At 49.0% G+C, this 144,179-nt stretch overlaps 3 protein-coding genes across 4 annotated transcripts in view; all 3 read left to right on the top strand.

Moving 5' to 3' along the window:
- The window catches only part of ca10a (carbonic anhydrase Xa), a 226,798-nt gene extending 205,599 nt beyond the window's left edge, over nt 1–21,199 (top strand). Inside the window, exons 5-9 of the mRNA XM_072241896.1 lie at nt 6,810–6,905; nt 11,821–11,893; nt 13,145–13,299; nt 17,508–17,682; nt 20,223–21,199. Coding sequence (XP_072097997.1) covers nt 6,810–6,905; nt 11,821–11,893; nt 13,145–13,299; nt 17,508–17,682; nt 20,223–20,245 — 522 coding nt within the window. The 3' untranslated portion in view covers nt 20,246–21,199. The remainder of the gene's footprint in view (nt 1–6,809; nt 6,906–11,820; nt 11,894–13,144; nt 13,300–17,507; nt 17,683–20,222) is intronic.
- A 15,483-nt stretch (nt 21,200–36,682) lies between these two features.
- Nucleotides 36,683–96,577, top strand: LOC140187079 (TOM1-like protein 1). 2 transcript variants are annotated; one of them, XM_072242011.1, is made up of 15 exons: nt 36,683–36,936; nt 61,057–61,141; nt 62,605–62,683; nt 64,293–64,442; nt 65,326–65,448; nt 72,517–72,627; nt 75,384–75,500; nt 75,964–76,097; nt 79,980–80,040; nt 83,729–83,898; nt 85,205–85,253; nt 86,275–86,353; nt 86,815–86,911; nt 92,495–92,577; nt 94,143–96,577. In XM_072242011.1, the coding sequence occupies exons 1-14, from the start codon at nt 36,879–36,881 to the stop codon at nt 92,541–92,543; spliced, it is 1,362 nt and encodes a 453-aa protein (XP_072098112.1). In that variant the 5' UTR covers nt 36,683–36,878; the 3' UTR covers nt 92,544–92,577; nt 94,143–96,577. The 2 variants fall into 2 exon arrangements, with proteins under 2 accessions (XP_072098112.1, XP_072098113.1); XM_072242012.1 differs by lacking the exon at nt 36,683–36,936 and adding an exon at nt 37,123–37,269.
- Nucleotides 96,578–117,691: 21,114 nt separating this feature from the next.
- The window catches only part of LOC140187197 (syntaxin-binding protein 4-like), a 104,553-nt gene continuing 78,065 nt past the window's right edge, over nt 117,692–144,179 (top strand). The window contains 7 exon segments of the mRNA XM_072242260.1: nt 117,692–117,794; nt 117,797–117,903; nt 122,710–122,783; nt 127,144–127,239; nt 128,674–128,743; nt 133,624–133,698; nt 143,140–143,225. Coding sequence (XP_072098361.1) covers nt 117,714–117,794; nt 117,797–117,903; nt 122,710–122,783; nt 127,144–127,239; nt 128,674–128,743; nt 133,624–133,698; nt 143,140–143,225 — 589 coding nt within the window. The 5' untranslated portion in view covers nt 117,692–117,713.

The raw sequence follows: 144,179 nt of genomic DNA, 5'->3' as shown, positions 1-144,179 counted from the left end.
GGCTGTGCCCTCTTGTCCTAGACTCCCCCACCACAGGGAGCATCCTCTCCACTTCCACTCTATCTCGGCCTTTCAATATTTGATAGGCTTCAATGAGATCCCTTCCCCCTCGTTCTCCTAAATTCCAGCAAACACAGGGCCCATCAAATGCTCTTCACATATGACTCCAGGCTGGTGGAGGTTGGAGGGGCCACCAAGGCAAGACTAAGATTAGATTAGATGAGCTTTATTTGCCACATATACATCGAAACAAACGGTGAAATGCATCGCTTGTGTCAACGACCAACACAGTCCGAAGATCTACTGGGGGCAGCCTGCAAGTGTGGCCATACATCCAGCATCAACATGGCACGCCCACAACGTACTAAGCCTAACCCATCGTCTTTGGAACGTGCGAGGACGCCCAAGCCGGCCATGAAACTATGTCGCTCGGTAATTATTGTTGGGAGCCAGGGCAGGAGGCTGCTCCCCTAAAGAACTTCTGAAGGGTCAACTGAATTAGAAGAGAGTTAGCATGGATGCAATGGGTCCAATGGCCTCCCTCCGTGCCGAAGGACTTCAAGTGTTTTGGATTGGCGCTGTCCACGTCTTTGTCTCACACGCTGTGAGCCGCCATCCGTGCAGCCAGCCACACGGTCCCGCGACGCTCTTCCTCTTGAATCCTCCTTGCTGGAAATCACAGAGGCAATACGGCACAGAAACAGGCCCTTCGGCCCATCTAGTCCATGCTGAGCTGTTACTCTGCCTAGTCCCACTGATCTGCACCTGGACCATAGCCTTTTGTACCCCTCCCATCCAAGTATTTATCCAAACTAATCTCAAAATCGAATTCGTATCTGTTCCTGCAGGCAGCTCGTTCCACACTCGCTCCATCGTCTGAGTGAAAAAGTTCATCTACCCTCCCCAGGCTCCCCTTAAATATTTCACCTTTCACCCTTAACCCTTGACCTCTAATTCTAGTCTCACCCAACCTCAGTGGGGGGGGAACTGCTTGCATTTACCCTATCTATACCCTCCATAATTTTGTATGGAAGGAGAGCTGAAATACTAACAATCAGTCACACAGTTAGCAACCGAACTCCGCCATCCCTCCCCCCAAACAACAACATTTAAAAATGTCAGCTGGATATCATTCACTCACCTCCTCGATGTTAAAAAGTTCAGCCTGTCACTACCTCACCAACTAATGAGCTGGACCATGCCTTGCTCTTTAGCTGAGTGTCTCATTAATGTTTCAGAAGACCTTTAAAGAAGAAAATATAACTGTCTCTCCGAGCACCTGGGCCGTCTCCCCGTTACTGGGTTGACGAGGAGCTTCCTCGCTGCCTCTGACATTTGCGTGGCTTCTCACGGCTTTGTTAGTTGTCCGAGTAAATAAAGGACGAGTCGTGCTCAGGACGTTTCTGGAAAGGTCAAGGTGGCTCCTGGAGGGACAGTGTGTTGGTGGGAAGTGCCGGGCTGCTTCTGAGTGAATTATAGGGAAGTGAAACACTGTGAGAGAGGCTGTCCCGATGCAGAAGGGGCTTTGGTGGGGGGGAGAGTTGAGGGAGTATAGAAGATGCTTGCCAGGGTGCTGCCAAGGTGTGCTATCAGGAGAAGCTGGACAAACCCGGGAGCTGAGGGGACACCTACCTGATAAACGTTTATAAAATTGATAAGGTGGAGAGTTTTCCCCGAGGGCACCGATGTCAAATATCGAAAAGGGCCACTTTTCAACATAATTGTATAAGGGCTAAGAGAGTTGTAAAAGCGCGCCTGAAGGCTTTGTGTGTCAATGCAAGGAGCATTCGTCACAAGGTGGATGAATTGAATGTGCAGATAGTTATTAATGAATATGATATAGTTGGGATCACAGAGACATGGCTCCAGGGTGACCAAGGATGGGAGCTCAACATTCAGGGATATTCAATATTCAGGAGGGATAGACATGAAAGAAAAGGAGGTGGGGTGGCATTGCTGGTTAGAGAGGAGATTAACGCAATAGAAAGGAAGGACATTAGCCGGGACGATGTGGAATCGATATGGGTAGAGCTGCATAACACTAAGGGGCAGAAAACGCTGGTGGGAGTTGTGTACAGGCCACATAAAAGTAGTAGTGAGGTTGGGGATGGCATTAAACAGGAAATTAGAAATGCGTGCAATAAAGGAACAGCAGTTATAATGGGTGACTTCAATCTACATATAGATTGGGTGAACCAAATTGGTAAGGGTGCTGAGGAAGGGGATTTCTTGGAATGTATGCGGGATGGTTTTCTGAACCAACATGTTGAGGAACCAACTAGAGAGCAGGCCATTCTAGACTGGGTATTGAGCAATGAGGAAGGGTTAATTAGCAATCTTGTCGTGAGAGGCCCCTTGGGTAAGAGTGACCATAATATGGTGGAATTCTTCATTAAGATGGAGAGTGACATAGTTAATTCAGAAACAAAGGTTCTGAACTTAAAGAAGGGTAACTTTGAAGGTATAAGAAGTGAATTAGCTAAGATAGACTGGCAAATGATACTTAAAGGGTTGACGGTGGATATGCAATGGCAAGCACTTACAGATCACATGGATGAACTACAACAATTGTTCATCCCAATATGGCAAAAGAATAAATCAGGGAAGGTAGTACACCCGCGGCTGACAAGGGAAATTAGGGATAGTATCAATTCCAAAGAAGAAGCATACAAATTAGCCAAAAAAAGTGGCTCACCTGAGGACTGGGAGAAATTCAGAGTCCAGCAGAGGAGGACAAAGAGCTTAATTAGGAAAGGGGAAAAAAGATTATGAGAGAAAACTGGCAGGGAACATAAAAACTGACTGTAAAAGCTTTTATAGATAGGTGAAAAGAAAAAGATTGGTTAAGACAAATGTAGGTCCCTTACAGTCAGAAACAGGTGAATTGATCATGGGGAACAAGGACATGGCAGACCAATTGAATAACTACTTTGGTTCTGTCTTCACTAAGGAGGACATAAATAATCTTCCGGAAATAGTAAGGGACCGAGGGTCTAGTGAAATGGAGGAACTGAGGGAAATGGTGTTAGGTAAATTGAAGGGATTAAAAGGAGATAAATCCCCAGGGCCAGATGGTCTGCATCCCAGAGTGCTTAAGGAAGTAGCCCAAGAAATAGTGGATGCATTAGTGATAATTTTTCAAAACTCTTTAGATTCTGGATTAGTTCCTGAGGATTGGAGGGTGGCGAATGTAACCCTGCTTTTTAAAAAAGGAGGGAGAGAGAAACCGGGGAACTACAGACCGGTTAGCCTGACATCGGTGGTGGGGAAAATGCTAGAGTCAGTTATCAAAGATGTGATAACAGCACATTTGGAAAGCGGTGAAATCGTCGGACAAAGTCAGCATGGATTTGTGAAAGGAAAATCACGTCTGACGAATCTCATAGAATTTTTTGAGGATGTAACTAGTAGAGTAGATAGGGGAGAACCAGTGGATGTGGTATATTTGGATTTTCAAAAGGCTTTTGACAAGGTCCCACACAGGAGATTAGTGTGCAAACTTAAAGCACACGGTATTGGGGGTATGGTATTGATGTGGATAGAGAACTGGTTGGCAGACAGGAAGCAAAGAGTGGGAATAAACGGGACCTTTTCAGAATGGCAGGCAGTGACTAATGGGGTACCGCAAGGCTCAGTGCTGGGACCCCAGTTGTTAACAATATATATTAATGACTTAGATGAGGGAATTAAACGGAGCATCTCCAAGTTTGCAGATGACACGAAGCTGGGTGGCAGTGTTAGCTGTGAGGAGGATGCTAAGAGGATGCAGAGTGACTTGGATAGGTTGGGTGAGTGGGCAAATTCATGGCAGGTGCAATTTAATGTGGATAAATGTGAAGTTATCCACTTTGGTGGCAAGAACAGGAAAACAGATTATTATCTGAAAGGTGGCCGATTAGGAAAAGGGGAGGTGCAACGAGACCTGGGTCTCATTATACACCAGTCATTGAAAGTGGGCATGCAGGTACAGCAGGCGGTGAAAAAGGCGAATGGTATACTGGCATTCATAGCAAGAGGATTCAAGTACAGGAGCAGGGAGGTACTACTGCAGTTGTACAAGGGCCTTGGTGAGACCACACCTGGAGTATTGTGTGCAGTTTTGGTCCCCTAATCTGAGGAAAGACATTCTTGCCATAGAGGGAATACAAAGAAGGTTCACCAGATTGATTCCTGGGATGGCAGGACTTTCATATGATGAAAGACTGGATCGACTAGGCTTATACTCGTTGGAATTTAGAAGATTGAGGGGGGATCTTATTGAAACGTATAAAATTCTAAAGTGATTGGACAGGCTAGATGCGGAAGATTGTTCCCGATGTTGGGGAAGTCCAGAACGAGGGGTCACAGTTTAAGGATAAAGGGGAAGCCTTTTAGGACCGAGATGAGGAAAAACTTCTTCACACAGAGAGTGGTGAATCTGTGGAATTCTCTGCCACAGGAAACAGTTGAGGCCAGTTCATTGGCTATATTTAAGAGGGAGTTAGATATGGCCCTTGTGGCTAAAGAGATCAGGGGGTATGGAGAGAAGGCAGGTACAGGGTTCTGAGTTGGATGATCAGCCATGATCATACTGAAAGGTGGTGCAGGCTCGAAGGGCCGAATGGCCTACTCCTGCACCTATTTTCTATGTTTCTATTAGAAAACATGCATTTAAGGTGGGAGGGGGAAAGTTTAAATTCGGATTATGTTACTTATCCCACCCAAGGATGTAGAGTGACACACACACAGAGTGCTGGAGGAACTCAGCAGGTCAGGCAGCGTCTGTGGAGAGGAATAAACAGTCAACATTTCAGGCCCTGGCCCTTCGTCAGGACTGGAAAGGAAGGGCAGAAGCCGGAACAAGAAGATAGGAGAAGGGGAATATGTACAGGTTGGCAGGTGATAGGTGAGAGCAGGTGAGGAGGAAGGTGAGTGCGTGGAGGAAAGGGGAGAAAGTGAGAAGCTGGGAGGTGCTTGGTGATAGGTGCCACTGAGAGCTCGTTTTATGCCTCGGGCATGGGTACACACACAGAGCTGAGCAACACACACACACACACACACACACACACACACACACACACACACAGAGCTGAGCAACACACACACACACACACACACACACACACACACACACACACACACACCCTGGATCCGGCGGCAGCACGTATAGAGGGGAATAAACAGCCGACATTTTGAGCCAAGACCTTTCATCAGGGTTGTGCTGGGGGCAGCCCGCAATTCTCACCACACACTCAGATGTCAACAGAGCACACGCACCATGTTCAGCAGAACAACACAAGCAACAGCTACAAAACAAAAGAACGAGCGAACCAGGCCCTTTCCTCTTCCCAGCCGTCCCCTCACGCACAGCCAGTCCTCCAACCCCGGGACCAGGCACCTCCAGGCCTGCCACCTCTATTAGACTCGCAGACAGCAGACAGCAGACAGCAGGCCCCTCACTTCCCCAGGCTGGACTTTAGCCAACACCGTGTGTTGCGGTTATACCGTAGGTTTATTGTGCATTGTTGTGTCCTTTATCCTACTGTGTTTTTCTGTGCTCCATCAGATCCAGAATAACAATTATTTTGTTCTCCTTTACACTTGTAAAAACAATCTTTAAACTTGAATGTTGAATGTCATTGTCTGGTGGGAGAAAGGGGAACAGTTGGAAAGGCAGGTCACTGAGCAACATAAAATCAACATGTTATCGCAGTTGGGCCTGATCTTCCCTCTCACAGTGTCAGGGCCTTAGATGGGCTGGAGGTTGTTGGGGTTTCTTGAACCAGTATGTGGAATGTCCAGCTAGGCCTGAGACCTTACTGGACCCTATTGGGTCATGAACCGGGTCAGGGTATGGACAGTTCAGTGCTGGGAAGTATTTTTGGAACAGTGATCATAACAGAGACTGTGTGATATGGATAAGAGTCAGACTGGTTGTTGGGTTAAAATGGTATGAGAAGGAGAAGATGGCAGCGCGAGGGCAGCGGGCGCGGCCACTTTGGTGGTGTTATCTGTTATTTGTCAAGTAAGGGACCGTGCACAATTCTGATTTGATGGAGACAGACGTGAGAGCATGGAGGAACATCTGGAGAAACTTCTGAAATGCCCGCTTCGCTGCCACTGCTACTGTGTGGTAACCGGAATCTCCGGAGCTGAAGGCCCTGAAATCCTCGGCTTTGCTTGTTTCAGCGGCCGGGGCGAGGTCGGAGGTGCTCGGCAGAGGATGGTGCTCGGGAGGCTCTATCAGAGAGGCTGGTCGGAGGCTCGAAGTTTTCGGACGGATGGACTCAGTGTCGGCTGCTTCCAAGGCATCGGCAAGTTGACGGTGCCTGGAGGTTTATGGCAGGGAGTTTCTCCCTTTTGCCACCTGCTATCGGGGACTCGGGAGTCGATTGACTCGGGGACTTTTGAGACTTTATTTACCGTGTCCGTGGTTTGTTCTTCATCAAATTACAGTATTGCTTTGCACTGCTGTAACTATATGTTATAATTATGTGGTTCTGTCAGTGTTAGTCTTTGGTTTGTCCTGTTTTCTGTGATATCACTCCAGAGAAACATCGTATCATTTCTTAGTGCATGTATGACTGAGTGTTCTCATAATCTAAACTGGGCGGGGGGGGCATAGGGGGAGGCACAGAATGAAGCAGAATTTGTGGAGGTTGGATGTAAAGGGGGGAGGGGAGGTTCCTGGGATCAGTTGGCCTTTGGGTGGTCCTCGAGTTGGGTCACAGACCAGCAGCAAGCAATGGCAGGAAATGGCCTGTCGGAAGTGCAGGGTTACATAAAGATCCCAAGCTGATGAGTGGGTATTTCTCGCTCTCTCTCTACAGGTTCAGCTTGTACACTACAACCACGAGCTTTACACCAATGTCTCTGAGGCGTCCAGGAGCCCTAATGGTCTGGTGGTGGTGTCCATCTTTATAAAGGTCAGTATCGGTGGAGTAGAGCAGGTGAGTGCGAACCGTAGGGACCCAGGAGCAGGCCACTCGGCCCATCAGACCTGCCCTAACACTCGGTGGGCTATGGCAGATCTGGCCCAGGCCCAGCTCCTCCTCCCTGCCAGTTTCCCCCAGGTTCTCAATCCCACATCTTTCAACTATCGCCGTAAGCTTTTCTCGGAGTGGGGGAAATGTGGACCCCTGTTCTTTGCCCTCATTCGCCTCGGGCTTGTGCCCTTGGAGATTTCTGGATACAGATATGTGGTGGTACGTTGTCACAGAGAGTAGGCAGCTCCAGTGACCCCAGTCCAATACCAACCTCTGAAAGAATTTGTACATTCTCACTGTCACCATCCAGGTCCTCTGCTTTGGTGCTATTATTGAATATAAATCAGTGCCTGCCTCCAGCACCCACCACTCTCTGTGTAAAAAGGCAGATCTCCTTTATGTTTCCCCCTCTCACCTTAAAGCTATGCCCTCTAATACTTGCCTCTCATAATTTCATAGAGGGCATACGGTATAGGAATAGAATTGGGCCATTCGGCCCATCGAGTCTGCTCCATCATTTCATCATGGCTGATCCATTTCCCTGTCAGCCCCAGTCTCCTGCCCTGATGATTCAAGAACCTATCAACCTCCATCCAACACCAGAGGAACTTCCCAGTAGCCAAACATTTGAATTCCCATTCCCATTCCCGTTCCAACATGTCGGTCCATGGCCTCCTCTTGTGCTAAGGTGAGGCCACCCTCAGGGTGGAGGAGCAACACCTTATATTCCATCTGGGTAGCCTCCAACCTGATGGTATGAATATTGATTTCTCCTTCCGGTACAAAAAATGATGCTCTCCTATTCTATCCCACACTCTGACCTCTTAGCTATTCTCACCTCCCCCGGGTCCCCTCCTCCTTCCCTTTCTCCTATGGTCCACTCTCCTCTCCGATCAGATTCCTTCTCCAGCTCTTGACCTTTCTCACCCACCTGACTTCACCTGTCATTTTCCAACTAGCTTCCTGTCCCTCTCCCACTTCCTTTCCTGTCCTGAAGAAGGGTCTCCGTCCAAAACATTGACTGTTCATTCATTTCCATAAATGCTGCCTGACCTGCTGAGTTCCTCCAACATTTTGTGTCTGTTCCTATTGACCTCTGCTTTACATATACCCAATGTCTTGGCCTCCACAGCCGCCTGTGGCAACGAATTCCACAGATTTACCATGCACTTGTGAAAAAAAATCCTCCTCATCTCCGTTCTATATAGAATCCCTCTATTCTGAGGCTGTGCCCTCTGGTCCTAGACTCCTCCACCATAGGAAACATCCTCTCCTCTGATAAACACCCATCAGCCAAAGTCTGTCTAACCTCTCTTTATGTCTCATACCCTCTGTTCCAGTAAGCATCCCGGTAAACCTCTCCTGTACCCTCTCCAAAGCCGCCACGTCCTCCCCATTTTGTGACAACCAGAAACGAAACACTTTAGGGTGAGCACAACATTGTGGGCAAAGGGTCATCACTGTGATGTAGTACTCTTGTTCTATCTAATACTGTCGCCAAGTTTTCTAAAGCCAGCTACTACACAATTTTATTCCCATAGCTCCAGCTGATGAAGGCAAGTCTATTTCTTTACCACCCAATGCACACAAATTGCTGGAAAACTCAGCAGATCAGGTAGCATCTATGTAGGGGATGTTTATTCAAAGTTTCAGGCTGAGATCCTTTCGGTTGTATATTCCCTTCAGAGATGCTGCCTGACCTGCTGATTTCCTCCAGCATTTTCTGTGCTTTGATCTGGATTTCCAGCGTCTTCCACTGTCTGACAACTGTCGGTTAGCTGTGCATCTTCACCCTCAGATCCCTCTCGGGGAGACTGAGGGTTAGAGATGTGTGTGAGGAGAAGGGATTGAGGGTGAGAGGTATCTGGGATGAGTTGGGTCCATTAGAACCATAGAACCATAGAAACTACAGCACAGAAACAGGCCTTTTGGCCCTTCTTGGCTGTGCCGAACCATTTTCTGCCTAGTCCCACTGACCTGCACACGGACCATATCCCTCCATACAGCTCCCATCCATGTATCTGTCCAATTTATTCTTAAATGTTAAAAAAGAACCCACATTTATCACCTCGTCTGGCAGCTCATTCCATACTCCCACCACTCTCTGTGTGAAGAAGCCCCCCCCGAATGTTCCCTTTAAACTTTCCCCCTTCACCCTTAACCCATGTCCTCTGGTTTTTTTCTCCCCTTGCCTCAGTGGAAAAAGCCTGCTAGCATTCACTCTATCTATACCCATCATAATTTTATATACCTCTATCAAATCTCCCCTCATTCTTCTACGCTCCAGGGAATAAAGTCCTAACCTATTCAACCTTTCTCTGTAACTGAGTTTCTCAAGTCCCGGCAACATCCTTGTAAACCTTCTCTGCACTCTTTCAACCTTATTTATATCCTTCCTGTAATTTGGTGACCAAAACTGAACACAATACTCCAGATTCGGCCTCACCAATGCCTTATACAACCTCATCATAACATTCCAGCTCTTATACTCAATACTTTGATTAATAAAGGCCAATGTACCAAAAGCTCTCTTTACGACCCTATCTACCTGTGACGCCACTTTTAGGGAATTTTGTATTTGTATTCCCAGATCCCTCTGTTCCACTGCACTCCTCAGTGCCTCACCATTAACCCTGTATGTTCTACCTTGGTTTGTCCTTCCAACGTGCAATACCTCAAACTTGTTTGCATTAAACTCCATCTGCCATTTTTCAGCCCATTTTTCCAGCTGGTCCAAGTCCCTCTGTAGGCTCTGAAAACCTTCCTCGCTGTCTACTACACCTCCAATCTTTGTATCATCAGCAAGTTTGCTGATCCAATTTATCACATTATCATCCAGATCATTGATATAGATGACAAATAACAATGGACCTAGCACCGATCCCTGGGCACACCACTAGTCACGGACCTCCACTCGAAGAAGCAATTCTCTACTACCACTCTTTGGCTTCTTCCATTGAGCCAATGTCTGATCCAATTTACAACCTCTCCATGTATACCTAGCGACTGAATTTTCCTAACTAACCTCCCATGCGGGACCTTGTCAAAGGCCTTACTGAAGTCCATATAGACAATATCCACTGCCTTCCCTTCATCCACTTTCCTGGTAACCTCCTCGAAAAACTCCAATAGATTGGTCAAACATGACCTACCACGCACAAAGCTATGTTGACTCTCCCTAATAAGTCCCTGTCTATCCAAATGCTTGTAGATTCTGTCTCTTAGTACTCCCTCCAATAATTTACCTACTACCGACGTTAAACTTACTGGCCTATAATTTCCCGGATTACTTTTCGATCCTTTTTTAAACAACGGAACAACATGAGCCACTCTCCAATCCTCCAGCACTTCACCTGCAGACAGCGACATTTTAAATATTTCTGCCAGGGTCCCTGCAATTTCAACACTAGTCTCCTTCAAGGTCCGAGGGAACACCCTGTCAGGTCCTGGGGATTTATCCACTTTAATTTTCCTCAAGACAGCAAGGACCTCCTCCTTTTCGATCTGTACAATTTCCATGATCTCACTACTTGTTTCCCTTAATTCCATAGACTTCATGCCAGTTTCCTTAGTAAATACAGACGCAAAAAACCTATTTAAGAGCTCCCCCATTTCCTTTGGTTCCGCACATAGCCGACCACTCTGATCTTCAAGAGGACCAATTTTATCCCTTACAATCCTTTTGCTCTTAATATACTTGTAAAAGCTCTTTGGATTATCCTTCACTTTGACTGCCAAGGCAACCTCATGTCTTCTTTTAGCCCTCCTGATTTCTTTCTTAAATATTTTCTTGCATTTCTTATACTCCTCAAGCACCTGATTTACCCCCTGTTTCCTATACATTTCATACAACTCCCTCTTCTTCTTTATCAGAGTTGCAATATCCCTTGAGAACCAAGGTTCCTTATTCGTATTCAATTTGCCTTTAATCCTGACAGGAACATACAAATTCTGCATTCTCAAAATTTCTCCTTTGAAGGCTTCCCACCTACCGATCACATCCTTGCCAGAGAACAACCTGTCCCAATCCACACTTTTTAGATCCTTTCTCATTTCTTCAAATTTGGCCTTCTTCCAGTTAAGAACCTCAACCCTAGGACCAGATCTATCCTTGTCCATTGGTGAGGGGTATCTGTGATGAGTTTGGTCTATGGGTGAGGGGTATCTATGATGAGTTGGGTCCATTAGTGAGGGGTATCTGTGATGAGTTGGGTCCATTGGTGAGGGGTATCTGTGATGAGTTTGGTCTATGGGTGAGGGGTATCTGTGATGAGTTGGGTCCATTGGTGAGGGGTATCTGTGATGAGTTGGGTCCATTGGTGAGGGGTATCTGTGATGAGTTTGGTCTATGGGTGAGGGGTATCTGTGATGAGTTGGGTCTATGGGTGAGGGGTATCTGTGATGAGTTGGGTCTATGGGTGAGGGGTATCTGTGATGAGTGGGGTCTATGGGTGAGGGGTATCTGTGATGAGTTGGGTCTATGGGTGAGGGATATCTGTGATGAGTGGGGTCTATGGGTGAGGGGTATCTGTGATGCGTTGGGTCTATGGGTGAGGGGTATCTGTGATGAGTGGGGTCTATGGGTGAGGGGTATCTGTGATGAATTGGGTCCATTGCTGAGGGGTATCTGTGATGAGTGGGGTCTATGGGTGAGGGGTATCTGTGATGAGTGGGGTCTATGGGTGAGGGGTATCTGTGATGAGTGGGGTCTATGGGTGAGGGGTATCTGTGATGAGTTGGGTCTATGGGTGAGGGGTATCTGTGATGAGTGGAGTCTATTGGTGAGGGGTATCTGTGATGAGTTGGGTCTATGAGTGAAGGGTATTTCTGTGAAAGCTTCTTTTTTCCATTCCAGGTGTCGGACACGGCGAATCCCTTCCTGAACAGGATGCTTAACAGAGACACCATCACACGGATCACCTACAAAAGTAGGAGGAACTCCACGTGCCCAAGCGAGGCCTCAGAAGAGATAGACAGGGACGAGAGAGGAGAGAGAGATGAGAGACAGAGAAAGAGATTATATGGTGGGGACACCTACAGAGGTAGCTTGAGTGAGGATGGACAGATCGGAGGGAGAGTCCAGAGGGAAAATGCTGAAAGGGAACCAGGTTGAGGGTTGTTTGTGTTGCTTAAGACTTACAGCATCTGCAGAATCTCTTGTGTTTACCACTGGGCCATTGTCTGAAATGGAGAGCTGTAGTTTTAAGGACAGATTGGATAGAACCTCTTGTGTTTATCACCAGGACCTTGTCTGGAGCAGAGGACTGTAGTTTGAAGGACAGATTGGGCAGGTGGGGTTTATCACAATGGAACGTAGGAGTCTAAGGGGTTTACAAAATTATGTGATGCATCAAAGCTATTAATTATCAGAAACTTTGTCCAAGAGCAGCGGAGTCTAGCAGTAGAGGGGCACACACAAAATGCTGGAGAAACTCAGCCGGTCAGGAAGTAGCTATGGAGGTGAATCAACTGTCGATGTTTGGAGACGGGACCTTTCATCAGGACTGGAAAGGAAGGGGACAGAATCTAGAACAAGAAGGTGGAGGGGGTGAAGGTGTCAGGTGAGACCAGGTGAGGGGGTCGGAGGGATGAAGTAGGAAGCTGGGAGGTGATAGGTGGAGGAGGTAAAGGACTGAAGGAGGAGGAATTGATGACTATATGATCCCTGTTTATAGCTTCTCCCACAAGAGGCTGTAATGCTATTGATGTGTATGAATGCACTAGACCAGAACAGAAGGCATTGACTATGAATGTAAAGAATGAAAAGATATTGAACTGTTTATTCTTGTAGAATCAGTTCCTTTCCCCAAGCAGTAAGGCTGATCAACACCTCCACTGCTACTTTATTATTCCTGTCAATCACCGTGGGTACAGCCTAGCGTCACCCCAGCAACAGACAATCGATCGATGTACAGCTATCTTATGTATTATATTTATTGTGTGTGTTTTTATTATTATTGTTGCATTGTTTATTTTTTGTGGGGGGGGATTGTGCTGCATTGGATCTGGAGTAACAATTATTTCGTTCCCCTTACATTTGTGCACAGGAAATGATATTAAACAGTCTTCAATCCTTCATGTTTTTTATTATGAGTACAGTTATTTTGGTCAAAGCATCATGGTGGGTGAGGGGTGAGGGATGGTTTCTGACCTTCACATGTCTATTATTCTTCCCCTAGACGATGCCTACTTGTTGCAAGGTTTAAATATTGAGGGGATTTACCCAGAGACCCCCAGCTTCATAACCTACGAGGGCTCGATGACCGTGCCAGCTTGCCACGAGACCGTGACCTGGATCATCATGAACAAACCCATCTACATCACTCGGATGCAGGTAACGTCCTCGTCCCCGGGGAACGCACACCGGTCTCTTTGGACCCTGGCCGCTGTCTGGAGCACTCATCCCCCCGAAACGTTCCCTCCCTCAGCACCGCCCTACCGACAGGGCGAGGCTCTCAATAAACCAGGGAAATGAGAGACTTGATCAAATGGCAGAACAGACCGGATGGGCCAAATGGCTAATTCCACAATACAGCACAGTACAGGCCCTTCGGTCCACGACCATCTGTAAACCTCTTAACCTACTCCAAGACCAATCTAACTCTTCCCTTCCATATTTTGCTATCATCCACGTGCCTAAGACTGTCTTAAATGTCCCTGTTTTATCAGCCTGTAACACCTCCCCAGCAGTGCGTTTCAGAGACCCAGCTCTCTCAGTGTGTAAGAAACCTACTTTCTGATATCCCCCTGAATTTTCCTCCACTCACCTTAAACAGATGTCCTCTAATCAATCTATGCCTCTTGTTATCTTGTACGCCTCTGTCAAGGATCCTGTCAGCACCCTTCACTCCAGAGAGAAAAGCCCAAGCTCGCTGAACTTTTCCTCATAATATGTCCTCTCTAATCCAGGCAGCATCCTGGTGAATCCCCTCTGCACCCTCTCTAATCCAGGCAGCATCCTGGTAAATCCCCTCTGCACCCTCTCTAATCCAGGCAGCATCCTGGTAAATCCCCTCTGCACCCTCTCTAATCCAGGCAGTATCCTGGTAAATCCCCTCTGCACCCTCTCTGATCCAGGCAGCATCCTGGTAAATCTCCTCTGCACCCTCTCTAATCCAGGCAGCATCCTGGTAAATTTTCTCTGCACCCTCTCTGAGCTTCCAGATCCTTCCAATACTGAGGAGACCAGAACTTAGCACAATGTGATCTAACCAGAGCAACAGACACAAAACTCAGCAGGTCAGGCAGCACCTCAACATTTCAGGCCAAGGGTCTCCTCTGGTCTAAGGAGAGTGTTGTAAAGCTTACAGCCGTATGTGTTTTAAACTGGGAACGTGGACTGTTGTGAACCTGGATTGCCACACTCTCACTCGGAACAGGCTTTCCTTTCCCATGTCTTCAGTAAACCTCCCCGCAGCGCCCAGTACGTCTGCCATCAAGTTTCTGTCTATTTCTGTTTGTTCTGGAAGCTTGGCCAGGGAACTAATCTTGGACGTTGGAGCCTTTCCCAAGAAAGGGTCATGCCGATCATTCCCACAGGCAGGACAGACGCTCTCTCCCTAGTGGTCAGCTGTGACGTGCGCCGGGACAGGAGGTGGTCTGCGGGAGGCCTCGATGTCGTCATCGCAGCCGAGCACACAGAGGCTCGGGCAGCCAGGGCACAGGATCGTCTCTCCAACAGTCCAGTGGTCCAGAGTTGTTCCGGAAACAGATCCCGGTGCGGATCACAGCATCAGCCCCACCCTCTCCGCCCGCCCCAGAGAGAGGGAGAGAGGGGGAGAGGGGGAGAAAGAGGAAGAGGGAGGGGAGGGAGAGAAAGCAGGTAAGGAGTGGGAGAGAGAAAGGGAGAGAAGTGGAAAGAGAGGGAGAGAGGGGAGGGGAAGAAAGGGGTGAGGAAGAGAGAGAGAGATGAAGAGAGGGAAAGCAAGAGGGAGGAGAGGGGGGAGAGATGGGGAGTGGGGCAAGAGAGGAGCCAGGGAGAGAGGGGGAGGATAGAGAGGGGGACAGAGGTGGAAGGGAGGGATGGAGGGGAGGGGGGAGAGTGAGGGGCAGAGAGGGAGTGAGAGGGGATAGGAGAGGGAGGAGGAGAGAGAGAGGGGAGAGAGGATCGAGGGAGAGAGGGAGGGAGGGGTAGAGAGAGGGATGGAGAGAGGGAGGGGAGAGATGAGGAGAGAAGGAGTAGAGAGAGAAGGAGAGATGGGAGGGGAAGAGGGAGAAGCGAGGGAGAGAGGGGGAGAGGATGGGGTGAGAGAGAGGGGAGAGAGAGGGAGGGAGGGGACAGAATGGGGTGAGAGGGAGGGAGGGAGAGGGGGTGAAGGAGACAGGCGGAGAGAAAGAGAGGAGAGACGAGAGAGGAGATGGGGAGGAGGGGAGAGCAGGGTGGTGTGAGACAGAGAGGGAGACTGTAAGAGGGGAACAGAGAGAGTGACGGGGAAAGAGAGTTGTGAGATGGGCAGAGAGAGAGAGAGATGGGAGATAATTTATCTTCACTCGGAGATAGATCAGGCCACTCCGCATGTGACCATTGAACCTACTAACCCGAGCGTCTTTGGACTGTGGGAGGCAGCGGGAGTATCCGCAGGAAACCTCGGGGTCACAGGGCGAAACTTCCAACTCTGTACAGACAGCGGCGGCAGCTGAACGCAGTTTCTGGCGCTGCAGCGTTTACCACATTACCATGTAGAGCCAAGAGGCTTTGGATCAAATGCCATAAATGGTTAACAAGATAGTTCGAGGGATAACGGACCTGGTGTTCCATGTTCCCTCATAACATAGGATTCCAATGAAACCACTGAGTCTGTCAGCCCACACAGCAATTCCTTTCTCCCAGTAACACATTCGGAACCCTTTCCCATCGACATCCCTCGGGAGTCAGCACACCCCCACAGACACACACACACTGACATGGTCTTCAGTGTGAGATAGCTCACCACCCCAGAGGTGGTTGGTGTGTGGGAGCAAACGTGAGCCCCTGTCAAAACCCATGTGCTCATGGGGAGGAAAGTTCGAACTCCAAACACACACACACCTGAGAAATACCCCAGTGAGGGTCAGTGTGTGTGTGGGACCATCCCCCAATGAGGGTCAGTGTGTGTGTGGGTCTGTCCCCCAGTGAGGGTCAGTGTGTGTGAGGGTCTGTCCCCCAGTGAGGGTCAGTGTGTGTGTGTGGGACCATTCCCCAGTGAGGGTCAGTGTGTGTGTGTGGGACTGTCCCCCAGTGAGGGTCAGTGTGTGTGTGGGTCTGTCCCCCAGTGAGGGTCAGTGTGTGTGTGTGTGGGACCGTCCCCCAGTGAGGGTCAGTGTGTGTGTGGGACCGTCCCCCAGTGAGGGTCAGTGTGTGTGTGGGACTGTTCCCCAGTGAGGGTCAGTGTGTGTGTGGGACCATCCCCCAGTGAGGGTCAGTGTGTGTGTGGGACCGTCCCCCAGTGAAGGTCAGTGTGTGAGGGACTGTCCCCCAGTGAGGGTCAGTGTGTGTATGGAACTGTCCCCCAGTGAGAGTCACTGTGTGTGTGGGACCGTCCCCCAGTGAGGGTCAGTGTGTGTGTGTGGGACTGTCCCCCAGTGAGGGTCAGTGTGTGTGTGGGACTGTCCCTCAGTGAGGGTCACTGTGTGTGTGGGACCATCCCCCAGTGAGGGTCAGTGTGAGTGTGGGACCGTCTCCCAGTGAGGGTCAGTGTGTGTGTGGGACTGTCCCTCAGTGAGGGTCAGTGTGTGTGTGGGACCATCCCCCAGTGAGGGTCAGTGTGAGTGTGGGACCGTCTCCCAGTGAGGGTCAGTGTGTGTGTGGGTCTGTCCCTCAGTGACGGTCAGTGTGTGTATGGAACTGTCCCACAGGGAGGGTCAGTGTGTGTGTGGGACTGTCCCCCAGTGCGGGTCAGTGTGTGTGTGGGACTGTCCCTCAGTGAGGGTCACTGTGTGTGTGGGACCGTCCCCAAGTGAGGGTCAGTGTGTGTGTGGGACTGTCCCCCAGTGAGGGTCAGTGTGAGTGTGGGACTGTCCCCCAGTGAGGGTCCGTGTGTGTGTGGGACCATCTCCCAGTGAGGGTCAGTGTGAGTGTGGGACCGTCTCCCAGTGAGGGTCAGTGTGAGTGTGGGACCGTCCCCCAGTGAGGGTCAGTGTGTGTGTGGGACCGTCCCCCAGTGACAGTCAGTGTGTGTGTGGGACCGTCCCCCCAGTGAGGGTCAGTGTGAGTGTGGGACTGTCCCCCAGTGAGGGTCAGTGTGTGTGTGTGGGACCGTCCCCCAGTGACAGTCAGTGTGTGTGTGGGACCGTCCCCCAGTGAGGGTCAGTGTGTGTGTGGGACCGTCCCCCCAGTGAGGGTCAGTGTGAGTGTGGGACCGTCCCCCCAGTGAGGGTCAGTGTGTGTGTGGGACCGTTCCCCAGTGACAATCAGTGTGTGTGTGGGACCGTTCCCCCAGTGAGGGTCAGTGTGAGTGTGGGACTGCATTGAGATTGATGGGAGCCAACAGTGAGGTTGAATATCTTTTCTATCTAACTCTCTCTCTCTCTCTCTCGTTCCCCCCCTCCCTGTCTGTTTCTCAGATGCATTCGCTACGATTACTGAGTCAGAACCAGCCGTCGCAGATTTTCCTCAGTATGAGTGACAACTTCCGTCCCGTCCAGCCTCTGCACAACCGTTGTATTCGAACTAACATTAACTTCAGCCTCCAAGGGAAGGATTGCCCCAATAACCGAGCACAGAAGCTTCAGTACCGAGGTAAAGCTGTACCCTCACCTCCTCCCTACGGTACTCGCCCCACACTCCCCCCGTTTCCTCCCCACAGCCTTGACTTCGGGGCAGCCACCTTGTCACAACTCCTGTCGGGCAGGAGGTACCGAAGCCTGAAGTCCCACACCACAAAGCGTAACGAAAATACTTTATCATTCGATTCTTGTTCTTTTCTGATTCAACAGCAAAGGTTGTGCACAAAGGAGACTCTGTGCAAGTGTTGAAGGTTATAAGGAATTACTTTATTGGAGTTGTATGAAGAATAGAAACTCAGTCTTAGAATAGAGGGACATCCATTTAGAACAGAGATGAGGTGGAATTCCTATAGCCAGTGGAAGGTGAATCTGTGAGATTCATTACTACAGACGGCTGTGGAGGCCATCTTTGGGTATATTGGAAATGAGGTTGATAAGTTCTTGATTAGTCAGGGATCAAAAGTTACGGTGAGAAGACAGGAGAATGGGGTTGAGAGGGATAATAAATCAGCCATGATGGAATGGAGGAGCAGACTCGATGGGCCGAATGGCCTAATTCTGCTCCTATGTCTTATGCTGTCTCAGTAAAATGTGGAAAGAAAAATGTGTAATGAAGAGGTGTAAGATAACATAACCACTCCACACAATGTACTGCCAGCAGAAACCGCCAAAGAAATCCCTTCTGCACACACCGTTTACTGGGCTTTCCCGTAACAGGGTGACCAAAGCCGTAGGCAGTACCCCAAGTGCAACCTCACCAATCATAGGGAGAAGGAGCTTAGGAGATTCAGAGGGATCACATTGAACCAGGTACTGGAAAAATCTGCCTCCCTCCAGCAGTTCAGTTCTTGAACCAACCAGCACAATCCAAATCACAATGCTTAGCAAATAAATTACCATCTTACGCTTCCCTCAAGATTCAGGCGATTCAGCAGATACTGGGAGCCCGGAGCAACACACACAGAATGCTGGAGGAACTCAGCAGGTCAGGCAGCGTCTACGGAGGGGAATCGGGTGACAATTTCTCTGCACAGATGCTGCCTGACCCACTGAGTTCCTCCAGAGTTTTATTTACGTAGCGATACAGTGCGGGGTAGACCCTACTGTCCCCTCGAACCACACCATCCAGCAACCCACAACCCCGATTAAACCCAACCCTAACCTGACAGGACAATCTACAATGACCAGCTAACCTGTCCGGTACCAATCGGACTGGGAGAGGAAACCGGGGAACCTGGAGGAAACACACACATTCCACAGGGAGGACGTAGAAAGACTCCTCACAGAGGGAATGAGCTCCAAACGCCAGAACACTCTCAGCTGTGATAGCGTCACGCTAATCGCTAATTTAGTGCGTTGTTCCAATCAACTTGTTCTTCTTTGTTCCAGCTATGTTCCTTTTTGGTATAGTTTTGTATAAATTAATTTTTTTGTGAATATTGTGTGTCTGGGTCTCTGAGCCTGCGATGCTGCTGAAGTAAGTTTTTCATTACACCTGTGGAGGGATGGACTCGGGTAAATGACCCAGCCCATGTGTGCTGACCACAGTTCTCAGCAAACTCTTCCCAACTGCCAGCATTCGGCCCAGAACTTTCCAACCCTCTCTAGATACCAATCCACGTTCTCCTCAAATGTTAGTATTGCACCTCCTTCAACCACTACATGTATCTGACAGCTCAGTCCATACACTCACCACCCTGACGGAATTGTTCTCCCTGTCAACGCCTCTCAGATTCAGATCTGATGCCTCTCAGAATTGTAACGGTCACCCCAAATTCTCCTCTGTCCCAAGGAATAAAGATCCAGCCTCTCATCCTGGCAGCATCCTCATAGATCTCTGTCTGTCTGTCTACCTGTCTGTGTCTGTATGTGTGTGTGTGTGTGTGTGTGTGTCTGTCTGTCTGTCTGTGTTTGTATGTGTGTGTGTGTCTGTGTGTCTATCTGTCTCTGTGTGTGTGGTCTCTGTCTATGTGTGTGTGTCTGTCTGTCTGTGTGTCTGTGTGTGGTGTCTGTCTATGTGTGTGTGTGTGTGTGTCTGTGTCTGTGTCTGCCTGTCTGTGTCTGTGTGTGTGTGTGTGTGTGTGTGTGTGTGTGCGTCTGTCTGTCTGTCTATCTGTCTGTGTGTGTGTGTGTGTGTGTGTGTGTCTGTGTCCGTGTCGATGTCTGTTGTCTGTGTGTGTCTGTGTCTATGTGTGTGTGTGTCTGTGTCTGTCTGTGTGTGTCTGTGTCTATGTCTGTGTGTGTCTGTCTATGTCTGTGTCTATGTCTCTGTGTGTGTCTGTGTGTTTGTCTGCTTGTCTGTGTCTATGTCTGTGTGTGTCTGTGTGTGTGTGTCTGTGTCTGTGTGTGTGTGTGTGTGTGTCTGTGTGTGTCTGTGTGTTACACAAGTTTCTATTTGTACCTGAATCTCACCATACTGGTGCTCACTTGGTGAGTTTTTTCAAATCCCCATTAGCAGGAGCAGCTTTTCCCCAAGCCCAGTCTCGTTTAGATCACTCAATGAATGATGCATTCAAAATGACCCTGTATCCTCTCTGCTTGTCTGTCTTGCAGTTAACGAATGGTTGCTAAAATAGACAGCCAGCCACCACGACATTTATCGGAAGGTAACGCAGGTGAGACCATCGAGCTATGGATCTGCATTACAAGGACAATTCCCGTCAAGCCCTCATGGCAGGGTTTGACGTTTTACCATGACCTTGGAGACAGAAACTTTTGATACGTGGACGGACGACATCAAACCAACTTTTAAGGTGGCCAGAAAAGTACAACTAGACTTAAAATTATTAATTTTAGAGTTGGGGATATTAAACTAAACAAATCATTTATCAAGTGACCATGGTTTTGATACAGTTTTGAAGTCGGGTGGGGGAGCGTTGGGTAGAGATTGAAAAATAAAATCTATAAATTTTAAATATAAAAACTGAAAATGCTGGAATCACTCAGCGGGTCAGACAGCATCTGTGAGGAGAGGAACATACTGAAGACCTTTAACAGAGTTTCACCTGCCAATTTGACGGCAGCAAGACCTGCTGCAGTTGGAGTTGACCAAAGGGGTGGAGGTGATCTTTGTTTGATTGTAGACGTCTTGCTAAAAGCACAGTGTTCAACACCTGCCAGAGAGAGGCAAGACTACCAGTGGATGTGTCCGCGTGTTCCAGCTGAAATTTCTCATGTCCATTACGTCATCCAGCGTGGTTTCCCCGAATCCCGAACCGGGGAGGGGTGGGGCGTCCTTGGGGATTGAGGGAGGAGTGGAGCGGGTGATGAGGATGGAAGAGAAATGCTTTTGATATATTAGACGGGAGAGTCACGCACTCTGACAGTGAACCTTGTAGATAGGTGGCCACAGGAAGGAGGTGAGGTCAGGCGTTGTGGGGGGGGGGTTGAGATGGCAGCACACTCACTCCCTCCCTCCCTCCCTCGGGTACCAATAGGCTGAAGCCTTTTATGTTAATTGTTTACACTGTTCATACACACTGTGTTTGATTTTAATGTCAAGAGCTCAATAAATGTGTTTGAAAAATTAATGTCGGCTGTTTATTGTGGCATCAGGGGCAGGAAATGTGGAGCACTGACAGTCCAACCCCCTCGCAATCACGCTGGTCCAGCTTTGCCTCGGTGGATCCGATGTGACCACAGGCAGGGGGTGTCATCCTGTACAAACTGCCCCAGGAAAGGGTCTGTGGGTGGGCTAGCCCCACAGTTGTACCAGACACACCCTGATGTCCCCACAGGGCTGATTGGTCCACATCCTGATGTCCCAGAGGGCTGACTGGTCCATGTCCTGCTGACCCAGAGGGCAGATTGGTCCATGTCCTGATGTCCCAGAGGGCTGATTGGTCCATGTCCTGCTGACCCAGAGGGCTGATTGGTCCACGTCCTGCTGACCCAAAGGGCTGATTGGTCCACGTCCTGCTGACCCACAAGGCTGATTGGTCCATGCCCTGCTGTCCCAAATGGATTGAATAGCCTACATACTACTATCCCCAATGGACAGAATGGCTCACACCCTGCATCACCCTTGCACTAGCTGGGCAAACAGAACAACACAAAGTTCCCCAACTGTAGTCCCACCAACGTTCCCTCTCACTTTTTTAACACTCCACAGACCAGCCATTGCTCTGAGCAGGAAATTTTTACAGGGCTGAAAACTTCATGGCACTTCTTGTAGAAGAAAATTCCATCTGGGCGGCAACAAAGGCTATGTGCGTGGGAGCATTGCAGTTACCGTGCGGCCGCGTACCTGCGCAACTTCGAGGGAACAGTGAGTCTCGCTAATGTTCATGGGTTCAGGCATCTCATTCAACTAGTAAACAAGTCACCTCAATTCCCCCTCACCATCTAACCTCAGCATATCGATCTCCTCATTTCCAGCCCCACCCCTCAAATCGGCACACACACTTTGTGAAAACCACATTTACCACAACTATAGAGTAGAGGCTGATATTTTTATCATTTGTTCAGAGGAAAGTGTTGAACAAGCCCTGTCAGCCCAGTGAGCCCTATCACCCAGCAACCCAGGACAGCTTACAAAGAATTAACCTACCGACTGATTTGTCTTTGGACTGTGGGAGGAGATCAGGGCACCCGGGGGAAACCCGCACAATCACGGGGAGAACGTGCAAACAGGGAGCGGCGGGGACTGAACCCGGGTACTGGTGCTGTAATGGCGTTAAGGCAAGCTGCCGCGCCACTCCGCGTTATTTAAAGCGTGGAATTTCTTCTCTCGGGGGCCGGGGGGCGTGTGGAGTGTGAATCTCTGGAATTCTCTGCCCCCGGGGTCGGTAGTGATCTGATTATCAGATGCATTCAAAGTGATCAAGGAACTGAGGGGTCAGGGAACTGGGCTCATGAGGAGAGTGAAGACCCGTGGTGGATCAGACTGAGGGTTTCACTCACCCCCTGACCTTAGCTGTCCATTCCCACTGAGATCAGTCACACTCCGGAACGAGGTGAGAGCGGCGTCCCCTCTGTTCAGGGGGGTGACGATCGGGGAAGTCCGTGTGGTCTTTGCCCGTGAGCGCACTGCAGTTCGTTTCCGAGCTGTTCGTCGTCGGGCCGAGGCGCCCGGTCTTTGATCAAACTCGTCTGAGCTTCGCCTCAAAGCACAGTCGATAATCCCTTCAAATGAAAGATGTGATTCGAACACCGTTCCCTCTTCCAGTTCATTCCCGGTACAAGGCACCTACACATGAGCTACCCGTGCCTTCCCGTTTCCTTCGAGACCACTTAGCCCATTCAGTTATCTCAACACTCTGTGTATCCCATTCCCAGCTGCCCCCAGACCCCCCCCCCCACTCACACGGGGGGCAACCTACAGCAGATAGTTATCCCACTGAACAGCCACGGCTCCGGGACAGGAGAGGAACCCAGAGCTCTGGATGGAGACGCATCCAGTCACAGGGAAATTGTACCCCAAACGCTACACAAACAGAGTCCAAATCCAGCATGGAGAGAGCGAAGGCAGCAAGAGGGTAAAGAGAGAGTTTGTGGGTCTCGGCCCTGTGTGAGTGTGAGTGAGAGTGTGTGTGAGTGAGTGTGTGTGAGTGTGAGTGTGTCTCTGTGTGAGTGTGTGTGTGTGCATGTGTATGTGTGTGTGAGTGTGTGTGTGTGCATGTGCATGTGTGTGTGTGTGTGTGTGTCTGTGTGAGTGTGTCTCTGTGTGTGAGTGTGTGTGTGTGTTTGAGAGAGTGTGCGTGTGTCTGTGTGTGTGTGAGTGTGAAGGAAGCAATACAGTTGCAGCAGGACGTAGACAATTTGGAAGAATGGGCAGAAAAGTGGCAGATGGAATACAGAGGTGCAGAGGGACCTGGGAGTCCTCATGCAAGGCTCCCAGGAGGTTAGTTCACAGGTTCATTCTGTGGTAAAGAAGGAAAATGAAATGTTGGCATTTATTTCAAGGGGAATAAAATATAAAAGCAAGGAGATAACGCTGAGTCTTTATAAGACACAGTCAGGTCACACTTGGGAGTATTGTCAACAGTTTTGGGCCACATATCTCAGAAAGGATATGCTGTCATTGGAGAGAGTCCAGAGGAGGTTCACAAGGATGATTCTGGGAACGAAGGGGTTAACATATGATTTGCGTTTGGCAGCTGTGTGCCTGTACCCACTGAAGTTTAGAAGAATGTGTGGGGATCTCATTGAAACCTATTGAATATTAAAAGGACTAGATAGGGTGGATGTGGAGAGGATGTTTCCTCTGGTGGGGGTATCCAGAATTAGAGAGCACAGCCTCAAAATTGAGGCGTGAATTTTTAGAACAGAAGAGGAATTTTTTTAGCCAAGGAGCAGTGAATCAGTGGAACGCTCTGCACAGACTTCATTGGAGACCAAGTCCGTGGTATATTTAAAGCCGTAGTTGATAGATTCCTGATTGGTCAGGGCATCAAGAGGGCAAGTGTATGGGGTTGACTGGGATCCGGGATCAGCTATGATCGAAGTGGCTCGATGGGCTGAATGGCCTAATTGCAATCCTATGCCTTACAGTCTTACAGTCTTATCTTCATCGTTACATTCTGTCACTCAAGTGCCCGAGCCCCAGGACCCAGGTTCCGTCCTGAACAGCCGCCGCTGTCACTGAGGACGGAGCTGACCTGCAGGGGGCGCTGTTGAACAGCGAGTGCCCATCGTGGAGCAACATTGCCATCTGCAGCCTGGTTGTGGTAGTACAGCCACCCAGAGAACAACAGCAACAACAAATTGCCTCTGCATTGTAGTTTTTCTTGTTGCCCTAGTAAATCAGAGGTTATTTTGTGATTCAGGAGAATATACAGTTGTTCATGATCCACTTCAATGATTCGGACAAGGGGATCACGTGTAACAGTAGGTAAATTGATAAATCGTCCCAAGATACAGTGACCCTCTTGTCTTGCATTCTCTCTGGGGAAGTGGGGACCTGTACAAGAGGGACGGGTTGCACCTGAACTAGAGGGAACCAATATCCTAGCTGGGAGGTTTGCTAATGCTACGAGGGAGGGTTTAAGCTAGTTTTGCAGGAGTCTGCAATCCAGAGCCCTAGGTCAGTAAGGGAAGGTTCGGACCAGAAAGTAGATGTTAGGGAAAGTGTTTGAAAGGCAAAATTTAAATAACAGGTATGATGAGTCGGATAGTTTGAAGTGTGTATATTTTAATGCTAGGGGTATTATGAATAAGTGTGATGAACTTAAGAGTACAGATCAGTACATGGAAGTATGATGTTGTAGCCATTACTGAAACTTGGTTAAGAGAAGGGCAGGAATGGGTGATTAATTTACAAGATTTACAAAGTTTTAGAAAAGATAGAGGAGGAAGTAAAAGAGGGGTGGAGTTGCACTACGAATCGGACAATATCACAGCTGCACCCAGGGGAGACATGATGGAGGAGTCAGACACCAAGTCCATTTGGGTTGAACTCAGGAATAGGGAGGGTGCAATCACACTGATGGAATTGTACTACAGACCCCCCTAATAGCCACTGGGACACTGAGGAACAGATATGTAATCAGATGAAGGAAATGTGACTGTAAAGGTAATAGGGTTGTCATCATGAGGGATTTCAACTTCCCTAATATAAATGGGGACCTTCTTAGTGTCAGGGATTTAGATGACAAAGAATTTGTTTAGTGTATCCAGGAAGGTTTCTTAAATCAATATGTGGACGATCCAACTGTACTGGACCTGGTGTTGGGAAATGAGCCGGGCCAGGTAACTGGCCTCTCAGTGGGTGAACAGTTAGGGAACAGTGACCACAACTCATTTAACTTTCAGGATGGCTATAGATAAGGATAGGTATGGTCCTTGTGGGAGAGTTTTAAATTGGAGTAGGGCAAATTATGTAGGCATTAGGCAAGAACTAACAAGCATTAATTGAGAACGTCTTTTCTCTGGCAAGTCCACATCAGACATGTAGTGTGTGTTTAAAGACCAATTGCACAGGGTATAGGAAAGGTACGTTGCTGTTAGAAGGAAGGACATGGATGGGAAGGTAAGAGAACTTCGGACGTCCAGAGAGATGATGAATTTAGTCAAGAGGAAAAAAGAAAAGTATGTAAAGTTTCGGAAGTTGGGATCAAACGAGGCAGATGAGGAGTATAAAGAAGCCAGCAAAGAACTCCAGAAGGGAATTAGGAAAACCAGGAGGGACCATGAGAAGTCCTTGGCAAGTAGGATTAAGGTGAATCCTGAAGCATTCTATACATACATCAGGAGCAAGGGGATGACTCAGGAGAGGGTGGGACCACTCAAAGATAAAGGGGGGAACATTTGCTTGGATGCAGAGAATGTGAGTGAGGTACTTAATGAGTACTTTGCTTCAGTATTTACCAAGGAAAAGGATCTGGAGGACCAGGACATCAGTGCTGAGTGTATAAATACACTAAGGCATTTACAGGTCAAGGAGGAGGAAGTGTTGGGCTCCTAATGGGTATTAAGGTGGATAACTCCCCAGGGCCTGATGGGATTTACCCCAGGGTTATTGAAGGAGGCAAGAGACGAGATTGCTGGGCCCTTGACCAGCATCTTTGTGTCCTGTCCCGGAGGACTGACGTGTGGCTAATGTGGTTCCTCTGTTTAAGAAGGGAACAAGGGAAAATCCTGGTGACTGGTGAGTCTCACATCAGTTGTTGGGGATTGCTGGAGAACATTCTTAGGGATCGGATATATAAGCATTTGGAAACCCATGGCGTTATTAGGGAGAGCCAGCTTGGCTTTGTGTGGGGCAGGTCATGCCTTACCAACCTGATTGAGTTTTTTTTGACAAGGTGACGAGAGAGATTGACGAGGGTAGGGCAGTAGATGTTATCTACATGGATTCTAGTAAAGCGTTTGACAAAGTCCCTCACGTGAGGCTAATCCAGAAGATTAAGATGCATGGGATCTGCGGCAAGTTGGCTGCCTGGATTCAGAATTGGCTTGCAAATAGAGGACAGAGGGTGGTGGGTGAAGGGACTTATTCAAACTGGAGGTCTGTAATTAGTGGAGTTCTACAAGGGTCTGTGTTCGGACCTCTGCTGTTTGTAATGTGTATAAATGACCTGGATGAAAATGTAGATGGATGGTAGGGTTAGTAAATTTGTGGATGATACAAAGGTTGGCGGAGTTGTGGATAGTGTAGAAAACTGGCGAAGAATACAGCACAATGCAGGTCAGATGCAGATGCGGGCAGAGAAATGGCAGATGGAGTTTAACCCAGATAAATGTGAGGTGTTGCACCTCAGTAGGGCAAATGCAAGGAGACAGTGCACTGTTAAGGTCAAGATCTTGTTGCTGAGCAGAGAGATCTTGGGATCCAAGTTTCCAGCTCCTTGAAAGTGGCCACACAGGTCGTTAAGGTGCTGAAGAAGACTGATGGAACACTTGCTTTATTAGTCAAGTTTAAAAGTCAGGAGGTTATAACACAACCTTAGAAAACCCTAGTTAGGCCACATCTGGAGTATTCTGTACAGATCTAGTTGCCCCAATGTAGGAAGGATGCTGAGGCTTTGGAGAGGCTGCAGGACAGGTTTACCAGGATGCCACCTGGTTTAGAGGGCGTGTACTATCACAAGAGGCTGGATATAACGTGGGTTGTTTTCTCTGGAGTGTCAGAGGCTGAGGGGGAGATCTGATAGAGGTTTACAAGATTAGGAGAGGCATAGATAGAGTGGGCAGGGGAGTATCTGATTCCCAGGGTTGAAATGTCTAATATCAGAGGCCACGCATTGAAGGCAAGGGGGGTAGGTTCAAGGGGGGTGTGAGGGGTAAGTTTTTTTACTCAGAGACTCATGGATGCCTGGAATGTGCTGCCTGGTGTGGTGGAAGAGGTAAATACATTAGAGGCTGTTAAGAGATTTTTGGATAGGCACATGGATGTCAGGACGATGGAGGGATATGGGCATGGTGTAGGTAGGAGGGATTAGTGTTTGGGTGTTTTGATTTGCTTTTTAGTTGACTGTGGGCAGACTGGGCTGTCCCTGTACTGTACTGGTCTATGTTCTATGTTCATTCTGTTCCTAATGATCAGATCATTACAGAGTGCACGGAGGTAGAACAGGCTAAAACAATAACAATGCAGAATAGAGTGTTACAGTTACAGAGACAGCGCAGTGCAGGCAGACGATAAGATGCGAGGCTACAACGAGGTAGACTGTGAGCTCAGGGGCCCATCTTATCGTACGCGGGAACCGTTCAACCGTGTAACGGCGGGTAGAGGCTGTCCTTGAGCCTGGGGGTACCAGCTTTCAGGCTTTTGTATCTTCTGCCCGATGGGAGAGGGGAGAATGCTGGCTGCTTTACCAGGTCAGTGAGAAGTGGAGATGGTGTCTATGGAGGAGCGACAGGTTCCCATGATGTGCTGAGCTGTGTCCTTGGGCAGAGCAGTTGCTGTACTGAGCCAGGACATGTCTGTCTATGGTGCTCCTGTAAAAACGGTTGAGGGTCAAAGGTGACATGCCAAGCCTCTTTACCCCCCCCCCCCCCCAAAGGAAGCGGTGTCATGGTCCGGTCCATGATGTCTGCATTCCGGTTCACGGTCCGGTCCGTATTTTCCTTATTCCGGGTTTTCCTGGTTTCCCTGGTCCCATTGGGTGCCTTAACTGAGGCAGCTGATTTTCATTGTGGGCTGACACATAAACACCTCTCAAACTAAGGAGTCCCTTCTGGGTACAGGGGTTTTGTATAGGATATGACGGATAAACAGGAATACCGTACTGGGATGGTCAAAGATGGGAGGGTAAAGTGTAGGTTTGTGTGTGTGAGCGAGATTGGGTGAAGGGATTTAGAATGTGTGTCTAGTGCACACTCTGGAGCAGAGGGTGGCGGTAATGCACCATTAAGCTGGATGCCAACCGCCGTGAAACAAGAGACAGACAGACAGACAGGATTCCCTGCTGGACCATTCCCTTCCCCTTCCTTCTGAAGCCTTGTCAGTATCCCCGTCAAGTTGAACTGCTGGAGTGGGACCGGAGCTTTGCCACGCCAAGATGAGGAACTATCTATTGTTGAGTTTGGAACTGTCTCTTTGTGTCCCTGTGTTTAGTGTCTGTGTTCTGTGTATGAGTCCCAGCCCTACGAGGGGTCCTGACTCTGTGTTCCTGTTCCTGTGCTCAAGTTCAAGGCTCTGTGTTCCAAGACCAAGTCCAGCCCTGTCCAAGTCTGAGCTTCGTGTCCTCATCCAGTTCTAGTGCCACGCCCAGCCCAGGAGTTCCTCGCCCAGTGCTGGAGATTCCTCGTCCTGTCCTGTAGCCACGTCCTGTCCTTGCCAAGATTGTAGTCTCAAGTCCTCGCCTAGACCCGGGTTCTGGTTCCTCGCCAAGACCCAGGTTCTGGGTCCTTGTCCGGACTCTGGTTTTGGTGTTCTGAGTTCCTAGTCCAGGCTCCTTGTTCCTGGTTCCACGTCCAGGTCCCGTGCTCTAGCCCAAGTCCTAGCCCAGGCCCTGAATCCTACTCTCGTCCAGGGCCCGTGTCAATGTCCAGCGTCATTTCTTCCTGACTCACCTTACTATCTCGATAATCCTAGTCCTGTTCCTAGAACTTCAGTGTCTGTGTCTTGCATTTGGGTCCGCTACCAGCGCCCCTTGTAACAAGCAGAGGCGTTGGTAAGCTTTCTTGGCGGCGGAGTTTATGTGGTTAGAGTAGGACAGGGTATTGGTGATGTGCGCTCTGGGGGAACTTCAGCCTCTCATGCTCAACACCATTGTGCAGGCAGGAGTGTGTGCATCGACCCCCTTCCTGAAGCCAGCAACCAGCTCTTCAGCTTTGTTCACATTGTGGGAAAGGCAGTTGCCATGACACCATGTCACTAGAGTCTCCACCTCCTTCCTGTACCCCAGCTCATCGTTGTCTGAAATACGGCCCGCTACGGTGCTGTCATCTGCACAGTTAGCACAGAATCCAGCAGTGCAGTTATGAGTGTGCAGGGTGTGGGGAGTGGGGAGTGGGGAGTGGGGAGTGGGGTGTGGGGTGTTTGGAGTGGGGTGTTTGGAGTGGGGGGAGTGGGGAGTGGGGAGTGGGGGAGTGGGGAGTGGGGTGTTGGGAGTGGGGAGTGGGGAGTGGGGAGTGGGGAGTGGGGAGTGGGGTGTTTGGAGTGGGGGGAGTGGGGAGTGGGGAGTGGGGGAGTGGGGAGTGGGGTGTTGGGAGTGGGGAGTGGGGAGTGGGGAGTGGGGAGTGGGGAGTGGGGTGTGGGGTGTTTGGAGTGGGTGAGTGAGGTGCGGGGTGTTAGGAGTGGAGGTGGGGAGTGGGGAGTGGGGTGTGGGGTGCGGGGTGTTTGGAGTTGGGGAGTGGGGAGTGGGGAGTGGGGTGTTGGGAGTGGGGAGTGGGGTGTGGGGTGTTTGGAGTGGGGTGTTTGGAGTGGGGGGAGTGGGGAGTGGGGAGTGGGGGAGTGGGGAGTGGGGTGTTGGGAGTGGGGAGTGGGGAGTGGGGAGTGGGGAGTGGGGAGTGGGGTGTGGGGTGTTTGGAGTGGGGGGAGTGGGGAGTGGGGAGTGGGGGAGTGGGGAGTGGGGTGTTGGGAGTGGGGAGTGGGGAGTGGGGAGTGGGGAGTGGGGAGTGGGGTGTGGGGTGTTTGGAGTGGGTGAGTGAGGTGCGGGGTGTTAGGAGTGGAGGTGGGGAGTGGGGAGTGGGGTGTGGGGTGCGGGGTGTTTGGAGTTGGGGAGTGGGGAGTGGGGAGTGGGGTGTTGGGAGTGGGGAGTGGGGTGCGGGGTGTTGGGAGTGGGGGGAGTTGGGGGGTGGGAGGATGTAGCCTTGTGAAGCACCAGTGCTGAGAGTAGCCGTGGAGGAGGTGCTGATTGCAGTCTCGGTCAGGAAGTCAAGGATCCAGATGCAGAGCGGGAGAAAATGGGAGCTCATCGAGAACTGAAGGAACTGGAGAAAGCAAGGTTAACTTTAAACAGTGAAACGTTGACAAGTAAATCATGGCTAAAGGGCAACCCCAGGGGTTTATAAAGTCATGAGAAATGTGGATAGTGTTGATAGTCAGTCTTTATTGCAGGGTTTGCGAGGGGTAAACTACAGAACTGAAACAGGCCCTTCAGCCCATCTAGTCTGTGCCAAAAGGGGACCTGAGTGGTGAGTTCTTCACCCAGAGGAATGTGGAACGAGCTGCCAGAGGGAGTGGTAGATACAGGTACAATTACAACATTTAAAAGATATTTAAACATGTATGTGGACAGGGAAAGTCTATAGGCCAACACAGGCAAATGGTCCAGGCTTAGATGGGCAACGTGTCAAGCATGGATGAGACGGGACAAATGGCCTTTACTAGCTGTATGAGTCAGTGTCTGAGAAGTGATCTCATTAAAACAGAACCTGAGGGATGAAGTTCCCTCCAGATGGGGTGTTCAGGACCACGAGTGGGTGGTAACAGCCTCACAATATGGAGGCAGAGATTGGAAGATCTTTGGGAATGGAGGGGTGTGGACGTTGTGTAGGGAGAAGGGCTGCTGAACACATCAGAACGGCACAAATCTAACTGTTACCATCGGATACAACGGGCAACCAATCAGCACTTTCCAAGATGCTTCTGAGACAACAAAATCATACACAGACAAAGTTCCACAGGGTCGAGCAGCATCCGTAGAGAGAAACGGGCTGTCGACTGCCCATTTCCCTCCCAGTTGCTGCCTGACCTGCTGAGTTCCTCCGGCTGTTCGTGCTTTGTTCCAGAATCACGTGCCATCCTGACTTGGGAATAAATCACTGATCCCTTGTATAGACAGTACAGCTGAGGCCCTTCAGCCATCAGTCCGTGCATGATTGCTGGAATGCAGGGGCCAACATATGAGGAGCGTTTGTCGGCTCTTGAACTGTATTCATTAGAGTATAGAAGAATGAGAGGGGATCTCATAGAAACATTTCAAATGTTGAAAGGGTTGGACGGGGTAGATGTCGAAAGGTTGTTTCCCTTGGTGGGTGAGTCCAGGGCAAGAGGCCACGGTCTTAGAATTAGAGGCTACCCAGTTAAAATAGAGATAAGGAGAATTAGAGGGTACCCATTTGAAACAGAGATAAGGAGAATTTTTTTAGCCAGAGGGACGTGGATTTGTGGAATTCGTTGCCACATACAGCTGTGGAGGCCCGATCATTGAGGGTGTTTAAGGAGGAGATTGACAGGTATCTAATTAGTCAGGGTATCAAGGGATATGGGGAAAAGCTGGAAATTGGAACTAGATGGGAGAATCGTTTAGCTCATGGTGGAGTGGTGGAGCAGACTCGATGGGCCAAATGGCCTACTTCTGCTCCCTTGTCTTGTGATCTTGTGCAGAAAGAGGATCTGGGTGTCCATTTCCGTCCACAACGCTGCTCAGCCTGTCGAGTTCCTTCAGTCCACCATGTGATGCTGATCTAATTAATGACACCCTCTCCAAAGCCTCACACCCTTCCTACAGTGGGGCGACCAGAACTTTACACGATACTCCAGATGTGGCCTCACCAGAGTGATTGTTAAATCCTGTTTTTGTTACGTCGCATCAACATGGCACAGCAAACTCCTAGTGCATGTAAATGTACATGGCAAATAGAGTTGGTCCGCAGGGTGTCAGAAGGACTCGTTGGCCTCCTGGGGCAGGCAGCTCTGCACTTCCCCTAGTGGCCACAAGAGGGGGGTGTCGTCCAGCTCCCGACTGCAGTGGGGCCAGCCCAGACCCCAGTCAACACACAGAATGCCACAGGAACACAGCAGGCCAGGCAGCGTCAATGGAAGAGTGGATAGCCCAGTCGGTCAGTCAAACCGGGGAGCCGACACTAAGGCACATCTTCCCAGGGAATAAAAGGACTTCGAGCAGATACGGCTACACCGTCCATTTACAAGTTCAAAGTCAAGTGATTCCCTAAATATGTATATTCTATCCTGATTCACTTTCACAACCGCAAGAGATTCTGCAGATGCTGGAAATCCAGAGCAACACACACAGAATGCTGGGGGAATTCGGCAGGTCAGGCAGCATCTACGGAGAGAGAATAAAGGGTCAACATTCAGACTGAGACCCTTCATCGGGACTGGAAAGGAAGGGGCAGAGAGGGATGGGGAGGGAGTACATGCTGGGAGGGGACAGGTGAGACAAGCTGAGGGGGAAGGTGGGTGGGAGGAGGAGGGATATAGTGAGAAGCTGGGAGGTAAAGGGCTGGAGATGGAGAGGAGGGTTGACCAATGGAAAAAGGGAAGGAGGGGTACCAGGGGAAGGTGATGGACAGGTAAGAAGAGTAGGCACTTGCAGGAAAATAAAGAAATACAACAGAGTTTATGGAAAAAAATTATACATAAAGACTGACAAACAAGCAATGTGCAAAAGAAGACAAACTGTGGAAATAAAATCGCTGGGGAGTGGGAATCGAACTGAAGAGGCAGAGGAAAAGGCTGTTGGCTCACAAATAGAGAAAGCTTGGAGACAGTGCGACAGGGAGGATAGGCAGGTGATAGAGGAGGGATACGCTCAGACCAATGGTTTGAGATGTGTCTATTTTAATGCAAGAAGCATCATGAACAAAGGACAGGGAGGGAGGCAGAAGAGGTGGGGGCGTGGCACTGCTGATCAGAGATAGTGTCACGGCTGCAGAAAAGGAGGAAGTCATGGAGGGTTTGTCTACTGAGTCTCTGTGGGTGGAAGTTAGAAACAGGAAGGGGTCAATAACACTACTGGGTATTTTTGATAGACCACCCAATAGTAACTGGGACATTGAGGATCAGATAGGGAGACAGGTTCTGGAAAGGTGTAATAATAACAGGGTTGTTGTGGTGGGAGATTTTAATTTCCCAAATATTGATTGCCATCTCCCGAGAGCGAGGGGTTTAGATGGGGTGGAGTTTGTTAGGTGTGTTCAGGAATGTTTCCTGACACAATATGTAGATAAGTCTACAAGAAGAGAAGCTGTACTTGATCTGGTATTGGGAAATGAACCTGGTCAGGTGTCAGGTCTCTCAGTGCGAGAGCATTTTGGAGATAGTGATCATAATTCTATAGCATTGGAAAAGCATAGGAACAGACAAGTTAGGAAAGCGACACACATAAAAATTGCTGGGGAACGCAGCAGGCCAGGCAGCATCCCTAGGAAGAGGTACAGTCGACGTTTCAGGCTGAGACCCTTCATCAGGACTAACTGAAAGAAGAGCTAGTAAGAATCTCTGACGAAGGGTCTCAGCCCGAAACGTCGACTGTACCTCTTCCTAGGGATGCTGCCTGGCCTGCTGCGTTCCCCAGCAACTTTGATGTGTGTTGCTTGAATTTCCAGCACCTGCAGAATTCCTCATGTTTGAGAAGTTAGGAAAGCGTTTAATTGGAGTAAGGGGAAATACGAAGCTATCGGGCAGGGACTTGGAAGCATAAATTGGGAACAGATGTTCTCAGGGAAATGTATGGAAGAAATGTGGCAAATGTTCAGGGGATATTTGTCTGTATATGTACGTTCCAATGAGACAGGGAAAGGATGGTGGGGTACAGAAACCATGGTGTACAAAGGTTGCTGAAAATCTAGTCAAGAAGAAAAGAAAAGCTTACGAAAGGTTCAAAAAACTAGGTAGTGATAGAGATCTCGAAGATTATAAGGCTAGCAGGAAGGAGCTTAAGAATGAAATTTGGTGAGCCAGAAAGGGCCATAAGAAGACCTTGGCAAGTTGGGTTAGAGAAACCCCAAGGCATTCTACAAGAATGTGAAGAGCAAGAGGATTAGACGTGAGAGAATAGGACCAATCAAGTGTGACAGTGGAAAAGTGTGTATGGAACTGGAGGAGATAGCAGAGGTACTTAATGAATACTTTGCTTCAGTATTCACTACAGAAAAGGATCTTGGTGATTGTAGGGATGACTCACAGCGGATTGAAAAGTTTGAGTATATAGACATTAAGAAAGAGGATGTGCTGGAGCTTTTGGAAAGCATCAAGTTGGATAAGTCACCGGGACCGGATGAGATGTACCCCAGGCTACTGTGGGAAGCGAGGGAGGATATTACTGAGCCTCTGGCGATGATCTTTGCACCATCAATGGGGACAGGCGAGGTTCCAGAGGATTGGAGAGTTGCGAATGTTGTTCCCTTATTCAAGAAAAGGAGTAGGGATAGCCTGGGAAATTATGGACCAGTGAGTCTTACTTCAGTGGTTGGTAACTTGATGGAGAAGATCCTGAGAGGCAGGATTTATGAACATTTGGAGAGGCATAACATGATTAGGAATAGTCAGCATGGCTTTGTCAAAGGCAGGTAATGCTTTACGAGCCTGATTGAATTCTTTGAGGATGTGAGGAAACACATTGATGAAGGAAGAGCTGTGGATGTAGTGTATATGGATTCCAGCAAGGCATTTGATAAGTTAGACCATGCAAGGCTTATTGAGTAAGGAGGCGTGGGACCCAAGGGGACCTTGCTTTGTGGATCCAGAACTGGCTTGCCCACAGAAGGCAAAGAGTGGTTGTAGATGGGTCATATCCTGCATGGAGGTCGGTGACCAGTGGTGTGCCTCAGGGATCTGTTCTGGGATCCATTCTCTTCGTGATTTTTATAAATGACCTGGATGAGGAAGTGGAGGGATGGGTTAGTAAGTTTACTGATGACATAAAGGTTGGGGGTGTTGTGGATAGTGTGGAGGGCTGTCAGAGGTTACAGCAGGACATCGATAGGATGCAAAACTGGGCTGAGAAGTGGCAGATGGAGTTCAACCCAGATAAGTGTGAGCTGGTTCATTTTGGTAGGTCAAATACGATGGCAGAATATAGTATTAATGGTAAGACTCTTGGCAGTGTGGAGGATCAGAGGGATCTTGGGGTCCGAGTCCATAGGACACTCAAAGCAGCTGCACAGGTTGACTCTGTGGTTAAGAAGGCATACGGTGTATTAGCCTTCATCAATCGTGGAATTGGGTTCAAGAGCCAAGAGGTAATGTTACAGCTATATAGGACCCTGGTCAGACCCCACTTGGAGTACTGTGCTCAGTTCTGGTCGCCTCACTACAGGAAGGATGTGGAAACCATAGAAAGGGTGCAGAGGAGATTTACAAGGATGTTGCCTGGATTGGGGAGCATGCCTTATGAGAATAGGTTGAGTGAACTCGGCCTTTTCTCCTTGGAGTGACGGAGGATGAGAGGTGACCTGGTAGAGGTGTATAAGGTGATGAGAGGCATTGGTCGTGTGGATAGTCAGAGGCTTTTTCCCAGGGCTGAAATGGTTAGCACGAGAGGGCACAGTTTTAAGGTGCTGGAGAGTAGATACGGAGGAGATGTCAGGGGTAAGTTTTTTACGCAGAGAATGGTGAGTTTGTGGGATGGGCTGCCGGCAACGGTGGTGGAGGCGGATACGATAGGGTCTTTTAGGAGACTCCTGCATAGGTAAGTGGAGCTGTGGGAAACCCTAGGTAATTTCTAAAGTAAGCACACGTGGGCCGATGTAGCTGTAGGATTTCTATGTTTCTAAAATAACACTGAGAACTGGGTTGTAAGAGCCTGTGGAATCGGTGGTGGGGAGGGACCACCCATACCCGTGATGGACGGGTGAGCTCAGTTTCCATTCCCGGACATCAGGGCCGTGATGCCGCCAGTCTGGACACCGTGCACTGATCATTACTCCCACATGGTGGGTGCAGGTTCACAGCCCCGGTGCTGGAGATTGGAGGGACGGCAGGCACCGGAATCCGAAACGACACCCAACTCGGCCGGTCGAACAGCACCTGTGGAAAGAGGGAAATGTTACATGTTTCGGTTTGAAACCCTGCATCAGGTTAAGATTTTAGAGAGGGAAGCCCCCCTTGTGTGGGGGGTGGAGAGAGCGGTGAGGATGAGAGCTGAGGGGGTTGCGGCAGGGCATTCGGTTCGGACAGGGTGTACATGTGTGCTGGGAGACAGCAGGGTGTTCGGAAGTCCAACAGCCCGAGGGAAGGCGGTCAGACCTGGTCCTTTACGCTGTTGAACATTCTCGATACTTAAATCTGCGAGGTGTTGGATACAGTCCGATTGTGAGTACTGTAAATGCGGCTGGGGAAACGGTCAGCATGGACACGCCGGGCCGAACGGTCGTTTCCGTGCCGTACACCCCAATGGATTGGAACAGTCCGGTAGACGGGAGCGGTCCCGAAGTGATCCATCTCGGAGCGCGACTGGTCCCGGAGCGCCTCCGATCCGCGGCGACACATCCCGGGAGCGGATCCATCGAATCGGGTGTCGATGCGTTCCGTCCCCGTTCCCGTCCCCGCCCCCGTGACCGCGGTCCCGCCCCGTGTCCTCGCCCGCAGCGTTTCTCCAGGAGCTGGAGCGGAGCCGGAGCGGAACCGGGCGGATGGCGTTCGGTAAAAAACCCAAAGACCCGTTCAGCCGCTGCATCGGGAAACTGATCGGTGAGTCCAAGATCTGGGAGTGGGTCCGGGTTCGGGTCCGGGTCCTGGTCAGTCGGGGCTCACTCCCGCGGATGGGTTCCGTCGCCTGGGGAACCTTGTCTCTGGGTAAACCCGGGCCAGCTCAGCGCCCCTCAGTCTCCAGCCCAGAGTGGGGGCGCTCCCTCACACCCGCCCCTCCTCCCTTTCACCCCGAGTCCTGCTCCTGAATCCGAGCAGCTGATCTGTTAAACCGTTCCATCGGAAGGATCTGGGCAAACTGGAGTGAGTCCAGAGAAGAGTTATGAGGGTTTTGCCAGGACGTCAGGGTCGGAGGATTGCGGAGAGTTTGGCCAGGTTGGTCTTTATACCTTGGAACGTAGGACGACCTTAAGAAATGTTTAAAATGATGAGAGACATGGGGAATTGGTCGCATCACAGCCTGGGATTGAAACGGCAATGCCCAGAAACAGGAAAACGCACGGAAAGTAGTGGATACGGCCCAGTTCACCACTGGTAAATCCCTCCCCACCATTGAACACATCTGCGGAGCCTGTCGCAGCATCCATCATCAGGAATCCCACCAACCAGGTCATGCGCTCTCCTCGCTATGGGCAGGAGGTACAGGAGCCTCAGGTCCCTCACCACCAGGTTCAGGAACAGTTATCACCCCTCAACCATCAGGTCCCACACCACCAGGTTCAGGAACAGTTATTACCCCTCAACCGTCAGGTCCCACACCACCAGGTTCAGGAACAGTTATCACCCCTCAACCATCAGGACCCACAACACCAGGTTCAGGAACAGTTATCACCCCTCAACCATCAGGTCCCACACCACCAGGTTCAGGAACAGTTTTCACCCCTCAATCCTCAGGTCCCACACCACCAGGTTCAGGAACAGTTATCACCCCTCAACCATCAGGACCCACAACACCAGGTTCAGGGACAGTTATCACCCCTCAACCATCAGGTCCCACACCACCAGGTTCAGGAACAGTTATTATCCCTCAACCATCAGGACCCACACCACCAGGTTCAGGAACAGTTTTCACCCCTCAACCCTCAGGTCCCACACCACCAGGTTCAGGAACAGTTATCACCCCTCAACCATCAGGTCCCACACCACCAGGTTCAGGAACAGTTATTACCCCTCAACCATCAGGTCCCACACCACCAGGTTCAGGAATAGTTACTCTACACACCTCAGCCATCAGGCTGGTGAGGCAGCATGGATAACTTCACTCAGTCCAACTCCGAACTGACCCCACAAACTACAGACTCACTCTCAAGAAGTTCACAACTCTTGTTCTCAGTGTTGCTTATTCTTTAACTTGCGTAGTTTGTCTTCTTTTGCACATTGGCTATTTGTCAGTCCTTGTTGATGTACAGGTTTTTTGTAAATTCTATTGTAAGTCTTTATTTTCATGTGAATGCCCTCAAGAAAATGGATCTCAGGGTAGTATATGGTGACATATGTACTTTGATAATAAATTTACTTTGAGACAGCAGATAGTTACAGTGTTTTGCCCAGGGTAGGGGAGTCCAAAACCAAGGGGAATAGACTTCCGAAGAGAGATGAGAGTGAGTCATATCTAGACTGAAAGAGTGCAGAGAAAGTTTACAAGGAATTTGCCAGGATTTGAGGACTGGAGTGATAGGGAAAGGCTGAACAGGTTTGGACTTCATCCCCTGGAGTGTATGAGAATGAGGGAGATTAGATAGAGGCACACAAAATTATGAGAGGTATTGATCGGGTAATTTTTTTCCACTGAAGTTGGGCGAGACTAGAACGAGAGATCATAGGTTAAGGGTGAAAGGTGAAATATTTCAGGGGAGCCTTATGGGGACCTTCTTCACTCAGAGGGTGGTGAGAGTGTGGAACGAACTGCCAGTGGTTGTGGTGGATATGGGTTTGATTGCAATGTTGAAGGGAAGTTTGGGTAGGTAGTTGGACAGGAGAGATATGGAGGGGCTGTGGTTGTGATGGATATGGGTTTGATTGCAATGTTGAAGGGAAGTTTGGGTTGGTATTTGGATGGGAGAGATATGGAGGGGTTGTGGTCCGGGTGCAGATCGACTGGAACAGTTCAGGCCCTTCAGCCCACAATGTTGTTCTATGACTAGGAGAGGGACTTGAGGGACTTTTTCACATGAGGGAAGGGAGTCCATGGGGCGAGCTGTCAGAGGACGGTACAATAGTGTCATTTAAAAAACACTTGGACAGGTGCATGGTGGGGGGGGGGGGTGGTGCTTAGAGAGATATGGACCAAATGCAGGAAATTTGGAGTAACTGGATGATGGGGTTAGCATGGACTTGTTGGGCTGAAGGGCCTGTGACAGGGCTGTAATGTTCTATGACATGGCGCCTTTAGGTACCAGCACATGCCGAGTGTCCCGTGAGTCCTAAACCTGAGGTGTGGGATGCGGGTGACTAGGGACCAGGGTCTGGGATGGAAGCCGTGCGGTCAACCCCCTACTGGACGTGGCCCAGCAACCCTGACCTTGGGGCCGTTCTCAAGGCCAGTCTCTGCCTCACGGGTCACTCCCCGGACCCGGGGCACAGCCGAGTGCCCGCAGCACTCGCCGCGGCCACGGGTAGAGCCGGTACCAATCCGCGAAGCAACCAGACAGCATGCTTTCTCCTGTGCATCGGTAAAAACGGGTAAGGGGCCAACAGGGACGCAAATAGTTCCATTAACACCCTGAGGCTGTAGGTGCTAGTCATACAATAGTTAATGAGTTACCAAAGCTAATGAGCTGGTGGTAGTCGTGGCAACAGTACCAAGTATGTCAAAGTTTAGAAACATAGAAACATAGAAAATAGGTGCAGGAGTAGGCCATTCGGCCCTTCGAGCCTGCACCGCCATTTATTATGATCATGGCTGACCATCCAACTCAGAACCCCGCCCCAGCCTTCCCTCCATACCCCCTGATCCCCGTAGCCACAAGGGCCATATCTAACTCCCTCTTAAATATAGCCAATGAACTGGCCTCAACTGTTTCCTGTGGCAGAGAATTCCACAGATTCACCACTCTCTGTGTGAAGAAGTTTTTCCTAATCTCGGTCCTAAAAGGCTTCCCCTCTATCCTCAAACTGTGGCCCCTCGTTCTGGACTTCCCCAACATCGGGAACAATCTTCCTGCATCTAGCCTGTCCAATCCCTTTAGGATCTTATACGTTTCAATCAGACCCCCCCTCAATCTTCTAAATTCCAATGAGTACAAGCCCAGTTCATCCAGTCTTTCTTCATATGAAAGTCCTGCCATCCCAAGAATCAATCTGGTGAACCTTCTTTGTACTCCCTCTATGGCAAGGATGTCTTTCCTCAGATTAGGGGACCAAAACTGCACACAATACTCCAGGTGTGGTCTCACCAAGGCCTTGTACAACTGCAGTAGTACCTCCCTGCTCCTGTACTCGAATCCTCTCGCTATAAATGCCAGCATACCATTCGCCTTTTTCACCACCTGCTGTACCTGCATGCCCACTTTCAATGACTGGTGTATAATGACACCCAGGTCTCGTTGCACCTCCCCTTTTCCTAATCGGCCACCATTCAGATAATAATCTGTTTTCCTATTTTTGCCACCAAAGTGGATAACTTCACATTTAGCCACATTAAATTGCATCTGCCATGAATTTGCCCACTACCCAACCTATCCAAGTCACCCTGCATCCTCTTAGCATCCTCGTCACAGCTAACACTGCCAACCAGCTTCGTGTCATCCGCAAACTTGGAGATGCTGCATTTAATTCCCTCATCCAAGTCATTAATATATATTGTAAACAACTGGGGTCCCAGCACTGAGCCTTGCAGTACCCCACTAGTCACCGCCTGCCATTCTGAAAAGGTCCCGTTTATTCCCACTCTTTGCTTCCTGTCTGCTAACCAATTCTCCACCCACACCAATACCTTACCCCCAATACCGTGTGCTTTAAGTTTGCACACTAATCTCCTGTGTGGGACCTTGTCAAAAGCCTTCTGAAAATCCAAATATACCACATCCACTGGTTCTCCCCTATCCACTCTACTAGTTACATCCTCAAAAAATTCAATGAGATTCGTCAGACATGATCTTCCTTTCACAAATCCATGCTGACTTTGTCCGATCATTTCACCGCTTTCCAAATGTGCTGTTATCACATCCTTGATAACTGACTCCAGCAGTTTCCCCACCACCGACGTTAGGCTAACCGGTCTATAATTCCCCGGTTTCTCTCCCTCCTTTTTTAAAAAGTGGAGTTACATTAGCCACCCTCCAATCCTCAGGAACTAGTCCAGAATCTAACGAGTTTTGAAAAATTATCACTAATGCATCCACTATTTCTTGGGCTACTTCCTTAAGCACCCTGGGATGCAGACCATCTGGCCCTGGGGATTTATCTGCCTTCAATCCCTTCAATTTACCTAACACCACTTCCCTACTAACATGTATTTCGCTCAGTTCCTCCATCTCACTGGACCCTCTGTCCCCTACTATTTCTGGAAGATTATTTATGTCCTCCTTAGTGAAGGCAGAACCAAAGTAATTATTCAATTGGTCTGCCATGTCCTTGCTCCCCATAATCAATTCACCTGTTTCTGTCTGCAGGGGACCTACATTTGTCTTTACCAGTCTTTTCCTTTTCACATATCTATAAAAGCTTTTACAGTCCGTTTTTATGTTTCCTGCCAGTTTTCTCTCATAATCTTTTTTCCCCTTCCTAATTAAGCCCTTTGTCCTCCTCTGCTGAACTCTGAATTTCTCCCAGTCCTCAGGTGATCCACTTTCTCCGGCTAATTTGTATGCTTCTTCTTTGGAATTGATACTATCCCTAATTTCTCTTGTCAGCCACGGGTGCACTACCTTCCTTGATTTATTTTTTTCCAAACTGGGATGAACATTTGTTGTAGTTCATCCATGCAACCTTTAAATGCTTGCCATTGCATATCCACCGTCAGTGAGATCATTTAAATGCTTTTAAATGCTTGCCATTGCATATCACCTTTAGTGAGATCATTGGCCTTGTGCTAACACGGAGGTGTAGCAGCCTGTCACTGTTATACTGCCTGGTGCTCACAGCTTCACGATCACCTTCATTAACACTGACTTGCGTTGTCCTGGGGCAGCAAGATAATAGAGATTACAATTGGGTGGCAGGGTGGAGATACGTCTCTACCACAGGAGGTGTAGGGCTCTCCCTCCCTCCGCTAGCCTGCAGGTCACCCTGGGACAAGGTGGAGCACCTGCTTAGCCCCCGATCAGGGTCATGTGAAGCCATGGGAGCAGGTGGTGGATGGTCGTACGAACAGCCGGTGCACATCACTAGTCCTGGTTATGTGACCACTGACACCAGACAGACAATCTCTGTAGAGTATTGATAATGGCTGGGGTCACCCGTCTTGTAAAGACACTGCCCAGAAGAAGGCAACGGCAAACCACTTCTGTAGAAAAATTTGCCAAGAACAATCATGTTTAAAAGACCGCGATGGCCCACGTCATCTGACATGGCACATAACGAACGAGCAACAAGTTACAATAAAAAGTAAGATTAAATGGTATGAGAGAGAATCATTGAGGAAGTGTGGATGGGTTGGGTTCAGTGTCCGCTCAGAAATCTGACAGCAGAGGGGAAGAAACTGTTCCTGAAACATTGAGTGTGTGTCTTCAGGCTCCTGTACCTCCTCCCTGATGGTAGCAACGAGAAGAGGGCATGTCCTGGGTGGTGGGGTCCCTAGTGCTAGATACCAATTTCTTAAGTCATCACCTGTTGAAGATGCCCTCGATGGTTAAAGAACTGTGTCCATGATGGAAATGGCTGAGTCTACAAAGCTCTTGTGATCCTGTGTATTGGAGACTCTGTACCAAACAGTGATGCAACTCGTAAGAATGCTGTCTGCCTTGTATCTGTAGAAATAGTCAGAATGCACTCCCATGTATCTATAGAAATAGTCAGAATGCCCTCCGCTGTCCATCTGTAGAAAGATGCTAGCCTAGCACCTTACCCAAGACAGTAGATGTTGGTTTTCCACTGATTGGGAGAACTGACCATAATGTCATTGTATGATTGGGACAACTGACCGTGACGTCATTGTACGATTGGGACAACTGACCATGATGTCATTATGCAATTGAGACAACTGATTGTGATGTCATTGTACGATTGGGACAACTGACTGTGACGTCATTGTATGATTGGGACAACTGACCATGATGTCATTATATGACGCACCATAAACAAGCAGAGGTTTGGCCACCATTCCAGCTATTTAACTCTTTATTTATTTTATTGTTTTATTTATTACGAGATACAGTGTGGAATATGTCCTTCCGGCCCTTAGCCGTACTGACCAGCAACACCCAACAACCCCGTGATTTAACCCTCGCCTAATCACGGGACAATTTACGAGGACCAGATAACTTAAGCGGTACTTCTTTGGACTGTGTGAGGAAACCCCCTCACACAGGGGGTTCCACAGGGTGGATGTACACTACGGGGAACTCTGACACCCCAAGCTGTAATAGCGATGCGCTGCTGAGGTGCCCATCTTGTATTGGAGTTGCCCGTGTAAACGCGGCCGACACGGTGACAAGGCACGTTACCCTGCAACTGGCACAGTTCAATTCCAAGAGTGGTGCGTGTCTGGACTGCTCTGCCGGGGCTGGTGGGTGAGGTGGATGTGGGAGGGGCATTGAGACAGGAGTGTGAAGGTGCAAAGAGTGGAGGGGATATGGACCATGCAGAGGGAAAAAGAGAACTGACAAGCAATCTGCAAAAAAAAAATAGAAAAGAAATAATAATACTAAATAAACAAGCAGTAAATATTGAGAACATGAGATGAAGAGTCCATGTGAGTCCATTGGTTGTGGGAACATTTTAATGATGGTGCAAGTGAAGTTGAGTGAAGTTATCCCCTCTGGTTCAAGAGTCTGATGGTTGAGGGGTGATAACTGTTCCTGAACCTGGTGGTGTGGGTCCTGATGGTTGAGGGGTGATAACTGTTCCTGAACCTGGTGGTGTGGGACCTGATGGTTGAGGGGTGATAACTGTTCCTGAACCTGGTGGTGTGGACCTGATGGTTGAGGGGTGATAACTGTTCCTGAACCTGGTGGTGTGGGACCTGATGGTTGAGGGGCGATAACTGTCCCTGAACCTGGTGGTGTGGGACCTGATGGTTGAGGGGTGATAACTGTTCCTGAACCTGGTGGTGTGGGACCTGATGGTTGAGAGGTGATAACTGTTCCTGAACCTGGTGGTGTGGGTCCTGATGGTTGAGGGGTGATAACTGTTCCTGAACCTGGTTGTGTGGGACCTGATGGTTGAGGGATGATAACTGTTCCTGAACCTGGTGGTGTGGGACCTGATGGTTGAGGGGTGATAACTGTTCCTGAACCTGGTGGTGTGGGACCTGATGGTTGAGGGGTGATAACTGTTCCTGACCCTGGTGGTGTGGGACCTGATGGTTGAGGGGTGATAACTGTTCCTGACCCTGGTGGTGCGGGACCTGATGGTTGAGGGGTGATAACTGTTCCTGAACCTGGTGGTGTGGGACCTGATGGTTGAGGGGTGATAACTGTTCCTGAACCTGGTGGTGTGGGACCTGATGGTTGAGGGGTGATAACTGTTCCTGAACCTGGTGGTGCGGGACCTGATGGTTGAGGGGTGATAACTGTTCCTGAACCTGGTGGTGCGGGACCTGATGGTTGAGGGGTGATAACTGTTCCTGAACCTGGTGGTGCGGGACCTGATGGTTGAGGGGTGATAACTGTTCCTGAACCTGGTTGTGTGGGACCTGATGGTTGAGGGATGATAACTGTTCCTGAACCTGGTGGTGTGGGACCTGATGGTTGAGGGGTGATAACTGTTCCTGAACCTGGTGGTGTGGGACCTGATGGTTGAGGGGTGATAACTGTTCCTGACCCTGGTGGTGTGGGACCTGATGGTTGAGGGGTGATAACTGTTCCTGACCCTGGTGGTGCGGGACCTGATGGTTGAGGGGTGATAACTGTTCCTGAACCTGGTGGTGTGGGACCTGATGGTTGAGGGGTGATAACTGTTCCTGAACCTGGTGGTGTGGGACCTGATGGTTGAGGGGTGATAACTGTTCCTGAACCTGGTGGTGCGGGACCTGATGGTTGAGGGGTGATAACTGTTCCTGAACCTGGTGGTGCGGGACCTGATGGTTGAGGGGTGATAACTGTTCCTGAACCTGGTGGTGCGGGACCTGATGGTTGAGGGGTGATAACTGTTCCTGAACCTGGTGATGTGGGACTTGATGATTGAGGGGTGATAACTGTTCCTGAACCTGGTGGTGCGGGACCTGATGGTTGAGGGGTGATAACTGTTCCTGAACCTGGTGGTTGAGAGGTGATAACTGTTCCTGAACCTGGTGCTGTGGATCCTTTGCGTCGATGATCATCACAGTCTGGGGATGTGCTGGGAGGAGCCAGCAAGAGTCGCCGTGCTTCTGGCAGCAACACAGCAAGCCAGCAATCACTAGCTGGTATGTCTTTGGAATGTGGGAGGAAATCAGGACACCCGAGGGGAACCGGTACAATCATGGGGAGAACCTGCAAACTCCTTATAGGCAGCGGCAGGAATGGAACACCAGTCAGCTATGGCTGGTCCTGTAACAGTGACTGCACTAGTCCCCATCTCCACTAACAACTCTATGGTGACAGTCTTTGCACCTTCTGTATAAACAGCTTTGTTATTTACGGACCATGCTTGCCTACGGGCGCTCAGCTGCGATAAGATTGCAGAGCGAGTACCGAGGCTGTGTCTGTCTCTGGGTGTGTGCAGAGTGCTGGGCGGGTGGGGTGGGGTGGGAGTGGAAGTGGGTGGGGTTCCCACTGCTGTCAGGAATGACCACAGCTGGAAGAACCATTGGCATTGCGGCCACTGTAGAGCTGAGTCTGCTGTCCAAGGGCAGAGTCTCCGGGGACGCGATGAACGAACACATTCGAAGCACGAGGGATTCTACAGACGCTGGAAATCTCGAGCAGCAGGCACAGAATTCTGGGAAGAGCCAGGTGCATCCACCCAGGGCAGATGTGACTAATACGAGGGGGTATAATTTTGAGGTGATTGGTGGAGAGTATGTGGGGGCGGTGTCAGAGGTGAGTTCTTTACACAGAGAGTGGTGGGTGTGTGCAACGCCCTGCTGGGGCGCTGATAGAAGTCGATTCATCAGGGACGTTTAAGGGACCCTTGTACAGGAACACGGATAAAAGAGAAATGGAGGGTTATGTGGGAGGGAGGGTTCAGTTGATCCTGGGGTAGGTTAAAGGGTTGGCACATCATTGTGGGCCGAAGGGCCTGTACTGTGCTGTGCTATTCTAACTCAGCAGGTCAGGCAGCATCTATGGAGAGGAGTAAACAGTCAACGTTCAGATTGAGACCCTTCATCAGGGCTGGAACGGAAGGGGGCAGAAGCCAGAATTAGAAGGTGGGGGTTGAGACAAGCTGACAGGTGAAAGGTGAGACCAGGTGAGGGGGAAGTGGGTGCAGGGGGAGGAGGGGATGAGGTGTGCCTGGCAGATGAAAGGTGAGACCAGGTGAGGGGGAAGTGGGTGCAGGGGGAGGAGGGGATGAGGTGTGCCTGGCAGGTGAAAGGTGAGACCAGGTGAGGGGGAAGTGGGTGCAGGGGGAGGAGGGGATGAGGTGAGGAGCTGACAGGTGATAGGTGAGACCAGGTGAGGGGGAAGGTGAGTGGGTGCAGGGGGAGGGGATGAGGTGAGGAGCTGGCAGGTGAAAGGTGAGACCAGGTGAGGGGGAAGGTGGGTAGGGGAGAGGGGATGAGGTGAGAAGCTGGGTGGTGACAGGTGAGACCAGGTGAGGGAGAAGGTGGGTGGGTAGGGGAGGAGGGGATGAGGTGAGGAGCTGGGTGGTGATAGGTGAGACCAGGTGAGGGGGAAGTAGGGTGGGTGGTGGAGAGGGGATGAGGTGAGGAGCTGGGTGGTGACAGGTGAGACCAGGTGAGGGGGAAGGTGGGTGGGTAGGGGAGGAGATGACGTGAGGAGCTGGGTGGTGATAGGTGAGACCAGGTGAGGGGGAAGTTGGGTGAGTGGGGGAGGAGGGGATGAGGTGAGGAGCTGACAGGTGATAGGTGAGACCAGGTGAGGGGGAAGGTGAGTGGATGCAGGGGGAGGGGATGAGGTGAGGAGCTGGCAGGTGAAAGGTGAGACCAGGTGAGGGGGAAGATGGGTGGGTAGGGGAGGAGGGGATGATGTGAGGAGCTGGCAGGTGAAAGGTGAGACCAGGTGAGGGGGAAGGTGGGTGGGTAGGGGAGGAGATGAGGTGAGGAGCTGGGTGGTGATAGGTGAGACCAGGTGAGGGGGAAGTTGGGTGAGTGGGGGAGGAGGGGATGAGGTGAGGAGCTGGCTGGTGATAGGTGAGACCAGGTGAGGGGGAAGGTGGGTGGGTGGGGGAGAGGGGATGAGGTGAGAAGCTGGGGGGTGACAGGTGGAAGAGGAAAAGGGCTGGAGAAGAAGGACTCTGACAGGAGAGGAGAGAAAGGGAGAAAGGGAAGTGGGGAGGAGGGGAACCAGAGGGAGGTGACGGGCTGGTGGGGAGAAGAAAGGGGGTGAGAGGGGAACCACAATGGGGAATGGAAAAAGAGAGAAGGGGGAGGGCAGAGAAGAAATCGATGTTCATCCTGTCAGTTTGGAGGCTACCCAGATGGAATATGCATTCACTAAGGAGGCAGGGAGCCTGATCCCCACACTGTCTACACCATCAACCATACCATAGACTAATTCCTCTCCCCGATACTTTCCCCATTGTTGGGTATGTTACAGACATTCTACCCTCACACACAACCCCGCCCCCATCCAAGTTATTGACATAGGTCCGCAGTCTCTGAGCCTTTGTAGAACTCAGCCGCAAACAACCCGTTCATTCACTGTTAGCTCAGTCCACTCAGCACTTACACCCAGTCTCACGCATGGTTTGATAATCTTTTGTCTGACATTTTATCAAAGGCTTCCTGAAGGTCCAAGTACATTGCATCATCATGCACCGTGCTGCTAGGCTCAGCCACAAAATCCCCCCAACAGATTCGTCACGTGTGACTTCTCGTTCACAACTCTGACTTGGCCCCACCCAGTCTATTACTGTCCAACTAGACTTTGACCTCAATCTACCTCGCTGTGATCTTGCACCTTATCGTCTACCAGTTCTTTGCTGCACAGTAGTGTTGTGGCTAACACAAAGACAAGAGGCAAGGGTCAGGCTGGTTCTGCTCACTGCTCTGTGATGTTTACTGCTTTGGGCTGACCTGAGGCTGGGCCTGCAGCCTGCTCCAGGCTCCACGACGTTTACTTGGCTCTCCGCTGAACTGAAGCTGGACCTGCGGCCTACTCCAGGCTCCACGATGTTTACTTGACTCTGCTGAACTGAGGCTGAACCTGGGCCTCGGGCTCCATGTCTCTGGACACACTTTTGTTCTGAATGCTATTTGCTTACTTCTATTGTTTGTACGATTTGTTTTTTCTCTCTGCTCGTCGGGTGTTTGACGACCTTTCTCTTACGGGTTCTTTGGGGCTGCTTTGTTTTGTGGCTGCCTGTAAGGAGATGAGTCTCAAGGTTTTATATGGGGTGATTGATGAGTTCGTGGCCTAAGGTAGAAGGAGTCAATTTTAGAAAACCTAGCACATTTATTTTTCCTACATTTACACACTTAGTCCAGCGGTCGTGGAGCGTACGGATCCCTTCTTTGTAGAAGTGGTCCACAGCAGGGGTGATTGATTAGTTTGTGGCCTAGGGTAGAAGGAGATGAGTTATTAACTTCAAACTTTCTGCATTTTCACTCAAAGAGTTGGACTGCCCGTGCATGTAATGAGAGCAGTATAACTCATCTTCTACCTAAGGCCATGATCTTATCAATCACCCCTCATATAGTATATTTATTTTAATAATAAATGTTCTTTGAACTTTGAACACTTCACAGCCCAGTTCAATTCACCTAAGCAACCCAGGTTCAATTCCCACCACTGCCTTGAAGGAGTTTGTACATTCTCCCTGTGACCACAAGGGTTTCCTCCGGGTGCTCCAGTTTCCTCCAACAGTCCAAAGACGTACGGGTTAGGGTTAGTGAATTGTGGACATATTTACGTTGCTGCTGGAAGATGATGTTAGTCATTGATGCAAATCGACACATTTCAATGTATGTTTCAACGTTTCCATAGATCACAGAACACAGAAATCTACAGCACATTACAGACCATTCAGCGCACAATGTTATGTTCCACTCTAAAAACAGCCTAGAATTTCCCTCTATTTTTCTAAGCTCCGTGTACCTATCTCAGAGTCTCTACAAAGACCCTATTGTATCCACTTCTACCACCATCACTGGCAGTGTATTCCACACACCCACCACTCTCTGTGTGAAAAACATACCTCTGACATCCCCCCTTGCACCTACTTCCAAGCACCTTAAAACTGTGCCCTCTCGTGTTAGCCATTTCAGCCCTGGGAAAAAGCCTCTGGCTATCCACACGATCAATGTCCCTCAAAATCTCTATTCAAAGTTCGAAGTAAATTTATTTTCAAAGTACATATATTGTATGTCACCACATACAACCCTGAGATTTGTTTTCTTGTGGGCATTCACAGTAACTACAAGAACCACAATATAATTGAAAGACCACATGCAATACTATAGACAACCAGCAAAAATGCAAAAAAAAACAGTATACAGCAAATTCAAAAAGGAGGGGGAAAAAAATAAATAAATAAGCAATAAATATTGAGAACATGAGATGAAAAGTCCTTGAAAGCGAGTCCATTGTTTGTGGTAACATTTGAGTGATGGGGCCAGCGAGGTTCAGTGAAGTTATTCCCTCTGGTTCAGAAGCCTGATGGTTGAGGGGTGATAACTGTTCCTGAACCTGGTGGTGTGGGACCTGATGGTTGAGGGGTGATAACTGTTCCTGAACCTGGTGGTGTGGGTCCTGATGGTTGAGGGGTGATAACTGTTCCTGAACCCGGTGGTGTGGGACCTGATGTTTGAGGGGTGATAACTGTTCCTGAACCTGGTGGTGTGGGACCTGATGGTTGAGGGGTGATAACTGTTCCTGAACCTGGTGGTGTGGGACCTGATGGTTGAGGGGTGATAACTGTTCCTGAACCTGGTGGTGTGGGTCCTGATGGTTGAGGGGTGATAACTGTTCCTGAACCCGGTGGTGTGGGACCTGATGTTTGAGGGGTGATAACTGTTCCTGAACCTGGTGGTGTGGGACCTCATGGTTGAGGGGTGATAACTGTTCCTGAACCTGGTGGTGTGGGACCTGATGGTTGAGGGGTGATAACTGTTCCTGAACCTGGTGGTGTGGGTCCTGATGGTTGAGGGGTGATAACTGTTCCTGACCCTGGTGGAGTGGGACCTGATGGTTGAGGGGTGATAACTGTTCCTGACCCTGGTGGAGTGGGACCTGATGGTTGAGGGGTGATAACTGTTCCTGAACCTGGTGGTGTGCGACCTGATGGTTGAGGGGTGATAACTGTTCCTGACCCTGGTGGAGTGGGACCTGATGGTTGAGGGGTGATAACTGTTCCTGACCCTGGTGGAGTGGGACCTGATGGTTGAGGGGTGGTAACTGTTCCTGACCCTGGTGGTGTGGGACCTGATGGTTGAGGGGTGATAACTGTTCCTGACCCTGGTGGTGTGGGACCTGATGGTTGAGGGGTGATAACTGTTCCTGAACCTGGTGGTGTGGGACCTGATGGTTGAGGGGTGATAACTGTTCCTGACCCTGGTGGTGTGGGACCTGATGGTTGAGGGGTGATAACTGTTCCTGACCCTGGTGGTGTGGGACCTGATGGTTGAGGGGCGATAACTGTTCCTGACCCTGGTGGTGTGGGACCTGATGGTTGAGGGGCGATAACTGTTCCTGAACCTGGTGCTGTGGGACCTGATGGTTGAGGGGCGATAACTGTTCCTGAACCTGGTGGTGTGAGACCTGATGGTTGAGGGGTGATAACTGTTCCTGAACCTGGTGGTGTGGGACCTGATGGTTGAGGGGTGATAACTGTTCCTGAACCTGGTGGTGTGGGACCTGATGGTTGAGGGGTGATAACTGTTCCTGAACCCGGTGATGTGGGACCTGATGGTTGAGGGGTGATAACTGTTCCTGAACCCGGTGGTGTGGGACCTGATGGTTGAGGGGTGATAACTGTTCCTGACCCTGGTGGAGTGGGACCTGATGGTTGAGGGGTGATAACTGTTCCTGAACCTGGTGGTGTGGGACCTGATGGTTGAGGGGTGATAACTGTTCCTGAACCTGGTGGTGTGGGACCTGATGGTTGAGGGGTGATAACTGTTCCTGAACCTGGTGGTGTGGGTCCTGATGGTTGAGGGGTGATAACTGTTCCTGACCCTGGTGGAGTGGGACCTGATGGTTGAGGGGTGATTACTGTTCCTGAACCTGGTGGTGTGGGACCTGATGGTTGAGGGGTGATAACTGTTCCTGAACCTGGTGGTGTGGGACCTGATGGTTGAGGGGTGATAACTGTTCCTGAACCTGGTGGTGTGGGTCCTGATGGTTGAGGGGTGATAACTGTTCCTGACCCTGGTGGAGTGGGACCTGATGGTTGAGGGGTGGTAACTGTTCCTGACCCTGGTGGTGTGGGACCTGATGGTTGAGGGGTGATAACTGTTCCTGACCCTGGTGGTGTGGGACCTGATGGTTGAGGGGTGATAACTGTTCCTGAACCTGGTGGTGTGGGACCTGATGGTTGAGGGGTGATAACTGTTCCTGACCCTGGTGCTGTGGGACCTGATGGTTGAGGGGTGATAACTGTTCCTGACCCTGGTGGTGTGGGACCTGATGGTTGAGGGGTGATAACTGTTCCTGACCCTGGTGCTGTGGGACCTGATGGTTGAGGGGTGATAACTGTTCCTGAACCTGGTGCTGTGGGATCTGATGGTTGAGGGGTATTAACTGTTCCTGAACCTGGTGGTGTGGGACCTGATGGTTGAGGGGTGATAACTGTTCCTGAACCCGGTGGTGTGGGACCTGATGGTTGAGGGGTGATAACTGTTCCTGACCCTGGTAGAGTGGGACCTGATGGTTGAGGGGTGATAACTGTTCCTGAACCTGGTGGTGTGGGACCTGATGGTTGAGGGGTGATAACTGTTCCTGAACCTGGTGGTGTGGGACCTGATGGCTGAGGGGTGATAACTGTTCCTGAACCTGGTGGTGTGGGACCTGATGGTTGAGGGGCGATAACTGTTCCTGACCCTGGTGGTGTGGGACCTGATGGTTGAGGGGCGATAACTGTTCCTGAACCTGGTGGTGTGGGACCTGATGGTTGAGGGGTGATAACTGTTCCTGAACCTGGTGGTGTGGGTCCTGATGGTTGAGGGGTGATAACTGTTCCTGACCCTGGTGGTGTGGGTCCTGATGGCTGAGGGGTGATAACTGTTCCTGACCCTGGTGGTGTGGGTCCTGATGGTTGAGGGGTGATAACTGTTCCTGACCCTGGTGGCGTGGGTCCTGATGGTTGAGGGGCGATAACTGTTCCTGAACCTGGTGGTGTGGGACCTGATGGTTGAGGGGTGATAACTGTTCCTGACCCTGGTGGCGTGGGTCCTGATGGTTGAGGGGTGATAACTGTTCCTGACCCTGGTGGCGTGGGTCCTGATGGTTGTGGGGTGATAACTGTTCCTGAACCTGGTGGTGTGGGACCTGATGGTTGAGGGGTGATAACTGTTCCTGAACCTGGTGGTGTGGGACCTGATGGTTGAGGGGCGATAACTGTTCCTGAACCTGGTGGTGTGGGACCTGATGGTTGAGGGGCGATAACTGTTCCTGAACCTGGTGGTGTGGGACCTGATGGTTGTGGGGTGATAACTGTTCCTGAACCTGGTGGTGTGGGGCCTGATGGTTGAGGGGTGATAACTGTTCCTGAACCTGGTGGTGTGGGTCCTGATGGTTGAGGGGTGATAACTGTTCCTGAACCTGGTGGTGTGGGACCTGATGGTTGAGGGGTGATAACTGTTCCTGAACCTGGTGGTGTGGGACCTGATGGTTGAGGGGTGATAACTGTTCCTGAACCTGGTGGTGTGGGTCCTGATGGTTGAGGGGTGATAACTGTTCCTGAACCTGGTGGTGTGGGACCTGATGGTTGAGGGGTGATAACTGTTCCTGAACCTGGTGCTGTGGGACCTGATGGTTGAGGGGTGATAACTGTTCCTGAACCTGGTGGTGTGGGACCTGATGGTTGAGGGGTGATAACTGTTCCTGAACCTGGTGGTGTGGGACCTGATGGTTGAGGGGTGATAACTGTTCCTGAACCTGGTGGTGTGGGACCTGATGGTTGAGGGGTGATAACTGTTCCTGAACCTGGTGGTGTGGGACCTGATGGTTGAGGGGTGATAACTGTTCCTGAACCTGGTGGTGTGGGACCTGATGGTTGAGGGGTGATAACTGTTCCTGAACCTGGTGGTGTGGGACCTGATGGTTGAGGGGTGATAACTGTTCCTGAACCTGGTGGTGTGCGTCCTGATAGTTGAGGTGTAATAACTGTTCCTGAACCTGGTGGTGTGGGACCTGATGGTTGAGGGGTGATAACTGTTCCTGAACCTGCTGGTGCGGGACCTGATGGTTGAGGGGTGATAACTGTTCCTGAACCTGGTGGTGTGGGACCTGATGGTTGAGGGGTGATAACTGTTCCTGAACCTGCTGGTGCGGGACCTGATGGTTGAGGGGTGATAACTGTTCCTGAACCTGGTGGTGTGGGACCTGAGGCTCCTGTACCTTCTTCCCAATGGCAGCAGTGAGAAGAGACCTGGGTGGTGGGGGTCCCTGATGATGGATGCTGCTTTCCTGTGACAACGCTCCGTGTAAATGTGCTCGATTGTGGGGGCGCTTTGTCTGTGATGGACTGGGCTGCATTCATTACTTTTTGTAGGAGTTTCCATTCAAGGGCTTTGGTGTTTCCATACCAGACTGTGATGCAGCCTGTCAGTCTGCTCTCCACCACACATCTAAAGAAGTTTATCAAAATTTTAGATGACATGACAAATTCATATTACAAATAAGACATAGGAGCAGAATTAGGCCATTCAGCCCATTGAGTCTGCTCTGCCATTTCATCATGGCTGATCCCGGATCCCATTAAACCCCAAACACCTGCCCTCTCACCGTATCCCTTAATGCCCCAACCAATCTGTAATCTATGAACTTCTGTTTAAAAAATACCCATGGACTTGGACTCCACAGCAGTCTGTGGCAGAGTATTCCACAGATTCACCACTCTTTAGCTAATAAAATTATTCCTTCCTTCTGTTCTAAAAGGTTTCCCCTCAAATTTGAGGCTGTGCCCTGCAGTTCTGGATACCCCCACCATAGGAAACATCCTCTCCACATCCACCCTATCTGGTCCTTTCAACATTTTGTAGGTTTCAGTGAGACCCCCACACATTCTTCTGAACTCCAGTGAGTTCAGGCCCAAAGCTGCCAAACACTCTTCTTATGTTAACCCCTTCATTCCCAGAATCATTCTCGTGAACCTTGTCTGGATTCCCTCCAATGACAATACGTGCTTTCGGAGTTAAGGACTGTACTCCAAAACTGTTGACAAGACTCAAGGTGCGGCCTGGACTGTTCTTTTTATTTTCTAGAACTTTTTTTTCTCGCTGGCCTGCTCTTGGATTCTATTCCCTTCCATAATCCACATTTTGGTCCTTCCTTGCTGAATTCAGACATTTTCCTCATCTGCAAATCTGTTACTCTTTCTTAAGCAACATCAGAATCCTTTTCCTTGATAAGAGACATAGATTGTGTGGCAGCTGGAGACCTTTCCCTGGGTAGAAATGGCCAACGTGCAGGGGCGTATTTGAAGGTGATTGGAGGAAAGTACAAGTGCAGTGTCAGAGAGTGCTGAGTGTGTGGATTGTGGAATGTGTGGAGTGTCGGAGTGCTGAGTGTGTGGATTGTGAAGAGTCAGAGTACTGAGTGTGTGGATTGTGGAGTGTCAGAGTGCTGAGTGTGTGGATTGTGGAGTGTCAGAGTGCTGAGTGTGTGGATTGTGGAGTATGTGGAGTGTCAGAGTGCTGAGTGTGTGGATCCTGGAGTGTGTGGAGTGTCAGAGTACTGAGTGTGTGGATTGTGGAGTGTGTGGAGTGTCACAGTGCTGAGTGTGTGGATTCTGGAGTTTGTGGAGTGTCAGAGTGCTGAGTGTGTGTGGATTGTGGAGTGTCACAGTGCTGAGTGAGTGGATTGTGAGTGTGTGGAGTGTCACAGTGCTGAGTGTGTGGATTGTGGAGTGTGTGGGGTGTCGGAGTGCTGAGTGTGTGGATCTTGTGGAGTGTCACAGTGCTGAGTGTGTGGATGGTGAGTGTGTGGAGTGTCAGAGTACTGAGTGTGTGGATTGTGGAGTGTGTGGAGTGTCACAGTGCTGAGTGCGTGGATTGTGGAGTGTGTGGGGTGTCGGAGTGCTGAGTGTGTGGATTGTGGAGTGTCACAGTGCTGAGTGTGTGGATGGTGGAGTGTGTGGAGTGTCAGAGTACTGAGTGTGTGGATTGTGGAGTGTCACAGTGCTGAGTGTGTGGAGTGTCACAAGTGCTGAGTGTGTGATTGTGGAGTGTGTGGGGTGTCGGAGTGCTGAGTGTGTGATTGTGGAGTGTCACAGTGCTGAGTGTGTGGATGGTGGAGTGTGTGGAGTGTCAGAGTACTGAGTGTGTGGATTGTGGAGTGTGTGGAGTGTCACAGTGCTGAGTGTGTGGATTGTGAGTGTGTGGAGTGTCAGAATACTGAGTGTGTGGATTGTGGAGTGTCACAGTGCTGAGTGTGTGGAGTGTCACAGTGCTGAGTGTGTGGATTGTGGAGTGTGTGGGGTGTCGGAGTGCTGAGTGTGTGGATTGTGGAGTGTCACAGTGCTGAGTGTGTGGATGGTGGAGTGTGTGAGTGTCAGAGTACTGAGTGTGTGGATTGTGGAGTGTCACAGTGCTGAGTGTGTGGAGTGTCACAGTGCTGAGTGTGTGGATGTGGAGTGTGTGGAGTGTCAGAGTACTGAGTGTATGGATTGTGGAGTGTGTGGAGTTTCACAGTGCTGAGTGTGTGGATGGTGGAGTGTGTGGAGTGTCAGAGTACTGAGTGTGTGGATTGTGGAGTGTGTGGAGTGTCACAGTGCTGAGTGTGTGGATTGTGGAGTGTCAGAGTGTACTGAGTGTGTGGATTGTATTCTTCAGGGGTGGTGGGAGAAGCAGTTACATTAAGAACATTTAAGAGACTCTTAGAGAGGCAAATGGATGAAAGAAAAAATTAAGTGCTATGTAGCAGGAGGAGGATACATTGACCTTATAACACTGTGGCCGAAGGGCCTGTAGTGTACAGTTATATGTTCTTATTTCTACTGCCGTTTTTAATTCATGGAGGGCAGACACTGGAGCCCTTCTGCTCCCTTTTATTGCAGGAGTATAAATTTATTAATTCCTTTAAAGTTTGTTGTTTGCCGTTTGCTCTCTTATCTTGAAATAAAATTCCCCGGCACGCTGCTGTGACTGAACTAAAGCTGAGCCACTGGAAAAGCTGTAACTGGGAAATATTACAGTTTCGATTCACACAGTGAGCCTCCAGGAGAGTTTTCACTCACCTGACCACGAAGTTTTGTACTTCTTCGACACAATAAATGATTAACTACGGTTTCAATTCCTAACCTCACCTACTTTACTGTAACACCTGGGATAGAATCAGGTCAATGTACAGAATCACATATTAACAATGGTAGCGCATTGCAACTCGCAGAACCCAGATTCAGAATCCTGTTATATATCACTGGCAAATGTTGCAAAATGTGTGGATTTGCAGCAACAGTTCAACACAGTGCATAACTAAACACTCTAAATTACTAAAAGAAATAGATATTAAAAATTAAATGAAATGAGTGTTTCAAGAAGAGAGGGAAAATACTGAGAAAGTATTTGTGAGTTTATTATTCATTCAGAAATCAGATAGTGGAGGGGGAAGAAGCTGTTACTGAATTATTGAATGTGTATCTTCAGGCTCCTCTACCTCCTTCCTGATGGTGGCAATGAGAAGAGGGCATGTCCTGGGTGATGGGGGCCCTGACTGATGGATGCTACCTTTTGGAGGCATTTGCCTTCTGAATATTCAATACGTGTCTATTCTAAAAGCCTCAGTACAAACAACAGAACTTCAGATTAGTTACAGTGTTGAAGGACAGCTCCATGAATTTATAACTAAGCAGAAGGTTTTATGTGTGTTGCTTGAATTCCAGCATCTGCAGAATCCTGCTGCTTGAGGTTAAGTGGCAAACAGGTTTGAGCTGAACTGGGCCGTAAGCGACAGAGATATGTCTTTAACAATATGCTAACAGCAGGAAGATCCATCTAGTCCTACCACAAACTGAGGGGTTCGAAGCCCCTGATCTGTTGTCTTACATGATGGAGTCTGAATGAGACAGAATCACAACGTCCACACCCAATGACAGGTTTCATGAGCCGCAAATATCACTTGACTTTGCAGAAGACTGGCTCCCATTTTAGTTTATCCATAATTCCCCCTCATACCTGCTGATACCATGAACACAAGAGATTCTGCAGATGCTGGAAGTCCAGAGTAACACACACAAAACAGTTTAGGAATTTGGCAAGTCAGGCAGCATCTGTGGAGGGGGAATAAATAATCAATGTTTGGGCCAAGATGTGAGGATCAGTGTGTGTGTGTCTGTGTGTGAATGTGTATCTGTGCGTGTGTGTGTGCGTGTGTGTGTGTGTGTGTGTGTGTGTGTGTGTGTGTGTGTGTGTATCTGTGCGTGTGTGTGTGTGTGCGTGTGTGTGTGCGTGTGTGTGTGTGCGTGTGTGTGTCTGTTGCTACGTCTACACTACGCCGGATAATTTTGAAAACGCCGGTTTCGAGTAAAAGCAACAGGCGTACACACTAAGCGTTTTTCAAAATATCTCTGTCCACACTAACATGGATATTTGGGCGAACCTCCTCTACTGGGCACGCGCAGGACACACAGAAAACAAGCGAAGAGGAAACAGTATACTTAGTGCGCGTTTGTCCAGTTACAGAGTAGAAAAACTTAAAGAATTGCTCTTGGCTCTCGAGCAGGAGACTTAAAACAAAAAAAACAAATACTGGAGCGACACACATCAAAGTTGCTGGTGAACGCAGCAGGCCAGGCAGCATCTCTAGGAAGAGGTACAGTCGACGTTCTGGGCTGAGACCCTTCATCAGGATACTGGAGTGTATGGAGGCAACTGACAGGGAGTTCAGGGACAGTATGACCCGGGTAATGACGAACATTGAAAAACTGATTAACTCTGTTGCATTAATAAAGCACCTTGTTAAACGTATAAAACATGTCTGCATCAGTGTTATCTTGTATTTCCACACAATGTTACATTACGCTGTTACACATCTACTGTCAGAGAAGTACTTGCATAAATAGGTAAACCACCTTCACACAAGCAAGGACAGAAAACAGAGCAAAGTGAGTATACGTATTTATTCAGTAAGCTGTGGGTCAAAGTGTTTGGTGAGTACATTTCTAACTCTTCTGGCTTCAGTCTCGTTGCCGTCTGTTCTGAAATTGTTAGGTTGTGTGGGGAGTAGCGTTCAAGAAAACAACGAAATGCTGTGCTGCCCGCCATCTGTTCCGGCACGTCATGACAGCATTTTTAAATAGTCAAAAAAGCTCACTTTACAATTTAAAAATGTAAACACGAGGAATTCTGCAGATGCTGGAAATTCAAGCAACACATATCAAACTTGCTGGTGAACGCAGCAGGCCAGGCAGCATCAGTCTTCACTGAGGAAGACATCAGCAGTATACCGGACACTCAAGGGTGGCAGGGAAGAGAAGTGTGCGCAGTCACAATTACGACAGAGAAAGTACTCAGGAAGCTGAATAGTCTAAAGGTAGATAAATCTCCCGGACCAGATGGAATGCACCCGCGTGTTCTGAAGGAAGTAGCTGTGGAGATTGCGGAGGCATTAGCGATGATCTTTCAAAAGTCGATAGATTCTGGCATGGTTCCGGAGGAATGGAAGATTGCAAATGTCACTCTGCTATTTAAGAAGGGGGCAAGGAAGCAAAAAGGAAATTATAGACCTGTTAGCTTGACATCAGTGGTTGGGAAGTTCTTGGAGTTGATTGTCAAGGATGAGGTTACAGAGTACCTGGAGGCATATGACAAGATAGGCAGAACTCAGCATGGATTCCTTAAAGGAAAATCCTGCCTGACAAACCTATTACAATTTTTTGAGGAAATTACCAGTAGGCTAGACAAGGGAGATGCAGTGGATGTTGTATATTTGGATTTTCAGGAGGCCTTTGACAAGGTGCCACACATGAGGCTACTTAACAAGATAAGAGCCCATGGAATTACGGGAAAGTTACATATGTGGATAGAGCATTGGCTGATTGGCAGGAAACAGAGAGTGGGAATAAAGGGATCCTATTCTGGTTGGCTGCTGGTTACCAGTGGTGTTCCATAGGGGTCCGTGTTGGGGCCGCTTCTTTTTACATTGTACATCAACGATTTGGATTATGGAATAGATGGCTTTGTGGCTAAGTTTGCTGACGATACGAAGATAGGTGGAGGGGCCGGTAGTGCTGAGGAAACGGAGAGTCTGCAGAGAGACTTGGATAGATTGGAAGAATGGGCAGAGAAGTGGGAAATGAAGTATAATGTTGGAAAGTGTATGGTTATGCACTTTGGCAGAAAAAATAAACGGGCAGACTACTATTTAAATGGGGAAAGAATTCAAAGTTCTGAGACTTGGGAGTCCTCGTCCCTTAAAGTTAACCTCCAGGCTGAGTCAGTGGTGAAGAAGGCGAATGTAATGTTGGCATTCATTTCTAGAGGAATAGAGTATAGGAGCAGGGGTGTGATGTTGAGACTCTATAAGGCGCTGGTGAGACCTCACTTGGAGTACTGTGGGCAGTTTTGGTCTCCTTATTTAAGAAAGGATGTGCTAACATTGGAGAGGGTACAGAGAAGATTCACTAGAATGATTCCGGGAATGAGAGGGTTAACATATGAGGAACATTTGTCCGCTCTTGGACTATATTCCTTGGAGTTTAGAAGAATGAGGGGAGACCTCATAGAAACATTTCGAATGTTGAAAGGCATGGACAGAGTGGATGTGGCAAAGTTGTTTCCCATGATGGGGGAGTCTAGTACGAGAGGGCATGACTTCAGGATTGAAGGGCGCCCATTCAGAACAGAGATGCGAAGAAATTTTTTTAGTCAGAGGGTGGTGAATCTATGGAATTTGTTGCCACGGACGGCAGTGGAGGCCAAGTCATTGGGTGTATTTAAGGCAGAGATTGATAGGTATCTGAGTAGCCAGGGCATCAAAGGTTATGGTGAGAAGGCGGGGAGTGGGGCTAAATGGGAGAATGGATCAGCTCATGATAAAATGGCGGAGCAGACTCGATGGGCCGAATGGCCGACTTCTGCTCCTTTGTCTTGTGATCTCTAGGAAGATGTCGACTGTACCTCTTCCTAGAGATGCTGCCTGGCCTGCTGCGTTCACCAGCAACTTTGATGTGTGTAGCTTTACAATTTAACTCTCACGCTGTTCACACCGACTGAGCCTTATAACAGCCGTCCGGCAGTGCTTGTGCAGTACCAAGCAGAAGCAGGAAAGGCTTTGTTGTTGTGGTGTTGTTATGACAGCGTTTTTAAATCTCTCCGGTTACCCCATCCGCATTACGACGGATATTAGGCATTTCTGAAAATCCCCGTTTTCAGGGGATGAAAACGCCGCTTTAGTGTGGACAGAGGGTCAAAACGAAGAGAAAAAGCTTTGTTTTCAAAATTATCCGGCATAGTGTGGACGTTGTGTGTGTGTGTGTGTGTGTGTGTGTGTGTGTGTCTCTGTATGGTGTATGTGTGTGTGTGTGTCTGTCTGTCTGTATCTGTCTGTCTGTATCTGTGTGTCTGTATCTGTGTCTGTATATGTGTGTGTGTGTCGGGGTGTGTGTGCTCTCCGTGCCCCGTGCTCACTCCTACACCTCTCTTGCTGAACACGTTCCTGTGACGGGGGGTTGCTCCCCGTGTCTGCGCTCCGGCAGCGGGCTGCTCTTGGCGAGCTGTCCACCCCGCACGGGGGTGTTGTAGGCTGCAGCCTGTGCCGGCGGCTGCTCTCATTGTAACCCGGTGTGCCTGACTTACAGACAACGCAACTGTCGGAACACAGCCTACGGCGGACTGGTCCCGGTACAACCACATTTGTGACCTCATCAACTGCAGTGAGGATGGGTGAGTGGTCAGTCTGGGCCGACGGGTCCGGGGACAAAGGTGCTGCTGAGACAGGGCTGGGGCACGGTGAGGGTTCCGGCGGCACGGTGCTGGGTCCGGGGGGATACTGAGGGGTCCGAGGGCACAGTGAGGGTTCCGGGGACACGGTGAGGGGTCTGGGGGGATAGTGAGGGATCCGGGGGCACGGAGAGGGATCCGAGGACATGGTGCTGGGTCTGGAGGGCATGATGAGGGTTCCAGGGGCACAGTGAGGGTTCCGGGGACACGGTGAGGGGTCTGGGGGGCATGCTATGAGGTCTGGGGGATAGTGAGGGGTCTGGGGGCACAGTGAGGTATCTGGGGACACGAGAGGTCTGGGGGGCATGCCGTGAGGTCTGGGGGGCATGGTGAGGGGTCTGGGGGGATAGTGAGGGGTCTGGGGTCATGGCAAGGGACCCAGGGGACACAGTGAGGGGTCCAAGGGCATGATGCTGGGTCTGGGGGGGCATGGTGAGGGGTCCGGGGCCCAGTGTGGGATCTGGGGGGATAGTGAGGGGTCCAGGGGCCGGTGTGGGATCTGGGGGGATACTGAGGGGTCTGAGGTCGGTGTGGTGTCTGGTCCAGGAGCAGAGGATTGGGGCTGGGGGGACAGGGAGGGTGTATGTGGGGCTGAGGAAGATGGTGGAGGGAATTTTGCAGGGTGAGACTGTGTGTGGGGGTGGGGTTAGTGTCTGTAATTTGGTACAGACACTAACCCCACCGGCCCCTGGACACAGATCATTCTGTACACCAGTACTCTAAGAGAGAACAATAACAGAATGCGGAGTAGAGTGTTACAGATTGAGGGAAAGCACAGTGCAGGCAGTGAGGTGCGAGGGTCACCGTGAGGCGGAGTACAAGAACAGGGAGTCCTGGAGTTCGGATATAGGGGAGGTGGCTGCTGTGGTCTTTGGGGTGGGTGACCAGGGCTGGACGAAGCAGAGGACAGGACAATGGGTCACGGGGCAGGGGTGGGGTGGTGGTCACTGTGTCATCACCTCTGTCTAACCAACAACCAGACCCTTGTCAATTAAAGGTCGAGGGTCAGAGGTTGGTGGCCAATCATGTGGGTGCTGAAGAGGCAGTTGGAGGTCAGAAGTCCTATTGTGAATAGGTGAAGGATCAGGGGTCTGTGTGGGGGGGTCAGGGATTAGAGGTCTGTGGGGGGGGTCAGAGGTTAGAGGTCTGTGTGGGGGTCAGGGGTTAGAGGTCTGTGTGGAGGGGGCAAGGGTCAGTGTGGGGGTGTGAGGGGTCCCAGTCTGGTGGGTCAGGGGTCTCAATGTGCAGAGGATAGTGGTCTGTGCAGGTCAGAGATCAGGGTCACAGTGTTGGAGGGCGAGTGGAGGGAGTTCAGGCTGCTGGGTTGGACCGTGGCTGAGAGTGGACAATGCCACTCTTCCTAGTCCAGTTGTCATTTCGATCCTGATGATAACCTCCATCTCCAGACCCAAGGACGCAGTGAAAGCTCTGAAGAAACGGATGATGGGAAATCGTAACCACAAAGAGATCCGGCTGGCACTGGCAGTGAGTGTGGGAGTGTTTCTCCTCAACCCCCCACTGATCAAACCTCTCCCACCCCCCACTGTAAACACCCCCTCCCACCCCCTACTGATCACACCCCCTCCCACCCCCCCACTGTAAACACCCCCTCCCATCCCCCCACTGATCACACCCCCACCCCCCCCACTGTAAACACCCCCTCCCAACCCCCCACTGATCAAACCTCTCCCACCCCCCACTGTAAACACCCCATCCCACCCCCTACTGATCACACCCCCTCCCACCCCCCACTGTAAACACCCCCTCCCATCCCCCCACTGATCACACCCCCACCCCCCCCACTGTAAACACCCCCTCCCAACCCCCCACTGATCAAACCTCTCCCACCCCCCACTGTAAACACCCCATCCCACCCCCTACTGATCACACCCCCTCCCACCCCCCACTGTAAACACCCCCTCCCATCCCCCCACTGATCACACCCCCACCCCCCCCACTGTAAACACCCCCTCCCAACCCCCCACTGATCAAACCTCTCCCACCCCTCACTGTAAACACCCCATCCCACCCCCTACTGATCACACCCCCTCCCCACCCCCCACTGTAAACACCCCCTCCCATCCCCCCACTGATCACACCCCCACCCCCCCCACTGTAAACACCCCCTCCCAACCCCCACTGATCAAACCTCTCCCACCCCCACTGTAAACACCCCATCTCACCTCCTACTGATCACACCCCCACCCCCCCACTGATCAACCCCTCCCACCCCCCACTGTAAACACCCCCTCCCACCCCCTACTGATCACCCCCCCACCCCCCCACTGATCAACCCCTCCCACCCCCCACTGTAAACACCCCCCTCCCACCCCCTATTGATCACACCCCCAGCCCCCCACTGATCAACCCCTCCCACCCCCCACTGTAAACACCCCCTCCCATCCCCCCACTGATCACACCCCCTCCCTCCCCCCGCTGATCACACCCCCTCCCACCCCCCACTGTAAACACCCCCTCCCATCCCCCCACTGATCACCCCCCCACCCCCCCACTGTAAACACCCCCTCCCACCCCCTACTGATCACACCCCCTCCCACCCCCACACAGATCACACCCCTCCCACCCCCCCACTGTAAACACCCCCTCCCAACCCCCCACTGTAAACACCCCTGCTGCCCCACTGATCACACCTCCTCCCCCCTACTGTAAACACCCCCTCCCACCTCACCCACTGATCACACCCCCTCCCACCCCCCCTACTGATCACACCCCCCTCCCACCCCCCACTGTAAACACCCCCTCCCACCTCACCCACTGATCACAACCCCTCCCACCCCCCCTACTGATCACACCCCCTCCCACCCAGTACTGATCACACCCCATCCCTCCCCCCCGCTGATCACACCCCCTCCCCCCACTGATCACACCCCATCCCTCCCACCTCACCCACTGATCACACACATGTACACACACACGCGCACACACCCATAGTTACACACAGAGCCAGACACATTTACTCCCTCACACCCAGACACAGAGCCCTACCCCTCCTCTCCCCGCCCTGCCTGGTGTAGTCCAGTTCCGCGACGTACAGTCTCTGTGACAAATGGTACAACGCTGTTTCCGTCTCCAGCTGACCGACTGCTGTGTGGGGAAGTGTGGGCCGGCCTTCCACTCCCGCCTGCTCAGGAGGGACTTCACCCGGGACGTGTTGGTCGAGCTGCTGAAGCCCAAGTACAACCTCCCCGCGGACATTCAGGACTACATCCTCAGCATGATACAGGTACTGGCCGGGCAGCTCCAGATAACTTCTCAGCAGCGGCCCTCTCCTCCCTCCTGAAACCAGCCACCCTGAACCAGTCCCCACCCCCTGAACCGTCCCCCCACCCACCCGGAACTGGCTGCCCCCACCCCACTGGAACTGGCCCCCACCCACCTGGATCTGGCTCCCAGCCACCCTGAACCAGTCCCCACCCCCTGAACCGGTCCCCCCACCCACCCGGAACTGGCTGCCCCCACCCCACTGGAACTGGCTCCCAGCCACCCTGAACCAGTCCCCACCCCCTGAACCGGTCTCCCCACCCATCCGGAACTGGCCCCTACCCATCTGGAACTGGCCCCCACCCACCTGGATCTGGCTGCCAGCCACCCTGAACCAGTCCCCACCCCCTGAACCGGTTCCCCCACCCACCCAGAACTGGCTGCCCCCCCCCCACTGGAACCAGCTCCCAGCCACCCTGAACCAGTCCCCACCCCCTGAACTGGTTCCCCCACCCATCCAGAACTGGCTCCCACCCACCCTGAACAAGCCCCTACCCACCTGGAACTGGCTCCCCCCAACCCTGAACTGGCCCCTACCCATCCTGAACGGGCCCCCCATTCCAGGAGCCAGTCACTCTCTCCCTCCCCTGATACTAGCCCCTCCTCCCAAAACCAGCCTCTCCCTCGCCGAAACAGCCCTCCGACCAGCCCCCCACTGCTAACTCCAGAACCATCTCCTACCTCCGGAAATGGTCCTTCCCTTGCCAGAAACACCCCCTCGAAAATCAGCCCCAACCCCCGGGCATTTTCCCGGAGGTCGGCATAAGGGAGAGGTGGCTTGTTGGGACGTGGGGCAGTGATGTGGCTCTAATATGTATCCCACCCCCTCCCTGTCTCTCCCGCAGTTCTGGGCAATCACCTATCAGGGTCCAGCGGACGTCAGAGACGTACAGGGTCTCTACATGGAGATGAAACAGAAAGGGGTGATATTCCCAGCTCCAGCCCAGGGACCCCCGAGAATCAGAGCGGTACGTGCAAAGAACGAGTAACTAACGCGATCTCTCCAATCAAGCGTGGTGTTCTCGGTGGGGGGGGGTTGTCTATTGGTGGGACCTTAGGTGGCTCGAGGGGGGTAGGGTCTGAGTTGGGGACGGGACCTCTGCACTCAACAGCATGGCGAAGACGGGGGAGATGGTCAGGAGCTGGGGTATTAACACAAGAGGGTCGAGGTTTAAGGTGAGGAAACTCACTAACAGGAGAGATTCTGCAGATGCTGGAAATCCAGAGTAACACGCACAAAAGGCTGGGGGAACTCAGCAGGTCGGGCAGCTTCTTTGAAGAGGAATAAACAATTAAATTTTCAGGCTGAGGCCCAGGTGTAGGATGGGGAGAGAGCTGGGACATGTCTCTCCCTCTCTGTATCAGTCTCCGTAAGGCGGGCAACCTTGAATCCCACCAGGAATTCAGAGCAAAGCCCTGTCCCTGGAGGACTCACCCCCACAGGGAGAGGGCCAAGTATTGGAATTAGTACTGTTTTATCAGGGGTGGGGTCCCCCTCTCAGTGTAGCGGCTAGCATAACCTTTTACAGCTCCAGTGAGTGAGGTTCAATTGCTTATGTTTCTGCTATGGCTACATCGGATTCCCCTGGTGTTCCGGTTTCCTCCCACATTCCAAAGACGAACGGGTTCGGGTTAGTAAGTTGTGGACATGCACTGTTGGTGCCAGAAGCTTGGTGATACTTAATTCCCCTGGTGCATCCTCAGTCTGTGCCAGTGGTGGATGCAAAACAACGCATTTCACCGTACGCTTCGCTGTACAAGTGACAAATAAAGCTAATATTTAGTTCACCGACAAGAGAAAATCTGCAGATGCTGGAAATCCATGCAACACACACACGCACGCAAAATGGTGGAGAAAATCAGCAGGCCCGAAATGACGACCGTGCTTTTTTTCCATAGATGCTGCCTGGCCTGCTGAGTTCCTCCAGCATTGTGTGTGTGTGTTGCTAATCTTTATCTTCTCTTTATCCAGTGAGAGAGAGTGGATCGTTGGGAGAGAGCAAGAAGGATTGGGTCAGGAAAAGGGGAGGGAGAGCTAAGGGTCAGAGAGGGAGCGAGGTGAAGCTCGGAGAGAGATGTAATGCGAGAGAGCTTGGCTTGGCATCCGGCCACGCGGATCAGCTGGTGCAGAATAACAGTGCTGTTTACTGCTTTACTTTGTGGACGCTGGGAACTGTGTACGGCCCCAGGGAAGACATGTGCCAGTGTAGTGTTGCAAACAACACATTATGCCTCACATGATAATTAAAAGAAAAATCCTGATTTTGTTAGTCGACACGTCACTGAACTAGAAATCCCTTCTGCTCAGCGGGAGGGTGACACTCATCTGCTTGTCCCGGGGTCTGTCAGCTGCACCGAGCGTTTTAGTGATCTTGGTGAACCTGTGACCTGCGCTGTGTGTTGGCAGTCACCCCAGTGAAGCTTACCCACGGTTCCTGCATAGAATAGAAGAGAACTTTATTGCCATTGCTCAAAACAACGAGATAGCAGTGCTACTCCAGTCCGTGCAAAACAGATATTTCCAAACGAACTGTTGTCAGCCGTACTGTTTAATTGAGGAAAAAGTTGGGCTGGACTGCAGAGCTGTAAACCGCTCCGCCATCTTGCAGTTCGGCACAGGGGAGTAAGCTTTCTTTGGTGTAGAATTGAACATGTGTGGAAGTTGGGAGGGGAATGGGAGAGTTGCTGCTAAAGTGCTCAAGCTGGAGATGTCACATCAACACCTACGTTCTCCCAGTGAATGCGTGGGTTTCCCCCAGCTGCTCCGCTCTCCTCCCACCTTCCAGAGACATTCCAGTTAGTAGGGTGAAAACACAAGATTCTGCAGATGCTCCAAATCCAGAACAACACACAAAATGTTGGAGGAACTCAGCAGATCAGGCAGCGTCTGTGGGGGAACAAAGAGCTGACATTTCAGGCTGAGACCCTTCTGGTCTGTGAGTAAGTTCATTGGTTAGATCAGCGTAATTGGACAGTGTGGGCTCATTGGGCCTGTTACTGTGTTGTCTCTGATTGGACAGTGTGGGCTCGTTGGGCCTGTTACTGTGTTGTGTCTCTGATTGGACAGTGTGGGCTCGTTGGGCCTGTTACTGTGTCGTGTCTCTGATTGGACAGTGTGAGCTCGTTGGGCCTGTTACTGTGTTGTGTCTGATTGGACAGTGTGGGCTCGTTGGGCCTGTTACTGTGTTGTCTCTGATTGGACAGTGTGGGCTCGTTGGGCCTGTTACTGTGTTGCGTCTGATTGGACAGTGTGGGCTCGTTGGGCCTGTTACTGTGTTGTGTCTGATTGGACAGTGTGGGCTCATTGGGCCTGTTACTGTGTTGTGTCTGATTGGACAGTGTGGGCTCGTTGGGCCTGTTACTGTGTCTCTGATTGGACAGTGTGGGCTCGTTGGGCCTGTTACTGTGTTGTGTCTGATTGGACAGTGTGGGCTCGTTGGGCCTGTTACTGTGTCTGATTGGACAGTGTGGGCTCGTTGGGCCTGTTACTGTGTTGTGTCTCTGATTGGACAGTGTGGGCTCATTGGGCCTGTTACTGTGTTGTCTCTGATTGGACAGTGTGGGCTCGTTGGGCCTGTTACTGTGTTGTGTCTGATTGGACAGTGTGGGCTCGTTGGGCCTGTTACTGTGTTGTGTCTGATTGGACAGTGTGGGCTCGTTGGGCCTGTTACTGTGTTGTGTCTGATTGGACAGTGTGGGCTCGTTGGGCCTGTTACTGTGTTGTCTCTGATTGGACAGTGTGGGCTCGTTGGGTCTGTTACTGTGTTGTGTCTGATTGGACAGTGTGGGCTCGTTGGGCCTGTTACCGTGTTGTGTCTGATTGGACAGTGTGGGCTCGTTGGGCCTGTTACTGTGTTGTGTCTCTGATTGGACAGTGTGGGCTCGTTGGGCCTGTTACTGTGTTGTCTCTGATTGGACAGTGTGGGCTCGTTGGGCCTGTTACTGTGTTGTCTCTGATTGGACAGTGTGGGCTCGTTGGGCCTGTTACTGTGTTGTGTCTCTGATTGGACAGTGTGGGCTCGTTGGGCCTGTTACTGTGTTGTATCTGATTGGACAGTGCGGGCTCGTTGGGCCTGTTACTGTGTTGTGTCTGATTGGACAGTGTGGGCTCGTGGGCCTGTTACTGTGTTGTGTCTGATTGGACAGTGTGGGCTCATTGGGCCTGTTACTGTGTCGTGTCTGATTGGACAGTGTGGGCTCGTTGGGCCTGTTACTGTGTCTCTGATTGGACAGTGTGGGCTCGTTGGGCCTGTTACTGTGTTGTATCTGATTGGACAGTGTAGGCTCGTGGGCCTATTACTGTGTTGTGTCTGATTGGACAGTGTGGGCTCATTGGGCCTGTTACTGTGTTGTGTCTGATTGGACAGTGTGGGCTCGTTGGGCCTGTTACTGTGTTGTGTCTGATTGGACAGTGTGGGCTCATTGGGCCTGTTACTGTGTTGTGTCTGATTGGACAGTGTGGGCTTGTTGGGCCTGTTACTGTGTTGTATCTGATTGGACAGTGTGGGCTCGTTGGGCCTGTTACTGTGTTGTGTCTGATTGGACAGTGTGGGCTCGTTGGGCCTGTTACCGTGTTGTGTCTGATTGGACAGTGTGGGCTCGTTGGGCCTGTTACTGTGTCGTGTCTGATTGGACAGTGTGGGCTCGTTGGGCCTGTTACTGTGTTGTGTCTGATTGGACAGTGTGGGCTCGTTGGGCCTGTTACTGTGTTGTCTCTGATTGGACAGTGTGGGCTCGTTGGGCCTGTTACTGTGTTGTGTCTCTGATTGGACAGTGTGGGCTCGTTGGGCCTGTTACTGTGTTGTATCTGATTGGACAGTGTGGGCTCGTGGGCCTGTTACTGTGTTGTGTCTGATTGGACAGTGTGAGCTCATTGGGCCTGTTACTGTGTCGTGTCTGATTGGACAGTGTGGGCTCGTTGGGCCTGTTACTGTGTCTCTGATTGGACAGTGTGGGCTCGTTGGGCCTGTTACTGTGTTGTATCTGATTGGACAGTGTAGGCTCGTGGGCCTGTTACTGTGTTGTGTCTGATTGGACAGTGTGGGCTCATTGGGCCTGTTACTGTGTTGTCTCTGATTGGACAGTGTGGGCTCGTTGGGCCTGTTACTGTGTTGTGTCTCTGATTGGACAGTGTGGGCTCGTTGGGCCTGTTACTGTGTTGTATCTGATTGGACAGTGTGGGCTCATGGGCCTGTTACTGTGTTGTGTCTGATTGGACAGTGTGGGCTCATTGGGCCTGTTACTGTGTCGTGTCTGATTGGACAGTGTGGGCTCGTTGGGCCTGTTACTGTGTTGTGTCTCTGATTGGACAGTGTGGGCTCGTTGGGCCTGTTACTGTGTTGTGTCTGATTGGACAGTGTGGGCTCGTTGGGCCTGTTACTGTGTTGTGTCTGATTGGACAGTGTGGGCTCGTTGGGCCTGTTACTGTGTTGTGTCTGATTGGACAGTGTGGGCTTGTTGGGCCTGTTACTGTGTTGTATCTGATTGGACAGTGTGGGCTCGTTGGGCCTGTTACTGTGTTGTGTCTGATTGGACAGTGTGGGCTCGTTGGGCCTGTTACCGTGTTGTGTCTGATTAGACAGTGTGGGCTCGTTGGGCCTGTTACTGTGTCGTGTCTGATTGGACAGTGTGGGCTCGTTGGGCCTGTTACTGTGTCTCTGATTGGACAGTGTGGGCCCGTTGGGCCTGTTACTGTGTTGTGTCTCTGATTGGACAGTGCGGGCTCGTTGGGCCTGTTACTGTGTTGTGTCTGATTGGACAGTGTGGGCTCGTTGGGCCTGTTACTGTGTTGTGTCTGATTGGACAGTGTGGGCTCGTTGGGCCTGTTACTGTGTTGTGTCTCTGATTGGACAGTGTGGGCTCGTTGGGCCTGTTACTGTGTTGTGTCTGATTGGACAGTGTGGGCTCGTTGGGCCTGTTACTGTGTTGTGTCTGATTGGACAGTGTGGGCTCGTTGGGCCTGTTACTGTGTTGTGTCTCTGATTGGACAGTGTGGGCTCGTTGGGCCTGTTACTGTGTTGTGTCTCTGATTGGACAGTGTGGGCTCGTTGGGCCTGTTACTGTGTCTCTGATTGGACAGTGTGGGCTCGTTGGGCCTGTTACTGTGTTGTGTCTGATTGGACAGTGTGGGCTCATTGGGCCTGTTACTGTGTTGTCTCTGATTGGACAGTGTGGGCTCGTTGGGCCTGTTACTGTGTTGTCTCTGATTGGACAGTGTGGGCTCGTTGGGCCTGTTACTGTGTTGTATCTGATTGGACAGTGTGGGCTCTTTGGGCCTGTTACTGTGTTGTATCTGATTGGACAGTGTGGGCTCATTGGGCCTTTTACTGTGTTGTCTCTGGTTAAATAATGCCGCACCCAACCTGTGTTCCATTTGGAGGGGATCTTGCAGGTTTGACACTGATGTAGAGGTGTTTACTAGTTTGTGGTCAGACAGTCAGTCCGTTCCTGAAATCATACCCTTCGCAGCTGGCTGGGTCATCTATCGTACCTGGTGCTCCAGGGGTGGCCGCCTCTACATTGGTGAGAGCTGACATAGACTGGGGGGCTGTTTCATTCATCACTTTCACTCCGTCTGCCACAACAGCCAGGATCTCCCAATGGCCAGCCATTTCAATTCCTCGTCCTGTTCCTCTGCCAAGATGTCTGTCTTTCAGCTTCCTCCACTGCCAAGTTGAGGCCAGACATAGATCAGAGGAATCTCCTATTCCACCTTGATAACTTCCAGCCTGATGGCATGAATGTTAATTTCTCTAATTTCTAGTAACCCGTCCCCTCAGTCCTCTCTTTGTTTTCCATTATCACACCAGCCCCATCACCCCTTCCCTTCCCTCTCCTCCTTCTTCTCCATCTGCCCATCACTCACACTTTCCTTTCTGCCTCCTGTTCCCCTCCCCTCCTCCCACTGTCCTCTCCTATCGGATTCCATCTCCTTCAGCCCTTTGTCACCTGTCACCCTGTACTCTCCCCCCTCCCACACTCCCTATCACCACCTCCATCAGCTGGATCCACCTATCACCTGCCCGTTCGTCTCCCTCCCGTGTGCCCCACCCTCTCTATAGCGGCCATCTCCTCTCCTTTACGTTGTTAATCTTACTTTAGCGATACAGCTCGGAGTAGGAGCGTCAGTCTCTTCTGGCCTCGCTGCCCCCGACAACCCCATTTTAACCCTCACCCGATCTTGGGACAATTTACAATGACCAGTCCGTCCTTGGACTGTGGGCGGAAAGCAGAGGATCTGGGGAAAACACACGCATTCCATGGTCACTCGTTACGGAACGGTGCCGGAGATGAACTCGGGACCCCGGAATGCCCTGGACGGTAACAGCGTGGCGCTAATCACCAGACCACCCCGGCGCCCAGCAGGCGTGCTATGTTGCCGGACTAGCGGTTGTATTAACAAAGAGTCCGGAGTTGCTGAATATATTACAGGCAATTACTGAAATATATTCGTATCGGTGCTTGTCAGTCTTACATTTACTGTTTGAAGGAATCTCAGTAACTAACTCATGCCCCTCGTTGAGAAGTTACTGAATTGCATTTTGATATTAGTATCAGGCCGGAATACATAAGTGTTAATATGAGGTGGTGGTTGTCACTGGACACATTACTGTGTCAATCGCAGTGAGAGAGGTTGCTGAATACATTTATCCGCGTTACTGGAACACACAGCGTTTTGGCATCCAGCGATGTGGAGACACTGGACATATCAGTCACTATTATTTCTCCGAAACGCCCTGAGCTGTAATAGCTAACTGCTAAGCTGCTGTGGTCCTTTCTTTCCAGTCTTAACGAGGGAGCTCAACCTGAAATGTCAGCGGCCCACCTCCCTCCACGGAGGCTGCCTGACCTGCGCAGTTCCTCCGGCAGTTTCTGCATAGCTCCAGACTCTGCCGTCTGCAGCCTTGTGTGTGACCATTCCCCAAAATTCCTTGCTGCACTGCCCGGCAGAGGCGGTGTCTGTAAGTGGTTCTGTTAACGACCCCGGCCGGAGTTTCCGTTGTACCGTGGAATGACTCGGTTTTGTGTTTTTACAGGATCAAGTTGCAGCCTCGTTACCTCGGCCGCGTCCAACCGCGCCCGCCGCGAAGCCTGCAGCCTCCCGTGCCCCCCTTCCCGGCAACATCATCACCCTGGTACCAGAGCAGGTATCACTTTGCAATGGGATGCTGCACCCCCAACGCCAACCCGTCCTCGCACCCCCCCTCCCCTACACAGACTCGGGACCCACCCCGACCAACTCTTCCCAAGCCTCCTTCCTCACCACGCTGCAGGAACGATATGCTTTAGCTAGCGGGCGCAGAAAAGATTGACAAGGACACTACCGGGACCAGAGAGCTTGAGTTGGATAGCAAGGGATCGTTGTCCCTCGGACGAAAGAGGCCGAGGGGTGATTGTATAATCATGAGGGACATAGATGAGGTGAGTGGTCACAATCTTTTCCCCAGGGTAGGGGAATTCAAAACTAGGGAGCATAGATTTAGAGCACAAGAGATTCAGCAGACACTGGAAATCCAGAATAACACACACAATCTGCAGGAGGAGCTCAGCAGGTCAGGCAGCATCTCTGGAGAGGAATAAAGAGTCAATATTTCAGGTGGAACCCTTCATCAAGATTTAGCACAGATATCAACCAGCGTAGATCTAGTCATAGGCATAGTCATACTTTATTGATCCCGGGGGAAATTGGTTTTCGTTACAGTTGCACCATAAATAATAAATAGTAATAACACCATAATAGTTAAATAGTAATATATAAGTTATGCCAGTAAATTATGAAATAAGTCCAGGACCAGCCTATTGGCTCAGGGTGTCTGACCCTCCAAGGGAGGAGTTGTAAAGTTTGATGGCCACAGGCAGGAATGACTTCCTATGACGCTCTGTGTTGCATCTCGGTGGAATGAGTCTCTGGCTGAATGTACTCCTGTGCCCACCCAGTACATTATGTAGTGGATGGGAGACATTGTCCAAGATGGCATGCAACTTGGACAGCCTCCTCTCTTCAGACACCACCATCAGAGAGTCCAGTTCCATCCCCACAACATCACTGGCCTTACGAATGAGTTTGTTGATTCTGTTGGTGTCTGCTACCCTCAGCCTGCTGCCCCAGCACACAAAAGCAAACACGATTGCACTGGCTACCACAGACTCATAGAACATCCTCGGCATCATCCGGCAGATGTTAAAGGACCTCAGTCTCCTCAGGAAATAGAGATGGCTCTGACCCTTCTTGTAGACAGCCTCAGTGCTCAGTGTTCTTTGACCAGTCCAGTTTGTTGTCAATTCGTATCCCCAGGTATTTGTAATCCTCCACCATGTCCACACTGACCCCCTGGATGGAAACAGGGGTCGCCAGTACCTTAGCTCTCCTCAGGTCTACCACCAGCTCCTTAGTCTTTTTCACATTAAGCTGCAGATCATTCTGCTCGCACCATGTGACCAGTTCAGCTTCCATAGTTCAAGTTCAGTTTATTGCCATTCAACCGTACCAACAAATGAGACAACATTCCTCCGGACCGAGAAGCACAGCACAGTACGCAAAACACATAAAGTAATACTACCACAAATTAATTAACAAATCATCAAATCTATACCAGAAGACAGACATTTAGCATAAAGTAAATTTACGACACAATTTAAAAGGTAAACAGTACAACGACACTGATGAGGCCTGGGTGGTAGCAGAGAGTTCAGTTGTCCCATGGCCTGGGGGAAGATACTGTTCCCCACCGTAACAGTTCCTACTCTAATGGGTGAGTGGTGAAGCATTGAAAGAGGATCTGAGAGGCTTGTTTTCACTCAAACTGTAGTGGGTACATGGAATGAGTTGTCAGAGGAAGTGGTTGAGACGGGAACAATTATAATGCCTAAAGGTTGGGGAGGTTAATTGGTAGACCGGTTTATTATTGTCACATGTACCGAGATACCGTGAAAAACTTGTTTTGTATACCATTCGTACAGATCAAATCATTAGACAGTGGTAAAACAAGGGAAAACAATAACAGAATGCAGAATAAAATGTTACAGAGAAACTGTGGTGCCGACAGACAAGGTCATAATGAGGTACCTAGGTAGGAAAGTTTCGAGGGGTGGGCCAAATACAGGAAATGGGACTGTTTTAGTTGTGAATCTGGGTTAGCACGGAGCAGATGGGGCGAAGGGTCTGTCACTGTGCCGTAAAGCTCCAACACGCAGCCCCTCCCAGACTCTCACCAGCACTGTGATTGAGGTGAGGTACTCAACTCAGGCAATGTGGAGTTCAGGGAACCCCCACTTTTCCTGGGATGCTGTGGACCGATAGTATCTCACCGTGAGGCCCTGCTCCTTATCCGAGAAGCCCGCCCCTTTGCCCAAACTTCCCCCCCCAACTTCCATGGGGATTTATACCTCTTACTTCCCTTAACCCATTTCCTCCTCAGGAAGCTCCCTCCCTCCCCTCTCCTCACTCGAAGCTCCCTCCCTCCCCTCTCCTCACTCAGAGCTCCCTCCCTCCCCTCTCCTCACTCAGGGAGCTCCCTCCCTCCCCACTCCTCACTCAGGGAGCTCCCTCCCTCCCCTCTCCTCAGCCAGGAAGCTCCCTCCCTCCCCCCTCCTCACTCAGGGAGCTCCCTCCCTCCCCTCTCCTCAGCCAGGGAGCTCCCTCCCTCCCCTCTCCTCACTCAAAGCTCCCTCCCTCCCCTCTCCTCACTCGGAGCTCCCTCCCTCCCCACTCCTCACTCAGGGAGCTCCCTCCCTCCCCTCTCCTCACTCAAAGCTCCCTCCCTCCCCTCTCCTCAGCCAGGGAGCTCCCTCCCTCCCCTCTCCTCACTCAAAGCTCCCTCCCTCCCCTCTCCTCAGCCAGAAAGCCTCCTCCCCCTCCTTCTGAGCACCCCCTCACCGAGCTCACCCTCCCCCTCGCCCACAGGTGGCCAAGTTACACAGCGAGCTGGACGTGGTGAACATGAACCTCAGCGTCATGTTGGCCATCCTGACAGACAGCACTCCCGGCCTCGAGAATCCCGATGACATGCAGCTCCTCCAGGTGAGACTGGGGGCCTCACTGTGGGGGAGAGGGGGTCCCAGAGGTAATGGTGTTCTTGGGCTCTCTGTGGAGTGGAGATCGGGCCAGTGGGGTTCCTAGGTGTGAGTAGCTCTCGGGGTCGGGAGAGTGGGGATCTCAGGGAGTGTGGATCTCGGAAATGTGGGACATGGGATTCTCAGGGGAATGTGGATCTTGGAGATGTGGGATGTGGGATTCTCAGAGTGGGGTGTGGGATCTCTCCCAGTGGATGTGGGTGGAGTGTGGGATCTCTGCCAGTGGATGTGGGTGGAGTGTGGGATCTCTGCCAGTGGATGTGGGTGGAGTGTGGGATCTCTACCAGTGGACGTGGGTGGGGTGTGGGATCTCTACCAGTGGATGTGGGTGGGGTGTGGGATCTCTGCCAGTGGATGTGGGTGGGGTGTTCTCCCAGCAAACTATAACCCCTGCCCCTCCCGGGAGACAGAAGCTCCACACCACGTGCCGGGCGATGCAGGAACGCATCGGCCTCCTGTTGCTCCAGGTCGACCACCAACAGCTCGTCGACTGCCTTTTGTCCACCAACGACCGGCTGAACAAGGTCTTCCTGCAGTATGAGAGGTGGGTGAATGTAGTACACTGTCTGGCAACTTCCTGTGTCACAGTGTCTGTCCCCCCCCCCCCACCGTCTTCCACCATCTGTCAACTTCCCCGTGTCGGTGTCCAGCAACCACCCCGTGTCACACCGTCACCGTCCGTCACCGACCATCCCATTCCATCTCACCCTCCTCAGAGTACCAGCTCTGGCTGATGGCAAAGTAGCGGTTACGGCCCAGTCCAATCCCACCATGGAGCACATCCACAGGGAACTCTGCACAGGAAAGCAGCATCCATCATCAGCGGCCCTCACCGTCCCGGCCATGCTCTCTTCTCACACTGCCATCAGGAGGAAGGTACAGGAGCCTCAGGACCCACTCCACCAGGTTCAGGAACAGTTATTACTCCTCAACCATCAGGTCCCACACCACCAGGTTCAGGAACAGTTATCACCCCTCAACCATCAGGTCCCACACCACCAGGTTCAGGAACAGTTATCACCCCTCAACCATCAGGTCCCACACCACCAGGGTCAGGAACAGTTATCACCCCTCAACCATCAGGTCCCACACCACCAGGTTCAGGAACAGTTATCACCCCTCAACCATCAGGTCCCACACCACCAGGTTCAGGAACAGTTATCACCCCTCAACCATCAGGTCCCACACCACCAGGTTCAGGAACAGTTATCACCCCTCAACCATCAGGTCCCACACCACCAGGGTCAGGAACAGTTATCACCCCTCAACCATCAGGTCCCACACCACCAGGTTCAGGAACAGTTATCACCCCTCAACCATCAGGTCCCACACCACCAGGTTCAGGAACAGTTATCACCCCTCAACCATCAGGTCCCACACCACCAGGTTCAGGAACAGTTATCACCCCTCAACCATCAGGTCCCACACCACCAGGGTCAGGAACAGTTATCACCCCTCAACCATCAGGTCCCACACCACCAGGTTCAGGAACAGTTATTATCCCTCAACCATCAGGTCCCACACCACCAGGTTCAGGAACAGTTATCATCCCTCAACCATCAGGTCCCACATCACCAGGTTCAGGAACAGTTATCACCCCTCAACCATCAGGTCCCACACCACCAGGTTCAGGAAGTTATTACCCCTCAACCATCAGGTCCCACATCACCAGGTTCGGGAACAGTTATCACCCCTCAACCATCAGGTCCCATACCACCAGGTTCAGGAACAGTTATCACCCCTGAACCATCAGGCCCCACACCACCAGGTTCAGGAACAGTTATCACCCCTCAACCATCAGGTCCCACACCACCAGGTTCAGGAAGTTATTACCCCTCAACCATCAGGTCCCACATCACCAGGTTCGGGAACAGTTATCACCCCTCAACCATCAGGTCCCTTACCACCAGGTTCAGGAACATTTATCACCCCTGAACCATCAGGCCCCACACCACCAGGTTCAGGAACAGTTATCACCCCTCAACCATCAGGTCCCACACCACCAGGTTCAGGAACAGTTATCACCCCTCAATCATCAGGTCCCACACCACCAGGTTCAGGAAGTTATTACCCCTCAACCATCAGGTCCCACATCACCAGGTTCGGGAACAGTTATCACCCCTCAACCATCAGGTCCCATACCACCAGGTTCAGGAACAGTTATCACCCCTGAACCATCAGGCCCCACACCACCAGGTTCAGGAACAGTTATCACCCCTCAACCATCAGGTCCCACACCACCAGGTTCAGGAACAGTTATCACCCCTCAACCATCAGGTCCCACACCACCAGGTTCAGGAACAGTTATCACCGCTGAACCATCAGGCCCCACACCACCAGGTTCAGGAACAGTTATCACCCCTCAACCATCAGGTCCCACACCACCAGGTTCAGGAACAGTTATTACCCCTCAACCATCAGGTCCCACACCACCAGGTTCAGGAACAGTTATCACCCCTCAACCATCAGGTCCCACACCACCAGGTTCAGGAACAGTTATCATCCCTCAACCATCAGAACCCACACCACCAGGTTCAGGAACAGTTATCACCCCTCAACCATCAGGTCCCACACCACCAGGTTCAGGAACAGTTATCATCCCTCAACCATCAGGTCCCACACCACCAGGTTCAGGAACAGTTATCACCCCTCAACCATCAGGTCCCACACCACCAGGTTCAGGAACAGTTATCACCCCTCAACCATCAGGTCCCGCACCACCAGGTTCAGGAACAGTTATCACCCCTCAACCGTCAGACTCCTGAATCAGTGGGGACATCTTCACTCAACTCCACTCGCCCCATCACTGTCATGTTCCCACAACCTATAGCCTCGCTTTCAAGGACTCTCTTTCTCATGTTCCTAATATTTATTTACTTATTGCTATTTTGGTATTTTTTGCCCTTTTTGTATGTGCGCAGTTTGTTGACTTTTGCACATCAGTAGTTTGTCCATCCTGTCGTGTCTGATTTTTCACTGATTCCATTGTGTTCCTCTGTACTCACTGTGAATGCCCACAAGAAAATGAATCTCAGGGTTGTATATGGTGACATACATGTACTTTGATAATACATTTACTTTGAACTTTGACCTTATTGAGGTTTCTAACACCATGTGGACGGTAAGAATCTTTTCCCTGGGGTGCGGAGCCCAACACCAGGGGGACACAGATTTAGTATGAAATGGAAAAGGTTTAATGAGGACCCAAGGGTTAGTTACCTTCTCCCCCAGAGGGTGGTGGGTATATGGAACAAGATGTCAGGGGCTGTGATTGACGCAGGTACATTGACAACATTTAAAAGACACTTGGGCAGGAAAGGATCTGAGGGACATGTGGAAATGGGGCAGGCTTGGATGTGTACCTAGAGCCTCTTTCTGTGCTGTTTCACTCTGGAAAGTCAGGAAAAGTTTGGCGGCATTGGGCCAGATGCCAGAAAATGGGAGTTGCTCATATGGGAATTTTAGCTGGTATAGAGCACAGAACGTTACAGTATAGTGCAGGCCCTTCGGCCCACTGTGTTGTGCTGACCTTTTTATTTATTGATATTAATATATATCATATAGAGATATAAATATAGTGCAGAACAGGCCGTTCTGGCCCTTTGAGCCAGGCTACCCAGCAAACCCGCCCCTCCCCCCAACTTAATCCTAGCCTAATCACGGGACAATTTACAATGACCAATTAACCTACCAACTGGTACATCTTTGGACTGTGGGAGGAAACTGGAGCACCCGGAGGAAATCCACGTGATCACGGGAAGAACATGCAAACTCCTTACAGGCAGTGGCGGGAATTGAACCCAGGTTGCCTGTACTGTAAACATTGTGCTAACCACTTTCAGCCTGCTCCAACGTCAAACTGACCCTTCCCTCTGACATTGCCTGTCCTGCCTTTTTTCTATCATCAATGAGTCTTAAATATCCCTGTATCTGCCTCTACCACCACCCCTGGCAGCACATTCCCCCACTCCCAGCACTCTCAGTGTAAAGAACTTACCTATACTTTCCTCCAATCACCTTAAAATTATGCCCTCTCGTATGAGCCATTTGTGCCCTGAGGGAAGTCTCTGGCTGTCCACTCGGTCTATGCCTCTTATTATCTTGTACACCCCTGTCGAGTCACCTCTCATCCTCCTTCACTCCAGAGAGAAAAGCCCCACCTCGCTCAACCTGTCCTCACAAGACGAGCTCTCTAATCCTGGCAAATCTGCTCTGCACCCTTTCTGAGGCTTCCTCATCCTGTAATGAGGCAACCAGAACTGACATGGACCAGTTGTTTCTGTGCTGTCTGACTATAACCAGACGCCATTGACCATCTCATAGTCCCACTGCCAGCTGGCATCCTGCCCCTGCCTGTGGGATCACAGGGAGCGGGGTGGGGAGACGTGCTGGCACTATCAGTGATGGCCGGTGTTTCTGTCCACAGGTTCCAACGCAGCAGAACGCGGATCCAGTGGACAGAGAAGGCAGCTGCAGACACACCCAAGGTAGGATTGGCAGTATGATGATATCTTGTGCCTCTGAGCACTCGTGTGTTGGGATATACAATGGGTATAAACCTTTCCTGGGGCAGGCTTATTCTGCCTCCTACCTGGACCTGGACTTCTTGCTGCCCATTTTGTGTATTTTCATATCAAACTACTTTTTAAGGTGATTTTAAGATTAGTTTTACTTGTCACATGTGCATCAAAACATTACAGTGAAATGTGTCATTTGTGTCAACAACCAACACAGTCTGAGGGTGATGGATATCTGTGATTGGGTGGATCTGAGGGTGATGGATATCTGTGATTGGGTGGATCTGAGGGTGATGGATATCTGTGATTGGGTGGATCTGAGGGTGATGGATATCTGTGATTGGGTGGATCTGAGGGTGATGGATATCTGTGATGTGGAGAGTGTGAGGGTTGAGAGAGCGAGGGCTTTTCTCTCTGCAGTGAAGGAGGATGAATGGGTATGAGCACAACACACAAATACCTGTGTGTTGGGATATTCAGCTGGTGTGCACCTCTCCGGGGACAGCATAGGGGCAGACTGAATCTGAACGGGTTGGTGCCCATTTTGTGTATTTTTTATGGTCTGTCATTGATTCTTTTGTGTTTCATGTATTTATTGAGTATGCCCACAAGAAAATATATCTCAGGGTTGTACTGTATCAAGTCAAGTCACTATTGTCATTTCAACCATAATGGCTGGTACAGTACACGGTAAAAACGAGACAATGTTTTCCAGGACCATGGTGCTACATGAACAATACAAAAACTACACTGAACTACGTAAAACAACACAAAAACTACACTAGACTACAGACCTACCCAGAACTGCATAAAGTGCACAAAACAGTGCAGGCATTGCAATAAATAATAAACAAGACAATAGGCACAGTAGAGGGCAGTAGGTTGGTGTCAGTCCAGGCTCTGGGTATTGAGGAGTCTGATGGCTTGGGGGAAGAAACTGTTACATAGTCTGGTCGTGAGAGCCTGAATACTTCGGTGCCTTTTGCCAGATGGCAGGAGGGAGAAGAGTTTGTATGAGGGGTGCGTGGGGTCCTTCATAATACTGTTTGCTTTATGGATGCAGCGTGTGGTGTAAATGTCTCTAATGGCTGGTAGAGAGACCCTGATGATCTTCTCAGCTGACCTCACTATCCACTGCAGGGTCTTGCGATCTGAGATGGTGCAATTTCCGAACCAGGCAGTGATGCAGCTGCTCAGGATGCTCTCAATACAACCTCTGCAGAATGTGGTGAGGATGGGGGGTGGGAGATGGACTTTTCTCAGCCTTCGCAGAAAGTAGAGACGCTTTCTTGGCTAAGGAGCTGGTGTTGAGGGACCAGGTGAGATTCTCCGCCAGGTGAACACCAAGAAATCTGGTGCTCTTAACGATCTCTACAGAGGAGTCGTCGATGTTCAGCGGAGAGTGGTCGCTCCGTATATGGTGATATGTATGTATTTTCATAATAAATTTATTTTGAACTTTGAACAAACTATGCTACAACATCACAAAATCCATGATTATTTCTGTCCAGGACACACTCTATCCCCTGGTGTGTCCACTGCTCCAGAGAGCTAGTGAGCACTGGGTGGTCTCTCTCCTGAAACACTGGGGCACAGACATATATTTGGAAGGAGGGCAGGCAGTTAGTTCGGTGAAGGAGTGGGGGTGGGGGGGAGGGTTTGGATCCTCAACTACGAGCTGCCTGGGCTGTGGATGGTCACTTGGCCAGGCCCAGGAGCAGATCTAATAGGAGGTTCCCTGAGTGGTAATTGTATTGGTTCATTATCGTCACATGTACCGAGATATGGTGACAAAGCTTGTCTCGCATACTGTCTGTAGAGATCAAATCCATACACAGTGCATTGAGATAGAACAAAGTAAAACAATAACAATGCAGAACTAAGTAGAAAAAGTAATGAAAGAGTGCAATGCAGGCAAATGCTGAAGTTCATAATGACTTAGATTGTGAGGCCAAGAGTCTATCTTATCAGACAGCGGAATCAAGTCAAGTCAAGTCAAAACAAGTCAAGTCTCTTTTTATTGTCATTTCAACCATAACTGCTCGTACGGAACATAATGAAAATGAGACAACGTTTTCCAGGACCATGGTGCTACATGAAACAATACAAAAACTACACTGAACTACGTAAAACAACACAAAAACTACCCTAGACTACAGACCTACCCAGGATTGCATAAAGTGCACAAAACAGTGCAGGCATTACAATAAATAATAATAAATAATAAACAAGACAATATGCACAGTAGAGGGCAGTAGGTTGGTGTCAAGCCAGGCTCTGGGTATTGAGGAACCCGATGGCTTGAGGGAGGAAACTGTTACATAGTCTGTTGCATGGTAGTGTAATTAGTGTAAATCCTTATACTGCCAGCAATCGCGATCAGTTCAATTCCCGTACCTCCTCCCTGATGCTGGAAGTGAGAAGGGAGTACGCCCTGGACGGTGAGGGCCCTACATGATGGAGGCCACCTTTTGAAGATGTTGTCATTGGTGCCCATGATGCAGCTGGCTGAGTTTGCAATACGCTGCATCTTTTTCCAATCTTGTGCATTGGAGCTGTCATGCGAGATGGCGATGTAACCAGTCAGAGAGCTCTCCGGGCTACATCTGTAAGATCTCGCTAGAACCTTTGAACACAAACAAAATCTCCTCAGACTCCTTAGGGGCCTCAGCACAGAGGTTATGAGTGGTTTTGAGATCAGCATTTGGCCCCCATAGAAGGGCACTCAGAGGGGTCCTGTCCAGGCCCTGAAATAGGCGGTGGCTCCCCTGAAGTTGAAAGACTGTGTGTGGGTGGGAAAGGTGCTTGTTTTGTTCTTCTGCTGAGCATTTGTGAACTAGCTTTGTTGGTGCCATGTGTGGCGATATTTGCAAGCTGCCCCCAGCACAACGTTGGGTGTGTTGGTCGTTAACACAAACAACACACTCCACTGTACATTTCGGTGTACATGTGTTAAGGTTGTTACAGCTGGGGGTGGATATGAGGAGAAGCTCCCACCACTATTAAATGTTCCCAGTGGCGTGTGTCTCAAATAGCCTCCGGTAATCAAGTCCAGCTCCTGGCCTTCACATGTGGCTTAGCCACTAAGCCCGGCGGAACCATTTCTACTGACAGGAGAAGGGACAAAGACGTGTCACTGGTGCCTTAAAACCAGTCGCTTCAGGCAAATGGGGCTCGTCAGCTGTGGTTGGCAGCTCATTTAGGAGAAGGAACCTCTGTTGCCTTACAGCCGTACCCACTCATGGGGAAGGCATCAGCAGTAAACCAGAGCTGGAGTCCCTAAGGCAGTCAAACGCTGACTGGCAACTCCTGTGGCGCTGCTGGTTTTGCCAAATAGTATCAGCGTCTGCTGTGACTGTGGATTCATCAGCCGTGTGGAGAGGGGGAGCCTGCTACATGGGCACCAGCCTGCTCTCCGTATCGTACTGCCCAGCCTTGTGTGTCACAGGCAGCTGGGATGTAGCATCCATGGTCGATCCCAACCATCGTAGGCCTTGACATGTAATAAACACATAAATCTGAGCCTGACGCCCAGCCACAGCCATTTTTCTGGCCAGGCGTTCCTCGGAGAGGCCCTGGTTTGATGGCACTCTGTGGGACCTCCTTGGTCCGGTGACCTGTCGGATAATTTTATTGTATTTTATCTTTGTGCTTCCAGGTCCTGCCTGTGTATCCTTCTGCGCCGTGCTCCACTCCCGATCTGATCAGCTTCGTGTGTCCAGAATCAGCACCACTCTGCACAAACGTGAATGTGGTGAACCCCAGCATGCGGGACAGGGCTCTCCCTGAAGTCCCTTCACCCAACAGCGTCCCAGCTCACCAACTGCAGTAAGTTCACATCATCTCTGCACCCAGAACCCCACTACCAATTCCAGATCTTGGGATGAGATTATGCATGCCCCGTACTCCTGGGGTGAACTGCAGGGATTGTGCTGGGACAGTGAAGAGTTTAGGTTGCTTCCTGTTGAGAAGGGTGAGCAAGGCCTGGTGTTGGAGTAACTGGAAATCCTGGAAGTGCCTGGTGTGTCCTGTTCCAACTCCAGGCCATGCTCATCTTCCCTCAGGAAAAGATCCCAAACTCTTCACCACCCCAGCACAATCCCTGCCCGACAAATCCTTGCAGGGAGTACAGGACACAAATCATCCATACAACATCCTGTCCCCATACCACGTTCTGAATCGTGTGGAGGGTTGCCGTGGTTACGACGGGACAAGGAGATGGAGTTCAGTCGGGGAAAGTGTGAAGTGATTCATTTCGGTTCAATGCGAATCAGGTTTATCATTGACGTATGTTGTGAAGTTTATTGTTTTGCAGCTGCAAGACAGAAAGTTTGCTATAAAGTGCTATATGTAGGTGGGTAGGCTGAAAGAGTATAGTGTTGATAGTTTCATAGACTGTTCAGAAATCCGATGGTGGAGGGGAAGAAACTGTTCCAAAAGTGTCTAAGTGTGTGTCTTCAGTCTCCTGTCGCTCCCCCCGATGGGAAAAGGGCATGTTCTGGGTGATGGGGTGATGGGGGGGGGGGGTCCTTCATGATGGATGAAGCCTCCTTCGGGCATCACCTTTTCAAGGTGCCCTTGATGGTGGGGAGGCCCATGCCCACGATGGAGATGGCTGGGACTACAACACTCTGCAGCTTCTTGCAGTCCAGTGCTGTGGCCCCTCCGTGCCAGTCCCCTGCAGCGGCCCCTCCGTGCCAGTCCCGTGCAGCGGCCCCTCCGTGCCAGCCAGTGATGCAACCAGTCAGAATGCTCTCCATGGTATATCTGTAGAAGTTTGCTAAAGTCTTTGGTGAGATAGAATGAAACCCAACCATGAGGAGGCAATCAGAATGAGGTTTTGTGACAGCAGTACAGAACAATACATAAAAATTACAATAAAAGTAACTACAATCTACCCCTTTCACCAATCCACCATCCAACAATACCAATACAATCAATGCCCTGGATCTCATTCTCTGTTCGATGGCCGTGGAGAGACACTGTCAGGGTTCAGTAGCCAGTCTACAGGACTGTCCCAGACAGTGTGGTGTGTTGACCAGGAATGGGTCCCCTGGGAACCACTTCCCAGAGGGGAGAGACACTGTGAGTCTGACCTGTTCAACCACAGACTAAATTTATCTCTGTCTTCCAGACCCAGCCAGAGCTTCATCGGCAATACTCCTGAATCTCTGTACAGCAACGTGAGTACATGCTGGGGTCCGCGTACCCATCCTCTCCACCCAGCTCAACTCAGGTCGTGCTGGGCAATGGGTGAGAGTACAGCCAATCCCAGGCACCTGTCCCCGCTATCCTTCACCCACACCCATCCTTGGTGTCCATCACCAACGTCCATCCCCACCACCCAACCCGACGTCCATCTCCAGAGTCCATCCCGACGCCCATCCCTGGAGTCCATCCCGACGCCCATCCCTGGAGTCCATCCTCGACGTCCATCCTCGACGCCCATCCCAACATCCAGCCCCGACGTCCATCCTCGACGCCCATCACTACCACCCATCCCAACATCCATCCCCGACGTCCATCTCCGGAGTCCATCCCGACGTCCATCCTCAACGTCCATCCTCGACGGCCATCACCACCACCCATCCCAACATCCATCCCCGACGTCCATCTCCGGAGTCCATCCCGACGTCCATCCTCGACGCCCATCACCACCACCCATCCCAACATCCATCTCCAGAGTCCATCCCGACATCCATCCCGACGCCCATCCCTGGAGTCCATCCCTGACGTCCATCCTCGACGCCCATCCCAACATCCATCACCGACGCCCATCCCTGACGCCCATCACCGGAGTCCACCCCGACGTCCATCATAGCCGTCCATCCCCGACCCCCATCCCCACCGCCTATCCCTGATGTCCATCCCTAACATCCACTCCTAATGCCCATCCCGACATCCATCCCCGACGTCCATCTCTGTCACCGATTTTGAGCTGGAGCAACTCAGAATGGGCAACAAGTACCTATCAACTGCCCCACCTCCCTTTCTCACCCCTGCCCCTCCCTTTGCCCCCTGACCTACCATCCCATCCAGTATGACCCTTCCTTCTGCTGCCCCACCCTTTTGACCCCTTGCCCTATTTGCTCCCTGATGTCCCCTCATCCCACCTCCTCTCCCCCACCCCCCCCCCGAGGAGGACGGGGTGGGTTTTCAGGGCGGACACTGTTGATGTGACTGAGACACTGCCTGACATTTCAGGTGGACTCGCAAGGGACTGAGCTGCTGGCGGCCCCCACGCCTGGTCCCTCCCACACCGAGTGGCCCTGGGAGCACACAGGTAGGTCAGGAAACTGGCAGATTGTGGGGGGGGGGGGTAATGTTAATGTTAATGTCCTGCAAGTCGCACACCATCACCCCACTACGAACAGCCCCCACGCTGCTGCCCTCACTATTCATTCTCTCACCCGCCCATCCCAGACTTTGCTGCCCCTTCTCGCCCCTCCATGCCTCTCTCCACCTTTCCACACCTGTCCGCCTCCTTCTCCTTCCCCGTCCCCACCCCTCCATTCCAGTCCCCACCTTCCCACCTTCCAAATCCTTGTCCCCCCTCCCAACTGACCTCAACCCCAATCTCCATCCCCTCTCAAAGCACCACACTCTTCATCTCCCACCTACCCCCCCCCAAGGGCCGTCCCTTCCCTGCTCTCTCTCTGCCCCTTCATCACTTGCCTCATGCTCTCTTTGTTGAAGACGGAGAGGGTGGTCAGGTCACGTTACAACCACTGCTTCTCCTTCCAGCTACAAGCCAATCGGAGCCTTCGAAGACTGTTGGGCCTCAGCTGATTGGACTGGAGTTTGACCCTCTGGCTAACTTGAACTCCAGCTTCAACTCTGAGTAAGTTTCTACTTCAGACCGTGTGTGTGTCAGGGCAGACTGGTTTAAGTATAACATCCCTTCTCAATACTTCTCACCCTCAGTACCTCCCCTCCCTCTCTGCGACCCTCCCCAGTACCACCCCTTTTTTTTACAAAACTATAAAAGTTTATTTATAACACATAGAAACAAGACAATCAATATCTACACTTAAATTACAATACGGTCACTACCATCTATAAAACAGTCTATACCACAGGGGGACCTCCACTCACAGATATTCCCCAGTGTGCCCATCGCGACTGCATGCACCCTCTCCAAGGACAGCCGGTCACAAACGTATCCTCAGAAAAGGGGCAGTCAGCCCGGACAATGCCCTCCATCTTCCGCCGCCTGGACCCGTGGATGGCCATCTTGGCCAGGCCCAGGAGCAAGCCCACCAGGAGATCCTCCTCTCACCCCACCCCACCTTCCAACCTGACCCATCCCCCCCACAGTGTGACCCTCCCTTTACTGCGTAAGGAATTATCATTAATGTGGTGATCTCTGAGTAATAATGTTTAAACAGAATAAGAGGATGTGCCTCCGGAAGCAGTTTCCTCTGCACTGTAAATCGAGAGTCTGCTCTGCAGGAAGTGTTTGATCAGTTACAGTGCTTCATTGCCACTGTTGGTTTTTGAATACCTCAATCCACAAAGGTTTATGAATAGGCACATTGTGTAGCCTTATCTGTGACACACCCCTGATACAGGCAAAGTACAATCTGTGAAGCTGTTAAGTTTCTGAGAGTCAGAGTCAGAAACTGAAGTTTACTGGAATCGAGAGTGGCTCTTTCGTAGAATTCTGTTACGTTATAAGCAAGACATTCGACCCATCGAACCCGTGTTTATTCCCATGAATCCCACTTCCCCTTTTCTCCCTCATATTCCATTCCCCATTCTGGTTCCCCTCTCTTGTCCCTTCTCACCTGCCCATCATTGCCCTCTGGTTTCCTTCCTCCTTCCTTTATTCCCACAGTCCACTCTCCTCTTCCACCAGATTCCTTCTCCAGCCCTTTACCCCTTCCACCTATCACCTCCCAGCTTCCCACTTCATTCTCCTCCCTACCCACAGACCTTCCTTCTCCCCTGTCAGCTTGTATTCCTCCCCTCCCTTTGTCTTCATATTTCGGCTTCTTTCTCCTTCCTTTCCAGTCCTGATGAATGGTTTCAGCCCGAATCACCGACTGCTCATTCCCCTCCATAGATGCTGCCTGACCTGCCGAGTTGCTCAGCATTTTGTGTGTGTTGCTCTGGATTTCCAGCATCTGCAGAATCTCCTGTGTTAATAATTGCAGTCCCTGCTGTTTTTCTCCGGCTCTGCAGATTATTTTTGGAATTTCATCAGGTCCTCTCTGCATGCACTGGTTAACTTTCTTTCTCCTCCTGCAGATGGTTGGTTCCAAAGAGTTTATAGTCACATTCACAAGTACAGGCACCAAGGTAGTGTGGTGGTTAGTGTGGCCCGGCCCCATTACAGCTCAGGACAGTGTTGGTCACTGGACCATAATGACACATTTCCCCGCACACACAGTAGCTACCTCCTGTAACTAACAAGATGGCCACGAGTGTCGATTCATGGTCTTCTGCTGCGGTAGGCCATCCCCATCAAAGTTTGACGTGTTGTGCATTGAGGGATTCTCTTCTGCACACCACCAATGTAACACGTGGTTATCAGTTACTGTCAGCTTGAACCAGTCTCGTCATCATTCTCTGACCTCTCTCATTAACAAGGCATTTTCACCCACAGAACTGCCATTCACTGAATAGTTTTTTTTTTGTTTTTCACACCATTCCCTGTAAACACTAAACAGTTGTACATGAAAATCCCAGGAGATCAGCAGTTTCTGAGATACTCAAACCACCTCATCTAACACCAACAATCACTCCACTGTGAAATTAACTTAGATCACATTTCTTCGCCATTCTGTTGTTTAGTCTGAACAACAACTGAACCTCTTGACCATGTCTTTATGCATTGAATTTCTGCCACTGATTGGCTGATTAGATAGGCTACCACATGATCGGCTGCATTAATGAGCAGCTGTACAGACATACCTACGAAAGTGGCCTCTGAGTGTATGTTTTGATGTACGTGTGACAATAAAGCCCCTGTCCAGAATCAGATGAAGTAGGTGGGAAGGACAGATTAGCAGAGCTGAATGATCTGTCTCTCTGCTGTACTGTATATTCCATGCAATTCGATGCCTGTAAGGATTCACTCAGATCCCTGAGAGCCCCCAGACTGACAAGCACTGAGAAGACAAGGAGTAAAAAGCCTGCAGTTCAGTCCAGTAATGTACTGTAGCTGTGAATGGTTCCCACAGTGGAAGCCTCAGTTTTGCCAAGAACGAATACGTTGTTGGACAAGACACAGTCCCTGAGATACCAGACTGGCTGGTACAGGCATGCTTTCTGGGCCTAGATTGGAATCAAGCCCACAAGCCTCAAAAGGACAAGGAATTTTCTTTTCAAAGTTTGATTGAAGTAGATGCAGATTATCTTTATTTGTTATGCATACATCAAAACATTCAATAGTCTGATAACAACGGGCTAGAAGCTGCCCTTGAGTCTGGTGGGACGTGCTTTCAGACTTTTGTACCTTTTGCCTGATGGGAGAGGGGAGAAGGGAGATTGTCCCGGGTAGGTGGGGTCTTTGATTACACTGGCTGCATTACTGAGGATGTGAGAAGTGTCGACAAAGTCCATGGAGGGCAGGAGAGGAACTCAGCAGGTCAGGCAGCATCTATGGAGGGGTGTAAATAGTTGACATTTCTGGCCGAGGCCATTCAAGAGGGAATCAGCCCCTTGTGCCTTCCTGTCATTCATTTGACCTCAGCACCACTTCCCCACACTGATCCCATTTCCTGGCCCTGTTAGTCTTGCGAGACCATGGATCTGCGCCTGTAAAGTCTTCACTCTCCAGGGCGTAGAACTGGGCAAGGTTGTATGGAAGACCAGCAGTTGCCCATGCTGTAAGTCTCCCCTCTCCACGACACCTAAGGGAAGGGCATTAGGACCCATACAGCTTGGCACCAGTGTCATCGCAGAGCAATGTGTGGTTAAGTGCCTTGCTCAAGGACACAACACGTTCCCTCGGCTGGGGCTCGAACTCACGACCTTCAGGTAGCCAGTCCAATGCCTTAACCACTTGGCCACGTGCTCGCATATCCTCAAAGCCCTCTATCAGCTGGTCACACCAGGTAGTGCTGGGCTCATCAGCAACACTGGCATCCCTGTGAGTGAGCAGGGCGGGGCTGAGGTGTGAAACGTGATGTGGGGTGCAAGGTGAGCACGAATTATGGTGCAATCTGACTCCCTGTTTGACCCAGCTATCCTACTCACACTAAAAAAAGCCTGTTGAGGCACATGAGCAGAATTAGTCCATTCAGCTCATCGAGTCTGCTCTGCCATTCTATCACAACTGATTTATTATCCCTCTCAATCCCATTCTCCCGTCTCCCACCCCCCGTAACCATCGACAACCTGACTAATCAAGAACCTATCAACCTCCGCTTTAAAAATACACAATGACTTGGCCTCCACAGCCGTCTGTGCCAACAAATTCCATCAGTTTACCACTCTCTGGCTAAAGTTCCTCCTCATCTCTGTTCTAAAAGGACATCCTTGTATTCTTCTGGTCCTAGACTCCCCCGTTATTGGAAACATCCTCGCCACATCCACTCTAAACATGAAACTCTGTAGGCTCCCGCAATGATACATGATGAGAAGACCGTTGACCTATGACCCAGTACGAGCCCTCAGATGAATCCCAGTTCTCGGTTCTTTCCTTCGTAGCCAGTTCATTACAAATGCAATCCACACTGGGCAGGGGACACCAGCACTTGGCTCATTAAAGTCCCCATACCAATATTCTAATGATGCTGATGGTGCTTAATTACTCCCAGACAGTACTTAGACTTAATAGGTTGTTTGTAGTATCTTTAGCCATATAGACCAACACAAAATATCTCTTTACATCTGTCATTTCCTATACCCCACAACTGTTTCCACAGCCTCATTTGAGAGAGAAAGAGGGAGAGGAGAAGGGGGCAGGATCAGGATCGGTCTCTTTTCCTCTTTATACACTTTAATAAAACTCTTATTATCCATTTTAATTTCCCTTGCAAGATTGCCCTCAAATAATTTATAATGCTTTTTGTTGGACATTAATCCCAATCATAAGAACGTAAGCCATGGGGCAAAATTAGGCCATACAGACCATTGAATCTGCTCTGCCTGCTGTTTCTTCGTGGCTGACTTATTTCGTCTCTCAGCCCATCCTCCTGCCTTCCTCCCGTATCCTTTCACTCCCTAACTAACTGAGAATCCATCAACCTCCTTTTTAAATACACCCAATGACTTGGCCGGCACATCTGTCTGTGGCAATGAATTCCATAGATTCACCACCCTCTGGCTAAAGAAATTCCTCCTCATCTCTGTTCTAAATAGACACCCTTCTATTCTCTGAAGCTGTGCCCTCTGGTCCTGGAGTCACCCACTATAGGAAATGTCCTCTCCATGTCCATATTCGATAAGTTTCAATGAGACTCCCCCCCCAAACTCCAGCGAGTACAGGCCCAAAGCCATCAAACATTAACCCTTTTCATTCCTGGAATCTTTCTTGTGAACCTCCTCTGGACCCTCTCCAATGCCAGCACATCTTTTCTAAGATGAGGGGCGCAAAACTGCTCACAATCCTCTAAGTGCCATCTGACCAATGCCTTATAAACCCTAGCATCACATCCTTGCCCTTATATTCTTGAAACAAATGCTAACATTGCTTTTGCCTTCTTTACTACCGACTCAACCTGCAAGTTAGCCTTGAGCGACTCCTGCACAAGGATTCCCAAGTCCCTTTGCACATCTGATTTCTGAATTTTCTCCTTATTTTTGGTATTACCCCAACTTTTTCCTCTTTATACGTTTTCTCTTTCATTTCGCACTCTCCTGCCCTTCTTTAGTGAGCATCTCTCCCTTAGAATCTCTCCTCTTGGCTGAGATCCAAAGTCCTAGAGAGGGTTCAGGTAAACGATTCTGGGAATGAAGAAGTCAATGTATTCGGAGTGTTTGATGGCTCAGGGCCTGCACTCCCTGGAGTTCAGAAGAACAAGGAGAGATCTCATTGAAACCTATTGAATATTGAAAGACCCGGATATTGCGGATGTGGAAAGGATATTTCCTATCGTGAGGGAGCCTAGGATCAGAGGACATAGCCTCAGAATAGAGGGCCATCCATTTAGAACAGAGATGAAGAATTTCTTTAGCCGGAGGGTGGTGAGTCTGCGGAATTCATTGCCACAGGCGCCTGTGGATGCCAAGCCATTGGGTATATTTAAAGTGGAGGTCAATAGGTTCTTGATTAGTAAGAGTGTCAAAGGTTACAGGGAGAAAGCAGAAGAATGGGGTAGTGAGGGAAAATAAATCAGGGTGGAGTGAATGGTGGAGCAGACTTGATGGGCCGAATAGCTTAATTTGCTCGTATGTTTTATGCTCCTTAAATTACCTCCTTCAGCATGAGCGTTGCTTACTCAGATTAATATTCTGGATATCCTTTTGGTTTCAGAGCTGTTTATGAAGATTTGGACTCTATTTTAAACAAAGCCCGGACCTGACGAAGACAACAATTAGTGAGGATCGCTTCTTCTGGTAAGTGCTCAGTGGTCATGGCCTGGCCAGAGGTATATATAGAACACAGAGCAGTATAGAACAAGAACAGGCCTTTCAGCCTACAACACTGTGCCTAGCAGGGTGCCAAAGGAAACTCTTACAGTCCATTTTAGTCTCGGCTGCTACTTTCCCTTCAAATAAATCATTATCTTTTTTGTCAGAGATATATCCCAGTCTTTTCGAGTTTATCCCAATCTTTTGTTGGGAAAGAGAGAGCAGCAAGGTAGTGTAGTGGTTAGTGCTCACTTTATAGCGGCCAGCTGTAAGGTTGAGGTTCGATTCCTGCTACCATCTGCAAGGAGTTTGTACATTCTCCCTGTGACCACATGGGTTTCCCCTGGGAGCTTCAGTTTCCTCCCACATTCAGAGTCATACGGGATAGGTTTAGTAAGTTGTGGGCGTGCTATGTTGGCCCTCGAAGTGTGGCACCACTTGTAGGTTACCCCCAGTACAACCTTCGCTGATTTGAGTTGATGAAAACAGCACATTTCACTGTTTGTTTTGATGAATGTGACAAATAAAGCTAATCTTTATCTATAAATTAAACTAGTTCCATCTGCCAGCACATCATCTATATCCCTCCATTCCCCGCACCAGTCCAAATGCCTTGTACACACCACTATTGTTCCCGTTTCCACCACAGGGCCTGGTAACGCATTCCAGACAGCCACCAGTCTCTGTGTTAACAAAGCCTGGCCTGCATATCTCTCTTAAACCCTTAAACTTCCCTTCTCTCACCTTAAAGGCTCACCCTCCAGCTTTTAACGTTTCTGTTGTGTATTTAATGTTTCAGTACTGTTTGAGGAATATTGTAAATATATCGTCAATTAACTATTCTTTGTCTGTTTACATAATTCATTATGGGTTATACGTAAAAATTAGTGAATCACATACTTCATGACACTACCACGTAAAACCTGCGTGCTTTGTTTAAAGTAAAGAACAAACTAATACTCACATTTCGGGCTCTCGTCTTTATCTTTGAATTAGTTTAATGTGTTGCAGTCACAAAAGACAACAATTTTACTCTGTGAAAAAGACTCTGAGTATCTACTTTGCCTCCTGTACCTCTCATTTTCAGATTATTATGTGAAATTATATACATATATATGTGTGTGTGTGTGTGTATATATACATGTTCTATGTACATACATACATATATATATATATATACACACACACACACACGTATATATAAATGTACAAAATATAAATATATAGATTGTATATATATATATATGTATATTTTTAGATTTTATATAATGTAATATACTATATTTTAATATAATTTTAATTTGAATGAATGACTTTGAATTACGCTCCCTACAAAATAATATATATATATCATTATATAGCAATATTTATAGTATATTTTATGTGGAGCACAGTACTGTAGCCCCAAAACAACAATTTCACAACTTCACAACATATGTCACTGCTAATAAATGTGATTTTGATTCCGAACTCCTTCTGGTCTTTCATAAGAAAGGTCACTGTTTGAGAGAGCTGATAACAGTAACTATGTTCCTGTCCTTCCTGAGCAGGTATCGGAGACGGTGTAGGGGTTGGAAACGAGGGCGAACTGAGAACACGGGAGTGGAGCAGGCAGATAACTGTGCGGGATGTTGATGGGGAGCCAATGGCCGACGCAGTGGAGCCGGACATTCTCTGATGCTGTTGATTTACTTGGTCTTGGGGTGAAATTTACCTCACCACCACCACTCTTCAACACGAGTGGCAGGAAGCTTGGCAAACCTCTCTCTCTGGGAAAAGACTGCTTCCCACTCACACAGCGAGACCCACTGATAACATATCTCATTACTGCTGCCAAGACCACACATCCCAGTAGATAAATATGTAATGTAAAATAGTTGTGGAATTGAAATCTGTTCAACATCTTTCACATCAGTTTATAGATTAAGAATTAACCATTCCAAGTGAAATTAACAGAACTTCCAAACTCCAAGACAGGGAATCTACTCTTTTAGAAAAGAGTTCAGAAGAGTGAGGGACGGGTGAAAGTGAACAGATCAGAGACCATGCTCAGTTATATTGTTTCACTGGGGGATGGTCCCACACACACACTGACCCTCACTGGGGGACGGTCCCACACACACACTGACCCTCACTGGGGGATGGTCCCACACACACACTGACCCTCACTGGGGGGTGGTCCCACACACACACTGACCCTCACTGGGGGACAGTCCCTCAATCATTTCTTCCAAGTAGGTTTTGCGAATGAAAACAACATTGTATTGCCAGAGTGGTTCCAGGATTAACAAATGGTTTGCTGGAGGAGCTCAGGACCAAGGAAGGACCTCGGCCCGAAATGTCGACTGTTTACTCTTTTCCATAAATGCTGCCTGGCCTGCTGAGTTCCTCCAGCATTTCGTGTGTGTTGCTTGGATTTCCAGCATCTGCAGATTTTCTCTTGTTTGTGATGAAACTAATGGATACTATTGAAATGAGGTTGTGGTAGTATGTGGAACTGTGTGAGGAATTGATGTCTGAGGGGATTGGACACATAAAGTTTAAAACAATGATTTTTTAAAACCATGGATGTTTCATGTATTTATTAATAATCTAACATCTGTCATTCTCTCTGGTTGTCTTGTGGGCTTTTGTCTTCGTAGTTTTTTGACAGTTCATCCTTTTCCTTCATTCGCTGGCATTGGAGAAAGTCCAGAGGATATTCATGGGAATAATCTCGGGAATGAAAGGGATTTCATGAGGAATGTTTGATGGGTCTGTATCTGTACTCACTGGAGTTTAGACAAATGAGGGGAATCTCACTGAAACCTATCGACTGTTGAAAGTCCCAGACAGGGTGGATGCAGAGAGGATGTTTTCTATAGAGGAGGAATCTAGACCAGAGGGCACAGCCTCAGAATAGAGGGGACATCCATTTAGAACAGAGAAGAGGCAGAATTTCTTAGTGAGTCTGTGGGATTCATTGCCACAGACAGTTGTGGAGGTCAATTTATTGGTTATATTGAAAGCAAAGGTTGATAGGCTCTTGATTTCAAAGATTATGGGAGAAGGCAGGAGACTGGGAATGAGAGGGATAATAAATCAGCCATGATCAAAAGGCTGAACAGACTCGATGGCCTGAATGGCCTAATTCTGCTCCCATATCTTTTGCTCTGAAAACCCAAGCAGCTGGGAAATGTTAGATTACAATGAGGTGCCAGTGAATCCCAATAATGGACAGAACTGATTAAAGGACTTCACACAGAGAATTACGAGCTCACCCAATGCAGAAATATGAATGACAGTAGGCCACCATTCAGCCCATCATACCTGTGCTATCTAGGAATAAGATCCCCAGCCTCACCCAACCTTCCACACTGGCTCCCAGGTACTCAGGCACACACCCAAGGCCCATTTAACTGGGGAGTGAAGTAAACAAACGGGAGCTGGTGAAGAACAAGACACAGTAAAGGTCCAGAGAGATGTAGCATGTTTCCCATACAGTGATTCATTATAGAGGCTATGTTCTCTTCTGGCTGCTGCCACCAGGAAAGTGGTGCAGGAGCCTCAGGACTCACACCACCAGGTTCAGGAATATTTATTACCCCATAACCATCAGGCTCTCACACCAACTGGGATAACTTCACTCAACTTCCCTTGCACCTTCACTCACTGTTTCCACAACCAATGGATTTACTTTCCTTGGCTGCAGAAGTTTGTGATGGTTCCTCCATGCTTGGATGATCAAAGTGAGCATAGAAGCCCTGCTGCCGACTACGTCACTGGATTTGACTTCAAAAGTGGAAGAAAGCTGCAGCCGGGTGGAGCTCCCACAGCACCGGACCACATCTTATGGAGAGTGAGGATTGTAGAGTAACGTAATTCAGGGAAATGTACGTAATGACTTTGAGTTGGGGTTTCACTTTCAGAGGCTGGTCCAACATGATGACATTATTACACAAAGATTTTCAGCAAGCTTTTTGCGTTTAGGTTTAGGAGTTCAATAAAATTTGTTATGGGTTTCATTAAACACAAAACGCCTCAATTCCTTTTATTTGCATAAACCTACATTGGTGACCCCGATGCTCTAGAATGATTGCAGAGTTACTGAACATGACAGCCAACACAGTCACTTTGAAACTGCCGGAGTTTTGGGAGCAAAATGCGGTGGCTTGATTTGTACCAGCTGAGGTCTAGTACGCTCTGCAAGAAATCACTGCCGACACCACCAAATTCTACTACATGGTAGCATTGCTCAGCAATTCCACAGTGGCGACAGTCTGCTTGAGCACCCACCCGAACATGATAAATACCAAACCGCCGAAAACTCACCTTTTACAGACTTTTGGACTGCGTCAAACAGTTGCTCTCCTTGCCCAGCCTCGGCGACGGTAAGCCTTTGGAGCTAATAGACCACATGTTGTCTCTCCTGGGAAATCACCACCCTCGTTTTATTCTTAAAGAACTCTTCATGCATCAAGTGCCTGATCAAGTTTGCATAGCCCTCACTAATGCCCCCATGATGGATTATAGGGAGTTTGCTAAAATGGCTGACAGTCCACCCTCAGCAAGGCAACGGTGCATCACTTCCCCTCCTCTACCTCAATAAGCCTGGTCAGCAAGACCCCCAACATAAGGACACCCACGGCTGCGAAGCAGATAACGCTGGGCCTGTGCTTTTACCATATTTGCTTTGGTACGAACACAAAGAACTGCTGACGGCCTTGCAGCTTCGACAGTGCCAGTGCATCAGGACATCCGAGGTCTGTGAACACCATGGGCTCCAGCTGCCAGGGTCGCCTCCTGTTCATTATGGACACCCGTTCAGGGCGACGTTTCCTGTGTGACAAGGGTGCTCCAGTGAGTGTGCTGAAGCATCTGCTATTGACGAGAAGGCAAAGAGCGACGAAACCTCGCTGGCAGCATAATCCAGACTTGTGGGCATGATGGGTGATGCTCTGCTTCAGTGGGCGACGTTACACACGGGACTTCGTCTTGGCTGAAGTGGCTAGACCCCAGCTCGGTGCATATTTCCTGTGTGCCCAAGGTCAGTTAGTCGAACCACTGTCTTGTGGATGTCAAGGGCTTTGGGTCATTGCCCTGCTCCCCTAGTAAGTTCCCCACATTAGCACTGTCAAGCACATGCACCAATACATGTCAGTTTACTCAGCTGCTGGGAGAATCCCAGAATTCACCAAGCCTACAGTCACAAAACATAGCGTTGAGCACCAAATCCCCATAAACAATGGATAGACCGTACCTACAGCCCCTCCCTCCTGCCACCATAATTTACCCCAAAACCATCCCATCTTTCTCCACTCGTCCCCACGAATTCCCACAAGATGCACCCTACTCCCTCCATCCACTCACACCCTACTCCCTCCCTCCACCCACCCACCCCTACTCCCCTCCCTCCACCTACCCCACTCCCCTCCCTCTCTCCACCCACCCCTACTCCCCTCCCTCCCTCTACCCACCCTACACCCCTCCCTCCACCCATCCCTACACCCCTCAACTCACCCAAACCCACTCCCCTCCCTCCACACCCTATTCCCCTCCCTCAACAACCTATTCCACCTTCCCTCCACACCCTACTCCTTCCCTCCACACCCTACACCCCTCCCTCCCACACCCCTACTCCCGTCCCTCCACCCACCCCTACTCCCCTCCCTCCCTCCACCCACCCCTACTCCCCTCCCTCCAATCACCCAAACCCACTCCCCTCCCTCCACACCCTATTCCCCTCCCTCAACACCCTACTCCCCTCCTTCCCTCCACACCCTACTCCCCTCGATCCCTCCACCCACCCTCACCCTACTCCCCTCCTTCCACTCACCCAAACCCACTCTCCTCCCTGCACACCCTATTCCACTCCCTCAACACCCTATTCCACCCTCCCTCCACCCACTCTCCTCCCTCCATTCTTCCACCCACACTCCACAACTTCTCCCTCCTCCATACCCATCCCACTTCCTTCTCTTCAATCGAAACCGACGACTACTTCTCCCGCTGTTTTCCCCCACCCGTACTGCGCCTGCGTACTGCAGGTTGGACTACATTTCCCAGAAGGTGCCGGGCGGCGGGAGCTGCGGAGACCCGGGCAGCTGGTCCACAGGTGGGGAGGGCGCCCGATGGCCGGCCGGCGGGGTCCAGGGGAGGGGGCGACGCGACCTGCAGTGGTCTGAGCCTGTGGGGACCAGGACCCGACCGATCCCCCGCGCCTGAATCTCCCCCCCCCCCCAATTGTCCTGCTGGTCTTCCCCTGCGCGCGTCCCTTCCCCCACCAGGCTGCGCGCTCTCTCTCATTTACCTGCTGGTCTTCCCTATTACCCTGCTGTGTTCCCCTCCACTCCTGCTGGTCTTCCCTATTACTCTGCTGTGTTCCCCTCCACTCCTGCTGGTCTTCCCTATTACTCTGCTGTGTTCCCCTCCACTCCTGCTGGTCTTCCCTATTACCCTGCTGTGTTCCCCTCCGCTCTGCTGGTCTTCTCTATTACTCTGCTGTGTTCCCCTCCACTCTGCTGGTCTTCCCCTGCACTCCTGCTGGTCTTCCCTATTAATCTGCTGTGTTCCCCTCCACTCCTGCTGGTCTTCCCTATTACTCTGCTGTGTTCCCCTCCACTCCTGCTGGTCTTCCCTATTACCCTGCTGTGTTCCTCTCCACTCTGCTGGTCTTCCCCTATTACCCTGCTGTGTTCCCCTCCACTCTGCTGGTCTTCCCTATTACCCTGCTGTGTTCCCCTCCACTCTGCTGGTCTTCCCCTCTTATTACCCTGCCGGACTCCCCCTCTCATTACAGTACCCAGCTCATGACCACCCAATTGCCTAACTTGTCTTCCTCCACATCACTTCCCTCCTGGTCTGTACCTTCCCCATCCCTTTCTCCCGAATCCACTAAGTTTAAAACTCTGAGCCTGCCCCTGATGCTCATGGCCTTTGCTGGATAATGTTGAATAGAGCCTGAAATAGGTCTTCCCTTTAAATTATCAACTGAGGAGGCTTGACTACCATTATCAGTCAGTAGCCTGCTGCTTAATTTATACTTTGAACAGTATTACACTGGCTTCCTGAATACTTCTGGATGGATTTTGCGCTGCTGGTCATGAAACTTCCCTGTGATGCACCATTTTTGAAACAATCACATATATATTTGCTATTTCAATTCGTAATTCAAGTCAGAATAACTGATGCCAAGATTAAGGAAGTCATTTTGATGGTCCACAAATCAATCTGATTCTCAATGACAGACAATTTGAAGAACTTCTAGGGAGACCGGAGAAAATTGTATCCAAGGCATTCAAAGATATTATTGAAAATCTTGGCAACTTCAGGGCACCAAACTACATGCAGCTGGTTGACAACATGCTTCAAGCACACGAAACCATGAAGTGCAACATGTCACAAAAGATCCATTTTCTCTATTCCCATTTAGATGTCTTCCCTGCAAATCTTGGTGCTGTCAGTGACGAGCATGGTGAAAGGTTTCACCAAGACATGGAGAAACGGTATCAGGGCAACTGGAATCCATTGATACTGGCTGATTATTGTTCCACACTTAACTGAGAAACCTCAGACACCGAGTACAAATGAAAATCAACAACAAAGCATTTTTCGCTCAGTTGAAACTATTGAAAAGCATCAGCACCATTAAGCAACTGAATGCATTATATTCAATAAAAGTTAAATCTCTTGTTTCTCCAAATTCCAACATGATGTAAGTAATATGTTCAGCTTCAAATGGTCTACCATAAACAAAAAAAAAAATTTCTGAGGAAACAACACATTCGAAAACAAATTGACGTCCCGTGTTATCTGTGGCTGAGTTGTTAGAACTCTCAGCTCCTGCTCTGAAGTGTTTGGGTTAAAGTCCTACCCTGGAGACCTGAGCACGAAAGTATTGGCTGTGTTAAACACTGCCTTGCCAGCACTGCCATCTGCTCAATGAGATGTTAAGCCGAGGTCCGGTCTTATGCTAAAATGGACGTCAAATATTTTGAAGTTGAGCCTTCCATTGATGTTGTGACACAGAATTCATGTCTGGATTTGCTTATTGCTATCATCAGGGAGGAGGTACAGAGCCTGAAAACACACTCAGATGTTTCAGGAAGAGCTTCTTCCTCTCTGCCATCCCAATTTCTGAATGGACAGTGAGCCCATGAACACTAACTCCGTACCTTTTTTTCTCTTTATGTCCAACTTCTTTAATTTAACTTTTTAAAAATATAATTACTGTAATTTACAATTTTTTATTGTTATGTATTGTGTTGTACTGCTGCCACAAAACAGCAAATTTCACAACATAGGCAGTGATATTAAACCTGATTCTGATTCAGTTAAACGCTGCTGGTCTGTTGTCACTTACCTGTGGGAGCTACTGTGTTATCGATGTAACATCAGTACTTTAAGATTAAAACCTTAAGATTAACTTTACTTAGAGTCATACAGAAGTACAGCACATGGTCCATGCTGAACCATTTAAACTGCCTGCTCCCATCGACCCGTGCCAATCCAAATTTCACTTAAATGTTGAAATGGAGCTCGCATGGACCATTTATGCTGGCAGCTCATTCTACACTCTTGTGACCCTCAGTGAAGAAGTAGATTTGTCACATGTACATCAAAACATACAATGAAGTGGGTCGTTTGCGTCAAATCAAACCGGTGAGGATGTGCTGGCATAGCACGGCAACGGTTTTCTAACCCTAACCACTAACCATACATCTTTGGAATGTGGGGGGAACCGGAGAACCCAAAGGAAACGGACATGGTCACAGAGAGATGATATGGACTCAGCGGTGGGAATTGAACCCCAATGGGAGATGGCTGTAAAGTATTACACTAATGTGCCTCCCCTTCCAACAAACACGACCTGTTGTACTTAAACACAAGAGTCTGCAGATTGCTGGAAATCTTGAGCAATGCGCACAAAAATCCAGAGGAAATCAGCAGGTCAGGCAGCATCTGTGGAAAGGAATAAACAGTTAATTTACACAAAATTTTATTCATTTATTGAGATACAGTGCAGAATAGGCCCTTTGTGCCACGCCGACCAGCAATCCCCCAGTTTAGCCCCAGCCTAATCACAAGATAGTTTACAATGACCAATTAACCTACTAACTTTTACATCTTTGGACTGTGTTGTGTTGAGCACATGGCCAAGTGGTTAAGGCGTTCGTCTAGTGATCTCAAGGTCGCTAGTTCGAGCCTCAGCTGTGGCAGCGTGTTTGTGCCCTTGAGCAAGGCACTTAACCACACATAGTTTGTGCAAGGACTGGCGCCCCACGCAGACTTCCAATCTGCGCCTTGTAAGGCATGAAAATGCCCGACGCAGGCCTCTCATGGTCTGAGTCGACGTTCCCTCCCTTTGGACTGTGGGAGGAAACTGGAGCACCCGGAGGAAACCCATGCAGTCACGTGGAGAACATACAAACTCCTTACAGACAGTGGCAGGAAATTAACCTGGGTTGCTGGAACTGTACTGTAAAATGTTGTGATAACCACTATGCTATCGTGTCACCAAACGCTGATTGTACAGTGCCTTAGGATGTCACGTCATTGTAAGCCAAAGTTAGCAGCAATGAAGGAACATGTTGAACTGTCCAAGGAATGCCTTGTGACCGCGTTGGCTGGACGATTAGTTGCAACGTTTACACGGGCATTGCCAGTAGAAGTAAAGAGATACACGGCAGGGATGGTCAAACTTCCACTCGTTTAAAGTGCTAATGCAACTCTCAGTGAGTCATGGTAACAATGGTTTGTGCTCCAATGTACCCGAAGCTTCACGTAAACATGGAACTGTCCTGGGTGTGCGTCGGCATCTCAGAGGATCTATCCTGGGCCCAGCACTTCGATGCAATTACAAAGAAGGCACATCATTGGCTGTACTTCATTTGGAGTTTGAGGTGATTTGGTATGTCACCCAAAGAGCATGTAATTTCTTATGGATGTTTGGCAAAGAGCATTCTAACTGGTTGTCTGTCCATCTGGTATGGAGGCTCCAATGCACAGGATTAGGAAAAAGCTCCAGAGGAGTGTACACTCAGCCAGCTCCATCAAGAGCTCTAGCCTCTTCACCATCAAGGACATCTTCAAAAGGTGATGCCTCGTTAAGGACCTCCATCACCTAGGCCACGTCCCCTTGTTACTGTCATCATGGAGGAGGTGTCTGGTTGTCTGTCTGAGAGAGGAACTGCCCCAGTGCAAAAGCTGTCCCACACGGGTCTGACATTGTTGGATACGACAGGCAACCAAACGATTTCACTACTTCGACAAATTAGGAACTATGAAGAATTTGAAGGTATCAATAATAATCTGCAGAGAGTGGTATGGACAGCCCAGTGCATCTGTGGATGTGAACTTCCCTCCATTGAGGATATTTACCGCAGCAAGTATGTAAAGAAGGCCTGGAAGATCACCGGGGACATCAGTCACCCCAACCACAAATTGTTTCAGCCGCTTCCGTCTGGCGAACAGTATCACAGCATTAAAGCCAGGACCAACAGACCACAGGACAGCTTCTTTCTACAAGCCATTAGACTTTTAAATTCACATGTCTGTACATTGCGACGGAGTCATAATGCAAAGATTTTTACTCCCTCACGTTGTGGGGTGGATGTAAGATTTAAATAAATTCTAATTCTAATGAAATGTTTCAATGAAAGTAAAGATTTGCAAGTTGCAATCATTGAAAGGATTGTATGAAGGGAGCCCATTATCTGGACTAGATGTCTGTGCTGATTTTGTTCATTTACAGTCCATCGAAAGAATACAGCATTTACAGTCAGTCACTTACAGTCAATACAGCATTTACAGTCATTTACAGTCAATCAGAAGAATACAGCAGCAAATTCCTGTCAATAACTATTAGGAACTAATAGACAGTTTTATAGTACTGTGGTAGTATTGGTAGTATTCTACTTTGTTCTGTATTTAAATTCATGATCTGTAACTCAGTTAAATGTTTTTAATACCTTTTTAACAATTTCCATAAAAGTTCTGCTTGTTGGGACAGGCACTTTATTGGACCAAAATTTATTAGTTTTGATGTGTCCAAATGAAGCAAAATGCCCTGTATTTCCTATTGTGACATAGTTTTATTTAAATGTACTGCTGCCACAAAACAAAACATTTCACAGCACAGTTAAACCTGACTCTGACCACATGCCCAAACACCAACAGGCACTCATTTCTTCATTCCATGTAATCACTGACAGAACAACAGGGATAACTTTGTTGTTTCGTGGCACACCCTTTGCACCAGACACTTTTGTTCCAGCCGGGAATTCTTTAAGAGAATATTTGGAAAAGTAGCTGCAACATTAGAACCAAATAACTTCAGTGACGTAAAGGAAAACTTGTGTCAGTTTGATGGGTAACTCTGGGATTAGCGCTGACACTGTAAGATTCAGGAGACAAACAAAGCTAATCTTTAGATCTTAATCTTCATCCTCAAGAATATTTAGGATTTGATGAAGAGTTTATGTGTGGAATTAAAATATCCACTTTAGTGAGAAAGGAGAAAACTGCACAATAAAATAACCAGAAATAAAGTAATGTGCCAATTATTCTCAATCCAGAATATTTTTAAAATCAATAGAACGTCAACAGAACTTTCCATTGGTTGTGCTCCAGCCTGTTCTGTACACAAAGAAGGGGAAATTGATTCAAAATTCAGGACTCTTTAATGTCTTTTCCAGTACGCATGTCTAAAGGAGTACAAAATAATTGTTACTCTGAATTAATCTGGCAGCACAAAAAAAACATTAAATAAAGAACACAATAATAATAATAAAAACAAATATAAATGCTTATATACAGTCCATAAATTGATTGTGTGTCCATAAAGTGATACCAGGCTGTAGGCTAAGTGATTGACGGGAAATAATAAAGTAGTGGTGGAGTTAGTGGGTGGAGGTGTTGATCAGCCTTACTGCTTGGGGAAAGGAACTGTTTTCAAGTCTGGTGGTCCTGGCGTGGATCTTCCCTAATGGGGGTGGGACAACCAGTCCATGAGCAGGATATTATGTGCAGAGGAGAAGGTTATATCCACTATATTGTACACAGAAAGGTAGCAGGCAGTAAACTCTCGTCCAGTGGGGGAAGTGAAGTGGGCAGGGCCGTATTCCCACTGTACTGAGCTAAATGCACCATCCTGACGTATTTATATTTGTTTCCTTTTGTAGGATCTTTGAGTCGATTGGTTCAATGAGGTGCCCTCTACAGCAACTCCTGTTGAGCACTAACGAGGGTCTTGTCCCGGACTCTGACGGCCTTTAAGGTCAGTTTTGATACCGTCTCAAAGCTAGCTTTTACGCATCGTCTTCACTCCTGTTGTGAGATTCAGAATCAGGTTTAATATCACTGACGTGTTTGTGAAATGTATTCTTCTGCTGTTGGAGTACAGAATGTTCTGTATGTAATGCTGTTGTCCAGGTGCTTCAAGGCCGAGCAGTGAACTGTTGCAGTTGCATCCACTGTAGATGTGGTAAGGCGCTGAGAAAATTGCAGTGGGTCTAGGTTGTTCAGACAAGATTTAATTCTAGCCATGACCAACCCCTCAAAGAACTAGGGGTGTCACGGTAGCATAGTCGTTAGGGTAACACTACTACAGCATGTGCAGTAAGGTCAGAGTTCAATTCCTGCTGGCGTCTGTAAGGAGTTTCTATGTTCCTGTAACCGTGTGGGTTTCCTCCCAGTGCTCTGGTTTCCTCCCACAGTCCAAAGACATATCGATTAGTATTGGTTAATTGGTCACATGGGAGTAATTAGTCGGCACAACCCCTTTTGGGCTGGAAGGGTCGGCTTCTGTGCTGTGTCTCTAAATAAATAAATTTTTTAAAATCGCTATAAGTTAGAATAAGGAAGTTTTAGAATATGAATAAGTAGTTCAAAAAGACAGCAAAATAATAGAGGTGTCCAGGGCTCAGAAATCTGATGGCAGAGGGGAAGAAGCTGTTCTTAAAATGATGAGTGTGTGCCCTAGGCTCTTGTATCTCCTGCTAGTACAGGAGCCCAGGAAGAGGGCATGTCCCTGATGGTCCCGGATGGTGAGGCTCCTTCATGATGGATGCCACCTTCTTGAGGCATCGCCTTTTGAAGGTGTCCGGGATGCCAGGGAGATTGGTGCCCATGATGGAGCTGGCTAAGTCTACAGCCACCTGTCCCTTCAAACCAGAGTGCTGATGCAACCAGTTAGAATTCTCTCCATGGGACATCTGTAGAAATTTGCCAGAGTCTTTGGTAACATACCAATTCAAAGATTCTAAGGTAAGTTGTCTAGGAAGAACATTGGGACATTTTAGTACATTAAAGGCTTTTCCAAGTGTTTGCTGTTGAAACAGAGGATGTAGAAATGAGGTGGTTAAACAAGTAAGCATTTGGTATCCTTACACGTCGCTGCCGATACATGACGCCATAGCACAAAGTGGAAACAAGCAGTGCTGGAAATGGTTTAAGTCTGCACATTGCCACAGATGTCCTTCCAGTCCCCCCAGCTCTCTCCATCTCTGCAACTTCCGAGTGGGAGCACACTTATCTCCCTGCTCTTCCATTTCTTATGAAAAGTCCCTGATCAACACATCCCGTCTGCTTCTCTGCACTGAACTGGTGACTGTCTGCAGCAGTTTCTGTTCTGCTTCGGGCTTTTGAAACTTTTGGGAGTTGGATACAATATCAAAGTTGAAAACAATCTGTTGCAATTTTGGACAGAAGGCAGGGAATGGATAGTGTCAGTGACTGGGAAATAGAGCTTGTCATGCATATTAAAGGTAGAGGTTCAGTGTTTAACTAGAGAAAGTTTTTTTCTCACTGAAACCTATCAATCAAAGGTTTCTCTAAAACCTATCAATCAAAGTTCGAAGTAAATTCTTAAGTAAATTTATTATCCAGATAAGAAGTGCTGGAGAGAGATGACTTGCAGGTGATATGAAAGAACAACATTGCCTGTGTGGTCTCAATGAGCAGAACACCCTCCTTCTTTGGCACGTCAATTTTCGAAGTCAAAGTAAAATTTATTATCAAAGTATGGATATGTCACCATATACTACCCTGAGATTCATTTTCTTGCCAGCATTTACAGAAAGAATAAAAATATACAATAGAAACATAGAAAATAGATGCAGGAGTAGGCCATTCGGCCCTTCGAGCCTGCACCGCCATTTATTATGATCATGGCTGATCATCCAACTCAGAACCCCGCCCCAGCCTTCCCTCCATACCCCCTGATCCCCGTAGCCACAAGGGCCATATCTAACTCCCTCTTAAATATAGCCAATGTACTGGCCTCAACTGCTTCCTGTGGCAGAGAATTCCACAGATTCACCACTCTCTGAGTGAAGAAGTTTTTCCTAATCTCGGTCCTAAAAGGCTTCCCCTTTATCCTCAAACTGTGACCCCTTGTTCTGGACTTCCCCAACATCGGGAACAATCTTCCTGCATCTAGCCTGTCCAATCCCTTTAGGATTTTATACGTTTCAATCAGATCCCCCCTCAATCTTCTAAATTCCAACGAGTACAAGCCCAGTTCATCCAGTCTTTCTTCATATGAAAGTCCTGCCATCCCAGGAATCAATCTGGTGAACCTTCTTTGTACTCCCTCTATGGCAAGGATGTCTTTCCTCAGATTAGGGGACCAAAACTGCACACAATACTCCAGGTGTGGTCTCACCAAGGCCTTGTACAACTGCAGTAGTACCTCCCTGCTCCTGTACTCGAATCCTCTTGCTATAAATGCCAGCATACCATTCGCCTTTTTCACCGCCTACTGTACCTGCATGCCCACTTTCAATGACTGGTGTATAATGACACCCAGATCTCGTTGCACCTCCCCTTTTCCTAATCGGCCACCATTCAGATAATAATCAGTTTTCCTATTTTTGCTACCAAAGTGGATAACTTCACATTTATCTACATTAAATTGCATCTGCCATGAATTTGCCCACTCACCCAACCTATCCAAGTCACTCTGCATCCTCTTAGCATCCTCCTCACAGCTAACACTGCCACCCAGCTTCGTGTCATCCGCAAACTTGGAGATGCTGCATTTAATTCCCTTATCCAAGTCATTAATATATATTGTAAACAACTGGGGTCCCAGCACTGAGCCTTGCGGTACCCCACTAGTCACCGCCTGCCATTCTGAAAAGGTCCCGTTTATTCTCACTCTTTGCTTCCTGTCTGCTAACCAATTCTCCATCCACACCAATACCTTACCCCCAATACCGTGTGCTTTAAGTTTACACACTAATCTCCTGTGTGGGGCCTTGTCAAAAGCCTTTTGAAAATCCAAATATACCACATCCACTGGTTCTCCCCTATCCACTCTACTAGTTACATCCTCAAAAAATTCAATGAGATTCGTCAGACATGATTTTCCTTTCACAAATCCATGTTGACTTTGTCCGATGATAAAATCTACAAATGGAATCTACAAAATTTCATACGTATACGAAGACTGCCAAACAACCAATGTCAGAATCAGATTTAGTATCAACAGCATATGTCATGAAACTTGTTGTGCAGCAGTACATTGCAATGCATAATAATAGCAACTCTAAATTACAGTGTGTATATATATATATATATTATTTAAAACATTGAATTAAATAAGAAGTGTAAAAAGTATTGAGGTAATGTTCATGGGTTCAATGTCCATTCAGAAATCAGATCGTGGAGGGGAAGAAGCTGTTCCTGAATCATTGACTGTGTGCCTTCAGGCTCCTGTATCTCCTTCCTGATGGTAGCAATGAGAAGGGGGCACGTCCTGGGTGATGGAGGTCCTTAATGACGGACACTGCTTTTTTGAGGCACTGCTGCGTGAAGATGTCCTGGATGCCGCGGAGGCAATTGCTCATGATGGAGCTGACTGAGTTCACAACTTTCTGCAGCTTACTTTGATCCTGTGCAGTACCCCCCGCCCCTCCATCCCAATACCAGACAGTGGTGCAGTCAGTCAGAGTGCTGTCCATGGTACATCTGTAGAAATTTGCAAATGTCTTTGACAAACCAAATCTCCTCAAACTCCTAAAGACATATAGCCGCTTCCATGCCTCCTTTGTAGCTGCATCGATATGTTGGGCCCAGGATAGATCCTCAGAGATGTTGACATCCAGAAACTTGAGACTGTTCATCCCTTCCGCTGCTCTATGAAGACTGGTGTGATTTCCCTCATCTTACCCTTTCTGAAGTCCACAATCAATTTCTTGGTCTTAGTGACGTTGAGTGCGAGGTTGTTGCTGTGACACCATCATCCAGCTGATCCATCTCACTCCTGTACACCTCCTGGTCACCATCTGAAATTCTGCCAACAATAACTGTGTCATCAGCAAATTCATAGCAAAAGAAGACATACTCCCAATAGATAGGTAGATGATAGATAGATACACACAAGAGATTTTGGGTTAGCAATGCCCACTTCACGGAAAATTCATAGAATAAAAATGAATTGAATGTGGAATGTTACTGGAATATAATATCACATTGATTTCATGCATTGTAATTTTCTGGAATGTGGTATATTAACATTGGGCAGTGTGATGTTCAGGTGGCATTGCTGCTGTGCAGACCAAGGGTCTGATATTTTGGCTATCGTGTCCACGAGGAGTTTGTAGTCAGCAAACACTGTGAAATGGCAACCCTCTAGAAGAAAATGAAAATGGCGGACAGCCAGATAGAGGCCGTGAAGCTCACGGTCCAGCATCCTCTCGGCGGGGTGGGGTGGGGACAGAGCTGCCGACTGAGGAAGACGAGTGGCTGCCATACACCTCCGGCCAGCTGTCTGTGCACTTCACCTACAGAATAGTCTGAGGCGTTAGTATTAAAGGCTACAGATACACTGGGGAGCAGGGGCACCAGCAGGGTCATATTAGAAAGAGCTTGTTTGGTATCACCAAATGCCCTGGTCATGTGCACTGACCAGTCAAGCACTTGATTAGGGGTATTGCCTTTAAGCACACTGTACTGGGGGAGCATTAGGTCAGCTGCTCGTGGAATGAAGTGGTGATAAATTCACCATGCCACAAAACTCATGTAGTTTTTTAGTAGTGGGGGTTGGTGGGAAATCCATAATAACAGTTACCTTTGATGGGGAGGGTTTTACACCTTCTGCAGAGATGCAATGGTTAAGAAAGTCAATGGTTGAGAACCCAAGTTGGCACTTAGCAGGATTAATAAAAAACCCATGTTGGCTTAAGCACTTGAAAAGTGTGGAGAGATGAGATACGTGTTCGGATTTGGATGCACTGGCGACAAGTATGTCATCCAGGCAAACGAAAAAGAAATCTAAAACTTTTAATACAGAGTTCACCAGCCGTTGGAAAGTCTGTGCTGCATTTTTCAGCCCAAACGGCGTGTGCAGAAACTCAAAAAGGCTGAACAGGTTTACCACAGCTGTTTTGGAAATGTCCTCCAAGAACACAGCATCTGATCATAGCCCCTAACTAGATCAACTTCGGAAAAAAAATTAACTTTCCGGCTAAATGTTCTGAAAAATCTTGAATGTGTGGGACCAGATAATGATTGGGGGTGGTAGCCTCATTATGGCATCAGTAGTAGAACTTGGTGTTGTCCGCAGTGATTCCTCACGGAGCAAACTAGGCCTCAGCTTGTACAAACCAAGCAACTGCATTTCGCTTCCAAAACTCCGGCAGTTTCAAAGTGACTGAGTTGGCCATCATGTTCAATGACTCCAGAATCGTCCTAGAGTATTGGGATCACCAATGTAGAGTTTCGCAAATAAAACTAATTGAAGTGTTTTATCTTTAATGAAACCCGTACACATTTTATTGAGCTCCAAACCTTACACAACCAAAGTGCACTAAACATCCTTCCCGTAATAACGTCATCAAATCGGATCAGCCTCTTAAAGCAAAACCCCGACTCAATGTCGGTGGTTGTGAATTATGTACTTTTCCCCCATTTATGTTGCCCTACAACTCTGACGTCTTTGGACTGTGGGAGGAAACCAAAGCACCCGGAGGAAACCTCTGTACAAACTCCTTACAGAGGACACTGGGATTGAACACCAAACCCCGACACCCTGAGGTATAATAGTGTCAACTAACCGATATGTACCATGGCACCACTGTGACTGAAGGGCCAACATTGGGAAAAGATCTATGGGATTCCACATGCTGGAATGAGAGAAGGTATGGGAGGGGGTGGGGGAAAATCAAAAGGTTTGAGGTTCCATGCATGTGGCACCTTGGACCAGGAACATTCTTCTGCGGATTATGAAGTTTCTCGGAGCACCTTTGTTTGAATCTAGTTATTCGGAAGAAGAGGTAGTTTGGCATCTGTGAGTTTGTGAGCTCAGGCCAGGGATGACCCAGCAGGTTGGGGAGTCCCGGGGCTGGGGGCCGGTACGAGTCTGGAGTTCGAGGTGGAATGTTCACAGTCCCATGACTGGCAAGTTTTGGGGCCGTCTGAAAATCAGAGGTGTGATGTCCGCAAGTCCAGGCCAGGGTCCGGAGGCCTTTCTGGGGTTGTGAACGGGTGGGAGAAAAGGGACTTGATTTGTTGTGCTATCGTTGCATGTATTCTGTTGAACGTTGTGGGCATGCTTTGTTGGCGCCAGAATGTGTGGTGATACTTGCAGATTGCCCACAGCACATCCTTTGGTTGTGTTGGTCATTAACACAAACAACACATTTCACTGTATGTTTCGATGTTCAATGTTCAAAAGATCAATGTAAGTTTATTACCAAAGTCCATATATGTCACCATATACAACCCTGAGTTTCGTTTTCTTGCGGGCACGCTTGATAAATCCATAGAATAACCATAACAGAATCAAGGACTGCACCAACTGAGTGTACAACCAGTGTGCAAAAGACAACAAACTGTGCAAATACAAAAAGAAAGAAATAATAATAATATATGAATAAGCAGTAAGCATTGAGAACATGAGATGAAGAATGCTTGAAAGTGAGCCCACGGGTTGTGGCAACACACATAAAAGTTGCTGGTGAATGCAGCAGGCCAGGCAGCATCTCTAGGAAGAGGTGCAGTCGACGTTTCAGGCCGAGACCCTTCGTCAGGACTAACTGTAGGAAGAGTGAGTAAGGGATTTGAAAGTTGGGGGGGGGGGAGAGATCCAAAATGATAGGAGAAGACAGGAGTGGGAGGGATGGAGCCAAGAGCTGGACAGGTGATAGGCAAAAGGGATACGGGTTGTGGGAACATTTCAGTGATGGGGCAAGTGAGGTTGAGTAAAGTTATCCCCTCTGGTTCAAGAGTCTGACAGCTGAGGGGTTTCCAAATCCTGGTAGTGTGAGTCTTGAGGCTCCTTGTACTTTATTCCTAATGATAGCAGCAAGCAGAGAGCACGTCCTGGGTGGTGGGGGTCCCTGATGATGGCCGCTACTACTTTTTGTAGGATTTTACGTTGAAGGACTTTGGTGTACTCTTCACTACACATCTATAGATGTCTACCAAAGTTTTAGACGTCATGCTGAATCCTTGCAAACTTCTAAGGAAGTAGATGCGCTGCGGTGAATGCCTGCAAGAAAATGAATCTCGGGGTAGTACACGGTTTGATAATAAATTTATTTTGAATTTTGTCTTTAACTATGCTAGTTGCTTTATTGAGGCAGTGAGATGTCCTATATAAATAGTATAGTTCCCTAGTACAATAAGGTGGACTCTCGACAAAGGTTGAGTGAAAAGCTTGTCTCGCATACCGTTCATACAGATGAGATCATTAGCTAGTGCACTGAGCTAGAAAACAGGTAAAATAATAACAATGCAGAGAAAAGTATCTGGAAGAAGATGGTGCCAGCAAACAATTTGACCAAGGGTGACATTCTCTGGATGGTTCACGAAACTATTTTTTTCACTTCTTTTACATCTTCTTTTTCTTTCAAAAGTGGTTCAGCTACTGTTGGAGCCTGTGATCTACATCTTGGTGGTGTGTTTTCAGGCCGATTCAGCAGTGCGGCACTTTGCTGTCTCCGAGAGTGTTCTGTGAGGAGTGAGGCCTGGAGACAGGGCACGAGCCCGTGATCGCCTCCATTTCTCGCTGATCTCACCGATTAAGGCACCAAGTAAGATTGAAATTATCGAGGCGAGTGCGGAAGGCGAGGGTGTCAGCGCCAGCTACAGCCTCTCACTCTCACTCAATGCTTCTGGAGGAATGTCCCGTATTCGGATTCTCTGTTTCTCTCTCTCCGTTGATGCTGTAGGGGGATTTGGGATTTGGGTGTTTTTTGCTTTTTTTTTGTAGCCATTTCCATTTCCATTTCTCAAGAACTACTCACTATAGTGGCAGCAGAAAGTAATCGCAGAGGCCTCTCAATCAACACCAAGAAGACAGAAAGCATGGTCATCTCCAGAAAGACAAACATCTCACAATGTGTGATCAAGATCAGAAATACAAACATCAAACAAGTCAACAAATTCAGATATCTTGGCAGCCTAATAACAAGTGATGGCAGATGCGACACAGATATCAAATACAGAATAGCAATGGCGAAAGAAGCTTTCCAAAAAATGAAGACCATATTAACAGACAGAAAGATGAGCACGTACAATAAAAACAGAATACTGCAGTGCTACATTTATTGTATCCTGACTTTTGGAAGTGAATGCTGGACCATATCCCCTGCAATGGAAAAGAGACTAGAAGCAGCTGAATTTGGTTCTACGGGAGAATGTTAAAAATATCATGGACCACACACACATCAAATGAAGAAGTTCTCAGAAGAGCCCAAGCAATTAGATCACTCATACCAACAATAAGAGAAAGACAACTCAGATTCCTAGGACACATCATGCGGAAAGATGAACTAGAAAAACTCATACTCTCTGGAAAGATCGAGGGGAGCAAACCTAGAGGAAGACCTCGGCTTACGTACATCAAAAGCCTAGCCAGGTGGCTACACATCGAGGAAATGGAAGTCATCCAAAAAACGAGGGATAGATCTATATGGAAAACTATGGTCACCAACGTCCACATCGGATATGGTACCTGGACAGACAGACAGATTTCCAATTTGTTGTTTTTCATGTGTGTATGTGGGGTGGGGTGGGGGGTTAATGTTTTTCTTTGTTTGGGTTCCATGGTTTTCTTTGTTTGTTTCGTGACTGTCTGTGAGGAAGAAGACAAATCCCAGGGTTGTATATTGCATACATATTTTGATAATAAATGTACTTTGAATCTTAAAGTGTTAGAATTACAAAGAAAATGCAGTGCAGATGAACAATAAAGTGCAAGGTCATTAATGAGGTAGATTGTGAGGTCAAGAGTCCATCTTATCGTCCCAGGGAGAAATTTAATCGTATGAGAACCGTGGGCTAGAAACTTTCCTTGAGCCTGGTGGGACGTGCTTTCAGGCTTTTGTATCTTCTGCTCGATGGGAGTGGGGGGAGAAGAGAGAATATCTGGAGTTGGTAGGGTCTTTGAGTATGTTGGCTGCTTTACTGAGGCGACGAGAGTTGCAGACAGAGTCCATGGAGGGGAGAGGCTGGTTTCCGTGATGTAAAAATGTATAACGCACAGATGCACTCTCTCTGCAATGAACTGTCCTCGTGTGGGAGAGAATACTCGAACATGGCACCAGAGAGAGTGACTCAGTCACTTTTAGCCAGTGTTGGCTCAATGTGAAAGTCCTGTTATTATTCTATTAATCACAAATCAGATTTCTGTAACTGGAGCCTACTTATTGTGTGACAGCAAAGAGAGATTATCCTCACTTGTATTTGGAAAGAAATTAATTGTAGTAAGCAGAGTCATGTGGAGCTCAGAGAATGGATTTGGCAGATTAATGAGTGTGAAGGAGTTCAAATCCTTTCAAATCTCAGTTATAAAGACTAATAAAGACAAAGTGATCACATCCCCTGGGAGTACTGACTTACTTCTCCTTTAGTGAATCAGTTTTGAGGTACATTTTTCTGCAGTTAAACAGCGCGGCAGATACAATATAATTTGTTCCACTTTACAGGATGTCTGCATTGTTACTAAGACCAGGATTTATTGTCCACCCCAATTGCCCATGAGAAAATGGCAGTGAGCCACCTTGTTTAACAATGAGTCCTCCCAGGCAGCCTGTTTCCACTGCGCTGTTGGGTTGGGCGTTCCAGGCTTTTGACCTCGTGATGATGAAAGAAGGCAAAATATTTCTAAATCAGGATGGTGCATTACTTGGAGGGAATCGGCGAGGGATGAGGTTCCCAAATTCAAAATAATCACATGTACATTGAAACATACAGTGAAATATTTGTGTTACCAACCAACGTATCTAAGGATGTGCAAGTATTAGACCATAAGACATTGGAGCAGAATTAAGCCATTCAGCCCATTAAGTCTGCTTCACCATTTCACCATGACTGATTTATTATCCCTCTTAACCCCATTCTCCTGTCTTCTATCCATAACTCTTGACACCCTGATTAATCAAGAACCTATCAACCTCCAAATATACCCCAAGACTTGGCCTTTCAATATTCAGTAGGTTTCAATGAGACCCTCCTCATTCTTCTAAACTCCAGTAAGAGTCCACATATTCCAGCGCCAGCAGAGCATGAATACAATGTTCACAAGCAACAAGAACAGCAAAACAAGCCCCTTTTCCACCGTCCCAGCCTCTCACACACATTGACATGCTACCTACTGGCCTCCAGTCCTTGACACCAGACTCTCAGACTCTCTAACTTCTGGGGACACTGACCCATGGGCATCAACCTTTGGGCTTTGACCTCTGGATTTGCCTATCCCTGACCTTCCGACCTCCGGCTTTGACCTTTGGCCGTTGCCAAGCTTTGGGTATCATCCAGGACTCACTTGGACTTTGCCCTCCAGAGGACCTCTGACCTTGGGAGGCCCCTGCAGTTGTGGTGGAGATTGGGAGGTGCGTTCATGTCTCTTTGCTGCAGTTACAGAGCACAGAAACAGGCCCTTCAGCCCAACCATCTAAACTAGTCCCATTCACCTGTGCTTGGCCCATATCATTCCAAGCCCATTCAAATATTTCTTAATTAGAGTGTGTCATGAAATCTGTTGCTTTGTGGCAGCAGTACAATTTTAAAAAATACTCTAAGTTAATAAGATATATTAAAAAACTAAATGAGTGCAATAAGAGAGCAGAATATTGAGGAAGTGTTCATGGGTCATTGAGAAATCTGATGGCCATTTTTCAAAGGTTCATTTACTATCAAAGTATACAACTTGAAATTCTTCTTCTCTGGGTAGCCATGAAGCCAAGAAAGAAAAGAAAGGCTCCGCGATCATCAACCCCCAAAATCACTCCTCCCTGCAAAAGAAAACGAGCAAAAATGGAACAGGCACGTCAACCCCCAAATCCTTTCTCCCACACAAAAAAAACCAAACAAATCGGGACAGGCACATCGACCACCAAATCCCCTTCCTGCAGAAAACCTGTGCAACACTGGGCCCAGCAGCAGATTGTTCCCTCTCCACAGCAGAGCCGTCAAAAGACAGGCAGCTAGCACTTGCCTCAATGCTTTAATCTCCCTCATCGCTTTACTTGGTGCCTGCGTACACCACTTCCTCGGTTGACGTCTTCTGGATTTCAGCACCTAAGTTACAGAGAAAGGTTGAACAAGTTGGGTCTTTATTCATTGGAGCGTAGAAGGTTGAGGGGGGACTTGATAGAGGTGTTTAAAATTATGAGGGGGCTAGATAGAGTTGATGTGGATAGGCTTTTTCCATTGAGGGTGGGGGAGATTCAAACAAGAGGACATGAGTTGAGAGTTAGGGGGCAAAAGTTTAGGGGTAACATGAGGGGGAACTTCTTTACTCAGAGAGTGGTAGCTGTGTGGAACGAGCTTCCAGCAGAAATGGTAGAGGCAGGTTCAATATTGTCTTTTAAAGTAAAATTGGACAGCTATATGGACATGAAAGGAATGGAGGGTTATGGGCTGAGTGCAGGTCGGTGGGACTAGGTGAGAGTAAGCATTCGGCACGGACTAGAAGGGCTGAGATGGCCTGTTTCCGTGCTGTAATTGTTATATAACCATATAACAATTACAGCATGGAAACATGAAAAATTTCAGCCCACTCCGTTAATTGTCTCTCTTTTAAACATAATTCACTTCAACCTTGACTAGATACAGGTGCCTCAGGACTCGCACCATCAGCTTCAGGAACAGTTACTACCCCTAAACCATCAGGCTCTTGAACCAAAGGGGTATCTTCACTCAACTTCACTTGCCCCATCACTCAACTGTTCCCATAACCTATGGACCCAATTTCAAGGACTCTTCACCCCATGTTTTTAATATTTATTGCTTGCTTGCTTGCTTGTTTGTTTATTTATTTATTTTTAATCTTTTGTACATTCGTTGTTTCTACGTACTGTTGGGTATGGTTTTTCATTGATTCTATTGTTTCTTAAATTTTCAGTGAATGCCTGCAAGAAGATGAATCTCAGGGTTGTTCACAGTGACATATATGTACTTTGATAACAAATTTACTTTGCACTTTTGAGTTGGATACATATATGGACTAATTGGTCAACTTATGAATATTTAAAGTCCTTACCTGCATAATCAATCACCAATTAAATTATGGTAATGCAAGTGTTAATAGCCAATGTCGATACTCTTGGCTAATAATACCTGTACTGTTGTATTGTGACTGGTGATTGATTATGCAAATAAGTAATTTAAATATGGCCAAGTTGACCAATAGTTAGTCTGCATCCTTGCCTTGAATCCCAACAAGGTGCAGTCGTTCGCCCAGCGAGCGATGTTGTTCAGAGACCTGTCCCGCTTGGGTTGACTGTACACTGTTTATACCCATCCTCGCCTGCATAATCTCTTAACTCCTGCCTTGCCACGCTGCTGCGAGGCAGCGCCTACGGACGGAAATAGACGTTTAGTCCTCTCCAAAGATGCCGCCTGACCTGCTGAGTTCCTGCAGCATATCGTGTGTGTTGCTCTTCGATTTCCAGCATCTCCCGTGTCCGAGATTTGGGGGTGTTTCTGAATCATCTGAGTGGGTGGACAGAGGTGCCCGCAGTCCCCGCTTGGTGGAAGAAGTTCACCCGTGAATGGAGGCACTCTATCCAAGTGGGAGCGACCTCGGCGCAGACGTCAGTTGTAGTTGCCAGGATCGCAAGCGTGGCCACGCCTGTCATTGGCTGCAGTTCGCCCTGCGCCGTCCCGAGGTGGCGACAGGCGCTGTATAAATGAAACTCTGCTGTCGTCCAGCGGCTGGCCCGGCCCGCTGGGCTGGACGGTACACGGCGTTTTCCTTGCCGGCTGCAGAGAGGGAGAGAGGGGGGCACGGAGTCCGCAGCCGCCGATCAGCATGTCTTTACTGTCTCAGTCCGAGGAGGCAGAGCCCGAGCGCTTCGATGGACTGTCGCTGTTGTACTGGTAGGTGTGTGTGTGTGTGTGTGTGTGTGTGTGTGAGAGAGAGAGAGAGACAGACAGACAGACAGACCGACCGACCGACCCGGACCCAGTGTACTGTCCACGGGTTGGCTATACCTGCCCAACTGTACGTGCCGGGAGTGTGATCAAAGTAAATTTATTATCGGAGTACGTATATGTCAACATGTACAACCCTTTCTTGCGGGCATACTCAATAAATCCAAGAACCATAACAGAATCAATGAAAGGCCGCCCATCAGGACGGACAAAACCGTGCAGATACAAATAAAAAGCAATAAATATCGAGAACACGAGATGACGAGTCCTTGACAGTGAGTCCATATGTTGTGGGAACAGTTCAGTGTTGTGGGGGAGTGAAGTGATCCCTACTAGTTCAAGAGCCCGATGGTTGAGGGGTAATAACTGTTCCTGAACCCCTGACCCCGGGTGTGTGTGTGTGTGTGTGTATGTGTGTGTGTGTGTGTGTGAGAGACTGTGTGTGTGTGTATGTGTGTGTGTGTGTGTGTGAGAGACTGTGTGTGTGTGTGTGTGTGTGTGTGTGAGAGACTGTGTGTGTGTGTGTGTGTGTGTGTGAGAGAGACTGTGTGTGTGTGTGTGTGTGTGTGTGTGAGAGACTGTGTGTGTGTGTGTGTGTGTGTGTGTGTGTGTGTGTGTGTGAGAGACTGTGTGTGTGTGTGAGAGAGACTGTGTGTGTGTGAGAGAGACTGTGTGTGTGTGTGTGTGTGTGTGTGTGTGTGTGAGAGACTGTGTGTGTGTGTGTGTGTGTGAGAGAGACTGTGTGTGTGTGTGTGAGACTGTGTGTGTGTGTGTGTGTGTGTGTGTGTGTGTGTGTGTCCGTCCACGTGGTTCTGCATAGCCTTTCCTCTCGTTTCTGTAGTCACCTCGTGTGTGTCCCCGAGCGCCGTGTACAGTATCTCACTGTTGGCGGGCTCGCCGAGCTCTGTGGCGGGTGTGTGTGTGTGTGTGTACTGAACGTGGTACTCTCTCTACAGCTCTGAACACTTTATTCTGCATTGTTACTGCTTTACCTTCTTCTACCTCAGTGCACTGTGTACTGATCTGATCTTGAATCTCGGTACACGCGATAGTCATACGCAGCCAGGCACTTCAGCCCACGAAGTTGTGCCGACTGACCCCTCCCTCCCACACAGATCACCTTTCTGTCATCCATGTGCCTACCTACCAGTCTCTTAAATGTCCCTAATCTGCCTCTACCACCAGCCCTGTCAGCAAGAACCCCAAACTCGCCACTCTGTGTGTAAAAACCTACCTCTGACATCTCCCTGGTCTTGCCTCCATTCACTTACAACCACTTTAGAATCATGCCCCTTGGTATGAGCTATTTTGGCCGGGGGGGGGGGGGGCGGGAGAAATTATCTGGATGTCTACTTGATACCTCTGAACGTCTTGTACACCTCTGGAAGTGTCCTCTCATCCTCCTTTGCTCTAAAGAGAGAACCCTAGCTTGCTCAAGCTTCCCTCATAAGCCTGATCCAGGTAGAAATTCTGGTAAATCTCTGCACCCTCTCTGAGGTCTCCATATCCTTCCTATAATGAGACGGCCAGTTCTGAGCACAATATTGGATGTGTCTGCTGTGTGGACCTCGGGTGTCTGCACATTGTTACATTTTTCCATGTGTCAGTGATTGTCATGGTGCTGCTGGTGCAGTGTGTGTGTGTGTAAGAGAGTCCTGCCTGCCAGGGTCTATCAGTTCTAAGTTCAAAGTAAATTTACGTCAACCATATACAGCCCCGAGATTCATTTTCTTGTGGCATACACAGTAAATCCAAGAAACACAATAGAATCAATGGAAGGCTGGACAAATAACCACTGTGTAAAAGGTTACAAAGTCTGCAAATACAAAAAAAAAGTAATAATAAGCAATAAATAGCAAGAGCATGAGATGAGGAGTCCTTGATGGGCTGTTCCCATAGATTGTGGGAACCATTCAGTGATGAGGTGAGTGACGTATCCCCTCTGGTTGAGGGGTAATAACTGTTCCTGGACATGGTGGTGTGGGTCCTGATGGTTGAGGTGTAATAACACTTCTTGGACCCGGTGGTGTGAGTCCTGAGGCTCCTGTACCACCTTCCTGATGGCAGCAGCGAGAAGTGAGCATGGCCTGTGAGGTGGGAGTCCCTAATGGTGGATGCTGCTTTCCTACGACAGCGTTCCATGTTAACACGCTCAATGGTGGGGAGCGCTATGCCTGTGATGGACTGGGCTGCAGCCACTACTTTTTGTAGGACTTTCCATTCAAGGGCATTGGTGTTTCCGTACTAGACGATGATGTAACGAGTCAATATACTCTGCACGACACAGCTAGAGCAGGTGATGGTGGCACGCACAGTCACACACTGCCTATGTTTGTTCTGCCTCCGTCGACTTAAGCATTTGCAACTTGTGCTCGAGTGCAGATCCAGAGACTTTTCCCAGAGTGGAAATGGCTAATATGAGGGGCATCATTTTGAGGTGACTGGAGGAAAGTATGGGGGGGTGAGGAATGTCAGAGGAAGGTTATTTTACAGAGTAGTGGGTGCATGGAACACACTGCTGGGGTGGTGCGGTTGGAGAGCTGTCTGTGGGTGGGAGGGGGAAAGGTGTTCTGCTGCTGCTGGTGGACATGCTGCTAGGGCTGGGGGTAGAGGCCGATACATTAGGGACTTCTGGCAAGCACATGGATTATAGAAATGGAGGGCTATGTGGGAGGGAAGGGCGAGATTGATCTTGGAATAGGTTACAGTGCCAGCACGACATCGTGAGCGGAAGGGCCTGTACAGTTCTGTGTTCTGAGATTTATATTGAAAGTTTTATCAATACACCATTTTAAGTAAAATTATTGCAACTTGTTTCCTTGAAGGACTTTTTTTTTTCCGAAGATTCAGTTTTAAGAAACAGCCCAGCACATCTGTAGATGTGAACTTCCCACTATTCAGGACATTTACAAAGACAAGTGTGTAAAAAGGGCCCGAAGGATCATTGGGGACCCGAGTCACCCCAACCACAAACTGTTCCAGCTGCTACCATCCGGGAAACGGTACCACAGCATAAAAGCCAGGGCCAACAGGCTCTGGGACAGCTTCTTCCACCAGGCCATCAGACTAATTAATTCACGCTGATACTATTGTGGTTCTACGTTATATTGACTGTCCTGTTGTAGATACTACTTATTCTAAATTACTGTAAATTGCACATTGCACATTTAGATGGAGATGTAAAGATTTTTACTTGTCATGTATAGGAAATAAAGTCAATTTAATTCAATTCAATAGATTTGTGAACTTGGCAAATTCAGATATACTCATATTTGGATGATAGAATTATTTACATTGCTAAATCCTCTGTATGCATCTGTTTCTGAAACTTGTGTGACCTCCTTTGAACTGATATCCTGTCTCCTGTGTGTTTCCCGTCAGTGGAGAGAGGTGTTTGCTGTGGACAGGTTCCCATACCGGCTGGGTGACACTCACTGATACTCGGTCACCGGGTATCTGCTCAGTGTTTGCTCTCGTCTGCAGACTGCTCTCTGCCCCCTCCGCTGCTTGATCGGTTTATGAGATAATAAAAGGCAGCCAGTGAGATTATTTCGGAACCAGGCTCTACAAACAGGAGTAAATTGATTTTGGGCACTCAGATAAACGCCAAAAACATTACAGAATCTGTTTGACTTCCCATTCCCACTCCGGAATGTCAATCCGTGGATAGGTGAGGAGAATAGAATGTGTGAGAGAGAAACTGGAATGGAAAAAGAGAAGTGGGGGGGGTAGAAATGACCAGAAGTTAGAGAGAGCAGGAGTTCCCAGTCTGAGGTCCACGGACCCCTTCAAAACGTTCATTTGTTATCAAAATGTACAACTCTGAAATACTTCTTCTCCGGATAGCCACAAAACCAAGAAAGAAAAGAATGGCAGCACAATCATCAACCCGGAAAATTCTGGCCCTCCCCCCACAAAAAAAACTAACTAAACTGATACAGGCACATTGCCCCCCCCCCACACACACAAACACATACGCACATAACAAAGAAGATCGGGCAATAAACACAAATTATAATTTTAAGAAACGTAGACTGAGGAAAAGAAAGCCTCTAGTCTGAGTCCATATCCAAAATGCAGAAAACCTGGGCAACGCTAAGCAACCTTGCTTAATGATGTTGGTCCATGGCTACCCAGATGGAATATGAGGCGTTGCTCCTCCAACCTGAGAGTGACCTCATAGCAATATAGGGAGGCCTCGGACCAACATGTTGGAATAGGAATGGGGAGTCAAATTGAAATTCAAGATTATTTAATGTCATTTCCAGTACACAAATGTAAGGGGAATGAAATAGTTGTTACTCCAGATCTGATGCAGCACAAAAATACACAAGATAAAGTACATAGTAATAACACACAATAAATATAAATGCATAAGGTAGCTTCTATACATTGATTGCGTGTCCATAAAGTTTCACGAGGCTGTACACAAGGTGACTGACCGGAAATAATATAGTGGTAGAGTTACTGGGTGGAGGTGTTAATCAGCCTCACTGCTTGGGGGAAGTAAATGGGTGACCACTGGGAAACCCTGCCGTTTGCGGTCGACGGAGCAAAGGTGCTCGATGAATTGGTCCCCCAGTCCATGATGAACTGTCCCCCAATTCACATCGGGTCTCACAGATGTAGAGGAGGCCAGACTGGGAATATCCAATATAGTAGGTGGCCCCGACAGACTCCCAGGTGAAGTGATTTTATTTTCCTTCACTATAGGTTTCTTGTGAATAATTATTGTGCACACATTCCCTTTAGGACAATCATGGGACCCTATGGAATCAACCGGGCTGTACAACGCATTGTGTTCTCTGACTGTGAGAATGGCCTGGGTAAGTACGAGCTTCTCAGGTGTGTCGTCTGTAACATCCACCCGTGTGGACAGGCGGGGAGGCACGCTAGCGCATCGGCTAGTGCCTCGCTTTATAGCACCAGCAGTAAGATCAGGGTTCAGTTCCGCCGCTGTCTGTAAAGAGTTTGCATGTCCTCACATGACTGTGTGGGTTTTCTCCAGGTGTCTGCCATTTTCTCCCACATCCCAGAGACATATCGGTTAAGGGTCTCAGCCTGAAACGTTGACTGCTTATTCATTTCCATAGATGCGGCCTGACCTGCTGAGTTCCTCCAGCATTGTGTGTGTGTATTGCTGAGGGTTAGTAAGTTGTGGGCATGCTATGTTTGCGCAAGAAGCTTCACAACACTTGTGGATTGCCCCTGACACATCATCAGACTGTTGGTCATTGACATAAATGATCAATTTGATTATCTGTTTCAATGTTTCGATGTATATGTATATTTAATACCATCATTCCCACAATCCTGATTGAGAAGTTACAGAACCTGGGCCTCTGTACTTCCCTCTGCAACTGGATCCTCAGCTTCCTAACCGGAAGACCACAATCAGTGTGGATTGGTGATAATATCTCCTCCTCGCTGACGACCAACGCTGGTGCACTTCGGGTGTGTGCTTAGCCCACTGCTCTACTTTCTATATACCCATGATTGTGTGGCTAGGCATAGCTCAAATACCATCTATTTGTTGATGATACAACATTGTTGGTAGAATCTCAGCTGGTGATGAGAGGGTGTACAGGAGTGAGATATGCCAACTAGTGGAGTGGTGCTGCAGCAACAACCTGGCACTCAGCGTCAGTAAGATGAAAGAGCTAATTGTGGACTTCAGGAAGGGTAAGATGAAGGAACACATACCAATCCTCATAGAGGGATCAGAAGTGGAGAGAGTGAGCAGCTTCAAATTCCTGGGTGTCAAGATCTAACCTGGACCCAACATATTGATGCAGTTATAAAGAAGGCAAGACAGCTGCTATGCTTTATTAGGAGTTTGAAGAGATTTAGTATGTCAACAAATACACTCAAAAACGTCTATAGATGTACCGTGGAGAGCATTCTGACAGGCTGCTTCACTGTCTGGTATGGAGGGACTACTGCACAAGACTGATAGAAGCTGCAGAAGGTTGTAAATTTAGTCAGCTCCATCTTGGGTGCTAGCCTACAAAGTACCCAGGACATCTTCAAGGAGCGGAGTCTCAGAAAGTCAGCGTCCATTATTAAAGACCTCCAGCACCCAGGGCATGCCCTTTTCTCACTGTTACCATCAGGTAGGAGGTACAGAAGCCTGAAGGCACACACTCAGCGATTCAGAAACAGCTTCTTCCCCTCTGCCATCCGATTCCTAAATGGACAGTGAACACTTGGACACTACCTCACTTTTTAAAAATATATATAGTATTTCAGTTTTTTGCACAATTTTTAATCTATTCACTATATGTATACTGTATAAAGTATACTGAATAAGGTTTACTTATTTATTATTTTTTTCTTCTGTGTTATGTATTGCATTGAACTGCTACTGCTAAGTTAACAAATTTCACGTCACATGTCGGTGATAATAAACCTGATTCTGATTCTGATATGTGACAAATAAAGCTAATCTGGATTTGACCCACTGGGTCCTCACTAATCCAAAACTAGACCAAAACAATTGCTGGCAGCCTGCGACCCCAGAGAGTTTTTATACCTGTGTGACACACCCACAGCTCCAATGATAGCTCCCTATTTCAATCCTTAATTAGCAATTAGCAAACATACATTTAAGCATTATTGAGTGTCATCTCAGTGCTCAGCAAAGATATGACCTTCACCGGTCCTAAACTACAAACTACCACAAAATAAGCAAGAATACGTAATTTACCCCTTTGCTTTTATCACACCCCTGTGAATGTGACTAGTTACCACAATACGTATAATAAACATGCAGCACAGGCTCCTACACTAACTATCAATGACCCAATATACACTGGTCCCACATTAGGCAGTCTCAGTATTGTACTGAAGCCCTGAGTGGGACATGAACTCTCCACCCTCTGACTGTGTGAGTGATGCCTGCTGAAACAGAGGAGACACTGGATTAGGCTTATCACTGCAAGCAGGACAAGTGCTGCACCACCTCCCTCATCACTATTCTCATCCCTAATCAGTCCTTCCAAGTGAAGCGACTCTTCACGCTGTTGGAGTCATCTAGTATGTTCAGCACTCGCGGTGTAGCCCCCTCTACAGCAGTGAGAACCCTCCTGGATCGGGACACTGTTTTGTTGAGCACCACCCTCCGTCCACTGCAAAAGGCAGGATCTCTCGGTGGCTGCCCCCGCCCATTCTGACCTGTCTGTCCATAGCCATCTCTACTGCCATGATGAGGCCAAACTCCATTTGAAGGAGCAACACCTCGTATCCTGTCTACGTAGTCTCCAACCTGACAGCATCAACGTTGATTTCTCTAACTTCCTGTAATTTCTCCCTTACCCTTTCTTACTTTTTCCATTCCCCTTTCTTGCTCCCTTCTCACCCTTTCTCTCCTCACCTACCCGTCACCTCCCTCTGGTTGCTCTCTTTCTTTCTCCCTTGGTCCACTGCCCCCTCCTATTAAATTTCTTCAGCTCTTTATCTCTTCCACCTATCACCTGCCAGTTTCTCACTTCATTCCCCCCCCCCATTACCCACCCACCTTCCCCCTCACCTGGTCTCACCTATCACCTGCCAGCTTCTCACTTCACCCCCCCCCCACTACCCATCCACCTTGCCCCTCACCTGGTCTCACCCATCACCTGCCAGCTTGTACTCCTTCCACCCCCCTGCCCAACCTTATTCTGGCTTCTTCCCCCTTCCTTTCCAGTCCTGATGAAGGGTTTCAGCCCAACTATGTATTCTTCTCCATAGATGCTGCCTGACCTGCTGTGTTTTTCCAGCTCTGTGTGCGTGTGTGTGTGTGTGTGTTGCTCTGCATTTCGTTTACTTTTGAAGCCCTGTGGAAGTTCAGATTTATTTATCACATCCATATGGACACATGCAGTGAAATGTGACATTTGCATAACCATCGAGGATTTGCTGGGCGGAGGTGGGCGGGTTTCACCACACATTCTGGTGCTAGAATAGTGTTAGGCTGAAACTGTGCTACTATGCCATCCTCCCAGTTAGACTCGTGTGACCAATTACACTGCACCCCTCCCTCACTGCAAACTGTGACAGTTGTGTGTCAGAAACAGCAATGTTGATATCGCATTTTACACTGACTCCCACGTTACAGACTGACATTACAAAGATGAGGCGACACAAATAAATATACAAGTTGAAGATTAGCGCCGTTTGTACAAATTATCCAAACATACAGTGGAATTAGATTAGATTACATTAGATTATGAGGACATGCAGTCATCTCTTATTGTCATTTAGTAATGCATGCATTAAGAAATGATACACTATTCCTCCGGTGTGATATCACAGAAACACAGGACAGACCAAGATTGAAAAACTGGCGAAAACCACATAATTATAACATATAGTTACAACAGTGCAAGCAATACCATAACTTGATGAAGAACAGGCCATGGGCATGGTAAAAAAGTTCAAAGTCTCTCGAAAGTCCCACATCTCACGCAGACGGGAGAAGGAAGAAAACTCTCCCTGCCATGCCCGACCACAGTCCGATCCTGAGTCGTCCGAAAACTTTGAGCCTCCGACCACCCCTCCGATACCGAGCACCATCTCTGCCGAACGCTTCGACCCCGGCCCTGGCCGCCAGCAGTAGGCAAAGCCGAGGATTTTGGGGCCTTCCCTCCAGAGATTCTCGATCGCACAGTCGTAGCGGCAGCGAACCGGGCATTTCAGAAGTTTCTCCAGATGTTCCTCCGTGCTTCTCACGTCCGTCTTCATCAAATCAGAATTGTGCATGGCATCCTACTTACAAATACGATATCATTTCACCGGAGAGCTGCGCGTGCTGCGTCGCGCTGCCATCTTCTCCTCCCGCCAAATGTGACATTGGTGTTAATGACCAATAGAGTCTGAGGAGCAGCCCGCGAGTGTTGCCACACTTCGGGGGCCAACAGAGCATGCCCACAGCTCACTGACCCTACCCCTATGTCTTTGGAATGCGGGAGGAAAGCCAAGCAGTCACGGGGAGAGCGTTCAAACTCCTGGGCAGCAGTGGGAATTGATCCCTGTTACGCTAACTGCTATGCCACTGTGCGCAAACGTCCGGATGAGGTCACATTCACAGAGAGTAAAAGGAGGCCGACTGGATCAGTTGGAATAGTGACATCTAGAAGTCGCAAGCTGTGACTCAGGAAGTTGCAGTGCCAACACAGAATTGATACATAATTCTTTTCTCTGTTTTAGGTATTAAAGTTATTGGTGGGTTTAAAGAACAAACCGGTGAGGCGTATGGAATTTACGTTAAGCGTATTTTGCAGAGTGGAATAGCAGCAAGCGATGGTAAGCATACAGTGTCTACTGCTGTATTTTATAGAACAGTGAAGTACAGACCCTTCAGCCCACACCTACTCTAACATCAATCTAACCCTTCCCTGCCACATAGCCCTCCATTTTTCTGTCATCCATGTGCCCATCGAAGGGATTTATGAAACTCCAATGTATCTGCCTCTACCACCACCCTAGCAGGACATTCCTTGCACCTACCACTCTACAAAACTTATCTTTAACATCTCCCCAATATCTTCCAACAATCACCTTAAAATTATCATCGACATCATCATGTGCCGTGTGGTGTGACATGGGTGATCATGGTCTCATGACCATGATTGTTTTGGGCAAATTTTTCTACAGAAGTGGATTGCCATTGCTGCTTTCTAGGCAGTGTGCGTAGAGACGGGTGACCCCAGCCATTATCAATACTCTTCAGAGATTGTCTGCCTGGTTTCACTGGTGGCATAACCGTGACTTGTGATATGCACCAGTTGTTCATTCAACCATCCACCACCTGCACCCATGGCTTCACGTGACCCTGATCGGGGGGCTAAGCAGGTGCTACACCTTGCCCGAGGGTGAGCTGCAGGCTAGCAGAGAAGGAGTGCCCTACACCTCCTTTGGTAGAGATGCATCTCCACCCTGCCATCCACTCAAAATTATGCCCCTGATATTAGCAGTTCCCTTCCTGAGTAAAAGCCTCTGACTATCCACTCGATCTATGCCTCTTATCATCTTGTGTACCTCTATCAAGTCACCTCTCATCCTCCATCACTTCAGAGAATAGCTGTAGCTCACTCAACCTGTCCTCATACGACATGCTCTCTAATCCAGTCAGCATCTTGGTAAATCTCCCTCTAAAGCTTCCACGTCTGTTCTATAGAGAGGTGATCAGAACGGAATACAATACTCGGTGTGTGGTCTAACCAGAGTTTTGTAGAGCTGCAGCATTACCTTGCGGCTCTTGGACTCAATGCTGCCATGCACACTGCTGGGCTACTCTGCCACCCCTCACCTCAGCCAGCGCGAGGCAGCACACATGGCCGTTCCAGTGGGGGCAGCCCTGCCTGGTGCGAGAGCAGCCCAGTGGAGTGGGGGAGGGCCATGAGGTTGGACTGGCTCCTCTGTCGGGCCTGTGTCCCAACTGTCTGCACTACCCTGGGCAGTACAATATGGTCAAACTGTTGTCCGTACAGCAAGCTCCACCCTCTGCACACACAGGAATGGCAAAGACCAATACAGTCTGGCACCAGTGGCGTTGCAGGAGTTGACAGTCAATGTTAAACTCAATGTAGGACTGCCTTGAGGTCTCCAGCTCTGGACTTTTCCTCGGAGTTTACTCCCGAAGCTTTCCCCGTGAGAGGGTATAGCTACAAGGTGTACACTTGACAAATGAAGCTAATCTTTCGATCTTCTTGGATCTAATCTCTGCCTCTGTTTCAGGTCGACTGCAGCCTGGTGACTTGATCTTGGAAGTGAATGGAGAGGACCTGGCTGGAGTTACGAACGAAAGGTACGTGGTCTGGTGCCAAGCAGCAATGTCCCTGTCTCCACCTGAAGCTGGCATGGCCACCAATTTTGAGAGCCTCTCCATGGGGTCAGTGGTTTCCTCCCCACCAGCTCTGTGGGGCCCGTCCCTTCCCCTCCAGAATGTCTGGGATGGGTGGGGGGTATGATTATGCTGGCTGCTTTACTGAGGCAGAATCCACGGAGGGGTGGCTGGTTTCTGTGATGTGCTGAGCCGTATCCACAACTCTCTTGCCGTCGCAGACCGAGTCATTGCCATACAAAGCCGCGGTGCATCCAGATGGGATGTTTTCTGTGGGGCATCAATGGTGCTGACTAACTGTTCCCTCGGTCGTGTTCCCCAATTAATCCCCTTGGTCGTGGCGCTCCAGCGCTCATTTTCACTGTGCAAGTGGACGTGGTCCTTGCCATTTGAGCAAGTGCTCGCACTTGAGTACCCTCTCTGACCGGACTGTGGGACCCCCTCCAAACCCCTCTCCACGGTCTCTGTGGGACCCCTTTCTGCCACTCTGCTCCGAGACACTCCTCAAACCTGTCATCTTGACCAGTCTGATTTTGGAATGTTTTAAAAGAGGTCACCCATGACAGTTGGGTAATGTTAATAGACCGTTCAGAAATCTGGTGGTGGGGTGGAAGAAACTGTTCCTAAAATGTGGAGTGCGGGTCTTCAGGTTCCTCTATCTTCTCCCTAATGTCCCAGCTGGGGAGGATCTTTAACAATGGATGCTGCTTTCTTGAGTCACTGTCCTTTGAAGAAGCCCTCGATGGCAAGGAGGGTTGTGCTGTGATGGAACTTTCTGAGTCCGCAACCTTCTGCGTTCTGCATTCTGTCCTGACTTTCCCTGTTATAGGAAGGAATGTAGAGACTTTAGATGGGGTGCAGAAGAGATTCACCAGGATGCTGCCTGCATTAGAGAGGGTGCAGAAGAGATTCACCAGGATGCTGCCTGGATTAGAGAGGATGCAGAGGAGATTCACCAGGATGCTGCCTGGATCAGAGAGGATGCAGAGGAGATTCACCAGGATGCTGTCTGGATTAGAGAGGGTGCAGAGGAGATTCACCAGGATGCTGCCTGGATTAGAGAGGGTGCAGAGGAGATTCGCCAGGATGCTGCCTGGATTAGAGAGGGTGCAGAGGAGATTCGCCAGGATGCTGCCTGGATCAGAGAGGGTGCAGAGGAGATTCGCCAGGATGCTGCCTGGATTAGAGAGGGTGCAGAGGAGATTCGCCAGGATGCTGCCTGGATTAGAGAGGGTGCAGAGGAGATTCGCCAGGATGCTGCCTGGATCAGAGAGGGTGCAGAGGAGATTCGCCAGGATGCTGCCTGGATCAGAGAGGGTGCAGAGGAGATTTGCCAGGATGCTGCCTGGATCAGAGAGGGTGCAGAGGAGATTCGCCAGGATGCTGCCTGGATCAGAGAGGGTGCAGAGGAGATTCGCCAGGATGCTGCCTGGATCAGAGAGAGTGCAGAGGAGATTCGCCAGGATGCTGCCTGGATCAGAGAGGGTGCAGAGGAGATTCGCCAGGATGCTGCCTGGATCAGAGAGGGTGCAGAGGAGATTCACCAGGATGCTGCCTGGATCAGAGAGGGTGCAGAGGAGATTCACCAGGATGCTGCCTGGATCAGAGAGGGTGCAGGGGAGATTCACCAGGATGCTGCCTGGATCAGAGAGGGTGCAGAAGAGATTCACCAGGATGTTGCCTGGATTAGAGGGCACAAGCTACAGGGAGAGGCTGGACAAACTGGGGTTGTTTTCTCCAAAGCGGTGGAGGCTGAAAGGAGATCTGATGGAGTAGGAGTTCCCAACCATTTTTACGCCCCTGAGCCATACCATTAACCCAGGGGTCTGTGGACTACAGGCCAGGACCCCTTGTGATAGACCTTTATAAGGTTATGGGAGTCATAAGTAGAGTAAAAAACCTATATCTTTTTCCTAAGGTTGAAATGTCTAATACCAGAGGGCATGAATTTAAAGTGAGGGGGTAATTTCAGAGGAGATGGGTGGGGCAGGATTTTTTACACAGTGGTAAATGTTTGGGTTGTACTACCTGAGGTGGTGGGGAAGAGTCGTACAAGAGGTCCTTGGGTAGGCACATGAATATGCAGGGAATAGAGGGACATGGACATTGTGCAGACAGAAGGGATCAGTTTAGTTCTCTGAATGCACTGCCCTCCACACTCTCCCTGCACCAGTCCCAACCTCACCATCAGACCCGCAGACAAAGGGGGTGCTGTTTTGGTGTGGTGGACTGACCTTTACCTTGTTGAAGCCAGGTAGAAACTCTCAGACACCTCCCCATTCCTACCCCTTGAAAAGGACCCCATTCAGCACCATCAGGGCATTTCTCCGACATAATCACCATCCTCATTGGCTCTGGAGATCTCCCATCAATTGCCATCAACGTCATAGTTCCCTTACCCTGCACTATGCGTTTCTACCTCCTACCCAAGATCCACAAGCCTGGTTATCCAATAGGCCCACCGGTTCTGGCCCCACTGAACTTGTGTCTGCATATCTCAACTTCATTTTATCCCACTGCGTTCAGTCTCTTGCCACCTACTAAAAAATCCACAACTCTCCTCATGCTCTCTCGATCTCCTCAACAACTTTCAATTCCCTAGCCCTGATTGCCTCATTTTCACCATGGACGTCCAGTCCCTAAACAGCTCTATCCTCAATCAAGAAGGCCTTAAAACCCTCCGCTTCTTTCATGGCAACAGACCTGACCAGTTCCACTTCACCACTATCCTCCTTTGTCTGGCAAAACTGGCCCTCACGCTCAGCCATTTATCCTTCGGCTCCTCCCACTTTCTCCCACTCAAGGGTAGGGTTGCCAACTTTCTCACTCCCAAATAAGGGACAAAAGTAGCAGTCAAATACAGGACACCTGTGTTTACCCCGAGAAAGACTACCATGACCATGAAGCCTTGCGTGGCCACCTGTGTGCGCATGCGTGTACGTGCCGATTGTTTTTTATACATATCGGTTTTGGTTTAATGTTCCCAATTATGATACACTGTACATACATTATTTCTACTTTATATAGGCTGTGTATTTATCATATCATTCCTGCTTTTACTATATGTTAGTGTTATTATAGGTTTTATGTGTTATTGGTATGATTTGGCATGTTATTTTTTGGGTCTGGGAACGCTCAGAAATTTTTCCCATATAAATTAACGGTAATTGCTTCTGCGCTTTACGTCATTTCGGCTTACGAACGGTTTCATAGGAACGTTGTACCTTGGCGGGGGAAATATGGGACAAAGGTGGTCCCGTTTGGGACAAACCAATTTAGCCCAATATACGGGATGTCCTGGCAAATACGGGACAGTTGGCAACCCTATGTTCAAGGGGTACTTATGGGCACTCGCATGTGCCCCAGCTATGTCTGTCTCATTGGCTATGTGGAACAGTCCTATGTTTCAATCCTTGTCTGGTAATGCTTCCCAACTCTCCCTGCACTTCACCAACAACTTCCACCCTGAACTTGAATTCACTTGGTCCTTTTCTGATGCCTCTTTTCCCTTTCTTGATCTGCCTACATCTCTGGAAACAAATTGTTTACCGATATCTTTTATAAACTACCGACCACTATGGCTATCTTGACTATACCTCTTCCCAATCTGTCTCCTGTAAAAATGCTAAACAAGAGAAAACCTGCAGATGCTGGGAACCTGAGCAACACACACAAAATGCTGGAGGAACTCAGCAGGCCAGGGGAAAAAAGTACAGTCTTCGTTTTGGGCCGATGTCCATCAGTCCTGCCGAAGGATTTCGGGCCAAAATGTCAACTGTACTTTTTTCCACAGATGCTGCCTGGCCTGCTGAGTTCCTCCAGCACTTTGTGTGTGGTCCTGTAAAAATGCTGTTCTCTTTTCTCAATTCCTTTGTCTCCTTCGCATCTGTTCCCAAGACAAGACTTTGCTTTCCAGAAAATCTGAGATGTCCTCCTTCTTCAAAAAAACAGGTTTCCCTTCCTCCACCATTGATGCTGCCCTCATCCACGTCTCCATTTCCCAAACATCCTCCCTCACCCTGTCTTCCTGCTGCGTAAATGGGGATGGTGTTCCTCTTGTCCTCCCCTTCTACCCTGTGAGTCTCCACATCTAGCACGTCATTCTCCGCAACGTGTCATATTCTGTCTGCGTAGCCTGTGAACTGATGATGTGAACATTGATTTCTCCAACTTTCAGCAATTTTCCTCCCTTTTCCTTCCCTTTTCAATTCCCCACTCTGGTCCCCTTCCTGCCTTTTCACTTCTCATTTGCCTATCACCTCCCCCTGGTGCCCCACCTCCTTCCCATTTTCCCATGGCCCACTCTCTTGTCCTATCAGATTCCTTTTTCTCCAGCCCTTTTCCACCTATCACCTGCCAGCTTACTTTATCCCCTCCCCCACCCAACTGGCTTCACCTATCACCTCCCAGCTTACTTTATCCCCTTCCCACCACCACAGTCTGGCACCTTCCCTCTTTCCTTTCCAGTCCTGATGAAGGATCTCGGCCTGAATCATAGATGCTGCCTGAACGGCTGAGTTCCTCTCGCATTTTGTGTGCGTTCCTCTGGAAATCTAGCATCTGCAGAACCTCGTGTGTTTATAGTTTAGTTAGGTGTTTTATTGCTTACGCCCAACAGCATGCCTGTGCAGTACTGTTCTATGTTCTAGTACAGACAAGTTTGACATGTGCTTAAAATGAATTGTTGCTGGTCCGGATTAGCCCAGGAAAGAGGTTGCTCGACTGGTTTGAGATAGTTGTACAGAGAGCTCTTTCTGAGCCAGAGTAACACAGTCTGGAGCTGCCCAGGCCGTGAGCTCCATCAAGCCATGTGCTTAAAGTGAACTGTTTGTGGTCTTTTACAGGGCTGTGGACATCCTGCGCACCGCCTCAGCATCCAGCCACATGTCCTTGCTGATCGCTCGCGATGATGAATCCAGGTAATAAAGGCTCTGCTTCTTTCCTTCATCCTTAAGCCCCTTAATGTCGTTAGACTGGGATTTGCGACATATACGATTAGACTGTGGTGCAATATAATGCTGAGGGGCTTCAGTGGTGCAACATTACGCCGAGGGTTTCAGACCCTTCGCTCCAACATCTCGTTGACCGTGGCTAATGAAAGGACAATGTCATGATTTTAGTCTTTCTGGTGAAGGTGGGACTCAGACTGTCCCCAGTGGAACAGAGAGATGTTCTATTCCTGATTTACTCTAATAAGTAATTAATTAGAAATCACTTTACCAGTTAAGCTGATTAGTGTGCTTAAGCTTTGCCTTTCCCTTATTCCATTCCTTCTAAGCTCCGGCTCAGTAATAGAATTTAAATCCAACTAGATGCTGGTGGTGAAATGATGAGAAGGGTTGTCAGGTCTTGATGTGTGATCTTCCCCTTGCAGCAATAACCTCTCTATTGAGCTGGTGTATGAACATAAAACGCCACAGCACTTCAGTCCACAAACTTGTGCTGACCTTTTAACATACTCCAAGGTCTATCCAACCCTTCCCTCTGATATAGTTCACCATTTTTCTATCATCCATGTGCCTATCTAAAGACTCTGAAATATCCCTGAAGCATCTGCCTCTGCCATCACCCCCGGCAGGGCAATCCACACATCCACCACCTTGCGTTTTTTAAAAACTTATTTCTGACACCTCCTCCTTAAGCTAATCACCCCTTCGGGGGCATAGGTCACCGACAGCAGCTCATCATGTTCCTCTGTCCTGGGCCATTCTTTCAAGTTGTCACAGGGTGTGGGCCATCTTTGAAGATCCTTCCTCTCCTAGTGATGAGGTCTTTGGAGCTTCTGTAGCTCTGGGTTTTTACACGATGGGGTTGCTGTATCAAGTTTCAAGTTCCTTGGTGTCCACATTTCCAAGGATCTCACCTGGTCCCTGAGCTCCTCCATCCTGATCAAAAAAGTGCAACAGCGCCTTTATTTCCTGCGGAGCATCAAGAAAGCTCACCTCTGTCCCAGGATACTGTCGGACTTTTACCGCTGTACCATTGAGAACATACTCACCAACTGCATCTCAGTGTGGTATGGCAATTGTCCCATATCAGACCGCAAAGCAGTCCAGCGTGTTGTGAAAACTGCCCACCATTGAGAACATCTACCATAAACGCTGCCTGGGCAGGGTGAAAAGCATTATCAAGGATGCATCTCACCCTAACCATGGACTTTTTATTCTCCTCCCATCTAGTAGGTGCTACAGGAGCCTCCGCTCCCGCACCAGCAGGCACAGGAAGAGCTTCTTCCCAGAGGCTGTGATCCTGGTGAACCTCACATCACAGCGCTAAGCAGTATTGCACCCATATTGTACTGTCTCAGTACTTTTATATTTGTGTGCTGTAGCACTTACTTTTTATTCGTGGTTATTTTGTAAATAACACTATTCTTTGCATTTCTGGGCAGATGCTAACTACATTTCATTGGCTTTGTATCTGTACTTGGCACAATGACAATAAAGTTGAATCTAATCTAATCTAAATCTATGCCCAACCCTCCTCCTTTCAAAGCCGGGTTTGGGTCTGTCCATGGTGAAGTTTATATTTTCCTCCAATCACCTTAAAAATTATACCCCCTTGTATGAGCCATTTCCAGCCTGAGAAAATGTCTCTGGTTGTCCATTCGATCTGTGCCTCTTATCATCTTGTACACCACTATCAAGTCACCTCTTATCCTCCTTGTTTCAAAGAAAAAAGCCCGAGCTCGTTGAATCCAGCTTCATAAGACATGCTGTCTAGTCCGGGCAGCATCCTGGTAAATTTCCTCTGTTCAGAAGGACTAGAGGTTCAGAAACACACTGCAGGCAAAGATGTTAGATGTTTGCCAACCTTCCTCCTTCAAATAATGCCAGTCACAATCATTTAAAGGCAAGGCATTGGGATTGTGGATCGTGAAGTGGCTGAATGGGTTCTTTGATGCCCTTTTGTCCACCAGTCACTCATTGCATGTGTGCACACTTGTAAGAGGCATTGAGGTAATAAGCTGCTGGAGAAATGCAATTCAAACTGATGGTTGAGCTACCTCATGCCTTGTTGGTTTCAGTCCATTGGAGTCCCTGTTATTACTACAATCCTGTGCACACAGTGTTGAGCACTTCCACGCCATCTGCCAAAAGCGGAATTTCAGAGTGGCCAACCATTTTAATTCCTATCCCCATTCTTGTTCCAACATGTTGGTCCATAGCTTCCTCTTTCCTCACAATGAGGGCACCCTCAGGGTGGAGGAGCAACTCCTCATTCCATCTGGGTAGCCTCCAACCTGATGTCATGAACATTGATTCTCCTTCAGTAAAAAAAAATTCCCCCTCAATTTCCCACTCTGGCCTCTTTGCCCTTCTCTTCACTTGCCTGTCACCTCCCCCTGGTGCCCCCCTTCTGGCCTTTCTCCTATGGTCCACTCTCCTCTCCTATCAGATTCCTTCCCAGCCACCTGGCTTCACCTATCATTTCCAGCTAGTCCTCCTTCTCCCCCCCCCCCACCTTTTTATTCTGGTGTTTGTATCCCCCTTCCTTTCCAATCCTGATGAAGGGTCTCTGCCTGAAACGATGACTGTTTATTCATTTCCACAGATGCTGCCTGACCTGCCGATTTCCTGCAGCATTTTGAGTTTGTACTTTGGATTCCCAGCATCTGTAGAATCTCTTGTCAGCTGGAGCGTCTGGTGGTTTCAGCTGGACCAGAGGGGGGCCAGGGACCCGCGGTGTGGGTGGAAAGGGCAGAAGGTTCCTGCATCTTGATGGGGTCTTACTCCATGCTGTCAGACTCTTGACCTTTTTATTTAAGGGGATCAGGTTTATGCTGGGATGAAGTGTAGATAAAAATAGCCTGCCTACAAATCGCTAGTCCATGACCTGTTTAATCAGAGAATCAGCTGCAATCTAATCGGAAACAGTGCACATCCCCTAAAGTGATTAGATGAACCCTGCACATCACCCTGCTGATGTGAATTAAAAGCCAGGCACCATGGAGGCACTGAGCAGGAAACACAAGGAGAGTCAAATCTTCTGCAGCAGTCCCGCTGGCATTCTGTTTTCCGGAATATTTTCCTTGCAGTAAATATGACAAATTCCCCGATGATCTCTGAAATGGTGCAGGTTAATTGTTTATAGGTAGACAGGGCTCCTGATAATCTGAGAAACCACAAGACATAGGAGCAGAGGTAGGCCATTCAGCCCATCGAGTCTACTGTGCCATTTGATTTTGCCTCATTTGTTTTCCCTCTCAACCCCATTCTCTTGCCTTCTCCCCGTAACCTTGGGTGCCTTACTAATCAAGAACCGATGAACCTCCGCTTTAAATATACTCAGTAACTTGGTCTCTACAGCCATCCCTGGCAATGAATTCCACGGATTCACCACCCACTAGCTAAAGAAATTCCTCATCTCTGTTCTAAAGGGACATTCCTCTGTTCTGAGGCTGTGCCCTCTGGTCCTAGACTCTCCAACTATTGAAAATATTCCCTCCACCTCCACTCTGTCTACGTCTTTCAATATTTGGTAGCTTTCAATGAGATTCCACCCCCCCCCCCATTCAAACACCAGCAAGTATAGGCCCAGAGCCATCAAATGCTCCTCATACGTTTACCACTTCATTGTCCGGGTCATTCTAATGAGCCTCCTCTGGACCCTCTCGAGTGCCAGCACATCCTTTGAATGATTGTGTCTTTGACCGTGCAGTACTCTGTAGCATGTAGAGGGTATGCCACAGGATTAGGCCCTTCAGCCCGTAATGTTGTTACTGACTAAGTTAGTAATCAAATGTCCAGCAAAACTGATCCCTTCTACCCACTCAGTGTCCGTATCCTTCCAGTTCCTGCACATACCGGGCAGGTAGGGTTGTGGAAACTGGTAGGCTGCAGAAAGACTTAGACAGATTAGGAGAATGAGCAAGAGAATGGGCTCCTCATCTAAGAAAAGATGTGCTGGCATTGGAGAGGGTTCGGAGCAGGTTCACAAGGATGATTCTGGGAATGAAAGGGTCACCATGCGAGGAACGTTTGATAGCTCTGGGCCTATACTCGCAGGAGTTCAGAATGATGAGGGAGAAGCTCATTGAAACCTTTCAAATATTGAAAGACCTAGTCAGAGTAGATGTGGAAAGGATGTTTCCCATGGTGGGGGAGTCTAGGACAAGAGGGCACAGCCTCAGGATAGAGGGTCGCCCTTTCAAAACAGAGATGAGGAGAAATTTCTTTAGCCAAGGGGTGGTGAATTTGTGGAGTTTGTTACCACAGGCAGTTGTGGAGGCCAGGTCGTTGGGTATGCTGTCCAAGTTGCATGCCATCTTGGACAATGTCTCCCATCCACTACATAATGTACTGGGTGGGCACAGGAGTACATTCAGCCAGAGACTCATTCCACCGAGATGCAACACAGAGCGTCATAGAAAGTCATTCCTACCTGTGGCCATTAAACTTCACAACTCCTCCCTTGGAGGGTCAGATACCCTGAGCCAATAGGCTGGTCCTGGACTTATTTCCTGGCATAATTTACATATTACTATTTAATTATTTATGGTTTTATTACTATTTAATTATTTATGGTGCAACTGTAACGAAAACCAATTTCCCCCGGGATCAATAAAGTATGACTATGACTATGATCTAAGGCAGAGCTTGATAGGTTCTTGATTGGACATGGTATCAAAGGTTACGGGGAGTGGGCTGGAGGAGGCGAAAAAAGGATTAGCCATGACTGAATGGCAGAGCAGCCTCGATGGGCCAAATGGCCTATTTCTGCTCCTCTGTCTTATTTATGAGCTTATTGAAGGGGATCATGTATCTGTCTCACACAAAACGCTGGAGCTACTCAGCAGGCCAGGCAGCATCTATGGGAAAAAGTCGGCATTTCAGGCCAAGGCCCTTCGTCAGGAAAGGAAGGCACAAAGTCAAAGTAAGAAGTACGAGGTGGCAGGTGATGGGTGAAACCGGGAGAAGGGGAGGGGGTGAAGTGAAGAGCTGGTAATGGGAACTGGAATTGAAATGCATGGCTACAGGGAGATCCCACTTTTTCTGGCAGCTGCTTTGCCAAGCGCCTACACTCCGTCCACCTGGAAAAGCAGGATCTCCCTGTAGCCGCTCATTTCAATTCCCATTCCGACATGTCAGTCCATGGCCTCCTGCCGCGATGAGGCCACACTCAGGTTGGAGGAGCAACACCTTATATTCTGTCTGGGTAGCCTCCAATTTGATGGTATCAACGCCGATTTCTCAAACTTCCAGTAATTGTCACCCCCACGAGCTGGTAACCAGCTGTACCTAATAAAGTGGCCACCAACTGTACCCTGAAATGCGTTGTTTGCTTCAAATCAAATCAATCAAATCAGTGAGGATGTGCTGGGGGAAGCCCACAACTGTGGCCATTCTTGCAGTACGAAAATATCGTAACATCCTCACAACTCACTCACCCGAACCATGTGTCTCTGGATACTCAGCGTATCCAGTACAGTACCTACTGTTTATCCTGTGCCTTATTTACACACAAACGCGGATTCCAAAGTCATACCCGGCTAGGTTAATTGGTCATTGTGAATTGTCCCGTGGTTAGATTGGGGTTAAATCGGGGGTTGCTGGGCGGTGCAGTGTGAAAGGTCAAAAGGGCCTGTTCTGCACTGTATCTCAGTTTAAAAATTCTGCAGTGGCTGGACATCCAGGCAGCATCCTTGTGAATCTGTTCTGCACCCTCTCTAAAGCCTGCACGTCGTTCCTGTAGTGTAATGGGGCAACCCTAATAGAATGCTATACGACCCCAATACTTCAGATGCAGCCAGAATCAGTTCGTGCTGATAATCTCTACATCCCAAACACAGATGTTGGAAATCCGGAGCAACACACATAAGGTGCTGGAGAAGCTCAGCAAGTCAGGGGCAGTTACGGAGGGGAATAAACAGCTGAAGTGTTGGGCAGAGACCCCTCTTCAGTACTGGAAAGGAAAGGGGAAGGAGGCACTTTCACCAGCCACTACACCAGAGGTTCCCAGCCTGGGGTCCACTCAGTTAATGGTAGGGGTCCGTGGCATAAAGAAGGTTGGGAACCCCTTGCTACCAGCCTAACTTGTGTGACACAGAGACAGTGATTTCCAGCCTGATCCCATCAGACTCCATTCACAATCCTGATATTTAACCGATCCAGCCTCCCTAATCTGAGGAAAGACATCCTTGCCATAGAGGGAGTACAAAGAAGGTTCGCCAGATTGATTCCTGGGATGGCAGGACTTTCATATGATGAAAGACTGGATCGACTAGGCTTATACTCATCGGAATTTAGAAGATTGAGGGGGGATCTTATTGAAACGTATAAAATTCTAAAGGGATTGGACAGGCCAGATGCAGGAAGATTGTTCCCGATGTTGGGGAAGTCCAGAACGAGGGGTCACAGTTTGAGGATAAAGGAGAAGCCTTTTAGGACCGAGATTAGGAAAAACTTCTTCACACAGAGAGTGGTGAATCTGTGGAATTCTCTGCCACAGGAAACATTTGAGGCCAGTTCATTGGCTGTATTTAAGAGGGAGTTAGATATGGCCCTTGTGGCTAAAGGGATCAGGGGGTATGGAGGGAAGGCTGGTGTAGGGTTCTGAGTTGGATGATCAGCCATGATCGTACTGAAAGGCGGTGCAGGCTCGAAGGGCCGAATGGCCTACTCCTGCACCTATTTTCTATGTTTCTATGAACCTCTGTGTGAACACTGTACACCATCCCCCTCCCCCCACCTCCACTCGCCTCAACTTTAACAGGGAAAAGCAGACTTAGCTCTGGCAATCTCTCAAAAAGCAGGATTAATAAGTGGCTTGAGGATAGAGACATCGGGGAACCAGCCTGCGTCTGTTTTCAGCTTACCACATCTCTCCGCTCCTTTCATCCTGGGCTGCTGCATGAGATGGGAAGCCAGAGGCAGAGTTGTATGAGACAGTGGTGAGGACAAATCCGGATTATCGTACACAGTTCTGGTCACCTACTTACAGAAGAGATGTAAATAAGGTTGAAAGAGTGCAGAGGAGATCTATAAGGATGTTGCCAGGACTTGAGGACCTGAGTTATAGGGAAAGGTTGAATCGGTTATGACTTCATTCCCTAGAGCGCAGGAGAATGAGCGGAGATTTGATAGAAGTGCACAAAATTATGACAGATATAGATAGGGTAAATGCAAGCAGGCTTTTTCCACTGAGGTTGGGTTAGACTACAGCTTCTTCACTCAGAGGGTGGTGAGAGTGTGGGAGGAGCTGCCAGTGGAAGTGGTGCCCTAACCTCTGCCCCTGGCCTGCCCTCACCCCTTGCCTTTCCAGCCTCAGCGTCCCATGGTTGGTTACAGAGATTATTTCTTGATTTAGAGGATTAAAATGGAAACTGGAGACAATGAAAAAAATGATTGAAAATTAATTTAGTGACCTGTATGCTTTATGAAATGGCTCTGTAAATCTGCTTAAAGCACATTAGCTTTAACCCTGTCAGGGCTGGGAGACGGGCACTGTGTCACCCACAACAGGTCAGACTGATGAGTGCAGTCACTTTAACCCTGTCAGGGCGGGGAGACAGGCACTGTGTCACCCACACCAGTCAGACTGATGAGTGCAGCTGGGGAGGTGTACACAGCTTCATTTATTATCAGAGCATGTGTCCATACACAACTCTGAAATTCTTCTCCGGATAGCCACAAAGCAAAGAAAGAACATGAGTTGTTCAGAGAGGAACATCAACCCCCCCTCCCTTCTCCTGTGTAAATTGAGCAAGAACATCAACCCCCAAACCCCATCCCCTTGCACAACAAAACATAAAAGGAACGGGTGATTAAAAAAACACAGGATATAAAAACCCCATATGGAAAAAGTCCACAGTACATAAACTTACTAGTCCAATCCATACGTGCAGAACTATGATACCATCCTCTGATATCAGCAACATTCAACGAAAGAGAGGGGCACCACAGGAGGCGGAGGCCTACCCACATGCCACATCGACCCTCACAGTGCTAGGCCACTCACAGACTCCTTGACAGTGATCAAAAGGAAGGCAATCAACGCTGAACTCTCGCTCGTCTTCTGCATTCACTTTGATGTCTCAATCTTCCTTGACACTTTAATCGGTGATTAATAGATGCTTTAATCGTTGAAATGGAGTTGAACATTGGCTCGTGCTCCGTCTCGAAGTTTAAACACGTGGAGGCCATCTGAGTGTGTGCTCACTTCCCAGAATCTTCTCCAGACAGCAAAGCGTTGACCACTCATTCGATCTCCAAACTGTAAATCGCAGGCTCTAACAATCCCAGAAACACATTTAAGGTGAAAAATAGACGTAAAAGAATAAAAAAAGACATTTTCTTGAGCTATCTGAAGATGTCAACCAAGGCAGGGTTGGACGCTGGCACCATCTTGAAGGGTAGAGGGTGCTTGGACCCAGTTTAGACCCAGAGTGGAGCTGGAGCTAAGGACTCCTGCACAGAAATGGGTCCTTCAGCCCATCTGGTTTGTGTTGAACTGTCATTCCACCTAGTTCCATCTACCCACACCTGGATCAGACCCCTCCACACCCCTCCCATCCACTTACTTATCCAAACGTCTCTCAAATGTTGAAATCGAACCTGCATCCGCTGGCAGCTCATTCCACACTCTCACCACCCTCTGAGTGAAGAAGTTCCTCCTCATGTCCCCCTTAAACATTTCATCTTTCACCTTTAACCCATGACCTCTAGTTCTAGTCTCACCCAACCTCAGTGGAGAATCCTTGCTCGCATTTACCCTATCTATAGCCCGCCATAATTTTGTATACCTCTATCAAACCTCCCTCAGTCTTCTACACTCCAGGGAATGAAGTCGGAACCCATTCAGTCTCTCCCTGTAACTCAGACCTTCAAGTCCCGGCAACATCCTTACAAATACTCTCTGCGTTCTTTCATAGTAAATCAGCTGTGATGGAATAGCGGAACAGACTGAATAGATTAATTCTGTTCTTCAGTTCTCATGTTCTCAATATTTATTGCTTATTTATTTCTTTTGTATCTGAACAGTTTTCTTCTACACTCTGGTTGAAAGCCCCAAAGGGCGATCTTTCATTGATTCTGTTATGGTTATTATTCAATAGATTTATTAAGTAAGCCCACAAGAAAAGAAAAGAAAATGAATCTCGGGATAGTATGCCGTAACATATGAACTTTGATAATAAATTTACTTTGAACTTTTGGACTTTAGTCTTATGGTCTCTGTGATAATTCAGTGTTAATTTGAACCTCTCACTAGTTTATGAAGTGCTGAGTATTGTACAATGTGATGTTAGTCATTGGGGAAACTTTTAACACAATGGTAAAGGGGTGTTTTGGGAGGTTGGGCATGCTGGTGGGAGTTGACAGAATCTGCGTTTGGTTCTAATTCTGGTCTCCTTCCCTTAGGAGGGAGTTCACAGGGCTGATGGAGAAGTATGGGTCCCAGAGTAACACAGGATCGGCCCGGAGCTCGCCCACTCCCCACATCATCGGTGAGATTCCTGCTCCATCGGTCCTCAGAGACCGGTGGTAACCGTCTCCGAGCGAGTCCAGGAGCACACTTCATGTGGATCATGGATGGGAGGGGGGAGGGGAGCAGGTAGACATTGGCTAGCCAGAGTGACTTAAGAGTGTGAGGGACAGAGCTGGTTCAAGACTAGCCCACCGATGGTAGGCTGCGTCCGTCTGTCTGTTGTCCCAGTGCACTGTAATGTCTGCCCTGCCTTGGGCAGCACTCCTGAACCAGGTACACCAGCTCTGAGAGGTGGTTGGCGATCCACGTGGAGTGTAAACGGGTACGGGTGCAGTGAGCCTGGGTCAGAGGTACCAGCAGGGTAATGGGTCAGAGAGGGGACTTGTAGCACAGCTAGGCAGTGTGTCCATTTCAGGGTTTGTAGCATGCAGTCGGTCGGGACATCCAGCCCCGGGCTGCGTGGGTGGGCTGTCCCGGAGTCAGCAGTTGGAGTCTATTCCCAGGATATTGGCAGGCTCATTACCGAAGGGTTGTATTCACTGTGGGTCGATTAGGCATGATGTGATACACTTCATAAGTTAAAACTTGAGAATAAATAAAAACAACCCGGAGAGTTTTGGAACCAAGGCCGCAGACTCGGAATAAAGGGACGTTCCCTTCAAAACTGAGCTGAGGAATTTCTTGAGCCAGCTGTTGGTGAATCTGTGGGATTTGCTGCCACAGACGGCTCTGGTAGTCAGGTCGGTGGGTATATTTATGCCAAGGATTGGTAATGGGGTAAAAGGTTACACCGTAAGACATAGGAACACAATTAGGCCACTCGGCCCATTTAGTCTGCAGGGTTATGCAGTAAGGGCCAGAGAATGGGGTTTAAAATAAAGCAGCCACGATTGAACGGTGGTGATGAACTTGTGGGACAAATGTCCGAATTCTGCTCCGCTACCTGACGGTGAAGCCAGCAAGCTGTGTCCTG

Source organism: Mobula birostris, chromosome 24 (genome assembly GCF_030028105.1).
Source record: "Mobula birostris isolate sMobBir1 chromosome 24, sMobBir1.hap1, whole genome shotgun sequence".
Classification (NCBI taxonomy): Eukaryota; Metazoa; Chordata; class Chondrichthyes; order Myliobatiformes; family Myliobatidae; genus Mobula; species Mobula birostris.
This window is presented reverse-complemented; position numbering and strand designations above follow the sequence as displayed.

Bases quoted from the DNA above. Each gene is read 5' to 3' on its own strand.
- LOC140187079 (XM_072242011.1), top strand. From the start codon at position 36,879: ATGGCGTTCGGTAAAAAACCCAAAGACCCGTTCAGCCGCTGCATCGGG. The intron at 65,449-72,516 runs GTACGTGCAAAG...GTGTTTTTACAG, and splicing joins GACCCCCGAGAATCAGAGCG to GATCAAGTTGCAGCCTCGTT. The intron at 72,628-75,383 runs GTATCACTTTGC...CCTCGCCCACAG, and splicing joins TCACCCTGGTACCAGAGCAG to GTGGCCAAGTTACACAGCGA.